The sequence below is a fragment of the Diabrotica virgifera genome, chromosome 2 (assembly GCF_917563875.1).
Source record: "Diabrotica virgifera virgifera chromosome 2, PGI_DIABVI_V3a".
Classification (NCBI taxonomy): Eukaryota; Metazoa; Arthropoda; class Insecta; order Coleoptera; family Chrysomelidae; genus Diabrotica; species Diabrotica virgifera.
The window spans coordinates 126,057,026-126,201,204 of NC_065444.1; the positions used below are offsets into that span (position 1 = coordinate 126,057,026).

At 33.8% G+C, this 144,179-nt stretch overlaps 3 protein-coding genes across 3 annotated transcripts; 2 read left to right on the plus strand and 1 right to left on the minus strand.

Moving 5' to 3' along the window:
• Positions 1 to 11,877: 11,877 nt before the first annotated feature.
• Positions 11,878 to 27,620, minus strand: LOC126880785 (uncharacterized). Its single transcript, XM_050644843.1, has 2 exons — positions 26,105 to 27,620; positions 11,878 to 12,596 (listed from the first exon to the last, which is right to left on the minus strand). The coding sequence occupies exons 1-2, from the start codon at positions 27,618 to 27,620 to the stop codon at positions 11,878 to 11,880; spliced, it is 2,235 nt and encodes a 744-aa protein (XP_050500800.1).
• Positions 27,621 to 35,132: 7,512 nt separating this feature from the next.
• On the plus strand, positions 35,133 to 39,817 carry LOC126880786 (uncharacterized). Its single transcript, XM_050644844.1, has 3 exons — positions 35,133 to 35,395; positions 36,142 to 37,741; positions 39,713 to 39,817. Exons 1-3 carry the CDS (start codon positions 35,133 to 35,135, stop codon positions 39,815 to 39,817), a joined length of 1,968 nt encoding a protein of 655 aa, XP_050500801.1.
• An 11,077-nt stretch (positions 39,818 to 50,894) lies between these two features.
• On the plus strand, positions 50,895 to 82,943 carry LOC126879614 (protein-lysine N-methyltransferase EEF2KMT). Its single transcript, XM_050642784.1, has 5 exons — positions 50,895 to 51,066; positions 51,253 to 51,600; positions 59,230 to 59,492; positions 75,566 to 75,822; positions 82,760 to 82,943. The coding sequence occupies exons 1-5, from the start codon at positions 50,977 to 50,979 to the stop codon at positions 82,858 to 82,860; spliced, it is 1,059 nt and encodes a 352-aa protein (XP_050498741.1). The 5' UTR covers positions 50,895 to 50,976; the 3' UTR covers positions 82,861 to 82,943.
• The last annotated feature ends 61,236 nt before the right edge of the window (positions 82,944 to 144,179 follow it).

Genomic DNA, 144,179 nt, shown 5'->3' on the forward strand with positions numbered 1-144,179 from the left:
ATATTATTTACGTAGAAAGTATTGGAGAATCTAAAAATGGTACTAAAATAGTAATTCCTCCAGTGGCGTAGAATTTAAGAAGGGTCAACCATTCACTATCCCCTGTCGTACGCCTCTGGTAGTAGCTAGAAACCTTTGTTTATCATAATTTAATAGGGTGTCTGGTAGTCGCATTTTGTCCCAGGTATGAAAAGGATACGTCGAATAGTTTTAAAACGCTGAGCAAAAATAGTTTTTAAATTTTTAGATAAAACACCCTGTAACTCAGTAAGGATCCACATTTTATTTAAGTGTTTTAGGTTAAATATTCGTATTTTGTCCTAATGTTTCTCCAGTTACTATATGGACAATTATTAATGAAACACCCTGTATATGCCAAAACATTATAATTTATATAAAATTCGACCTGTTTTGGGATTTATCTCCAGAGTTGTCCATTCTCGAAAAAATGAATTTATTCCAACTCAAACGTCCTCACTGTATATGTTTACAGTAGAATTTTAGTTTTTTTTTGAAGTTATACTTCTTTTGGCGCGATTGAGAGTAAAATTTCATAATACTGCGAGCATGCGCACACAGACAGTATGGCGTTTAGTTGCTAAATCTTTCTAGTTATGTATAAATATATCAGTGCAAGAAAAGGTGTGAAAAGAATATATTAGTGTTTTTAGTAAATATAGTTATTATTATTTTTGTGTCTTTGGATTTGTCTTCCTCAGGAGTAAGATGAGTATTATTAAAACATTTTATTGTATATTTATTCACCTTGTCTGTTTGTTACCGTGAATTGTCATTAGGTACGTCCGAACCGATACAGACACAGTCTTCGTAGCGTATTTGCTATAGCATTCGGCCAGAGATCGAGAGGTCTTGAGTTCGAATCCAGTGCAATCCTATACTTTTTTTTTATTTTTTTGAAAGCGGTAAGAACAAAATTAGTTTGGCGTTTAAGAAAAATTAAAACAAACTGTTTAAAGTATATTTATTTTTAAGAAATCATATAATAGAAGTATAACTTCTTACGTGCGTACAAAGTACACACACATTCTTTTTTTAATTTAGCTAATGCCTCGACAACTATTAATGGCCATTGGTATGGTAGGTACGGTGAATTTTTGCAGTTATGTATCTTGTGTCATGTGTAGTGTGTGTGTTGAGTAAGTGTCTTGTTACTTTGCAAAGTCGACGTCATTGTCTTTGCAAAGAGAATTTTACTTTTATTTCTTTTAAAACACGAAATAAAAAATATCAGAAATAGTTACAAAATAGTTAGAAAAAGAGAATTTTCTACGACCTAAAAAGAACTTTTTATTTTGTTTAGTTAGAAAAGGATTATAAGAAATTGGATCATGAAGAAAAAATTACAATAATCAAAGCAGTAAACAAAATAGTTATTTATGTATTAAGGGCGAAAATGATACATTATTGCTTGACAGTAATAGTTACAGCGCGATGTGTAGCGGAGCGCGATAATTACTCGACAGCAATAATGTCACTTTATGTTTGTAATACATACAACATTTTTTCTACAATCACTTAATAAAATGAAACTATTTTTAAATCATTAACTTTATTAGTTTGAATATTCAATTTGTTTGTATTGTATGGATCTATGGTTGCTACGGACGACGCGCGACGCGCGATTATGAGTATGAATGTTCAATTTGTTTGTATTGTATGGTGGTATGGTTGCTACGGACGACGCGCGTTTTTCAAACTTTAACGCGCTAGAGCGATAATGTGACGGTACCCAGTAAACGTAAACTTTTCGTTGCCATTGACAAGCGAAAAAGTCTTCTTTATCAAGTGATTGTAGAAAAAATATTTTAATTATTGAGCTTTAAATAATACCAACTAATTTCTTTCGTCATTTTTTTTCAAACTTACAGCTCTATAGTAAAGTATTTTGTTAAAATTAATCAAATTATTTGCAATCGATGCGATGGTCAGCTGATGGTGCTTGATCGTATTGGTCGTAAATATATGATCAGTTCAGTAGGTAGCAAAAATTCATTTTGGCAGTTCCTATTCTTTCAAACATGTTCTTTTTTTTTTAATTATTCTGATCCCGAAAAAAAATTGTCTCTGCTACTTTGGAAATGGAATCTGCTGGAATGGATAGAACGATATATCTCTTTCTTCAATCATGACAACCCTGTGGGAGGGCAGTGGTCTTCATGATGTCGTGTATTGTCCGTCTCCAAAGATATCTGTTTCTGTGTAATATATTGAACACTTATCTGTTTTTTACTTTATTCCATATGTATATCCAACACGTTTTCATTACAGTTAAGTTCTACGGTCTATATATGACAGATAAGTGACACAAAATATATTGTCTGTGCCAACGACAGCCTTAATATAAAAGGGTTACCAGCCCACTAGTTACCACTATATTACACGCTGGTCATTTCTTTTAACTCATGCATAGGTCTTTTACATATTCCTGTAATTTGGTCGATTCATCTTTGGCCTTCTATCTTTCCTTGTATACTAAGTTGTAACGTTACAAACGTCACATCTTTGATATTTTATTTTTAAATAATTATTTTACTTTATTTTCTTTAATATTTCATTAACAATAATTTTCTTCTATTTCTTTCTATTTGTTTTACCAGTTTTCTTCGTTAAAAACTCGTTGGTGTCCTCTTTGATTACCTTTTTTTATTATCCTCTTTTATTATCATTTTATTATCTCCTTTTATGATCTTCTATTTACTATATCTCTTTTTATTTAAATCATCTATTGAACATACTGAACGTACCCTGTTACATTCTTACTCTGTAACAGTGGCGACGCGTGACTTTTTCTAAAGTGTTACCAAAACCAGATATTAAATATATACCAGATATATTATATATTATCTATATATATATAATGTATTTTATAAATATTTTTATATATACAGTGTTCCCATACATCAAAGTTTGTTCGACTAGACACCGTGAATTTTCAGCTTGCTATTAATCAACTTTTTTTTGGTACGCGAGATCCAGGTCTATTATAAAAATAGATGAAATAAAATTAAAAAATTAAAAATTTAAGAAATTATATAAAGTATCTACATACTAAAAACATATTTGTTGTTTTTAGGTAAAATATGTATTATATCACCTTTATACTTTATTAAAAAATCCAAATTGTATAATTAGTATACTAATCAGTACATTCATTTGTCATTTTTAGCCTAAAATATTAAATAATTTTTATTTTATTGATTATACACTACAATGTACTGTATAATCAATATTATTATATGTCATATTATAATAATGTTGTTGTTAATTAATATATTTCGACAAGTAATTAAAATCTATATTAAAATTTATATAGGATAAAAAGGTATAGATATATTATCTGTATAATAAGCAAGTACAGTTACAAGTTATAAACTAATAATTAATAATGCATATTATGCAATAATCGAATCCAAAGGGCCGGTACGGTTAACTAACCGGAGTTTAATCGAGAAAATACCGGCCCTAAGAATGACAGACTTCATAAATGGAATTATAATTATTACCTATAATTATAATAATAATTAAAATTGCATTTATTAAGTCTGATATTCTTACGGTCGGTATTTTCTGTCCCGATAGACACCGGCCCTACCTAACGTCACCAAATTAAAATTTGGTAACACCAATACGCGGTTTCAGAGCCATCGTCCCCGCAAAATTTTCAGAGACGATCCAGTCAAAGATCCTACTATCGTTGCCACCCACAGAAGTGGTAAACGGCACCGCGCACGGTAAGGGCACAGTATAATAAATATGGAACCTCTTTATACTGTGGTAAGGGCGTATTATAATAACGTGCAACCGATTTTACATAAACTTGCTGATATTTTCGTGCGTCTAGTTGGCTATTTTACTGAATTAGGTAGATACTATTAACAAATATTTCTATTTTTAAAAAATATAAATGGAATTATTTCATAGTAGTCATAAAATATTTATTTACAAGTTTTAACTGTTACCAATGGTAACAATGGTTACATGGACGCTTCGCCAGTGCTCTGTAAGTATCTGTCTCAATACGGAACATGCCCGCCACCTATGTCGCACTGTCATGAAAGTGTCACTTTATCCCTACTCGCTGACACAATATCCAAATAGAAGGGAAAAATAAATCTATTTAAAGAGATGGGCCTATAAGGCCCTATCTATTTCCAGACTTTCACTCTCTTGGGTTTTTGGGAATAAGATCACCGTTCTCCCTCCGGGAGTTTCAACAACCCTCAAATCGCCGGCGATAGAACAACGAGGACATGGCATCCATACTGCAACCACAACAACTAGACTGCAACGACCAACATCTGTAGGCCTGATGGAGTACAGCCTTTAGAACCCCAGAGCCCGTTGCAGAACCAGCAGCAGTACCATACCAAATACATTAGACGGTAATAATACTTACATGGAGTTCATAATAAATTATAATAAAGCAAGATATTTATTTATAATATTTACATTGCCAATATACCAGATATAACATGGTGTCAGGTGTAAAATAACAGTATGATATAACTTATAACAGCTGTTAGTGTGAAGTCAACAAATTACTATAAAAGTAAGATTCAAGGTTCCTAAGAAAATGGAGGGAATGAGTATGATGAAACCCCCAAAAGAGTTAATACTAACTGGAGAAGCCGCCAATTGGAAAAAGTTCAAGCAGCAGTTCGAAATATATATGAAGGCAACTCAATATGATCAAAAAGATGATGAAACAAAAATAGCAATATTCATGAATGTGGCAGGAGAAGAAGCCCTAGATATTTGCAATACATTTGATTTAAGTGCCTCAGATAGAAAGAAATATGCAGTACTAATACAGAAGTTTGAGGAGTATTGTTTACCAAGAAAAAATGTAATTATGGAAAGTTTTAAATTCTTCAGTAGAGTTCAGAAACCTGGAGAATCTTTTGATCAGTTTGTAACAGATTTGAGAGTCCAAGCCAAATTATGTGAATTTGGAAAACAAGAAGAAAGGTTGATTCGAGATAGAATAGTTATAGGGGTAGATGATAACGCCTTACAAGAAAGAATGTTACGAGAAATATATTTAACTTTGAGAAAAGCAATAGAAATGTGCAGGGCTACAGAGGCAGGTAAAATTCAATCAAAATTTTGCAAGAAAAAGAAGTAAATGCTGTTAGAAAAAATGAGTTCTCACGTAATAAAGTACAGAATGACCCAGAAGGAAGAACTTTTAGCTGTGGTAGGTGTGGCAAAAATCACAGACCAAGAGAATGTCCAGCTTATGGAAGAAAATGTGCAGCATGTAATGGTATGAATCATTTTGCAGCAGTGTGTAGACGATACAAACAAGGTGAAAGAAACACTGGTACAAACACAACAAGAAAGAAGGTATTTGAGTGTACTGAAGAGGAAAAGGACACTTTTTTAGGTTTAGATTCTTTGTTTACAGAAGTAATTCTATCCTTCTCATGGCTGAGAAGTATAGGAAGTTATAAAATGAGGTTGGCTGATAATGCTGAGCCTGTAATAAAACCAATTAGAAGAATTCCAAAATCAATTAAAGATCAGTTAAAGGTTACTTTATCAGATTTGGAAAACAAAGGTATAAAAGCAAAAGTAAATACACCAACATTGTGGTGTCACAATTTAGTAATAATAGAGAAACCCAATAAGACTTTAAGATTGTGCTTAGATCCTAAAGAATTAAACAAATTTATACTAAGAGAAAGATACTTGATTCCCAGTCCTGACGAAATCTATAATAGATTAGCGGGTAAACAAGTCTTTTTAGTGTTTTAGATTTAAAAGATGGGTTATTTCAAGTAGTATTGGATAAGCAGAGCAGCTACATATGTACATTTGGTACTCCTTTCGGTAGATATCGTTTTAAAAGAATGCCTTTCGGCATATCATCAGCACCGGAGCTAATGCAAAAATTAAACACCAACATCTTTGGTGACATACCAGGAGTTGAGGTTTATTTTGATGATATCATTGTAGCAGGAGAAACCAATAAGGAGCATGATGAAATAATGGAAAAAGTTTTACTAAAAGCAAAGGAACATAACATTAAGTTTAATAGAAGTAAGTTACAGTATAAAGTGGATCATGTAAAATATGTTGGTCTAATAATTTCTAAAACAGGAATTAAAGCAGATAATGAACAAGTTGAAGCAATATTAAGTTTAGAATCCCCTAAAAATGTAAAATCTCTGCAAAAATTTTTAGGACTGGTAAATTATCTGAGTAAGTTCATACCAAGATATTCAAAGGACTCATTTCCTTTGCGTCAGCTGCTCAAAAAAGACAGAGTGGAATTGGGGAGAAGTTGAAGAAAAAGCGTTTAGGCTATTGAAGAAAAAAATTAGTTGCGCTCCTACACTTAAAGAATAATGAAATAGTGTTGCAAACTGACAGCTCAGATGTGGGGTTAGGATCTTGTTTGTTGCAATAAGGGAAGCCCATTTCGTTTTATTCACGAAGCTATACAGAGAGCCAAATTAGATGGGCTCCAATTGAAAAAGAGCTGTTTGCAATATGTGCAGCAGTGGAGAAGTTTCATCAATTTATTTAGGGAAGAAAAGTAGTTGTGGAAACGGACCATAAACCATTGATTGTCATAGTAAGAAAAGATATAAGTAAAATTAGTACTAGATTGCAGAGAATGGTGCAGAGAAAATATGACTTAGATATTAGATATATACCAGGAAGTAAGATGTATGTGGCTGACTTTCTGTCCAGAAACTGCTTAACAAATAATGCTAAGGATGAACCTACATTGTTGTTCATTGTATTGAAATAGACCTTCCAATATCGGAGTCTAGATTGAAACAGTTACAGTCACATTCAATAAAATATGAAGTTCTTCAACAGGTTGTTAGTTGGTATTTTGAAGGATGGCCAAAAAATAATAAAAATATTGCTGTTACTGAACTGAAAGAATTCTATAAAGTCAAAGATGAACTGCATGTCAAAGATGGTATAGTGTATTTTAATAATAAAATAGTAGTACCAAAGTCCTTGAGACAAGAAATGCTTAATCTTTTACATGCAGGTCATATAGGAATAACTAAATGTAAAAAAGAGGGCTAGAGGTTTATTTTATTGGGTTGGAATGTCAAGTGACAGAAAAATTGTTTGAATCATGTAAGGCGTGTGAAAAATTCCGACCATCAAATACAAAAGAACCTCTCACGTCACATGATATTCCAGAACTGCCATTCTTGAAAGTAGGTGTAGATATAATGTATTTTGATGGCAATGATTATTTAGTTTTAGTAGATTATGTATCTAAATGGATAGAAGTGAGACACCTTAGAGATAAAACAGCTCATAGTGTTACTGTAAAACTTAAAAACATTTTTGCAGTGCATGGTATTCCCAAAATTTATAGTTGCTGATAATATGCCATTTGCTAGTGTCAAATTTAAGGAGTTTGCAGAAAGTTATGGCATAAAAGTTATTAATTCAAGTCCGAGGTACCCAAAGTCAAACGGTTTAAGTGAGAAAGCGGTAGGTATAATAAAAAACATGATGAAAAAATGTAAAGAAAGTAAGTCTGATTTTTATTTAGCGTTGCTCAATTACCTTAACACACCAGTGGCTGGATTAGATGTGAGCCCAAGTCAGATATTGATGAGTAGAATGCTAAGAAGTACCATGCCATGCGCAGCAGAAATGTTAGAACCTAAAGTAGTAGAAAATGTTAGAGATAAATTGTTAGAAAACAAACAAAAGGTTGAAAAACATTATAATAACACAGCTCATGAAAGAGCTTCATTTCAGCCGGGGGATAATGTGGTAATACAAAATTGGCCTAATAGAACGTGGTCTCCAGCTAAGGTACTACAGAGTCAAGGGCACAGGTCATATGTATTACAAACAGACACAGGTAATACTGTTAGACGAAACTCAATTCATGTGAGAAAATCTAAGCACCATTGTAATGTGTTACCGGATCACTCTGAGAATGTGACAGAGGTTGATCCTTGCACTAGTGCTGTGGCTGAGCCTTGTAATAATGAAGCTGGTTATGTGACAAGGTCTGGTCGCAGCATTAACAAACCAAGTAGGTTAAAAGATTATGTTTTGTAAAAGGGGGTGATGTTGTATATAGTGTTGCATATGTTTAATGTAGGTAAATATATGATCGTAAGTTGGCTACAGGTGACAAGGAAGTGGTCTTGTCACTTGACGTTGACATTTAGATTTAGACATACATACAGTTGAGTCCGCGAGTCTTTACCCGTGCGTCATCGTTTAAAGCATACGAAATAAGTCGGAAATCTATTTCACGCAACAACAAGTGACAGAAAGTGACTGCTGTTCCGATTACGGGTTTTATTATAAAATTTGACGTTATCAAATATATAGAATGTCAAATGTAAGTTTTGCTTCAAAATTTTTGTGCAGAATTACAGCTATGTTTGAAGTAGCTTAATAATTTTTTTATTATTTTTGAGTAATAAATAAATAAACAATTTATAAAAAAATTCAATAACATATTTTATTTTTGTTATTTTATTCACTTTGACGGAAATCTAAACACAATCGTTTCTTTACTGTGTGAATGACGTTAGCTTTGTATGTTTTAAATATTAATTGCCAAAATATAATTATTTACCTTAAAAGTTCAAAGCCCAATATAAAATTAGTTGTGAAAACAACTGTTTGTGTAATATAAAGACACTTCAAAACGCAAAAATTCGACAAAAACCGCAAAAAATTCAACTGACTGACAGCCATAAAAGTAAACAAAGCAGAAACGTCAAACAAATTGTGCTTAAAATATGAAAACATACCGAATCGTCTTTTTTTGTACCTATCTCTTTTCAATGCACTGAGTCTAGATGGTTCATAAAAATAACATGTGTTTTTACTTAATAACAAACGGCAGCTGGTTTGTCATGAGTTTCATGCGTGGAAGAGAATGATGCTAGATAAAAACTATGTGTTTTATCTCGCCAGGTATTAATGACGCACGGGTAAAGACTCGCGGACTCAACTGTACTTGTAATAATACTGTAGGCTTTTATCTTCTGTTTGTCTAGTGTCTAGGGTTGATTCTTTGGTCACAGGTCGATTTTAGGATACAGCAAATACTTTACTCGTAAATTACAAGGATAATGTAACAACTAATGTGAACGGTAATTAACACTGAACATCTAAAACGGCTTTATATCAAAAATATGCTATCTTATTTCGTCGTTCGTCTTTATTCTGATGAAAAAGGCCGTCTACCCCCTATCATCAGCGTCTTAATGTCAACTCGACTTTTCTCTGACTTTTTGACTACTGTCACTTGGCCATGATATGTTGAACCTATAGATCTATCGCGTTTTTTTTTATTATTAGGCAAATGCCACTTAACTGGCTTTCGGCTCGCGTTTATGATAAAATAAAATAACTTAAACGAATGTAATCCTACACTCGGCCATCCTATTCAGAATCCGACTCGGATTCGTCGCTTTCATTGTCGACCCACGGTTTAAGATATTCAGCACACGTTGATGTTCGCACTGGTGCCTCATGCTCACCAATCTTTATAACATCATAACGATCGTTATCTTTAACCTTGACAATCTCGTAAGGACCTAAGAACTTTATCTTAAGTTTAAGTCCTGGGCCGAACTGGGTTCTTTTTATTGCAACTAAATCTTTCTCCTTATAGATTCTTGCTCGTTTTCTTCTTGAATTATACCCCTTTTTGTTTTCAGCTTGTACCTTACATATTTGTTCTTTACATCTTTCTCGAAGTTCTTTTCTATCTTCATCATATATTTTTATCGCCTCTTCCTCTATGAGTTCTCTGATTCGAATGTCTTCTTTATTTTTCATTTTTACGCCAACCAATACTTCGAAAGGTGTAGTACCTATACTTCGTTGATAAGTAGAGTTTAATGCACTTTGTACCCTGTCAACATTCTTATACCATTTCGTAGGTTCTTCTAAACTCAATTTCCTAAGAACAGGGATAATTGTTCTATTCACTCGTTCAACCTGACCGTTTCCTCGTGGCACTCCAGTTGTGACTAGAACATGTTGAATGTTTTCTTCTTGGCAATATCTTTCAAATTCCTCTGATCGAAATGCTGTGCCTCGGTCGGTTATCATTCGAGAAGGGTTTCCAAATATTCTACGTTGCTTTTCAAGACAACTTTTAACTTCTTTCGTCGTTGTCGACTTCGTCGGGTAAAGCCAAACAAATTTGGTAAAATCGTCTATAATTACAAGTATATGCTGATAATTCTTACTTGTAGACTGCAGTGGACCCAAATGATCCGCATGGTATGTGTGCAGTGGACCATCTAGTTTTGGTATGGGATTAAGTGTTCCTTCTTTTTTTCCCTCCTTTTTGCTTCCTAATATACATGCTATACAGTTAGAAATAACATTTTTAACTTTCTCTTTTATCTTTGGTATATAAAAGTCTTTAACTATTACTTCCTCAGTTTTTCTCTCAGAAAAATGTCCTATCTCGTGACTTCTTCTTATTATCTCAGTCTGCATATTTCTCGGTACAACTAACAGTTTTAATCCATTGACATACTTTTATAATATTTCGTGCTCTAAGTAAAAATCTTCATATGCTTCTGTCAGAAGTATTTGTTTTATCGCCTTGATGTGCTCGTCTTTATCCTGAGCCACTTTAATTCTTTGTATTATACCATCTTCTTCTGTAACCGTTAAAACTTTTGGATATCGGCTAAGAGTATCCACGTGAGACATCTGAGTACCTTTTCTATAATCGCAGCAAATTCTTGTCCGATTGTCCTTCTTCTTTACCAATACTATTGCGCTGGCAAAAACCGAACAACTAAGTTTAATTATGCCTTCGTCTAACCATTCATTATTTATCTGCCTATCTACCTCTTCTTTTTCAGGAACAGATAATCGTCTGGGTCTTTCATAAATTGGTTCCTCGTTTTTTAAGACAATTTTCATTTCAATTTCTGTCCTCTTCGTTTTCTTTGGTTCATAACTTTCCATTAACTGCCTAACAGTTTCTCTATGTTTTTCGTCTTCAATATGTGCTACTTTTACTTCATCTTCTTTATCTTTTTCGTCAAACATAATGTGCATAATAAAGTTTTCGTCCGTCGTCTTGCACATTACTATCTCATCATCTCTTATACTAACAGATGCTTGTTGTAAAATATTATTTCCAATTATTGCTTGAAAAGATGTCGCAGCTTCTGGGATAATATGAAATTTTAGATCAAACTTCTCATCGTTAACGTCAGCTTGTGTCGAGAATGATCCTAATGTATTAACTTTCGCATTTTCTCCTAAGCCTTTCAACATTATGGTGTCGGGTGTTAAACAAATATCATTAAAGAATTTGTCATACACATCTTCTCTTATCGTACATATATCACTTTCGGTGTCAAATAAAGCTGTTAGTGTGATCTGATTAATTGTAAGCTTAAGCGCTGTTTTTGGCTGAACCTCAATTACATTCAAAGCTGTGTTTTCTGTAGTAGCCTTCGTCGATTTTTTATTGGGACATTTACTTGAAACGTGGCCATATTTGTTGCAGCGAAAACACTTCGTTCCCTTGGACTTATCTGGACAGTCCTTAGATCTGTGACCTCTATTTCTACAATTAAAACAAGTAATGTTGTTCTCTCTTTTCCTGTCATTCTTCTCTCTTTTTCATTTTTAACGATGTCCTCGTTTTTCTTAGATCCTTCTTCATTTGCTCTAAAGCCTTGAGCTTGTCCAGTAGTTTCCCTACCGCGTATCCTCTCATACAGTTTAATTTTCTCCTTAAAGTCTGCAAAATCTTTTGCTCCATATAGCACTAGTTTATTGAATGATTCGTCTTGTATTCCATCAATTATGTATTGTATAACAACTTCTTGTTCTAAGTAAGCTCTATTAGCTACTTCTCTCATTTTAATCATATATTCTTGTCAACATCTTATGTATCTGTGCACTATTTACATGTACTCCGAATTCTTCGATTAAACATCTCTTCAAATCAGGCCAACTTCTGATGCCTTTTTCTGACTGCACAAACAGTTTGGCAAGTCCATTTAAACATTTTTTTGCGTAGATTAATTTTTGTAAGTCGTTCCATCCTGTTATCTCAGCTACTTCTTCAAACTCGATAATCCACGTGCGAATATGATATTCATCTTTTCCATTAAATGATCTTATGCTGTCTTCCACATCTCTAAAACTTAATGTAAATGATTCCTGTCGTCTTGTACCAGTCGCTCCATTATTCGCGGATCTCATTTCAGCGTTATTGCTTGCGCTATAGCTTCTTTCTCCTATTTCTTCATGTACGTGAATATCTTCGTCATATCGTCTGTCTTCGTATCTTCGTCTTTCTTCGTCATTACTTTGTTCATATCTACGTCTTTCATCACATATTTGTCGTCCTTCGTCATAATTTCGCCCTTCGTGTCTTCGTCTAAGCTCGTCGTTTCTTCTTTCACGTCTTCGTCTTTCTTCTTCTTCAAGTCTTTCATCATCTTCTGCGCGTCTTTCATCGTCTTTTCGTCTTTCTTCTTCCAATCGTCGTTTCTCTTTTTCTCGTCTTTCATCATTTTCATGTCTTTCGTCTTCCAATTGTCTTTTTTCTTCCTTTCGTCTTTCGTCGTCTTCGTCTATATCTGATACGTCATCCTCCTCTTCGTCATCTTCAGTTTCGTCGTCGTTAATGAAGGTATTCAAAAAGGAACAAATGCGAACAACCACGTCATGCTTCTCATTTTTATACATAATTCAAATCAAGAATATGGCATATCGCAATTAAATCAGGAAGATCAAATTTTTTACTTACATCGTTATATTTACTCAAAAATTGATCAGAAGTGTCGTCGAGCCGAAAACCAGGAAAAGCACGCAAAGCTTTTCTAGTTTTTCGAGGTTCACTTTCAGTGGAAAAACAAATGTAATGCAAAATTTTAACAAGTCTCAACTGAGCGTGAGTAATATTATAGTCAATATTACGAATAGAACCTAAAGTTGCCATAATAAAATATTTTCAAAAAATATTCAAAAATATCAAAAGAAATATTTATAACTACGTAAAAAACTAAAGCATGAAAAAATTAAACCTTTTCAAAAAATGAAATTACCTTAGTAATGCATATTTGTGCTATAAAACCTACAAAAATTAACGTTTTCCTAATCTTAAAACGAAAATATATCGTCAACAAAAAATATACGAGAATGCTTTTATAATGGACACGAAATTAAATCAAGATCAATTAATCGTTCATTCATATAAAAAACTTTTTCTTAAAACGTGTTTTCAAAGTTCGTCTGAATTTTCTGTTACATCAGCACATCAACAAAAGGGAAATGTCATTGAAAATATAACGTTCAATCTTCTTATCGTCTTAGTCTCTTGGTAGAATGTTGCAAAAAAAACTCTTACCTTGCAAATCGTCTCTAATAGTTTAACTCGTTCTTACCATTTCATCGGCTTGAGTTCATCATTGTGTTTTCATTCAAAACATATCAGCATTCAAAACAATATCGGCACGGCAATATGCAGCTAAACGTCAGCGTCAGTCGATCTCACGTTCAATCCATATCTCTGATTATCCTTATTATATCTGTCTTCTATCTGCTATCTCGGGCGAGGCCCCAAAATGTAGGCTTTTATCTTCTGTTTGTCTAGTGTCTAGGGTTGATTCTTTGGTCACAGGTCGATTTTAGGATACAGCAAATACTTTACTCGTAAATTACAAGGATAATGTAACAACTAATGTGAACGGTAATTAACACTGAACATCTAAAACGGCTTTATATCAAAAATATGCTATCTTATTTCGTCATTCGTCTTTATTCTGATGAAAAAGGCCGTCTGCCCCCTATCATCAGCGTCTTAATGTCAACTCGACTTTTCTCTGACTTTTTGACTACTGTCACTTGGCCATGATATGTTGAACCTATAGATCTATCGCGTTTTTTTTTTATTATTAGGCAAATGCCACTTAACTGGCTTTCGGCTCGCGTTTATGATAAAATAAAATAACTTAAACGAATGTAATCCTACAATACTTACATGGAGTTCATAATAAATTATAATAAAGCAAGATATTTATTTATAATATTTACATTGCCAATATACCAGATATAACATCCTTTTTTGTCACTCCACTCATCAATCTAAGCATTCTCATTTCCGCCATGTGCATTCGTTGTTCCTCTTTCTTTTTCACTGCCCAACATTCAGTTCCGTACATCATAGCCGGCCTTATGGCTGTTTTATAGAATTTTCCCTTCAACTTCATTGGAATTTTCCTCTCACACAGCACACCACTCGCTTCCTTCCACTTCATCCATCCAACCCTTATTCTTCTGCATGCATCTCCATATATTTCTACATTACTCTGTAATACCGATCCCAGGTACTTAAAACTATTGCTTTTTACAATCAGCTCACCATCCAAAGATACCATTTTATTTGTAGTAACTCCAACTTTAAATGAACATTGCAAATATTCTGTCGTTGTCCTACTAAGTTTTAAACCTTTCCTCTCCAGAGGTTGTCTCCACTGTTCCAGTTTTTGTTCTAAGTCTCTTTCATTATTTCCTACTAACACGACATCATCAGCATACATTAAGCACCATGGAATGTTACCCTGTAGTTTCACTGTTATTAGTATGATCAGATCGATCCAAAAGATAACCCAGACATCCAAAGTGAAAGTTCTCCTCCAACACCAAATTGTTTTATATGGTCCACATAATGTTCAGAAAAAAGTCACACCATTTTGAACGTCGGGTTTGGGGGGAGAGGGGGGAGAAATCGGTAAATTCGTAGTTTTTTGCGTTTTTCGTCAATATTTCTAAAACTATGCGGTTTAGCATGAATAACCTTCTATACAAAAGTGTTCTACATTAAATTTGAAATAAAAAAGGTCCCATGCATAATCCTTCTAAAATGAACGGTTCCAAAGTTACAAAGGTAGTATAGTATAATTGGTTCAAAAAAAGGCCTAACCAAGACATCAAAAATAAAAGTTTTCCTCCAACACCAAATTGTTCTATATGGTCCACATATGGTTCAGTAAAAAGTTACACCATTTTGAGCGTCTGGTTTGGGGGGGAGATGGGGGAGAAGTCGGTAAATTAGTAGTTTTTTACGTTTTTCGTCAATATTTCTAAAACTATGCTTTAGCGTAAACAATATTCTATGCAAAAATGTTCTACATAAAATTTAAAACAAAAAAGCTCCTATACATAACTGTTATAAAATCAACGGTTCCAGAGTTACGGAGGGTGAAAAGTGGAGGTTTTCGATACTATTTATATTTTTTGGGCAATTGATGATGATTTTGGGTGGTGAGGTTGACGTTTCTTCAAGGGCTTATCACTAACATACCATCGGCTACTGAAATAGCAAATTTGATTTATAAATCCCAATCCTGTTAAAGAAAATCAGTAGGAAATTGCCCAAAAAATATAAAAAGTATCGAAAACCTCCACTTTTCATCATCATCATCATCATTTGGCTCTACAACTCTATGTGAGTCTTGGCCGCGTTTACTATTTCCCTCCATTGTTGTCGGTCCTGAGCAGCTATTTCCCATTGCTGTACTCCCATTTTGCGTAGATCGCTGGCTACTGCGTCCTTCCATCTCTTTCTTGGGCGACCAACTGACCTTTTTCCAACGGGCCTTTCCCAGAATGTGGCGTTTAGAAGTCTTTCGTCACTTGATCTTAGTACGTGACCCGCCCATCGTATTCTGTTTGATTTAATGTAGCGTACTATGTTTTCATCTCCGTATATTGTCTGGAGTTCATCATTGTGTCTTCTTCTCCATTCTCCTGTTGTCTCTTCTCTGCAAGGCCCATAGATAGTCCGCAGTATCTTTCTTTCAAGTACCAGTAATTTTGTTGTTTCCCGCTGATTCAGAGTCCAGGTTTCGCTTCCATACGTTATTGTGGGACGAATTATTGTCTTATATACTCTTATTTTTGCTGGTCTTGAGAGTATTTTTGATTTAAGTAGGGTCCTTAACGAGTAATATGCCCTGTTTCCTGCAATAATCCTGGCTGCCACGTCCTTTTCATAGTTATGATGATGTTATGATCGTCAGATGTTATGATCGCTCCCAAGTACTTAAATTCTTTGACGACTTCAAAATTGTATTCATTAATTGTTACGTTTTGTCTAACCCTTGGTCTTGGGTTCTTCGTAACCACCATGTACTTGGTCTTGTCCTCGTTGACCTTAAGACCAACTTCCTTGGCTCCGTTCTCGAATAGGGTGAAAACTTCTTTTGCATCTCTGGTGGATTGTGCAATTGTGTCCACGTCATCCGCAAAGGCTAATAGTATTTTTGATCCTTGGGCGGCAAATCCGTTTGTCAGTTGTGGCTGAGCTTTCCTTACTGCATGTTCCAGTGCGAAGTTAAACAGCAGGGGGGCGAGAGGATCTCCTTGTCTAAGTCCGGTGTCAATGAGGAATTCCTCCGACGTGTTGCTGCCGACTCTGATTCGTGCGGAAGCGTTCTCCGTGCTCACCTTTGCTAATCGTACCAGTTTTCCAGGTACTCCCATTTCTACCATAGTCTCCCACAATGCTTCTCTGCTAACAGAATCGTAAGCTTGTTTGAAGTCCACGAAGATTTGGTGTACATCGCGGTTGAATTCCCAGTTTTTTTCCAACACCTGGCGTAGGACGAAGATCTGGTCTATAGTCGACCTTCCCGGTCTGAATCCGCTTTGGTAGTCGCCTATTATTTCCTCTGCGTATGGAGTTAATCTTCTAAACAGTATTATGGATATAATCTTGTATGTTGTATTAATTAACGATATTCCTCTATAGTTCCGGCATATTTGTTTGTCTCCCTTCTTGTGAATAGGTATTATATGGCTTTCATGCCAGTGTTTCGGTATTTCTTCTCTTTCCCAGACTTCTCTTATAAGATGATATATCTCAAGATGTAGTTTGTCTCCCCCTTTTTTTAGTAGTTCCGCCTGTATGCCGTCTGGGCCTGGGGCTTTATGGTTTTTCAGGGACGAAATTGCGGACTTTACTTCAGCTAGTGTGGGCCCTGGTATTTCAGGTTCGGCTAACTGGTACTGTCTTTGTTGCCCTGTCGTTGTGGGGTTTTCTGTATTTAAGAGTTGCTCAAAATACTTTCTCCATTGGCGGCTTATCTCTTCGTCGTCAGTGAGCAATTGTCCTGCATCGTCTTTTATAAATCTTGGGCTGTTGATAGTGTTGCCCGTCATTGTTTTTATGTCCCTATAAAACTGTCTAGACTGACCGGTTCTATGTGCCTCCTCGAGTTGCTGTATTCGTGCTTCTAGGTACTGTTTCTTTTTTCTTCTCAAAAGTCTTCTCGTTTGAGTCCTTACTCTGTTGTAGTCTTCCCTGTTCTCTTCTGTAGGTCGCGTTAGTAGCTCCAGCCTCTTGATTGCTTTCTGCTGTAAGCTTTGTTCGCACTCCTGGTCAAACCACTGGTTTTTCTTCTTGTTATTCTTTTGTTTCCCTATCGTTTCCGCTGCGGCGCTTTCTATGGCGTTTGTTATATTTTGCAATTTCTGGTCTATGGTCAATTCTGGTGTTGATGTCTCTTCTTCTTCCATTGTCTGCAATTTATTTTGGATCAGTGACTGATATTGGCGTTCATTATCAGGTAGATCGAGCCTTGAAATGTCCCATCTGTTTCCTTGTTGGTGTTGCTTTGGATGTCTCGTGTTTAGCCTTGTTCTCATTTTTATTCTGACCAGGAAGTGGTCAGAGTCACTTTCTGCTCCCCTTAAACTGTGTGCGCCGATGATATTGCTAGAGTGTCTTCCGTCGATGAGCACGTGGTCTATCTGGTTTCGTGTGATTCCGTCATTTGACACCCAGGTTACTTTATGTATATTTTTCCTTTGGAACTGTGTAGTTTTCACTACCATATTGTTGGCTACAGCGAACTCTGCCAATCTTGATCCGTTATCATTGGTGTTATCATGTAAGCTATGTGTACCGATCACCGCTCTAAGATGGTCCTCTTTACCTAGTTTGGCATTGAAGTCTCCCAGTATGATTTTGACGTCGCGTCTGGGTGCCATTCTGTACTGTTGTTCTAGAATTTCATAAAATTCCTCCTTGTCGTCTTTATTTGCTTCTTCAGTTGGTGCGTGGGTTGAGAAGAGGGTTAGGTTAAACCATTTTCCTTTAAGCCTTAGAGAACACATGCGCTTGTTGATTGGTTTGAAATCAATTATGGCAGACTTGAGTTTTCCGTTAACTACAAACCCCCATCCAAATTCGTGCCTTTCCTCTTCTCCTGACCAGAAAACCAGGGAATTTTCCATTTTCAGGCTTCCCGATCCTGTCCATCTCATTTCCTGGATCGCTGTTACGTCCATCTTATATTTATGAAGCTGTTTTATGGCATGTGTTGCAATTCCGGGCCTGAACCAGCTTAGCACGTTCCATGTGCCTAAAAGAATGTCTTTATTTCGTAGCTTGGGTCTAATCCGTGTTTCATGTCTATTCCGAGGCAATAGTATTAGATTCGTAGCGTCTTTCTTTTTCCTTGTATGGGTTGCTGGTCCATAGCAAAACCCCCTTTTCGGAGGACCATTTCTCCCTTCCTCGTCAGCCCTGACCCTGCCTTCCACTGGGGTTGGTTACCCAATCTCCAGCAGGGTTGCTCAGGTTCTCCGGGGTTCACCCGTGCAGCCTAAGCCACACTTCGTGGAGGTGAGGATAGGAATTGAGTAGGAGAGGCTAGAGATGCTAACTGGAAACAGCATCATGTATTGCGCTTCACTACCCCATTTGAACCCCGTAACTCTGGAACCGTTGATTTTGTAACAATTGTGTATAGGACCTTTTTTGTTTTAAATTTTATGTAAAATATTTTTCTATAGAAAATTTTTTACGCTAAAGCATAGTTTTAGAAATATTGATGAAAAACGTAAAAAAACTACTAATTTACCGACTTCTCCCCATCTCCCCCCCCCCCCCCCCAAACCGGACGCTCAAAATGGTGTAACTTTTTACTGAACAATATGTGGACCATATAGAACAATTTGGTGTTGGAGGAAAACTTTTACTTTGGATGTTTAGGTTAGGCCTTTTTTGGACCAATTATACTATACTACCTCCGTAACTTTGAAACCGTTCATTTTAGAAGGATTATGCATAGGGCCTTTTTTATTTCAAATTTAATGTAGAACATTTTTGTATAGAAGGTTGTTTATGCTAAATCGTATAGTTTTAGAAATATTTACGAAAAACTTAAAAAACTACGAATTTACCGATTTCTCCCCCCTCTACCCCCCAAACCCGACGCTCAAAATGGTGTGACTTTTTTCTGAACATCATGTGGACCATATAGAACAATTTGGTGTTGGAGGATAACTTTCACTTTGAATGTCTGGGTTTGGGTCTAATTATACCATACTATATCTTGTCCAAAACTAATGAGAATAAATACGGACTAAGCACCGAGCCTTGGTGCAATCCTACTTTCACATGAAATTTATCAGTCTCTCGTCTCTCCTACACCTGTCCTAACACTAGTCGTTACTCCCTCCTCATACATATTTCTCACAATCTTTACATATTCACCCGGGACTCTATTCTTATTGAGTGCACACCACAGAACCTCTCGAGGAACTCTATCATTATCATATTATGCTTTCTCAAGATCAATGAGTACCATATGAGCGTGTTTGCCTCTTTATTCCTGTATTTTTCCATTAACTGCCTTATAATGAAAATTGCATATGTTGTTGATCTGCCCTGCATAAAGCCAAATTGATTCTCGGATATTTCGGTCTCTTCACGTATCCGTCTATCAATTACTCTTTCCCATATTTTCATGGTGTGGCTAAGCAGTTTTATAGCCCTATAGTTTGTACATTGTTGTATATCTCCCTTGTTTTTGTAGACAGGTACTAGAGTATACTGCTTCTCCATTCGTCTGGCATTTGTCCAACTTCCATAATTCTATTAAATAAACCTGCTACCCACCTTGTTGCTGTCTCTCCCAATGCTCTCCATACTTCCCCAGGAATATTAACTGGTCCTACCGCTTTTCCTTTCTTTATTTTTTGAAGCGCTTGAGCCACTTCCTCGTTTGTTATTTTGGTGACCATTGCTGCTACTGTCTCCGTTGACTACAGGCTGTCTGTCAAATTCTTCATTTAAGAATTTTAATTCTTAATTCTTCATTTTTATAAGAAGAAATAAGTAAAAGATCTATTAATCCATATTTTGTAGAATTTTTGCTCCAAACTCTACGAAAGTCTTCCATGAAAAAATTACTTCTGATGTTTTCGAAGGTTATTTTGGTAAAAAGATACATTTTCTACTGATCAATTCTGTCAGAATTATGGACAAAGTATTTATTAGTAGAAGAAGCAATAATCAAAAAAGAGCTTTTAAAACAGTAGTGACGATTTATTTTAGTAGTGACATTTTAGATCCTTAATTTAAAAACTTACGAACTTACGAGCAACGATATTTTGCTCATTCCGCTATCTAGTAGATTATTCAGTTTTAGAGTATTCAGTTTCCTTTCTTCGATTACCTCGTGGCAATCGAAGGAAGGAAACTGTATAATCTAATATAATTATTTCATCTTCTGCTAGATGGCAGGGTCGTACCCATCTCATCGAAAGTCAACTCACCGAATCCCAACTACCATACATAACTAAAACGTATACGACCCTATTCATATACAGACTAACTCGAGTACATGGTAATGAATGTATATGAAATAGAGAGTTGATGAATTGGGCTTTCGATGAAGTGTTTGTTAACGAATTGGTGGTATATGGAATAGATAGTTGATGAGTTGGGGCTTTCGATTAAGTGTATGTATACGATTTGGTGATATATGAAATGTCTCTCGATGAGTTAGGATTCGATGAGTTGCGCCGTACCCATTTCCCAGCAATTTTGTTTACCATGTTTTAAAAAACTTTTAGTTGTTACGTATTTTTTTGAATACCTACATATTAAAATGAAACCAGAAACAGATTATGCAGAAAAAATAAACGAAATTTCAAAACAGTTTTTGTGCGTATACCCATTAAACAATTTTAATTGGCAGGTAAGTCTGAACAATAAACTGAATTCTATCCTATAAGTGTTTATTTTTGTTTTATTTACTATTTTCATTGGGAATTAAGGACAATTTTTTATTAATTTATTTTTTATTTTATTTTTATTTCCTAAAAAATAGTAAATAATATTAAAATACCACAAGAATATAGAACAATGTTTATTTTTGTTGTAGAATATTTTCAATATATTTTTGCCAGAAGATGTACAAGAGCTACTTCTAAATAAGACTGTTAATTCAGAATTAGTATTAAAATATCCAATTCAAATAAAGTATCAAAAATTATTCTTAAAATATATTTTGGATAAATTGGAAAGCCTACAGGCTGCCTCAGAAATAGATTTTTTCTACAACCACTATTCAAAGTGCACTTTTCTGCACGGTTTTATGTTAGCAAACTTGATATTTTCTCACAGTATAAGATATTTGACATTAGTGTGCAGAAAAGTGACGTTTCTGTGCCGCAAAGTGACGTTTCTGTGCCGCAAAGTTCTTTTCTGCACAGTTGACTACCTCATTCTGAGTAACATTATATTCTGTTTACATCCGTGGACTACCGCATTCTGAGTAACGTTATATTCTGTTTACATCCGTGGTTAAACTTTAGACAAATATATAACCTATAAGACAATTATTATATTTACCTATAGCATAGAAACTAAATTATGGATGTTACAGCTGTTTTATTTTACAATTTTATTCTTATTAAACATTTTATAATTATCAAATAACCAATAAGGATTTAGCAACCTGTGCAAGAGACGTCGAATGAAGTAGGTTTTGTGTAAATCCGCGACTGCATAAATATAATGTGAATAATGTGTAATAATTGTTTAAATTTAAACAAATTAAGGCAGTGCATTAATTTTTTAACTGATTTCTGTGCAATTTATTTAGGTATAAGGAATTTAAATTGATTAGTAGGTATTAATTAAATACAGTTTAAAATTTATCACATAGGTACCTATTATAATTAATCGTCGTTTGGAAATTGTGATTTTTATTTTTAGGAAAAACTGTGCTTGTAGAAAAACTATAGTGTGAAACACGTGCAGAAAGGTAATTTCTCACTCGTTTGAATTGCGGCACTCGCTTGCGCTCGTACCGCAATTTTTCAAACTCGTGAGAAATTAGTACCTTTCTGCACTTGTTGCACAATATACTATAGAGGAATCTACAATTCACGACGACCTATATCGTACGGCCGCTTGGTAGCAGCAGGGGACAGTGTGGAAAAGAATTACAAACATTACTCATTGGGTAAGGAGTACAAGGTCATTACCTTGAAAGAAAGTAATAGTTTGATATCAGATGGAACGACAGGACTGAGAACCTGGCAGGTAAAACACGATTGTGACTCATTCCTAATATAGGGTGAACCAATATTGGAAAAAACTTAACTATTTTTATTCTTTATTCTGTAAAAAGTTTTTGGTAATTGGACCCCGTTATGCAACAAGAAACCAACTGAGATTAAACTTTAACTACACGGGCTGGCGTACTTTGTACGCCAGATATAAGAATTCTACCGGAAATATATTTAAAAATTTAATTTTTGACCTTGCTTATTTTTCTAACCTATCACTGGAATGTGCTTTACAATTTGGTTTTAGTTTCGTTATAATCGGCGTTCTGGAAACATCGTAATTTACATTTTATTATTTGTTGTTTCCGGTGGTGGACAATATACCCCAGGATTATATTACTATAAGTCGTAATATAATTACATATTTTAATTGTTTTTTAGTCATTATGGCAAAAAATATATTTTTCTTTGTAAACAATACTTTTTCTCCTGTAAAAAATCACATTTAAAAAAAATTTTTATTAGTAATTTTATTTATCATGGAATCCAGTTATTCCATGATTACAGTTATAAATCCCAATTGGCTTACTGAAAAGGAACTCCAAGTATTCACTGATGCCGAATAAGGTTTATAACAAACAACTAATTAGTCCAGAAAGCCACTGCCCATCCGCTAGGAAAAATATTCTAATTCGGATTTTTTGCGCAATCTTACTCAAAAAGTTAGGTTTTAAATCTGGTTGGACTGTAATTATTTGCGCTGGTATGGATATATTGCATTAAGAAAACTATATTTAAATTTGAAGTTTATTATGACAACTTGGTAAAAATTCAATTATTTCTATATTGTTTATCAAGGTGCATGCATCACCATGCAAACATAAATCTTCTTTTTATTTTCTTTTCATCTTCTACGAAACTGTCACATAACAAAAAAAAGTCAAAAAGTTCCTAACATACTCCCCGCGTTGAAGTACACTTCAAACAAGTCCACGACACATAATACACTTGGGAAGTTGTTATAATAGTTAGAGGATCACTGAGATTCTTCTAAAGGCAAATGGGCTAGATGTCTGGAGGATCTGGTGATGATGCCTTTCGAGGTTTCAACTTGAACAACCCTGATTTTTCCATCTTTTCCAGGAAATGCCTTCTCTGTTCGTCCTAAAGACCATTTACATGGAGGTAAACTTGAATCATGGATAATCACTAAAGCACCTGGATTGAGAGGTTTCGATGAATTCTGGTTCCATTTATAAGACTGGTGCAATTGGCTGACATATTCTTTTGAAAAGCGAGCCCAGAATCGTTGATGAAGTTGCTGAAGTTGTTGGAAACGATTAAGTCTGTTTGTAGGAATTGATAGAATATTGGGTTCAGGAAGTGAAGTTAAAGGACGTAATGTCAAAAAATGGAAAGGAGTTAAGGGTTCAAGGTCAGATGGATCTTCTGAACTAGCAAAAAGTGGTCTTGAATTTAAAATACACTCTATTTCGGTTAATAAAGTAAAAAATTCTTCATATGTTAAATTAATATTGGTAAGTGTGCGTTTCATATGAAATTTCATTTGTTTTATAGACGATTCCCATAAACCGCCAAAATTTGGGCTATATGGTGGAGAAAAATGCCATGCAATATTTTTAGTTAAAGCAAAATTGTGAATGGTATGGCTATTTGTTTCCAAAAAATGATAAATAGACTTTAATTCTCTATTGGCTGATTTAAAAGTGGAACCATTGTCGGAGTAAACATTAGTGGGAATACCCCTGCGAGATATAAATCGTTTAAAACATGATAAGAAACAGTCAGTTGTCATATCAGTTAATAATTCTAAATGTATAGCTTTTGTAACAAAGCAGACATATATGCAAACATAACCTTTTAGAATTTTGCTTCCTCGTCCCTTTTTCTCCTTTAAAGGGAACGGTCCTGCAAAATCTAATCCCACATTTTCAAAAGGGTGTGATATAGTAATTCTTTCATTAGGAAGTGGACCCATGGTCACTGAATTATTAGGTGGTTTTACTCGAAAACATTTAATACATTGTCTCACTATTTGCTTGGTTATTATTTTTCCTGATATTGGCCAATAATTTTGTCTGATTAGTGACAATAATAGTTGTGGTCCTGGGTGCAAATAGTTTACATGGTAATGTGTACATATTAATTTTGTTAAAGCATGAAATTTTGGTAATAGAATTGGAGTTTTTATATTATTTGGTAACATTGTATGTAAAAGTCGTCCTCCTACCTTTAATACATCATTATCTAAAATAGGTGATAAATGAGTTAATTTGGATTTTTTATTCAATGGTTTTTTATTTGCCAAGCTAACAATTTCATCTTGAAAAGATTCTGCTTGAACAAGTTTTATTAATATTAAAAAGGAGTCATTTAGTTCTTTTACACTTAAAAGCATGCTATCTGCTCTAGTTTTAGTTTTAATAGATATTGTAAATCTTTTAAGATATGCAAATACTCTTTTTAGTTTATGTAAGTTTGAAAATCTACTAATAAAATTCGAAATCCAACTTATGTGTATATTGGAAGATAAGGTTGTTTGGACTGACTGCTTAAGTTCTGGTATTTCTTCTAGTTCTCGAAGTGAATTAATTGGCAAATTATTGGGATGTTGTCTCAAAAAATGTGGCCCATGAAACCAAAGGTTGGATTCAATAAAAGATTTGGGAAGAATTCGGCGACTAGCAATATCTGCCAGATTTTCCTTAGTGTTGACATAGTGCCAACTGTTCACAGTGGTGAGAGATTGGATTTTAGCTACTCTATTAGATACAAATACCTGTAGCTGGTGCGGCTCTAGTTTCAACCAACATAATACTATATTTGAGTCAGACCACATATAAATTGGAACATTCACAACTGGTAAGGCTTTTACAACCTTATTAATAAGTTGAGAACCTAAGAGAGCTACACATAATTCAAGTTTCGGGATTGTTAATTTTTTGAGAGGTGCAACCTTTGTCTTTGAACATAAAATATGATAATTGTACTCATTATTTTTACCAACACTGGATATATAAATGCTACTTGCATAAGCTTTAAGAGAAGCATCACAAAAGCAATGGATGCCAATGATTTAACTGTATGGTCCAACAACGAGAGTTTCCAATATCAATGATATTATTGGAAATATCATTGTTATCAATGTGAACAAGGGTATCAGGAGTATCAGAAATACTGCTGGCTGCAGTATCCATGGAGTCTCCTAACAAATCAGCTGGAAACTTCAGTGGAAGTTTTACTATAAATTGGCTACTTTCGGACCTGGTAGTGCTTTTTTGAAATATTTCTTCGCATTCGTCATCATCTTTCGACCATGGTGTAGAATCTTTCATTTCTTCTATTTGCCAGAAATGTTTTAACTGGTCATCTTCGGCGATGGTTCTGGTAAAGTTACATGACACACGAGTTGTCTCATAGGGAACAACTCCATTTACAATCCAGCCTAAACGTGTATTTTGAAAATTTGGTAAACCTTTTCCCAGGTTGATTTTGCCATCAGTAAGGAGATCCCAGAATAAATTGGCACCAATAATGGCATCAACATTAGTGGATTCATTAAATAAAGGATCAGATAGCTGAATATTAGATGGGATAACAAAATTTGAAGTATCAAAACTAGCTGACGGAATTTGGTTTGAAATGACTGGTACAACATAAAATATGGATGTAATATTAAAGCTATTGAACTTAGACAACAAAGAAATTTGGCACTTCTTTGTGGTAACTGACACTACCTGGTTTATACCACTAACAGCAAGGTTAGTTGGAATCAATGGAAGATTTAATTTTTTACAAAAGCTCTCGCTTATCATATTTATCTGAGCGCCACTGTCTAGAAGCGCACGACATGGTATTAATTTATTATCATTTGACCTGACATTAAAAACAACTGTTGACAAAAGAACTTGTTTATTTTGCAAATCTACTGCTTGTGCAGATAGCTGGTGAGTTGCCATTGGTGGCATATTAACATTCTGTATACTATTTACTGATGTTTCATATGGCTGGACATTGTTGTCAGAGTCCACTGAAACATGTTGAATGTCATCAAAGTGTATTAAGGAATTATGTTTTAAATGACATTTCAAACATGGTTTTAGTGTACACTCTTGAGCCCTGTGCCCAATTCTTAGGCAATTGTGACACAAATTTAAATCATTAACTTTACCTAATCTGCCTTTGGTATCTAGTTTGAGGAATTGAATACAAGAATATATATAATGATTGCCTTTACACAAAACACAACTCTTTTTCTGTGCTAAATTTACTTGGACTGCTCTCTTATGACCTTCACGGTTTGTATATTTGTAATTAGAATTGGAATTATTATTATTATTGTGATGGGCATAATGAGAACTTTGGTCTTGGATTTCTTCCAAAGTATCTACTTTCGTTTTTAAGAAATTAAAGAATTCCATTAAGGTAGGGAGTTCCTCTTTGGTGCGAAGCTCTTTCCATTCTCTATAACTCTGTTTATCAAGTTTATCAGAAATAATGTTTATTAACAATAAATCACTTAGGTACTCTTTTGTTATCTGCAAACTTTCAATTGAAGTGACACTATCTGACACAATATCTAACAATTGTCTTAGATGCTTTGGAGACTCTTTATTAATTGACTCTAAACTAAAAATGGTTTTAATGTGTTTGTTTACTAATAACCTTTTATTGTCAAATCTCTGACAGAGAGCATCAAAGGCAGTTTGGTAATAGTCACCAGAAAATTCAATTTTATCTATTATACGTTTTGCATATCCATCCACATATTGTCGCAAAAGCTGAAACTTATGACTGTTTGACAAAGGACTGTTATGAATGACACTAGTAAACGTGGATTTAAATTCTAACCAAGTTTCTAACTCCCCAGTGAAGACTTTGATTTTCATTTTTGGTAACAAAAGGTGACTTAAGGAGTCTACTTGAGGAGTAGAACTCAAACTAGTATCGTGTGAAGACTGAAATGTGTTACTTTCAATATAACCTTTCAAAAAACCCATAGCTTTAAAATACCTATTTTCAAATAATTCATTTTCCTCATACTGTTCTTTTAATTTGTCTTCCGGTGTTAAAATTTCAATTTGCAGTTGAACATCTTGAAATTCTTTTAATAAACTGGCATTCGTTTCATATCTTAGTTGAATTTCTGACAGAGATGGTTTACTACTTGGCGTAGCAGCTTTTATTATATTAACATAAGACTCTAAATTGGTCAGTTTTCCCTTGTAAGAACCCCTTGTTCTTATATGATTGGCTAAAGTCATTTTTTGGCGATTTATGGCAATCCCACAAACTTGTTAGCAAATTAATATTAATGGAAATTAAATTTATTCTATATTAAATCAAAAACAAAACTTCAAAATGCACTGTTTTGCTTAATTCAGAAATAAAAATAGGTTTATGATATAATAGCAAAAAGGACAGACTTATCTTCAAGTTTTGGACGTCGCTTGGTGCACGGTACCTTGAAAATAAAGGAATCTATTGGAATTGCTTATATCTTCTAGTCTTGGAAGTCGCTTGGTGAACGATAACTGGAAAATATACCAATATATTGTAACTTCAAACCCACTTGGAAACGTGGCTGTTGGCACTTTTCTTCATGAATATATCCTTAATGCGGCTCTAATGACCAAAATGTTAGGTTTTAAATCTGGTTGGACTGTAATTATTTGCGCTGGTATGGATATATTGCATTAAGAAAACTATATTTAAATTTGAAGTTTATTCTGACAACTTGGTAAAAATTCAATTATTTCTATATTGTTTATCAAGGTGCATGCATCACCATGCAAACATAAATCTTCTTTTTATTTTCTTTTCATCTTCTACGAAACTGTCACATAACAAAAAAAAAGTCAAAAAGTTCCTAACAGAAAGCCACTGCCCATCCGCTAGGAAAAATATTCTAATTCGGATTTTTTGCGCAATCTTACTCAAAAAGGACTCCTTTTAACAAATTTACATGTTGCCAGGACCAAAAGGTGGTCAAAAATTTTTTAAACGTTTTTTTTTTTGTTTTTTTCCTAAAATTATTTTTTTTACATGGAAAAAAGTTTTTTTAGGTTTTTTGGATCATTCCAAACAGAAAAGGTATGTAGTGACTTTTCTCTAAAAATGATAGTTTTTGACATATAAGCGATTAAAAATTGAAAAATTGCGAAATCGGCCATTTTTAACTCTCAAAAACTATGTGAAAAACTGAAAATTTTAATGTTGCCAAGGTAGGTAGATATTCTTTAAACATCGATTGATGAAATCTCGAAGAGTTTTTTGCAATACAATATTCAAAACTCCTTTGTTTTTTAATTGCTAATCAAGCGTGCGCGACACTATTTTCCACCGACAGTATGGTGCAAATGAAGGGAATAAATTCGTTATTTCGTAAACTGGCGACTTTAAGGAAAAATCCAGAAACAGATCGATTTTTATTTTTAAGTTATGATATTGTGGCATATATGGTATACTAGTGACGTCATCCGTTTGGGCGTGATGACGTAATCGATGATTTTTTTAAATGAGAATAGGGGTCGTATGGTAGCTCATTTGAAAGGTTCTTCAATTCTCTATTCAGTAATGTAAACATTTACATAATTATTTATACAGGGTGTCGTTCTACTTCTTTTTTTGTAAAATAATTTAATTTAATCAAAATTTTTTGGACACCCTGTACAAATAAGTATGTAAATGTTTATATTACTGAATAGAGAATCGAAGAACCTTTCAAATGAGCTAGCACACGACCCCTATTCTCGTTTAAAAAAATCATCGATTACGTCATCACGTCCAGATGGATGACGTCACTAGTATACCATATATGCCACAATATCATAACTTAAAAATAAAAATCGACCTGTTTCGGGATTTTCCCTTAAAGTCGCCGGTTTACGAAATATCGAATTTATTTCTTTCATTTGCACCATACTGTCGGTGGAAAATAGTGTCGCGCACGCTTGATTAGCAATTAAAAAACAAAGGAGCTTTGAATATTGTATTGCAAAAGACTCTTCGGGATTTCATCAATCGATGTTTAAAGAATATCTACCTACCTCGGCAACATTAAAATTTTCAGTTTTTCACATAGTTTTTGAGGGTTAAAAATGGCCGATTTCGCAATTTTTCTATTTTTAATCGCTTATATGTCAAAAACTATCATTTTTAGAGAAAAGTTACTAAAGACCTTTTCTGTTTGGAATGATCCAAAAAACCTAAAAAAAACTTTTTTCCATGAAAAAAAAATAATTTTAGGAAAAAAACAAAAAAAAACGTTTAAAAAATGTTTGACCACCTTTTGGTCCTGGCAACATGCAAATTTGTTAAAAGGAGTCCTTTTCGAGTAAGATTGCGCAAAAAATCCGAATTAGAATATTTTTCCTAGCGGATGCGCAGTGGCTTTCTGGACTAAATAGTTTAAATAAAAAAAAAAACGTTTAAAAAATGTTTGACCACCTTTTGGTCCTGGCAACATGCAAATTTGTTAAAAGGAGTCCTTTTCGAGTAAGATTGCGCAAAAAATCCGAATTAGAATATTTTTCCTAGCGGATGCGCAGTGGCTTTCTGGACTAAAATAGTCCAGAAAGCCACTGCGCATCCGCTAGGAAAAATATTCTAATTCGAATTTTTTGTGCAATCTTACTCGAAAAGGACTCCTTTTAACAAATTTGCATGTTGCCAGGACCAAAAGGTGGTCAAAAATTTTTTAAACGTTTTTTTTTGTTTTTTTCCTAAAATTATTTTTTTCGCATGGAAAAAAGTTTTTTTATGTTTTTTGGATCATTCCAAACCGAAAAGGTCTTTAGTGACTTTTCTCTAAAAATGATAGTTTTTGACATATAAGCGATTAAAAACTGAAAAATTGCGAAATCGGCCATTTTTAACCCTCGAAAACTATGTGAAAAACTGAAAATTTTAATGTTGCCAAGGTAGGTAGATATTCTTTAAACATCGATTGATGAAATCCCGAAGAGTTTTTTGCAATACACTATTCAAAACTCCTTTGTTTTTTAATTGCTAATCAAGCGTGCGCGACACTATTTTCCACCGACAGTATGGTGCAAATGAAAGGAATAAATTAGTTCTTTCGTAAACCGGTGACTTTAAGGAAAAATCCCGAAACAGGTCGATTTTTATTTTTAAGTTATGATATTGTAGCATATATGGTATACTAGTGACGTCATCCATCTGGAACGTAATCGATGATTTTTTAAACGAGAATAGGGGTCGTGTGCTAGCTCATTTGAAAGGTTCTTCAATTCTCTATTCAGTAATATAAACATTTACATAATTATTTATACAGGGTGTCCAAAAAATTTTTATTAAATTAAATTATTTGACAAAAAAGAAGTAGAAGGACACCCTGTATAAATAATTATGTAAATGTTTACATTGCTGAGAATTGAAGAACCTTTCAAATGAGCTACCACACGACCCATATTCTCATTTAAAAAAATCATCGATTACGTCATCACGCCCAGACGGATGACGTCACTAGTATACCATATATGCCGCAATATCATAACTTAAAAATAAAAATCGACCTGTTTCGGGATTTTTCCTTAAAGTCGCCGGTTTACAAAATAACGAATTTATTCCTTTCATTTGCACCATACTGACGGTGGAAAATAGTGTCGCGCACGCTTGATTAGCAATTAAAAAACAAAGGTGTTTTGAATATTGCATTGCAAAAAACTCTTCGGGATTTCATCAATCGATGTTTAACGAATATCTACCTACCTTGGCAACATTAAAATTTTCAGTTTTTGACATAGTTTTCCAGGGTTAAAAATGTCCGATTTCGCAATTTTTCAATTTTTAATCGCTTATATGTCAAAAACTATCTTTTTAGAGAAAAGTCACTAAAGATATTTTCTGTTTGGAATGATCCAAAAAACCTAAAAAAACTTTTTTCCATGAAAGAAAAATAAGTTTAGGAAAAAAACAAAAAAAAAACGTTTAAAAAATTTTTGACCACCTTTTGGTCCTGGCAACATGCAAATTTGTTAAAAGGAGTCCTTTTTGAGTAAGATTGTGCAAAAAATCCGAATTAGAATATTTTTCCTAGCGGATGCGCAGTGGCTTTCTGGACTATAAGTGTATTTAAAAAAAAAATTAAACAAATCCGCTGTTTTTAAGTGTATTTTCTTGTCCCGTACAAAGTACGCCACGCGTGTAGTTATGTTATAACTTGATGCGCGGGTAGTTAAAGGTTAAGATAGTTTGGAGATATTCAAGAAAAACGTTTTATTAATTTGTATAAATTATTTGGATATAAAAATAATAATAAACGACATAAAAATAATCACTTTTATTGTAACTTATGAGTTTTAATGCAATTGTAAAATAAACAACTGAAAAATTTACTCCTATGGGAGAAAAAAAATCACGTGGTTCTTTGTTGTTAAATGAGATACATATGCGCTCTGCTCGGTGTGCGAGCCGCTCGCGCGCAGCGTATTCGTCAGATTAGTACGTGTTTTCAAGTGACGCACAAACGGCACGCACACGGCGCACCACGATCTAAATTCTGTCGGTTTTTCAACAAGCTTCAATCCAAGATGGCCGACGGTCGGAATGTTTTGGCAAGTGCGTCTGTAAAACAACGCGAAAAACATGACGAAAAGTTGAAAATTTACTGTTTTCATTGTAAGAAAAGTTCAACTTGCACAGTGCAATGCGGGAAATGTGAAAAATCGTTCCATTCATCCTGCTTAATTCAGGCAGCCACTCAGAAGACTGCAGCTTGTCGTCACATTCCGGCTTATGGGTGTGTCGACTTTTGGGAGACAGAGAAGGGTCTGTATGAAATTATCATCAAACTTCTGGAGGAAAAAAATAAGCTATTGGTGGAAAACAACGATTTGCTGAACAAAAATCAGGTAATTCTTCTAGAAAAACTGGACATCGCAAGAAGTGAGGTTAGAAAGCCACCAAAGCCATCCCCTAAAAAGCTAACAGGAAATTTTGTTGACATTGGCAACACCGTATTACCGACAGTTTCGCAAACTGCAGTGGAAGGAGTGAAAGATGACAACGTCAAAGTCGTCAAAAATGTCACTGTCAGTCAACATCAAAAACAACAAAAATCGCAATTGCATCACAATACTCAGCCAGATCAAAGCCACATTGCCAATGATTCCAATCTAAACTCACAACTCTCTTCTGAGTTACAAATCCTTCCCGTCATCCAAGAGGAAGTGACTGAAAATGATGGTTTCAAACTGGTGTCATATAAAAAAAGAATACAAAACAGAAGACCAAGTCCCAAGAAAGGCATTAACACTGATAACCTACTAAAGGTTGTAGCACCTACTCCAATTAAATCATGGGTATTTATATCAGGTTTTACTCCTGAAACTGAAGCAACTGATGTTTTCAACTTTCTCAAAAAATATGAGCTTGACCAGGACTGTGTGTGTGAGAAAATGGTTACCAAAAAGAACCACCTATATAGCTCTTTTAAGGTAGGAGTTCCTGAGATAAACAATGATGCCATAATGTCATCTGATTTATGGCCACTGGGAACTAACATAAACCATTTTCTCCATGTTCAACGCCCTCGATCCTCAGTGAATCCGCTGAAGAAAACCGTGGTGCAGTAAATGTTCCTGTACATAATAATAATAATAAAGGTATTTTAGGAAATTTTAAGAAAGCACAAAAAACTATTTTACACTGTAATATACAATGTTTGCGTACCTCCTTCTTAGATCTGGAGGTCCTCCTCAATGAAGTATCAGCAGATTGCTTATGTATAAATGAACACTGGCTAGTATCTGAGGAACTATTTTCAATTAAAATTAAGAACTACAGAATGATTTCTGGCTTTGCAAGGACTGTGGGCTCTCATGGGGGTGTAAGTATATATATTAAAGAAACCTTTGATTCTGTTTCATTAAATCTTGAAAGTTTGTCTCTTGAAAAACATTGTGAAATAACAGGTGTACATTTGGTAAAATTTGATATTCAACTTGTCACTGTGTATCGTACCCCAGATGGTGATTTAAATCAATTCTTCAATACAATGTCAAAAGTTTTCAAAAAGTTAAATACAAATAAACCTCTTATTATAACAGGGGATTTCAATGTGCACTTCAATGAAAGGGATATTGCAGCCCTGGATCTGTGCAATTTCTTTAGATCCTATAACCTCAAAAAATCAATAAAATTTAACACCCGTTATAATAGATGTCTTGATAACATATTTACAAATATTAATAGTACCATGTTGCAATCCGAAGCTGTTGATCTTTCACACACTTCAGACCACAAAGGCATATTGTTTAAATGTGAAGTGTCCCAAACTACTTCTAAATCTAGAATAAGCTACAGGCCCATTACAGAGATGGGACTGGCCTCTTTAAATAACAATCTTTGCTTACAAAATTTTGAATTTATTGATTATGAATGTATTGATGTGGACTCAAGGTTTAAAATGTTTATCGATATTTTAACGCAGGCAATAAATCTGTCTTTTCCTGAAAAATCTAGGCTTGTTGAGCAAGGTAAACAATGTAAAAAAAATTCTTGGTTTAATGATGATTTGAAACTTATGAGGGAGAAACTACAATTTTTGACATCTTTAAATAAAAGTGACCCCGTTTTAGTGACAAAGAAAACACTCTCAGAATATAGGAAAAAATACAGACATGCTATACATAAGGCAAAGATTAAATCTAATGATGATTTTATATTAAACTCTAACAACCGTCAACAGGCTATGTGGTCCCTAATAAACTCAAGATGTAAGAATTTACCAATAAAAAATTCATCACTCAATGCAAATAGTTTTAATGATTTCTTCTGTGGTATTGCTGAAAATGTAATAAATACACTTAATCATACTGACCAATCATTCAATACATACCTTAGTTTTATACCACATGCTCCTTCATTCGCCTCTAATCATTGCTCCTTCAGATTTGAGCCAACAAATTTGGAGGAAGTTGTAAAAGCAATTGAAGAATTAAAAAATAGCCAGAGCAAGGACCCGGATGGAATGAACACAAAAATAATCAAGGCAATTAAACACAACATTAGCTTACCTTTAACTAAACTAATAAACTACTCAATTTCATCCTGCATTTTTCCTTCAGTGTTTAAAACTGCGAAAGTCATACCTCTCTTTAAACGTAAAGGTTCGGCTGATGATCATAATAACTTTCGTCCAATTTCTCTTTTGCCAATTCTTTCCAAAGTGTTTGAGAGAATCCTAAAGAAGCAGATCAATGACTATTTTGAATCTAATCGGCTTTTTGCAGTGCAGCAATTTGGATTTAGAAAAAACAAAACAACAACACTTGCTATCGATCATTTTACAGGCAGTATTTTGGAAGGATTTGAAAACTTTCTTGATACCCTTGCCTCGTTCCTTGATCTTACTAAAGCTTTTGATTGTGTCACTCATAGTATTCTTCTTAAAAAATTACATGCCTATAATTTTCATCCTATGTCTATTCAATTGATTGAGTCTTATCTATCAGATAGATTTTTCAATATGTGTTTTTTAACCAGCTCAAATCTGATAAAAAACCTTTGATGTATGGAGTGCCTCAAGGGTCAGTTCTAGGTCCAATATTATTTCTCATTTATATAAATGACTTGGGATTTTCACAAGAGGGCCCAGTAAGCACAGTCCTATTTGCTGATGATACTACATGCTATCAAAGTTACCACCCTTCCCAAATCAGTGATATTGATCTTGAGACCACAGAGAGCAATTTGTTCCAATGGTTTTTGGCAAATCGTCTCTCTCTCAATAACTAAATGGATGGAGAAACATGGCGCCTCAGAAGAACGGTCGTGTTTACGACTCGGAAGTTAAGTGTTGTAAAAAGTGTTATAAAGTTGCACAAAGTGGTCTATTATGTGCGAATTGTGGAACGTTATCCCATAGTGGCTGCCTGAAGCAACTAAAATCGATCAAATATATCGATGATGAGACAGTTATATGCTGTGAGGAGAGTGTGAGGTTAAGTGATCCACCAAACAAAACCTTGGATAGTGAAGCTGACGATGAGGATCCGAGACAAACTGAAATAAGGTACTTAAAGAAAATTATTAATCAGAATGAAACAATAATATCAAATCAACAAATTACGATAAATTTATTGAAGGAACAACTAGATTTATTTAAATATATGCAAATAGCTGATCAGTCGCCATCTACAAAACAAAATACGAATTCAATCAACCATTCAAACAGAGACCCAAATTTTGAACGACCGAAACAGTCTAGCAGTAAAATATATCCAAAAAACGAAAACACTACACCCGCAAAAAATGTTGCTGTAAATGAAAGTCTAGTTGTTGATAAAGAAAGGAGTTCCCCAACAAAAACTCTATTTAAAAATAGTACCAATAAAAATAAACAAGTTGTTTCCTTAATCGAAAATAATAAACAACTATCAGCTGATATTTTAAGAATACAAACGGAGGCAAAATGTTCAGATATCATTAATTTAACAAACGATGAGAATTTGATAAATACTGAGAGTAAAAATTCGGTTCCAGTTCCAAATAATAATGGGCAAGAATGGAAAACTGTTAGGTATAAAAGAAGGAATGGACCTATTGTTATTGGCAATAATGAAAACTCTGAAATCAGTGGTGTCCCAAAATTTAGTCATCTTCATGTTACTAGGGTAAACCAGCATACAACGGCAGATAATCTTAAGAAGATGTTAGAAAAACACTTTCCAGAAGTGATATGTACGTCCTTAACGGCTAAGCATCCCAACATATATTCATCCTTTAAAGTCTCAATTTTTGAACAACATTTTGGTTTAGCGATGGACCCAAAACTATGGCCCGTAGGCTCTTATGTAAGCAGGTTTTTTATGAAGCGTCCAACACATACTCAAATAAAATGAAGGATGAAGAAACGACCGTTAACCCTCCATCAAATTTTCAAAATAACCTAATTCAACAAGGCACGGTAAGCATGTTTCATGTCAATTTACAGTGTATATCAAATAAAGTCGATATGATCAATGCTTTTCTTGCGGATAAAAAGTTCTATGACGTCATATGTTTTTCAGAGCACTGGCAAACTGAAGAAAATCTAAAATTAATTAACATCTCCGGCTTTTCACTAGCTAACTTCTTCTGTAGGGTTGAAAAGAAGCAAGGTGGCGTTGCAATTTATGTAAAAGAAAATCTTATGTATTCTTCTCTTAATCTAAATGAATATAACGTAGAGCAAACTTCAGAGTTTTGTGCAATTTATATACCTTCAATGAGAACCAATGTTTTAACTGTATACAGATCAGGTAATGGTGACTGTGACTTGTTCTTGGTGAATTTTGAGAATGTTATAGCATTCTTACTTAACAAAGCAGACAAACTGATTATACTTGGGGATTTTAATATAAATTTTAAAATTAAATCTGACTCTTCTTATGATATTCAAAATCTGTTAATGTCTTTTGGTCTAGAAATAACGATAAACGATTATACTAGAATCACATCTCAATCCAGTAGTTGCATCGATAACATTATGACTAACTTTTCTGAAAATATCTACAGGGTGGGCGTATTTGAACCTTGTTTCTCTGACCATCGAGCACAATTTATATCTATTGATTCTGATCTTAAAGTTGTTGACACTAATCAATCACTTCAACGGTCTATTACTTCTTCTGGTTTGCAGAAGCTTAAATATGCACTAGCTAGTACAAAGATGGACTTTTTCTATGACACCAATAACGATCCCGATGTCTTGATGTTCTTTTTAACTGAAACTTATAATAACTTAATATTAAAGTTTTTTCCATTAAAAAAAGTACGACAAACTGCTAAAATAACACCCGTGCAATGGTTTAATGACGAATTAAGGTCTTACAGATCTAATCTTTCTCTCATTAAACACATGGCAGATGTCACTAAGGATCCCGATATTTTCAAACTATATAAACAACAAAAATATGAATATAATCGGCAGTTACAAAATGCTAAAAAGTCGGCTTACTCTGGTTTTATTACTAACTCCAATAATAAACCTAGAGACTGCTGGAAAATATTAAACTTCGAAAGAGGCAATACAAGATCCAGTTCGGTACAACCAGATCTATCTCCAGACGAAATAAATCAATTTTTTATTACAATCGCAGAGAATATAATTACATCCCTTCCCACTATTAATAACGATATCCTCTTCAGTTACAGAAACTATCCTTCCCCGAGTAAGTCCTTTTGTTTCCGACCCGTTGTGGAAGATGAGATCTCTCAAATAATTAAATCTCTTAATAATTCCAATTGTAAGGACGTTCACGAAATTAATAGCAAAATTTTAAAAGAAACTCACCAAATAGTTTTAACACCTTTCACTCATCTTATTAACTTAATTTTATCAACTGGAGTATTTCCAGAAGCACTAAAGTACTCAAAGGTACTACCTATCTATAAAAAAGGTGATTCCTCGAAAGCTGACAATTACAGACCCATAAGCATTGTTTCTACATTCGGGAAAGTGATTGAAAAGGTGATCAAACAACAATTATATTCTTATTTTGAGTCTAAAAGTTATTTTAGCAACTCGCAATATGGATTCAGAAGTGCTCGTTCTACTACAAACGCGGTATATAATATTGTGAGCGAGGTGATTGAGGGGCTTGAACGTGGCAATCGCATAGCAATTTCTCTCTGCGATTTGTCGAAGGCTTTTGACTGCGTTTCACATGACATTTTGCTCCACAAATTAAACTATTATGGAGTCAGAGGTATCCCTCTTAAGCTTATCTCTTCGTACCTATGTGGTAGACACCAGGCTGTAGTCTCTAAAGGTTATCTCTCCGATTTTCGACCCGTAAAACATGGAGTCCCACAAGGTTCGGTCTTGGGACCTCTTTTATTCATTATATATGTCAACGATTTGCCTCATTTCATATCTCCGTACAAATCAGTACAATTTGCGGATGATACGACATACATAATATCAGGTAATAAAAATGAGGATTTAAAAATGGCTTACGAGGAAGTCTCTGATAAATCTAGCACATGGTTTGCTGCGAACAAACTAAAACTCAATACTGAAAAAACGCAGGACTTGATTATATCTGCAAGTGGTTTACATGGCGATCCAGATGACAAAGACACTGCTAAACTATTAGGAATAACCATAGACAATCGATTGAACTGGTCGGCTCATATTTCACAAGTAAAGGCGAAGCTGTCTAGTTCATTGTTTCTTATTCGTCAACTAGCAAGGGTTGTCAGCTTTGAGACATTGAAGGTGACATATTTTTCTTTATTTCACTCACACCTAAGCTATGGATTAATCTTATGGGGCAATTCAACAAATGCTCTTCAAATTTTCAGGATGCAAAAGAAAGCTATCCGGATTTTAGCAGGGGTTAGTTATCTGGAACATTGCCGACCTCTCTTCATCAAATTAAAAATTATGCCGCTACCCACTCTGTTGATATATCAAGTTCTGACTGAAATTCACAGAAAAAGGTCCCATTTAACAAAGCAGTCTGATGTTCACGTTCACAATACGCGATACTCTCACTATTTACGAACAAATCGCTCTAGATTGCGTCTTTCAGATAAAAATTGTCTTAATTATAACTACTACAATATTTTACCAAAAGATATTAAACAGCTAAGCTGTAACAGTTTCAAAAAAGTAATAAAAAGGTATCTGTTGAAACATTGCTTTTATTGCTCGGAAGAATATATGACTCATTGCAGAACATCTACTGAAATGCTTACCGTGACACAAAATATTTTTTGTTAATCTATATTCTTGTTTGTGATACATATTTATAAGTTGTGTTTTATATTTCTGTTTTATATACCTTGTGATTTTATATACCTTGTAATTTTTATATTCCTTATTTTGACTTTGTAATTTTGACTTGCTACAAACAATTTTTTTTTTTGTAAAGTAGTTAAATAAATCTATCTATCTATCTATCTATAACTCAAAATCACAAACAGTGAACTTTACCCTAAGACATAACACCATTACACATCCCATTTTAACAGATTGTTCACAGGAAGCTAAATTTCTTGGTGTTTATCTTGATCAGGGACTCACTTGGGAACGGCACATACTGAAACTTTCCCAAAAGCTCTCAAGCCAACTCTTTTTATTTAGAAACCTATCTAAGGTTACCTCCCTTCAAACCCTTCTTACATCATATCACAGCAACTTTCACTCACGACTAACTTACGCAATCCTTTCCTGGGGACACTCTTGCCAAAGAGGTGTTTGGTCAGCAGAGAAAGTGTATTCGCATAATCACAGGTCAGGGTTATCGGGACGATTGTAGGCAGTCTTTCAGAAACCTGAGGATTCTCACACTACCTTCTGTGTACATTATGCAGTGCCTGTTGTATGTTCATCAAAATGTAGATCTGTATAAAACACAACAGCATACTTATCAGACTAGAAATCATGATGCCCTTGTACCAGACTTCAGTCGACTTGAGAGGACCAGAAATGGAACCAGATACCTAGCATTGAAATTTTATAACTGTATACCAATATCTATTAAAAGTCTTGATTTTAACCAATTTAAGAGACAAATTAAAAATTATCTTCTGATGGGTGGTTTCTACTCATTTGAGGAGTACTTCAGATCTAAATTTTGTTTTGTCCTGTAATTTAATTAGTGTTTAGTTTTTAAATTTTAGTAATAGGTTTTTTTTTTACTGAAGTACTGTCAACTTTTAATGTAATTTTAGACAATTTTAATTATTGCTGACCTGTAAAAGTACATTTGTACATTATTACCAATAAATACTCTACTCTACTCTACTCTACTAAACGCTTTGATGGTTCGCAATACGTATTTGGACGGGTTTGCGAGTGGTTTGTTGGTTTTGGCGCGCATGAGTTGAATATTTAAATGGAATGGTCGGAACTGTCGGAAGGAAATTGATGTTTACCGTGGAAAATCATTATTGTGGGATCCTCAATAAAGAACCATTTAATTTAAAGAAACAACTTAAATCCGATCTGAACGGAAATAGAAGCAGAAATAAAAAAATGTACATGCGGACCTTTTTAAAAAATGTTAGTTCATTGTTGTACTAAAAATAACATGTATTAAAAATAAGATTTATTATTTTATTTGGGCTTAAGCCACAATTCGAGTTTGAAATCAAGTTTACTTGACCTTTCGACTTTCACTTCGGAAATAGTTATCAATATCAAAAAAACATTCATAAGCAGATATATATTATGTGTCACCGGAAAGCGAAATAGGTAACGCACGACTTGGAGAACCTATAGTTTTCTAACTTCGTGTCTGGTGAAGCAACGCAGTTGAAACAAGCGGATATATTATAATTGTGTCACCGGAAAGCGAAAAAGGTAAGGCACAACTTGGAAGACCCAATAGTTTTCTAACTTCGCTTCTGGTGAAGCAACAGAGTTGGAACAAGCAGATATATTATAATTGGGTCACCGGAAAGCCAAAAAGGTAACGCACAACTTGGAAGACCCAATAGTTTTCTAACTTCGCTTCTGGTGAAGCAACGGAGTTGGAACAAGCAGATATATTATAATTGGGTCACCGGAAAACGAAAGAGGTAACGCACAACTTGGAAGACCCAATAGTTTTCTAACTTCGCTTCTGGTAAAGCAACGGAGTTGGAACAAGCAGATATATTATAATTGGGTCACCGGAAAGCCAAAAAGGTAACGCACAACTTGGAAGACCCAGTAGTTTTCTATCTTCGCTTCTGGTGAAGCAACGGAGTTGGAACAAGCAGATATATTATAATTGGGTCACCGGAAAGCCAAAAAGGTAACGCACAACTTGGAAGACCCAATAGTTTTCTAACTTCGCTTCTGGTGAAGCAACGGAGTTGGAACAAGTAGATATGTTATAATTGTGTCGTCGGAAAGCGAAAAAGGTAACGCACATCTTGGAAGAGCTTATAGTTTCCTAACTTCGCTTCTGGTGAAGCAACTGAGTTGGAACAAGCAGATATATTATAATTGGGTCACCGGAAAGCCAAAAAGCTAACGCACAACTTGGAAGAACCAATAGTTTTCTAACTTCGCTTCTGGTGAAGCAACGGAGTTGGAACAAGCAGATATATTATAATTGGGTCACCGGAAAGCCAAAAAGGTAACGCACAACTTGGAAGACCCAATAGTTTTCTAACTTCGCTTCTGGTGAAGCAACGTAGTTGGAACAAGCATATATATTATAATTGGGTCACCGGAAAACGAAAAAGGTAACGCACAACTTGGAAGAGCCTATAGTTTCCTAACTTCGCTTCTGGTGAAGCAACGGAGTTGGAACAAGTAGATATGTTATAATTGTGTCGTCGGAAAGCGAAAAAGGTAACGCACATCTTGGAAGAGCCTATAGTTTCCTAACTTCGCTTCTGGTGAAGCAACTGAGTTGGAACAAGCAGATATATTATAATTGGGTCACCGGAAAGCGAAAAAGTTAACACAGGGCTTGGAAGAACCTATAGTTCTCTAATTTCGTTTCTAGTGAAGCTACGCAGTTGAAACAAGCAGATACATTACAATTGTGTCACCGGAAAACGAAAAAGGTATCGCATGACTTGGAAGTACCTATAGTTCTCTAATTTTGTTTCTGGTTGTAGGAACAAGCAGATATATGGTAGGGGAGCAAAGTATGCTAAATGTGCAATCACTCGAGCGCTTTGGCGACCTATTGGGTTGTGATTATTAGGTCCTAAAACCAAAAAAGTAAAATTTTCCATTTTAGTGGGGATTTCCCATTTTTTAATTTAATTTTCCATTTCCAACAATCTTTTTTCCGATCATAGCGCCATCTATCCATAATTCAAAAAAATGTTTCGAATAAAAGTTGTTTATTTTTATACAAACAATCCAAATCTGCAATAAGAATCGGGGTCTACCATTTAAGATTTTAAAGTAACCCCCCACCTCACCTCCGTGGGGGGTCGTGTTTGGAACCATTCGATAGATTTTTCAAAAACATTGATAAAGTGTATTTTGCAGTTTTTCGATATGATGTTTATTTTGCGAAAGATCGCGGGATTTGTATTTAAAATTTTAAATTTACCCCCCACCCCTCTCCGTAGAGGGTCAAGTTTGGTATTTATCGATAGATTTTTGAAAAATATTGAACGCGTAGTTTTTAGTTTTTCAATCTGACGTTCATTTCGCGAAATATTCGCTTTTTTTTTGTGAAACTTTTTGACTCACCCATTTCCATACGCCCCGCTCAAATCGTCATATTTTTGAAATATAGACTCTTTTGCATGTACTTAACTTACCTTATCTTAATCTGACAATTTCGAATATTTTAAGGATAGATTTTTTTTCGGGCCCCCCCGAACGAACTCCCCTGTGTTAAGAGCCAATATATGGTGGACGTACATATGCAGGGTACCACGTTTCTCCCCATATGATAATCTGACGCGCTCGAGTAACTGCAAAAATCCCCGCTTGGGCTCCCCTACCATTATATTTGTGTTGCCAGGAAGCGAAAAAGGTAGTTCCCGAAATGTTCCCAAACTGTGGCTTATTCCACATAAAATAGTAAATTGCATAAGATGACACAAGAAAATAGTTTCAGAACAATACCAAAATAAGATGTAGTAGAAGTACAGGACAGAGACATGATTATCTACAATTACTAAACGTTCGTAAGATTCCTCTGGATCGTCAAAATGAAAAAATTTAACGAACAGTAACCGCGCCACGAACGCGCGGCGCACACACGGCGCGGAGTTCGCGGCGCGGATATGTATTTCCGCCTTAACATTAACAATCCACGTCTGGTTCGAAATCTGTATGTGTGTTGAATCCATCTACAGTGCGTCCGTGAAGTAACGCATAAACTAATTATTATTAATAAACAACATTATTAGAAATTCCCGAAACAAGTCGATTTTTATTTTTAAATAACGATTTTTTGGCATATATATCATACTAGTGACGTCATCGATCTGGGCGTGATGACGTAATCGATGATTTTTTAAATCAGAATAGTGGTCATGTGATAGCTCATTTGAAAGGATAATTAATTATCTATTCAGTAATATAAACATTAATATAGTTATTTTTATACAGGGTAGGGTGTCCAAAAATGTTTTTTTAAATTAAATTAATAGTCACAAAACGGAGAATGTATGTAATTTATTTAATTCTAAATACGTTTTACTGCTGTCAGAAAACAGAAAAAAAAATTATTTGAAAAATGAATATTGATTTTCGCTTAAATGAAATGTTCAAACTGCCAAGAGGCAGTTGGGTGGCCGCTTTAACATTGAATTTAAGCGAAAAAGAATAGTTATTTGTTAAATAAACATTTTTTTTTTTGGTTTCTGAACAGTTAAATGAATATTGCATTAAATAGGGTGAGGCAGATAACTGACCTATTAGAAATATCTCGAGAACTAAAGGCAACAGAATCATGAAAATTGGAAAAAAGGGGTTTTGAGGGATGATCTATTAAATGAAAATATTTTCATCTCTTTGCAACTTCCGGTTATACCTTTCCGGTTTATTTAAATGGGACACCCTGTATATTTTTACATATTTGGATTCTCCTCAATATCTTCTTTCTTAAAATATGAGATTTTGTAATATTATACAGGGTATTTTAAAAGATATTTACGTTTTTTTATTAATTTCGTAGCAATATTCACACCCTGTAGAATTGTAATGGTTGGACATTAAAAACTCTGCTTACGTTCAAGTGATTTTTAATATAGTCTATTATTGTTAAGAATCATTAGTATAGCTAATTTTGAAATATTAGTATACAGGGTGGGTCGAAACTCGGAATGAATATTTTCTGAGTTTTTTTAAATAGAACACCCTGTATTTTAGTATTGTAGTGAAATGATATTTCATAGTACTTTTTTATTTTATAAGTATTCCCTATACCTAACTGCTTTAATTTGTGAGTTATTGGTGATTGAAGCTAAACATTAATTGCAACAAAAAATACGTAAAATTTTATTAGGTTGGCCATGAAAATATTCAATCACAAACAATTTTTCAGAAATAAATACATATTAATCCAGACCGATCCTTTAAATTACCATTAATGGTTTAGCTACCAAATAGCTACGTAGTTAAGATTGTTGGTGCGACTAACAATTAAGCACAAATTAAAGCAGTTAGGTATAGGGAATGCTTAAGAAATAAAAAAGTACCATAAAATATCATTTCATTACAATACTAAAATACAGGGTGTTCCATTTAAGAAAACTCAGAAAAAACCCATTCTGAGTTTCGACCAACCCTGTATACTAAAATTAAAAATTTAGCTATACTAATGATTCTTAACAATAGTAGACTATATTAAAAATCATTTGAACGTAAGTAGAGTTTTAGTTGTCAAACTACTACAATTCTACAGGGTGTGAATTTTGCTACGAAATTAATAAAAAAACGTAATTATCTTTTAAAATACCCTGTATAACATTACAAATCCTCATATTTTAAGAAAGAAGACATCGAAGAGAATCCAAAAATGTAAAAATATACAGGGTGTCCCATTTAAAAAAACGAAGTTATAAGCAACTTCCGGTATAACCGGAAGTTGCAAAGAGACGAAAATATTTTCATTTAATAGATCATCCTTCAAAACCCCTGTATTCCAAATTTCATGATTCTGTTGCTTTTAGTTCTCGAGATATTTCTAATAGGCCAGTTATCTGCCTCACCCTGTACAGTGCGGTGGAATAAGTGCTGCCCCCCCTGTTAACTTGTTTATTTTAAGAATATAAGGAAAACGCTCGGACAGGTTGATTTTTAAACTAACCATAGTATATTATAGCATCACCGTTTCGAACTTTACGCGATGTCTCTTCAGGTGACAGGCATAACTTTAATTTTTTTAAATGGTAAAGTACATCATGTGATGCCTCATTTAAAAGCTCTTATAATACTGATTTCAAAAATGTATAACACTTTAATCCTTTTTGAAATCGTAGGCGCAAAATTTCGGTCGAACTCTTTTTAAACGCATTTATTTTTTTCGAATTCTGAGAAAACTAATAAGTATTTTTTTAAAATTTAAGCGCAGAATGAAAGATTAGATTATTACCGATGGCTGAGAGCCCCTTAGAATAAACAAAAAGTTTCTTTTGAATGATATATTTGAAATTTAAAATCACACTAAATTTTCTCTTTTTTCATCACTGTGACTTATTAAAATAAACATTATAGGAGTTCTCAGGGATTTTGGACCATCGAGAATACTGTAATATTTCATTCTGCGTTTAAATTTTTCAAAAATATTTATTAGTTTTTTCAGGATTCGAAAAAAATGATTGCATTTAGAAAGAATTCGACCAAAATTTTGTGCCTACGCCCTCAAACAGGATTAAAGTATTATACATTTTTGAAATCAGTATTTTAAGAGCTTTTAAATGAAGTGTCACATGATGTACTTTCCCATTTAAAAAAATCAAACTTATGGCTGTCACCTGAAGAGGGATCGCGTAAAGTTTGAAACGTTGATGCTATAATATACTATGGTTAGTTTAAAAATCGACCTGTCCGAGCGTTTTGCTTATATTCTTAAAATAAACAAGTTAACAGGGGGAAACACTTATTCCACCGCACTGTATAAATTACATGCATTCCTCTTTTTGTCTCAATAAATTTAATATCCTACGAGCAATAAATGAAAAGTAGATTTCTTGTTTACTTGCGTAACTTTCGCAATTATATACTCATAACTATCGTTTGTTGTAAAATATCTTATATTGTCTTGCCTTGGTTAAATCAAGTTTCATTTGTTTTCTTCGTAATTCACCTTGTTCCAAATGAAATTCCTGTTTCTTAACAATATTCTATTTTCATTGCCTTAATACTCTTTATTTTTATTTTAAAGGCATAAAGACGTTATTTTTGCAGGTGTCTTTTTTGTCTTTGTTCTGCAACAAGGAACCAAAGTCACTTGGTTCGAAATTGAAAATCTCCAATAACTCCATTTTCAAAAAAATGTTAGTTGGTTCCTTGTTGCATAACGGGGTCCTTTATTTATTTAATTATTTTTATTAATAAATCTTGCAGTCAGGACACCCCATTTTATCAGTTGGAGTTTGTAGGACTTTCAGGAGAAAAAATGTTGCTTCATTTTTTATAAAAAAAATTTGTATGAATATGAGAAGCATTGGAGAAAAAACGCTCCACTGGGACCGATGTAGCAGGAATAGCGAGAACATCTCGATCTCGGGCCATTTTACTTAAACGTACTTAAATTACGTAAACATAGTTTTTCACCAAATGAGAATATCAGGAACATCATCCGTCGTTACTCTACCAGCTTTAAAATAGTTATCTATTTCTTCCTGCCATGTTTCAAGATTAGTTCGTTTGGCGTACAAACAATCAAAATTGATTAGATTTATCTTCCTCTTTTCATCACATATTATTAGCAACAGAAGTCATCGGAATGTGCCGTCATCTGGCATTTGCATGTTATAAATTTATGTGAATCATAGTGTCTTTTACAATTTCATACTTGTTTTAATTTTGGTGACCATTTGTTATTTTGGTGACCATTGCTGCTACTGTCTCCGTGACCATTTGTTATTTTGGTGACCATTGCTGCTACTGTAAATGAAGAATTTGACAGACAGCCTCTAGAGTCAACGGAGACAGTAGCAGCAATGGTCACCAAAATAACAAACGAGGAAGTGGCTCAAGCACTTCAAAGAATAAAGAAAGGAAAAGCGGTAGGACCAGATGATATTCCTGGGGAAGTATGGACAGCATTGGGAGAGAAAGGAACAAGGTGGCTAGCAGGTCTATTTAATAGAATTATGGAAGTTGGACAAATGCCAGACGAATGGAGAAGCAGTATACTGGTACCTGTTTACAAAAACAAGGGAGATATACAACAATATACAAACTACAGGGCTATAAAACTGCTTAGCCACACCATGAAAATATGGGAAAGAGTAATTGATAGACGGATACGTGAAGAGACCGAAATATCCTAGAATCAATTTGGCTTTATGCAGGGCAGATCAACAACAGATGCAATTTTCATTATAAGGCAGTTGATGGAAAAATACAGGAGTAAAGAAACAACCGCTCATATGGTATTCATTGATCTTGAGAAAGCATAATATGATAGAGTTCCTCGAGAGATTCTGTGGTGGGCACTCAAAAAAAGGAGTCCCTGGTGAATATGTAAAGATTGTGAGGGATATGTATAAGGAAGTAACGACTAGTGTTAGGACAGGTGTGGGAGAGACTGATAAATTTCATGTGAAAGTAGGATTGCACCAAGACTCTGTGCTTAATCCGTATTTATTCTCATTAGTTTTGGACCAGATAACAGCGAAACTACAGGGTAACATTCCATGGTGCTTAATGTATGCTGATGATGTCGTGTTAGTAGGAAATAGTGAAAGAGACTTAGAACAAAAACTGGAACAGTGGAGGCCTCTGGAGGAAAAAGGTTTAAAACTTAGTAGGACAAAAACAAAGTATTTGGAATGTTCATTTAAAGATGGAGTTACTACAAATAAAATGGTATCTTTGGATGGTGAACTGATTGTAAAAAGCAATAATTTTAAGTACTTGAGATCGGTATTACAGAGTAATGGCGAAATAGATGGAGATACATGCAGTAGAATTAGGGCTGGGTGAATGAAGTGGAAGGAAGCGAGTGGTGTGCTGTGTGACAGGAAAATTCCAATGAAGTTGAAGGGAAAATTCTATAAAACAGTCACAAGACCGCCTATGATGTACGGAACTGAATGTTGGGTAGTGAAGAAGAAAGAGGAACAACGAATGCATGTGGCGGAAATGAGAATGCTTAGATGGATGAGTGGAGTGATAAAAGAAGGATAAATTAGAAATGAGTATATTAGGGGAAGTCTAGGTGTGGCACCAATTGATGCCAAAATGAGAGAGCATAGGTTAAGATGGTTTGGTCATGTTCAACAGACGTTAATCACCCAATACGAAGAATAGCTGAGGTGCAGATTCCTGGAAGGAGTAGGAGAGGAAGACCAAAGAAGACCTGGGGGAGACGATAAGGCAGGACATGTTGGTAACGGGGATTAATATTGATATGACCCAGGATAGAATTGTGTGGAGAAATGCAATTAGGGAAGCCGACCCCGCATAGGGACAAGGCAAAGAGAATGATGATGACTTCTCATGAATGATGATACAGTTCTCAAAGTGTATCATATAGGTCTGTATCCCGCGTATGAAAAAAAAAATTGATTAATAGCAAGCTGAAAATTTGTTAATAGCTTAAGGGTGTCTAGTCGGACAAACTTTGATATATAGGAACACTGGAACAGGGGAAGTTTTAATTGTGGAACAGGTTAAAAATTTGGAACGGTCAGACCACGAAAACGTCACATGTATTTTGTCCGACAGAAATTCCAATTTATTTGTTACCCTTTCATTAAACTCTCATGCAAAAATCAGGCTGCTATTTATCACCTGTCATAATTCCTGTCATTTGCCATGTGATATTCTAATCGAACAAACAAAAAATAAAATGTGTATAGTCGACCATGGAAAGTGATGACAAGGTCGTTGCTGTGGTGGCAACTCCTTTATTACTGTCTTAGGCGCACATCAAAGAAACATGAAACGTGAAACATGACACATGAAAAGTGAAACATGAAACGTGAAACAAGAAACAAATAAATTGTGAAAAAACATTTGATTTCATGTGATATGCTAATGGAAGAAACAAAAATAAAATTTGTATAATGGACAATGGAAAGTTATGACGAGGTCGTTGCTGTCGTGGCAACTCTTATTACTGTCCAAGGGAGGCCGCACATCAAAGAAACGTAAAACATAAAACATGAAACAAATAAATTGTGAAGAACGAAAGCCGTTTCATGTTTCATGTTTCTTTGGTGTGCGGCTTCCCTAAACCCAGCCGCACACCAAACAAACATGAAACGAAAAACATGAAACATGAAACGAAAAACATGTTTCATGAACCTAAAACACTGCTAAACAAATGTCAAAGTCCGCCTACCAATGAAACGAGTGTGATTCATGCTCATGACACATTTTTATTTTCGGAGAGTTTCATAAATGGGCGGACGTTTATTTGTTTAGCACTGTTTTATTTCCATGAAACGTAATTTACGTTTCATGTTTCTTTGGTGTGCGGCTGGGCTAAGGGAGGCCACATCAAAGGAACGTGAAACATAAACATGAAACGTGAAACATGAAACAAATTTTAAAGAACGAAACCGTTGCATGTTATATGTATACTAATCAAAGAAACATGAAACGTGAAACATGACATATGAAACGTGAAACATGACATATGAAACGTGAAACATGAAACGTGAAATTAGACAATGGAAAGTTATGACGAGGTCGTTGCTGTCGTGACAACTCTTATTACTGTCCAAGGGAGGCCGCACATCAAAGAAACGTGAAACATAATCATGAAACGTGAAATATGAAACAAATAAATTAAAGAACGAAACCGTTGCATGTTATATGTATCCTAATCAAAGAAACAAAAATAAAATTTGTATAGTGAACAATGGAAAGTGATGATGACGAGATCGTTGCTGTTGTGGCATCTCTTTTACTACTGTCCAAAAATTATAACCATAGTACATATTTGGTTACAAACGAATTAAATAATCATCTTGCCAAATTTCGATCAATTTATAGAATGAATATTCAAACATGTACATTGTTTTATTGTGGGTGCTGATTATAGAAAAACGATATTTTCTTGATATTGTCTATTTGAGTACCTCTCCAGGTTATAATTGTACAACTTTTCGTTCTGCTTCACCACAGAAACTAATGCAATATTAAAATCTTGGTCGGCATCCATTTTATACACGTAATTAATAATTGTCTAAAAAAATGAAACAGAAACCGAAAAATAGAACACGACCCATTTCATGAAACACATTTCAAGAAGATAAAAATTTTTCATGAGCATGAATCACACTAGTTTCATAGACAGGTGGACTTTTATTTGTTTAGTAGTGTTTTATTTCCATGAAACGTGTTATGTTTGACGAGCATGAATCACACTCGTTTCATTGGTAGGCGGACTTCTGTTTGTTTAGCAGTCTTTTATTTTCATGAAACGTATTTCACGTTTCATGTTTCATCTTTTACATTTCATGTTTTTTCTGCTGTGCGGCTTCCCTAAAAAACTTACGAGCAACGATATTTTGCTCATTCCACCATCTAGTAGATTATTCAGTTTTAGAGTATTCAGTTTCCTTTCTTCGATTACCTCGTGGCAGTGATAATCGAAGAAAGGAAACTGTATAATCTAATATAATTATTTCATCTTCTACTAGATGGCAGGGTCGTACCCATCTCATCGAAAGTCATCTCATCGAATCCCAACTACCATACATAACTAAAACGTATACGACCCTATTCATATACAGACCAACTCGAGTACATGGTAATGAATGTATATGAAATAGAGAGTTGATGAATTGGGCTTTCGATGAAGTGTGTGTTAACGAATTGGTGGTATATGGAATAGATAGTTGATGAGTTGGGGCTTTCGATTAAGTGTATATATACGATTTGGTGATATATGATATGTCTCTCGATGAGTTAGGATTCGATTAGTTGCGCCGTACCCATTTCCCAGCAATTTTGTTTACCATGTTTTAAAAAACTTTTAGGTGTTATATTTTTTTGAATACCTACATATTAAAATGAAACCAGAAACAGATTATGCAGAAAAAATAAACGAAATTTCAAAACAGTTTTTGTGCGTATACCCATTAAACAATTTTAATTGGCAGGTAAGTCTGAACAATAAACTGAATTCTAACCTATAAGTTTTTATTTTTGTTTTATTTACTATTTTCATTTGGAATTAAGGACAATTTTTTATTAATTTATTTTTTATTTTGTTTTTATTTCCTAAAAAATAGTAAATAATATTAAAATACCACAGGAATATAGAACAATGTTTATTTTTGTTGTAGAATATTTTCAATATATTTTTGCTAGAAGATGTACAAGAGCTACTTCTAAATAAGACTGTTAATTCAGAATTAGTATTAAAATATCCAATTCAAATAAAGTATCAAAAATTATTCTTAAAATATATTTTGGATAAATTGGAAAGCCTACAGGCTGCCTCAGAAATAGATTTAGAGGAATCTACAATTCACGACGACCTATATTCGGCGTACGGCCGCTTGGTAGCAGCAGGGGACAGTGTGGAAAAGAATTACAAACATTACTCATTGGGTAAGGAGTACAAGGTCATTACCTTGAAAGAAAGTAATAGTTTGATATCAGATGGAACGACGGGACTGAGAACCTGGCAGGTAAAACACGATTGTGACTCATTCGTAATATAGGGTGAACCAATATTGGAAAAAACTTAACTATTTTTATTCTTTATTCTGTAAAAAGTTCATTATTTACTGGACCCCGTTATGCAACAAGAAACCAACTGAGATTAAGATAGTTTGGAGATATTCAAGAAAAACGTTTTATTAATTTGTATAAATTATTTGGATATAAAAATAATAATAAACGACATAAAAATAATCACTTTTATTGTAACTTATGAGTTTTAATGCAATTATAAAATAAACAACTGAAAAATTAACTCCTATGGCAGAAAAAAATCACGTGGTTCTTTGTTGTTAAATGTTAATGTTGTAAACATTAACAATCCACGTCTGGTTCGAAATCTATATGTGTGTTGAATCCATCTACAGGGCGTCCGTGAAGTAACGCATAAACTAATTATTATTAATAAATAACAATATTAGAAATTCCCGAAACAAGTCGATTTTTATTTTTAAATAACGATTTTTTGGCATATATATCATACTAGTGACGTCATCGATCTGGGCGTGATGACGTAATCGATGATTTTTTAAATCAGAATAGTGGTCATGTGATAGCTCATTTGAAAGGATATTTAATTATCTATTCAGTAATATAAACATTAATATAGTTATTTATACAGGGTGTCCAAAAATGTTTTTTTAAATTAAATTAATAGTCACAAAAAGGAGAATGTATGTAATTTATTTAATTCTAAATACATTTTACTGCTGTCAGAAAACAGAAAAAAAATTTATTTGAAAAATGAATATTGATTTTCGCTTAAATGAAATGTTCAAACTGCCAAGAGGCAGTTGGGTACCCGTGTTGAGCTCCCCCCCCCCCCACTTGCAAAAATCAAAAAACAAATAGCCCTAATTTATGAGCTATTTATGAGCTCTCATATTCCGCAAACTAAAAATTTTGAGCTCGTTCCACTGAGCAGGAATTTAATACTTTAGTGGGGGGGGGGGCTGAGCCAGCCCCCCCCCCCACTACGTAAAAATAGGAATATTGAATCGGTTTTTGCGGCAGAATTACGAGCTATTTATGAGCTCTTGAAATTATATAGTTTCGATTTTTGAGCTCATCCCCTTCACCCCAAACAACCCTTTAATTGATTTAACTTAAGAGAAAAATGCTGAGAAAACCTAAAATATATCGTATTGCGGATATAATTCCTATAGCATATATACTCTAAGAATAAACTATTAAATCACGTGCATTTCGATTATTGAGCTACAACCCCTTCGCAAGAAAACCACCCTATCTTCCCGGCTTAAGAGAAAGTTGTACTTAAAATGCATTAAATTAATTATTTTGCGACTACATATCATTTAATAATTTATAAGCTTCCAAATTACGTGCATTTAAATCAGTAAATTGCAATTTATTTTGTATACTGCAGTCACTGAAAGTAAAAATCGACGATTACCTTCAATTTTGGTGAACCTTCATCGATTTTCACAAAAATTGGTCAGTGGTTAGAGGATACCTCAAGAAACAAAGGTGACATGGTACCACCTTGCGCCTTTACCCTGAGGGAGGATACCGCCCCTTCTCGGGGTGAAAATTATTTTATAAAAGATAACTGCACAAATCTATAAAAGAACAAATTATAAGCAACATTTATTATATAGAGTTACTAAAATAAGTCAATACTTTTTAAGTTATCAAAGATCAAAAATTTTAATTATTCGTGAAAAAAATGCATGTTTTGAAGCGGTTTTTCGTAAATCACTGAAAAACTGTAAGTTTTCACAAAAAAGTTAATAGTAGTTTAATTCGTATAGCTTATATTCTAAGAATAAACTCTTAAATCACGCGCCTTTCGATTATTGAGCTACAACCCCTTCGCAAGAAAACCATCCCATATTCCCGGCTTAAGAGAGAGTTGTACTTAAAATAATTTAAATGAATTATTTGGCGACTACATATCGTTTAATAATTTATGAGCTTGCAAAATATACGCATCTTAATTATTGAATTGCCATTTTCTTTCTATAGTGCAGTCACTGAAGGTAAAAATCAACTATGACCTTCGATTTCGGTAAATCTCCATCCATTTTCACGAAAATTGATAAGCGGATTTTGATGCTATCAACTTTTTCTGGAGCTCATTTTTGATAGGTATTTCTAAGTACTTTGACAAGTATTTAGTACCTAAGTGTTAAAAAATGCATCTCTTTCCCGTTATTTAAGCTTGAATCCTTAGATTTGAACAGTCGCAGAAAAAAATATACATTTAATAACCAATAACTTACTTTAAATTAACATTAAAGGGTTTTTCAAGTAAGCAATTTATTATATTTTTTATTAGCTTCAATTTTAGTGATGAAAACTTTTTGGTAAAAACTACAGTTTTTGAGTTATTTTTGAAAAATAGCTTTAAAGCCTGCATTTTATTTCACAAAAATTAAAATATTTGATCTTTAATAACTCAAAAAGTATTGATTTATTTTAATTACATTATATAACAAATTTTGCTTACAATTTATCCCTCTCTAGATTTGTGGGGTTATTTTTAATAAAGTAATTTTCACCCCCGAGAAGGGGTGACATATACCCCAGGCTAAAACCCCAAGTTGTTATTGTCAATTCGTGAAAATTAATGGAGATTTACCGAAATCGAAGGTCATAGTTGATTTTTACCTTCAGTGACTGCACTATAGAAAGAAAATGGCAATTCAATAATTGAGATGCGTATATTTTGCAAGCTCATAAATTATTAAACGATATGTAGTCGCCAAATAATTAATTTAAGTTATTTTAAGTACAACTCTCTCTTAAGCCGGGAATATGGGATGGTTTTCTTGCGAAGGGGTTGTAGCTCTATAATCGAAAGGCGCGTGATTTAAGAGTTTATTTTTAGAATATAAGCTATACGAATTAAACTACTATTAACTTTTTTGTAAAAACTTACAGTTTTTCAGTGATTTACGAAAACCCGCTGCATAACATGCATTTTTTCACGAATAATTAAAATCTTTGATCTTTAATAACTTAAAAAGTATTGACTTATTTTATTAACTTTATATAATAAATTTTGCTTTTAATTTGTTCTTTTATTGATTTGTGCAGTTATTTTTTATAAAATAATTTTCACCCCCGAGAAGGGGCGGTATCCACCCTCAGGGTAAAAGCGCAAGGTGGTACCATGTCACCTTTGTTTCTTGACGTATCCTCTAACCACTGACCAATTTTCGTGAAAATCGATGAAGGTTCACCGAAATTGAAGGTAATCGTTGATGTTTACCTTCAGTGACTGCACTATACAAAATAAATTGCAATTTACTGATCTAAATGCGCGTAATTTGGAAGCTTATAAATTATTAAATGATATGTAGTCGCCAAATAATTAGTTTAATGCATTTTAAGTACAACTTTCTCTTAAGCCGGGAAGATAGGGTGGTTTTCTTGCGCAGGGGTTGTAGCTCAATAATCGAAATGCACGTGATTAAATAGATTATTCTTAGAGTATATAAGCTGTAGGAATTATATCCGCAATACGATATATTTTAAGTTTTCTCAGCATTTTTCTCTTAAGTTAAATCAATTAAAGGGTTGTTTGGGGGTGAAGGGGATGAGCTCAAAAATCGAAACTATATAATTTCAAGAGCTCATAAATAACTCGTAATTCTGCCACAAAAACCCATTCAATATTCCTATTTTTAAGTACCCATTTTTAAGTATTCCCACTAAAGTATTAAATTCCTGCTCAGTGGAACGAGCTCAAAATTTTTAGTTTGCGGAATATGAGAGCTCATAAATAGCTCATAAATCAGGGCTATTTGTTTTTTGATTTTTGCAACTGGGGGGGGGGGCAGCGCAACACGGGTCAGTTGGGTGGCCGCTTTAACATTGAATTTAAGCGAAAAAGAATAGTTATTTGTTAAATAAACATTTTTTTTTGGTTTCTGAACAGTTAAATGAATATTGCATTATACAGTGCGGTGGAATAAGTGTTGCCCCCCTCCCCTGTTAACTTGTTTATTTTAAGAATATAAGGAAAACGCTTGGACATGTTGATTTTTAAACTAACCATAGTATATTATAGCATCACCGTTTCGAACTTTACGCGATCCCTCTTCAGGTGACAGGCATAACTTTCATTTTTTTAAATGGTAAAGTACATCATGTGACACCTCATTTAAAAGCTCTTAAAATACTGATTTCAAAAATGTATAACACTTTAATCCTTTTTGAGATCGTAGGCGCAAAATTTCGGTCGAACTCTTTTTAAACGCATTTATTTTTTTCGAATTTTGAGAAAACTAATAAGTATTTTTTAAAAATTTAAACGCAGAATGAAAGATTAGATTATTACCGATGGCTGAGAGTCCCTTAGAATAAACAAAAAGTTTCTTTTGAATGATATATTTGAAATTAAAAATCACACTAAATTTTCTCTTTTTTCATCACTGTGACTTATTAAAATAAACATTATAGGAGTTCTCAGGGATTTTGGACCATCGAGAATACTGTAATATTTCATTCTGCGTTTAAATTTTTCAAAAATATTTATTAGTTTCTTCAGGATTTGAAAAAAACGATTGCATTCAGAAAGAATTCGACCAAAATTTTGCGCCTACGCCCTCAAACAAGATTAAAGTATTATACATTTTTGAAATCAGTATTTTAAGAGCTTTTAAATGAGGTGTCACATGATGTACTTTCCCATTTAAAAAAATCAAACTTATAAATAATATATATAAATCAAACAAATAATATACTATGGTTAGTTTAAAAATCGACCTGTCCGAGCGTTTTGCTTATATTCTTAAAATAAACAAGTTAACAGGGGGGGGGGAAACACTTATTCCACCGCACTGTATAAATTACATGCATTCCTCTTTTTGTCTCAATGAATTTAATATCCTACGAGCAATAAATGAAAAGTAGATTTCTTGTTTACTTGCGTAACTTTCGCAATTATATACTCATTACTGTCGTTTGTTGTAAAATATCTTATATTGTCTTGTCTTGGTTAAATCAAGTTTCAATTGTTTTCTTCGTAATTCACCTTGTTCCAAATGAAATTCCTGTTTCCTAACAGTATTCTATTTTCATTGCCTTTAATACTCTTTATTTTTATTTTAAAGGCATAAAGACATTATTTTTGCAGGTGTCTTTTTTGTCTTTGTTCTGCAACAAGGAACCAAAGTCACTTGGTTCGAAATTGAAAATCTCCAATAACTCCATTTTCAAAAAAATGTTAGTTGGTTCCTTGTTGCATAACGGGGTCCTATTGTAAAGTTCCTTTATTTATTTAATTATTTTTATTAATAAATCTTGCAGTCAGGACACCCCCCTTTTATCAGTTGGAGTTTGTAGGACTTTCAGGAGAAAAAATGTTGCTTCATTTTTTATAAAAAAAATTTGTATGAATAAGAGAAGCATTGGAGAAAAAACGCTCCACTGGGACCGATGTAGCAGGAATAGCGAGAACATCTCGATCTCGGGCCATTTTACTTAAACGTACTTAAATTACGTAAACATAGTTTTTCACCAAATGAGAATATCAGGAACATCATCCATCGTTACTCTACTCTTTTTCAATTTCATACTTGTTTTAATTTTGGTGACCATTTGTTATTTTGGAAACCATTGCTGCTACTGTAAATGAAGAATTTGACAGACAGCCTGTAGAGTTAACGGAGACAGTAGCAGCAATGGTCACCAAAATAACAAACGAGGAAGTGGCTCAAGCGCTTCAAAAAATAAAGAAAGGAAAAGCGGTAGGACCAGATGATATTCCTGGGGAAGTATGGAGAGCATTGGGAGAGAAAGGAACAAGGTGGCTAGCAGTATATTTAATAGAATTATGGAAGTTGGACAAATGCCAGACGAATGAAGAAGCAGTATACTGGTACCTGTTTACAAAAACCAGGGAGATATACAACAATGTACAAACTACAGGGCTATAAAACTGCTTAGCCACACCATGAAAATATGGGAAAGAGTAATTGATAGACGGATACGTGAAGAGACCGAAATATCCGAGAATCAGTTTAGCTTTATGCAGGGCAGATCAACAACAGATGCAATTTTCATTATAAGGCAGTTGATGGAAAAATACAGGAGTAAAGAAACAACCGCTCATATGGTATTCATTGATCTTGAGAAAGCATAATATGATAGAGATCCTCGAAAGATTCTGTGGTGGGCACTCAAAAAAAAAGGAGTCCCTGGTGAATATGTAAAGATTGTGAGGGATATGTATAAGGGAGTAACGACTAGTGTTAGGACAGGTGTGGGAGAGGCTGATAAATTTCATGTGAAAGTAGGATTGCACCAAGGCTGTGTGCTTAATCCGTATTTATTCTCATCAGTTTTGGACCAGATAACAGCGAAACTACAGGGTAACATTCCATGGTGCTTAATGTATGCTGATGATGTCGTGTTAGTAGGAAATAGTGAAAGAGACTTAAAACAAAGACTGGAACAGTGGAGGCCTCTGGAGGAATAAGGTTTAAAACTTAGTAGGACAAAAATAAAGTATTTGGAATGTTCATTTAAAGATGGAGTTACTACAAATAAAATGGTATCTTTGGATGGTGAACTGATTGTAAAAAGCAATAGTTTTAAGTACCTGAGATCGGTATTACAGAGTAATGGAGAAATAGATGGAGATGCATGCAGTAGAATTAGGGCTGGGTGAATGAAGTGGAAGGAAGCGAGTGGTGTGCTGTGTGACAGGTAAATTCCAATGAAGTTGAAGGGAAAATTCTATAAAACAGTCATAAGACCGGCTATGATGTACGGAACTGAATGTTGGGCAGTGAAGAAGAAAGAGGAACAACGAATGCATGTGGCGGAAATGAGAATGCTTAGATGGATGAGTGGAGTGATAAAAGAAGGATAAAATTAGAAATGAGTATATTAGGGGAAGTCTAGGTGTGGCACCAATTGATGCCAAAATGAGAGAGCATAGGTTAAGATGGTTTGGTCATGTTCAACAGATGTTAATCACCCAATACGAAGAATAGCTGAAGTGCAGATTCCTGGAAGGAGTAGGAGAGGAAGACCAAAAAAGACCTGGGGGGAGACGATAAGGCAGGACATGTTGGTAAAGGGGATTGACATTGATATGACCCAAGATAGAATTGTGTGGAGAAATGCAATTAGGGAAGCCGACCATGCATAGGGATAAGGCAAAGAGAATGATAATGACTTGTAATTTTAATACCTGATTATTTTTAATGGTATTGACTCCTTATACCAATTTGTACAACAGACTATAAAAGTATTCATATTTAATATAACTATACCTAACAATAACTAAAATCGCTGGCCCAGTTCTCAAAGTGTATCATAGTTTTTGAAGTAATCTAAATATATATGGAGCTTATTTTAGTTTATTATTACACCGAGACGAGACAAATATTTGGTATCGCACCGAGACTGAGACGAGATCGAGACGAAACGAGATTGAGACCGAGACGATTCTGCTAATTCTAGTTTTCTTCGAGACTGATACGAGGCTCATGAAAGTCTCGTCTCAATCTCATCTTCTCCTTCTCTATACCACATTCTTCCAACCATAGATGTATTATAACTTTTTTCAGAAAGTATGCATACTTAACAAAGGGGGCTATAGTGTTTTTCTTGCATTTTAGGCTTCGCTAGCATTATCCGAGTGGATAATTCAAAATAGCAACTCATTTAAACAGCAAACTGTTTTAGAATTGGGTTCAGGGGTTGGTCTTACAGGATTAGTTTTAAATAATGTTTGTCAAACAAAAACCATATATCTTACGGATTGCCATGAAGCTGTGTTAAAAACTTTGTGTGAAAATGTAAAGCTAAACGTTAATGGAAGTCACCTTGATACCACAGACGATATTGAGAGTCATAATGACTGTAGCGGTTTAAAAAACTGGTAAGACATGTTTAAAAATTGGTTATTATTCTATAGTTGTAATAATTCAATTAAACCTGATTTGATAAAAATTAAGTCTCCTTGTTTATGTGTTCCTATGGTTTTTGCCCTAATATATTTTTTGTTTCCTCCTTTGTTTCTGTTTTTATCGCAAAAATTATATCGTGTCTTGTTTTCCATGTTCTAAATATTACTTGGTTTCTACTACTTCTATTTTTCTTCTTAGCTACATATTTTCCTTAGCCTTAACCTTATCCTACCCCTTTAATATTATACAATTAATACAGGGTGTTTCTTTGGGAAAGTAACATACTTTAACCCTAAGACAAGGTCGTACATCAAAGAAAAATGAAACCAGAAACATGAATCTTGAAACATGAAACGTGAAACATGAAATAAATAAATTGTGAAAAAAAGTAACCGTTTCATGTGATATTCTAATCGAACAAACAAAAATAAAATGTGTATAGTCGACAATGGAAAGTGATGACAAGGTCGTTGCTGTGGTGGCAACTCCTTTATTACTATCTTAGGCTCACATCAAAGAAACATGAAACGTGAAACATGACACATGAAACGTGAAACATGAAACGTGAAATAAGAAACAAATAAATTGTGAAAAAACATATGATTTCATGTGATATACTAATGGAAGAAACAAAAATAAAATTTGTATAATGGACAATGGAAAGTTATGACGAGGTCGTTGCTGTCGTGGCAACTTTTATTACTGTCCAAGGGAGGCCGCACATCAAAGAAACGTAAAACATAAGACATGAAACAAATAAATTGTGAAGAACGAAAGCCGTTTCATGTTTCACGTTTCATGTTTCCTGTTTCTTTGGTGTGCGGCTTCCCTAAGGGAGGTATATGTATACTAATCAAAGAAACATGAAACGTGGAACATGACATATGAAACGTGAAACATTTAACATGAAACGTAAAACTAGAAACAAATAAATTGTGAAAAAACATTTGATTTCATGTGATATACTAATGAAGAAACAAAAATAAAATTTGTATAATGGACAATGGAAAGTTATGACGAGGTCGTTGCTGTCGTGGCAACTCTTATTACTGTCCAAGGGAGGCCGTACATCAAAGAAACGTGAAACATAAACATGAAACGTGAAACATGAAACAAATAAATTAAGAACGAAACCGTTGCATGTTATATGTATACTAATCAAAGAAACAAAAATAAAATTTGTATAGTGAATAATGGAAAGTGATGATGACGAGATCGTTGCTGTTGTGGCATCTCTTTTACTACTGTCCAAAAATTATAACCATAGTACATATTTGGTTACAAACGAATTAAATAATCATCTTGCCAAATTTCGATCAATTTATAGAATGAATATTCAAACATGTACATTGTTTTATTGTGTTATATTGTTTTATTGTGGGTGCTGATTATAGAAAAACGATATTTTCTTGATATTGTCTATTCGAGTACCTCTCCAGATTATAATTGTACAACTCTTCGTTCTGCTTCACCACAGAATCCAATGCAATATTAAAATCTTGGTCGGCATTCATTTTATACACGTAATTAATAATTGTCTAAAACAATGAAACTGAAACCGAAAAATAGAACACGACCCATTTCATGAAACACATTTCAAGAAGATAAAAATGTTTCATGAGCATGAATCACACTAGTTTCATAGACGGGCGGACTTTTATTTGATTAGCAGTGTTTTATTTCCATGAAACGTGTTTCACGTTTCATATTTCACATTTCATGTTTCTTTGGTGTGTGGCCTCCCGCAGATAAAAATGTTTGACGAGCATGAATCACACTCGTTTCATTGGTAGGCGGACTTCTGTTTGTTTAGCAGTCTTTTATTTTCATGAAACGTGTTTCACGTTTCATGTTTTATCTTTTACATTTCATGTTTTTTCTGCTGTGCGGCTTCCCTAAAAAAGGGTACACTTAGGCGATCTCAAAAATTCCATACTTAATACATTACAAAGATACTGGGTGTTTCATATATTTTGCCAACTTCTTATTTGGTTCATAGCTTTTAACCGCACTCCATATTTTTTTTTATAATTGGCACACGAATATCCTTCAAATTGTCCAATCGATTAATTTATTTATAATTAAAAGAAATCCAGGTCCGGATTAAAAAATATAAAAATATTCCTCCCAAAAACAACACCCTGTACATTAGATTTTTTAAATGGATTCTGCACTTGAAAACAGGATGAAAAACTAAATTTAGTGCTTAACTTTTAATTTTTCCTCGACACCGTAAGCGAGCTCGCATACCGAAGCAATATCCTAATTCGCATGTGGCATGCATTGCGAAAAGATACGCACTGAGTGTCACATCTGATTTTCGGTGAATCTTCGGTGACTTTCGGTGGAATTTCGTTCACCGAAAACCAGATGTGACACTCAGTGCGTATCTTTCCGCAATGTATGATGTATGTTATGCGATGTAGGGATATTGCTTTGGTTTGCGAGCTCCCTAAGGTACAAGAGGACGGCTTAAGTAAGTAGTAAGTACTTTTAATTTTGGGAAAAATGTTTTTTCCGGTAAAATTTTGAATTTGAATTCTGTAATTACCTATGTGAATTGCAAGAGCTCGACGTAGAAAACAAAAACTGCGACTTTATTTTAAAATTTTAATTAGTGCCATTATTTATTCTAGATTGGTAAAATGATAACATTTCGGTGTTTTTTATTATGTGCGACAAATACCTAATTCATATTTAATTAATAAATAAATAATAAAAGCTCAACAAAAAATACGTAACCTTACATATAAAATACATAAAAAAACAGCGAAAATTTGCTCTTTTGTTTCTTTTAATACCATATCAAGTTTCCACAATTTTTCTTCTTCTGCTATGACATTTCTTATATATTTTGGAAATTTTTGATTCTTATTGAATTATTATTGAATTATTTAGTTGTTAGTAGCTTTAGGTTTAAAGTACTCCGCACAAACCTTATGGAAATTAGGTCCCAGTGGATTTCGTTCATACTTTGGGAAAATACTCTTTGAAGCATCCTGATAAAAAGTTCTCATGGGCACAACTCAATCGTATGAAGGATTTTCAAGATATAGAGGCACAAACTCGGAAAATTATAAGATTTACTGGGTATTCCAATTCCCTGAGTTACTGGTTATCTGGCAACATGTAGAAGTTTGGATCAAGGAAAAGTACTTAGTAGTCTAGGATTTTTTCCTGGCTATCCAATGGCGACCTTTACTTTGACCTTGACCTTCAACGGACGTCATCTTCTAAAGTTTCGAGGGTTTTCGGCATTAAATTGATATAAACAGATTACTCATGGGTTTTTGGGATCGATAAACACGAATATGCCATCAGAATTGACCTCCGGAGGACGTGGTGGCCAGGGCCACTGCTAGGGACGTCATCTTCTAGAGTTTCAAGGGTTTTCGGCATTTAATTGATGCAAATGAATCACTGAAGGGTTTTTTGAGGTCGCTAAACACGAATATTCCACCAGAACCGACTCCCGGAGCACCTGATTTCCAAGGTCAATGAAAGGGGCTCCTGGAGTTGCGAGGGTCTTTGGTACTACATTAATGCAAACGGATTACTTCTAGGTTTTTGGGGTTGCTGAACACGAGTACGTGATCAGCACAGACACAGGAGCCCCTGGTGCCTAAGACAGGTTATCATCTGCAGTTTCGGAGGAATCAAATGGATTACTCTTAGGTTTTTAACTCCAGAAGATAACCTATCTTAGGCACCAGGTGCTCCTGAGTCTGTGATGATCACGTATTCGTGTTCAGCAACCCTAAAAACCTATAACTAATCCATTTGCATGAATGTAGTTCCAAAGACCTTGGAAACCAGGTGCTACGGGAGTCGGTTCTGGTGGCATATTCGTGTTTAGCGACCTCAAGAAACCCTCCAGTAATTTATTTGCATCAATTAAATGCCAAAAACCATCGAAACTCTAAAAGATGACGTCCGTTAAAGGTCATGGTCAAAGTAGAGGTCGCCATGGGATAGCCAGGAAAAAATCCTAGACTACTAGTACTTTTCTTTGATCCAATCTTCTACATGTTGCCTGATAACCAGTAACTCGCGGAATTGGAATACCCAGTAAATCTTATAATTTTCCGAGTTTGTGCCTCTATATCTTGAAAACCCTTTATACGATTGAGTTGTGCCCATGAGAACTTTTTATCAGGATGCTTCAAAGAGTATTTTCCCAAAGTATGAACGAAATCCATTGGCACCTAATTTCCATAAGGTTTGTGCGGGGTACTTTGGTATTATCTCTCGCGACTTTTTTCGTTTCGAACCATTTTTTTTTTCTTTACAAGCTACATTTTTGTTAAGAACATTTTTTTCGAAAAAAAAACATACTTTTTGAATTATTTACAAAAAACCGTCTATAAACGTGTTTTTTTTTTGTTGAAAAATGAACATCTTCACTCGCAAATAACTCAGATCTATAAATCTATTCATATTGTTCATATTTTAGGCTTGGATCCCGCGTACCAAAAAACAGTTTATTTATTAACAGCAAGCGAAATTTGGTAATAGATTAACGGTGTCTAGTCGAACAAACTTTGATGGACGGGAACACTGGAACAGGAGAAGTTTTAATTGTGGAACAGGTTACACGTTTCGAACGTCAGACTACGAAAACGTCTCATGTATTTTGTCGGACAGAACTTTCAATAGATTTGATACCCTTTCATTAAACTCTCATGCAAAAATCAGACTGCTATTTATCATTATCACCAACATAATTTCTGTCATTTGAAATGTTCTACGTGTCATACTTATTAAAATGCCCAACATATTTTTGGGCCAAACATTTTTTCATAATATAAACTTTGCTATTGAATAACCTTAAAAACAACCTGCCAGTTTTCACAATCATAAAGGGCAAAGTTCCACAATTAAAATCAGGTTTCACAATTAAAACTTTCTCTGTTCCAGTTTTCTCATACATCAACGTTTGTCCGACTAGACACCGCTAAGCTATTAAAAAATTTTCAGCTTGCTATTAATAAACTTTTTTTTGGTACGCAGGATCCAGGCCTATTTTTGTAAAGTTTTTTCTCAAATACTAGGTTAAACCGTGTAGGGGAGATAGGTCCCTCCTTGGTTCGTGTTACACTTCCCTATTATTTCTTCTTGAAACTTCCCTTGCATTTGTTTTTTCTAATGCATTTTTACTTCTTTTACTTCTTTTACAGTTTTCTTACTTTTTTGGTATCTGTACTTCCTTTAAGGTTTTCATCAGCTTCTCTCTCTTTAACATATCGAAGGCGCTTTTAAAGTCGATAAATACTTCACAGTGTTTCCAATAACTACTTGTGTATAATTTGGCGTCATTTTTACTGCTGAAATAAATGCCAATTTTTCACTTAATTTTCATGTCGTTTAGACCAGGCCCTGGAAGTACTTGAGTATGCAAAACCTGAGGACCGGCAACTATGTTCGGATTCTTTTACCTGAGACCTTCAACAATGAGAAACTGAATCTTGGCCGAAGGTAACCTTTTCGTTTATAAATTCGCAAAGTCTGTGTGTTATTGCGTTGCCGCTCCTGCAATATTTAGAGCAGATTTATCGATGGATTCTTATGTAGTTTTGTCTTCTAAATCCAAATCTGAAAACGGCATTTCGATATCTCTAACCGTCTTCGAGATAATCGACCTCAAAGTATAAAATGTGACGTCACAATCCTTTTATTTTCTGCCGACACACTAAACGTCAGCTGAAATCGTTCCTAGTAAGTAGGCTACTTTTTTAATCTGAATTTGTTAAGCAAAGCATATTTACATTTGAGTTTGACACTTCGTGAATGTCAAACTAAATTTTAAATGAGCTATTAATAAAATATCAATGACATTTGATAGTGAATTTAATTATATAAAATACAATTTGAGTATATTTTAAAAGCAATAATTTATTATTAACTTTGAAAAGGTTTATACGAGTATACGGCCTCCCCTTTAATGGGAGTCAGACGGCCTCCCCTAATGATAAATAGACTGTTCCATTTGTTATGAAATGAAAATTGTTATTATAGTCGGTTCTCTAAACTCAGGCACAACTGGCTAGTGATTTTAGTAGGTAATTTTTTTTTGTTTTTTGCCAATTTTGCCCAAAATTACTCTAAGTATTTAGTAATTATTAACTATTTAGTAATTATATTTTTGTGCCAAATTGGCAAAATTACTGACTAAAATCACTAACAAGTTGTGTCTGAGTTTAGCGAACCGACTATATGAAATATTGTTTGGAATAAAAAATTATGGTCTGATATGTGCAATTATCTTCTAATGGAAAAAATATTTGAAGATTTTTCTCAAATGATAGATACCAACATTTTCATTTATAACTCTTTTATTTTTAATTTGACGAAGAAAAGTTATTCTTCATAAAAAGCTCTTCATGGTCTAAGATTTATGATGCAACCATCATATATAAAATTTTATTAATTTTATACAAGGTATATAAAAAATACGAATTTCGATCAAGAGTAAAGTACCTTTATAGTTCATAACATTTAAATTAGAATGATATAATTGCATATTAAAACATAATTTTTAATGCTAAACAACTTTTTATAATAGCAATTTTCCATAATATTATGAATTAAAATACGTAAATAAAGAGAGTTTTCGTTACGATAATGCTCGTTTTCAGCTTGTTTGATTACGAATAACTTTTGATTAAAAAATAAAATCGCAATTCTGCTTGCAGCATTTGAAAGTTCAAGGCAAATTATACCGGTTTTGATTAATGTATTGCTAAAAATTTATTTTTCTACGGCCGTGCTAAAAGAGCCACTTTCACGCACGCATTTCGTTTCCGAAAGTTGCACTTTCCCGCACGTCGTGCGGGAAATGTGCAATAAACACAATTTATTTGTTTTTATACCAAATTGCAAATAAAATGTGACAACTGTCAGATTTAACTAAAATGTCATATTAGAATAAATGTCATAAATGTGTATTTATCACGAACTAACCTTTTTTTCTATCATTTGTGACGCACTGAAAAATGCTCATGAAAAGAACTATCACTCTATTTTGTGGCTTTTTTTCCAAACGTACGGCCCTAGAGAAAATATTGTTCCTAACTCATACAGAAAGTGTCTTCCCCGCCCTCGACTGCTTACCCGAACTCCGCTATCGCGTCGTTCGGGTCAACGGCAGTCTCGTGCATGAAAGTATCACTTTCCGCACTAGTTAGGAAAATAACTATTTTTTGTTGTTAAACAAAGCTATAAACAAACAGTGTTTGAGGGTTTTGTCGCATGTCCGCACCGCGCCAAGGATGTCCTATTTGGTCGGTTCCATGGTCGGTTCCGTTCGGTTTTAATCCTTGGCGCGGTGCGGACATGCGACAAAACCCTCAAACACTGTTTGTTTATTGCTTTGTTTAACAATAAAAAAAATTAATTTTTAGCAATGTAAATAACCAAAACCGGTATAATTTGACTTGAACTTTCAAATGCTGCAAGCAGAATTGCGATTTTATTTTTTAATCAAAAGGTATTCGGGTTCACAAATTGCAATTTTCGATTTTTTTTTAAGTTTAACCGCGTTTATCTCGAAAACTATGCATTTTACGAAAAAACTTGTAAGAACATTTTTTGCTTAGAATGACCCAAAAAATACAAAAAAGTATTTTTTGCGAAAACTCGCTTTTTATCTGCCCATAACATCGGGGGGGGGGGGGGGGGGTGGAAGTCAGTAACAAGGCACCATCGCACTTTCGGCCAAGATTCAGTTTTTCATTGTTCAAGGTCTCAGGTAAAAGAATCCGAACATAGTTGCTGGTCCTCAGGTTTTACATACTCAAGTACTTCCAGGGCCTGCACTGAAAGTGAATTTTCCTTATTCTGTTTTCACTGTCTGGCTTATGCTTTTTCCTTCAAAGTGGTATTTAACGTAGGTATATGCATATGAAACCTACTGGTCTTTAAATTTTTATTTCGAATATAGAGGTATATTCTTCTAATGGAACAGAAATGCGTGCTCATCCACCTTCTTCTGCTTCTTCTTGTAGTGTCTATCCGTTTCGGATGATGGCGGCCATTATTGCAATCTGTACTTTGCACAATGTTGCTCTGAAAATGTTTGTAGTTGTTTTGTTGAACCACGTACATAGATTTTTTTGGCAAGAAAATCCTTTGCTTTCGTGGTCTCCGTTTTCCTTCTGTTTTTCCCTGCAAGATTAGTTTCAGCAGTCTATATCTTTTGCTGTTCCTCATGATGTGACCGAGATATTTGATTTTGGCTGTTTTTATTGTGGTTAACAGCCCTTTTTCTTTTTGTATTCTCAACAAAACACCTGAGGGGGTTGCTAGTCCCCTACCAGGCGCGTACCAGGTGGCGGATAGGGAAATGCCCACCAGATATGGGTGGTACCGAGGAAATGAAATACTCGGAGCGGACCAAAACTAGCAACAGTAGCGGCGGATCCAGAGTGGAAGGCTACGAACAGCGTCTGACCCAGAGTGCGCGGCTGAATATTAGGTTCTCCAAAAGGGGGTTGTGGCGTCAAGCGTTAGCAACCGGGCACACATAAAAACCTCAAGGGCTGAAAAAACAAAGGGCAAAATGAAAAAAAACAAAGATTAATCCCCGGGTGGTAATCCACACCTCTGAAGGAGGGGGCCTCATAGGTTACGGGGGGGGGCAGTTTTGCTTTAGGCGATAGAAGTCCAGCTTCAAAACTCAATCAAACAACAAGAAAACAAGCCAGAGAAAACTCGCACTAGGCACATGGAACTTACAAGGATGGCGAACAAAGGATAGAGTGGTAATAGCGGAGTTCCAAAGAATGAATCTGGATATAATGATAACGACCGCGACGAAAAAGAAAGGAAACGGTACCGAGAAAATAGGAGCAGTCATTCACTGTTGGAGCGGAATAGACAAGCAAGAAAGGGCAAAAGCAGGAGTTGCAATTATACTAAAAAAGAAATGGGAACATGCCATCGAAAACTGGGAACCAATAAATGAAAGAATTGCCAAACTTAACCTAAAGATATACGGAAGACAAATTATCTTACTAGCGGTATACGGTCCAACAGAAAACAGCTTATTTCCAAAAAAAGAACAATTCATAGAACAACTGCAAGAAGAAATCGAAAAAAGAAAGAAGAATCACGAAATAATTATTGCCGGTGACCTGAATGGAAGAACGGGAAGAAAAGAAAACGACAGAACAGTAGGTAGATTTGAAGAAGATGTAGTAAACAATAACGGAGAGAGAGTGATTGAACTATGCGAAATAAACCATTTAAAGATCACAAACGGATTCTATAAACATAAAGACATAGACAAATACACATGGACACAAGAAACAAGAAAATTGAGGTCTATTATTGATTATGTTATAGTAAACCAAGAAAGCTCTATAAAAATAAAGGATGTGAGAGTAAAACGAGGCGCAGAATGCGGCACAGATCACAAACTAGTAATCACTCGGATGGAATTCCCCTTTATATGGACCCAACAGAAACCGACCTTGGGAGATACTGACGAATCTACGACTCCGGCAATACCTGTCAATGTGTGCTCAATAAAAGAAAAGAAATTCAACATAAACTTATTAGAAGAAGACTCCATAAAAGACTTATACAAACGAAGATTGGACCAAAAGCTAGAAGAGTTTAGGTATGAATCATTAGAATAGACTTACGAACACATAAAAATCTGCATAAAGACAGCAGCCCTAGAAGCTCTTGGAGAAAAAGACCAAAAATACACCCACCAAAATACAAAATTAAATGAAGACACACTGAAATACATAAAAGAGAAGAAGGAACTCCATGTAAAATACCTGAACACAAAAAACTATGAGGACTTGGAACTCTACAGGGAAAAAATAAAGAAGTAAAAAGAAAAGTAGCAAAAGAAAAAAATGAAAGATGGGAAAAAACATGCACAGAAATAGAACAACACATAGGAGGAACGAGAAATTCAGAGTCATGGCGTATCTTAAAGTCACTCCAAAGAAATAAGACAGAAAAGGTCAAGACCGGGCAAATCAAAGAAAACGAGTGGCAAGAATACTATAAAAAATTGCTAACCGAAAGTCGCCCCAAATTCAAAGAAGTAGAAAGAGACGGAATAGAAATCTATACACATGACGAAATCGAATTAAGCCTAGCTGAGGTAAAAAGAACGATCAAAACACTAAAGAACAAAAAAGCAGAAGGCCCCGGCGGAATACCAAATGAATTGATAAAGAACGGATCGGAAAAGCTATTCCGCATGATACACAAAATGTTTGAGAGAGCACTGAATGGAGAAGACTTACCGGCAGAATGGACTCAAGCATATATGACATCAATATATAAGAAAGGAAATAGAAAAAAACTGCGAAAACTATCGAGGGATCAGCATAATATCATCTATAGGCAGACTGTATGAAAAGACCATAAAGGAAAAATTAGAAATATATATACAGGATAAAATTGGAGAAGACCAGGCAGGATTCACAGAGGGGAAAGCATGCTTGGATCACATCTACACTGTCGAACAGCTAGTAGAAAAACGAATGGCCAAAAATAGATCCGTCGATCTGGCATTTGTAGATCTTGAGAAGGCGTATGACTTGATACCTAGAACCAAGATATGGGAAGCAATGGAAGACATCGAAATCCCACGAAGATTAATAAAAGCAGTAAAGGCACTCTACAAAAATAACACAGTAGCTATCAAAATGGGCAATCGAATATGCTGCCCATTTAAGACGACAAAGGGACTACTACAGGGCTGCTTCACATCCCCTACCCTATTCAAAATATTCCTGGAAAAGACCCTGAAACCATGGAAAAGAAAGTGCGAAGGAATGAGTATACTAGTAAGGAATGAGTATCTATATACCCTAAGTTTTACTGACGACCAAATAGTGATCGCACAAGACGAAGATGACCTCAGTTTTATGATGAGGAAACTGGAACAGGAATATACAAAGAATGGGATGGAAATAAACCTAAAGAAAACTGAATACCTAACAACGGAGAATCGGAGAATATAGAAATAAAACAACTGGAAATAGACGAAGGTAAACAAATCAGAGGAACAGATAAGTACAAGTATTTAGGTTTTATAATATCAAACAAAGGAACAACTGAGGAAGATATAAAAAATAGACTAGGACAAACAAGAGACTGCATACGAAAATTGAACCCGATACTGTGGGATAAGAACATCAGCATAAATACAAAAAGAAGAATATATAATACCATGACAAGAAGTATCCTCACTTTTGGGTGTGAAAATTGGACAATAAATAAGAAAACCAAAAATAAAATAAGAGCGACAGAGATGGAATTTCTAAGGAGAAGCTGCAGAGGAACAAGGAGAGATAGAATAAATAACATAGAGATTAAGAGAAGAATGAGAGTGAACTCAGACATAATAGACTACATCGAACAGAAGAGATTAACCTGGTACGGACATGTCAGAAGAGCAGACCAAAATCGGTGGATAAACCGAATAACAGAGTGGAGCCCGATAGGAGAAAGGAAGAGAGGCAGACCCCGAAGATCCTTCAGAGATGAAATAGATGAAGCAATGGAGAGAAGAAATCTACAGGAAGGGGACTGGTAAGACAGAAAGTGCTGGAGAGAACGGTTGAGTGAAGGAATACAGTGAAAACTGTGAAAATTCTTAGTATATATAACAAAACACCCTGGTGCGTAAGTGGTCGGTATGAGATATCTTCAGAATTCGACGATAAAGCCATATTTCGAAAGCCTTAATTTTCTTGCAAGTTGCATCTGTGAGAGTCCACGACTCAACTTCGTACAACAGTATAGGAAAGATATAACATCGTAGTAACCTGATTTTTATGGGTATTGATAAATCATAACATTTGAATAACTTAGCCATTTTTTGAAATGCAGCAGATCTTTCTCGGCAGAGTTTCCTCTATCATCCAACATTCACAACTACTGTAGAATCCTGACCCTTTTGCAGTTTTAGACTCATCTATGTACCAGATGTAACCCGTCTTACTCAATACACACCAAAAATCGTTAAGTTAAATAATAATCATCATCATAATCATACATCTCCAAGTGGAGCAAAGGGCACCTTGCGGTGTTTCAAGTAGCATGAGGAATGATGGTGAGGTTGCTAGTCCCACGCATCATCTGTTGAGTTCCGTCCAATTTTGTTTACTAGTTTTCTCCATTCTCTTCTGTTTTTTGCTATCTTTTTTGCATCGTTCCATGTTAAATTATTTTCTTTGAGTTCTTTCTCTATTGTTCTTTTCCACGTATAAGATGGTCTACCCATTCTTTTTTTGCCTTGAGCATTGTAATGTAGAGCTTGTCTAGCAATATTTGTTGCTGGTTTTCGTAAGGTGTGTCCTATCCACTTCCATTTCCGTTTTTTTATTGTATGTTCTATCCTTTCTTCATTTGTTATTCTCCACAATTCGTCATTAGTAATTTTGTTTGGCCAAAATATTCTCAGTATAATACGTAGGCACCTGTTAAGAAGGATTGTATTTTCTGAAAGAATTTTTTATGGTGTTTCCATGTTTCTGCTCCATATAACAGGACAGACTTTACATTAGTTTCAAATAATCGTAGCTTTGTTCTTCTGCTGATGTTTATCGAGGCCCATATCTTGCGCAAAGAGTTGAAAGCGTTTTGTGCGAAGCTTATTCTTTGTGTTATGTCCTTTTCTGTGCCTCCTGTTGTGTTTAGCAGACTGTCCAAATAACAGAAATCTTTTACTTCTTCTATTTGTTTCCCTTCCAAATATATATTGTTTCCGTTCGTTTACCAATTTGATAGTATTTTCGTTTTTTTGGGATTTATTTTTAAGCCGGTTGTTTTTGCTGTGTTGTTCAATCTGGTGATTTTGTTTTGCATGTGTTGTCTGTTTGATGTTATGAGACATATGTCGTCAGCGAACTCTAGATCCTCTAGTTTTGTAAATGGTGACCATTGTATACCTGTTTTTTATCATCAGTTTGTTTCATTATCCAATCTATGACTATTATAAACAATGTCGGTGACAAGACACAGCCCTGTCTTACTCCTTTTTTGATGCTTATTTGTTGGGATAGTTCCCCTTCATGTTCAACTCTGGCAAAACATTCGTCGTAGAAAAGCCTTATTACTCTTATATATTTGTCTGGTATTTCATAGAGTTTTAATATCCTCCACATCATATTACGATTTATTGAATCAAACGCTTTTTCGAAGTCTACAAAGTTGATATAAACTTCCTGATTCATTTCCGCTGATTGTTCCAGGATGATTATTAGGGTATTTATATGGTCAATACAGCAACTGTTCGGTCTGAATCCTATTTGGTTAATTCTTAATTTTTCATTTATGGGATCTTTAATTCTCTCCAATATTATTCTGGCCATTATTTTGGTAGCTACAGTGAGAAGAGTGATTGGTCTCCAGTTTTCGCATAGTGTGAGATTTCCTTTCTTTGGCAGCTTTATTATAACTCCTTCACCCCAATCCTTTGGTATCTTTTCCTCGATCCAAATTTTTTTAAATAGTAAGTAGTACATATCCACTGAGAAGTTTAAGTGTGATTTTATCAGTTCTGCGGGAATTCCATCAACACCAGCCGCTTTGTCGTTTTTTAAAAGGTTTATAGCATACCTTATTTCGTCCTTCGTAAATTCGTCGTTTCTTATGATTAATGTTTCGTTTCTCTCTGTTTCTTCCATCTCTATTTGTGATTCAATGCCTTCTTCATAGAGTTCTGCGAAGAATTGTGTCCATCTTTGGGCAATTTCTTTTTGAGTTGTGAGTGTTTCTCCTTCTTTCCCCATTAGTTTCGTTCTTTGCTGGCTCTTGCCCCCTTTAATTTCTTTGGTTATTGAGTAAAGTGTCCTTGTGTCATGTATTATCGCTGCTTCCTCTGCTTTTTCTGCCATTTGTTCCATATACAGCCTTTTATCTGTTCTGGCTTGTTTTTTAACTTCTTTATATTTTTCTGTGTATTTTTCCTGCATTTCTTTTTGTTTTATCGGGTTTGTTGTTTTGATCAATTCAGTTTTGATTGCTCTTCTTTCCTTGATTTTTGTTTTAGTGTCCAGCGTTACCCATGGTTAATCAGCTTTCTCCTTGCACCCTAATATCTCTTTCCCTGCTTCCATGTACGCGTTTTTATATATTTCCCATATACCTTCAATGCTAGATTTTCCTACTTGTTCCAAGTTCCCCACATGCCTCTCCAACGTTTGTTGGTATTTGTTTGTTATGCTAGAGTCTCTTAATTTATTTGTATTGAATTTTCTATGTTTTTTGTTTGATTTATAATTAGCCTTGAGGCTAATTTTTATTTTTGCTCTCACTAATTCGTGGTCTGATGCACAGTCGGCTCCTCTCACTGCTCTCACATCTTGTAACGAATTTTTCCACTTCTTTTCAATGAGAATGTGGTCAATTTGGTTCTTAAATTTTCCTCCTGGTGACGTCCATGTTGTTTTATGGATATCTTTATGTTGGAATAATGTTCCCCCAATCATCATATCGTTTGTCGAGCAAAGTTCTATTAATCTCGTGCCATTGTCATTCCTTTCTCCCATGCCATGAATCCCCATTACATGTTCGTTTCCATTATTATTAGATCCTACTTTGGCGTTCCAATCCCCCAAAACGATTTTTATATCCCGTTTATATGTTTTTTTGTATTTTTGCTAGCAACATATACATCTGGTCGTAGAACTCTTCCTTTGTTTCATCTTCTTGTTGATTTGTTGGAGCATACACATTAATTATTATTAAGTTTCTAAATTTGCTTTGAAATCTTCCCCATATAATTCTCTCAGAGACATTCTCCCACTCCACCAATGCTTGGGCTGATGCTTTATTTAACATTAATGCTACCCCTTTTTCTTTGTCTGAGTTTATATCTTTGCCAGAATAGATGACAGTAGTTCCACACTGTAATTGGATTCGTCCTGACCCATTCCATCTAGTTTCACTGATCCCTATTATGCTTATGTTGTATCTACCCATTTCTGTTGCTATCTGATGTGCTTTACTTATTTCCACCATTGTTCGTACATTCCAACAACCTATAAATATGTTTTCCCTTGTATCAATTTATCCTTCTATTGATTTCCAAGTTTTGTTTCTTTTTCTTTTTTCTTGCTATTTACCCTATTTCTCCCCACCTTGTCTGTTTGCAAAACCATACTCATATCCATTTCGCGCGATGTTGTCTCCGTATGTTGTTCTGGTTTTAATCTTAGTTTTTTGCTGGATGGGTTACTTTCATCATTTTTTCTCTTTGGTCATTTTCGCTGTGTGGAGATCTATCACTCATTGTTCTGGCTCTAGTTTTATCTATGGGAGTTTCTGTAATATTTTCCTTTCTTTGTTCATCCGTTGGCCATGTTTTGACTTCTTCTATTCCGTATTCATCTCCGTTTATTATTAGCTTGTCATATTTAATCTTCGCATTATATCCTTTTGTTCTTGCTTCTTTCATGTGCTTTAAAAGTATTTTTCTTTGTTCCAAGATGGTTTTTGGGTAATCCTCATTTAGAAACCATTTTGTTCCTTTTAATTTACCGCTTGCCTTTAGGATTTTCATTTTTTTACTTCCACTTGTTAGCTCAACAAGGACCGGTCTTTCCGAGTTGTTAGTTTTACCGCCTAATCTTCTAATTTCTTTTGTCTCTTGGTCTGCTCTGCAATGTACTTCCATTTTGTTCATGACTTCCTGCACTTTGTTTGACAACATTTGGGTATCTTCATTTTCTGTTTCTTCAAGACCGTATATAATTAAGTTTTTTCTCTTCATCTCTAGATTTTCTCCATTCTATTTCTCTGTTGTCAATGATAATCATAATAATCAATAAAGTCTCAAAGGGCTAGATAAAAAAGAAAAAGTCATATTGCTTATGAAAGAGAGCTCAATCCATTTTATGCTGTAGGTACCAGCGATGGGTGAATTTTCACGGTATAGCCGTATGGCTTATATCTGAATCGATAAAATAACTAGTATTTTCATTAGAATTCTTAGAAAGATTTATTTCATATTACTTATTGTGGTTTTACTCGAAATATGACATAATAACTATATTATATAACTATATTTTAGCTGCGTTTATAGCAATACTGACACTTCCACTATATCTATCTTAAATTTACCATGGGAAAATGTTACGCCCAGTATATGCAAAGATCTCGGAGTTATAGAAAAAGTTATAGCAGCCGATATTATCTATGACAATGATCTCTTTCAATCGTTAATTAACGCTATGAAATGTCTCAAGGAATATTGTGGGGTAGAAGAATTCATTTTTGCTTGCACGGAAAGAAACTCAGAAACTTTGGAAGAGTTTTTAATGTTAACAAGTAAGTAATGATAGTTTCCTTTTAATAATTATTGTAGTATTTCCCTATTTTCTTTACCGGCAATCTAATTTATTAGATAGGACCTGGACTTTCTTATAAATTTTTTGAATTACTGGATAATAGACTTTTTGTGGTGTAGTGTTTGATTGTTGTGTAAAGAGGTAGTGAAGCGCAATACATGATGCCGTATCCTGTTGGCGTCACTAAGCCTCTCCTACTCAATTCCTTTCTTCACCTCCCAGTTGGTACACACTGGTAAGCTGAGAAACCCCCCCCCTGGAGATTAGGTAACCCACCACCGTGGAAGATGGAGTCAGGGCTGACGAAGCAAGGAGGTTTGGTCCTCCGTTGAATAGGGATTGAGCGAAGGGCTAATAACCCCTCCTTGTAAAACTCAATTATTGAGAATACAATGGCTAATGAAACAAATAGACGGATCTTACAACGGCGAACAGCAAAGAAAAATGGACATGATAAGGAAGGCCCAGAGCGAGATTGTTGGATGATGTGGACGACGACCTGAAAACCATGAATAGAAAACAATGGAGGAGGAGGGCACAAGAGAGATCTAAATGGAAGGACATAGCCAGACAGGGAAAGACTCATCCAGGGTTATGATGCAAAAAGAAGAATAGATTTTTTTAAAATCCACAAGGAAAAAGTTTTCCTGTAGTTGGCTGTATACCATGTAATACAAAAAACAGTAAATCCTTTATAAAAGGTAGGTATATATTTAAAATCCCTAAAAAGGGCTATATCACAATCACATAACTAGTTTTCGACTGGTTTACCAGTCATCATCAGTGCTTACCTAAAATGAATATAACCTGATAAAATAATGCAAAGGTATTGAAATTTTGACTACGGTTAAAAAAACTGTCGGTTATACTCACGGGAAGTTTACATGCTAACCACCAAGATATAGTTTAAAAAAAATATGTGGGTCAAAGCCCTGTATAAATGGTCCGTTAAGGAAACATCGGTTAAAAATGCCAACTAAAGCATGGATGTTTAAAATATTTTAATATTATGCTAATGAAACAAGAAAAGAAGAACTTCTGTTGGAGTGAATGTAAAGAGAGTGATAAACTCCAACAGAAGTAGAAAAAGAACAGAGCTTAATGTAAGCTATTGGAACAAAAATGAAGAGAGTGAGGTGGCTTCTACGTTGAGGAGCCGAAGTAGGAAAATACTACTTGTTGCAGTAGTACTTGTATGGGGGGATAATGATAAGATGATGAAGTTGAGGAAAGGGGAATTAAAAGGGATAGAAGTAGAAGTATGAAGAGACAGAGGCAAACTGAATGGAGTTGGCTAGCAAGAGATGCAAGAGAACGACAACTTGACACTCAAGGATGGATACGGCTCACTTGCATGCCTGTCGAAGACGGTAGCTCAAAGTAGATAATGATTATGACTAGAAAAGGTAAATATTAAGATAAGAATAATGTACTGAAAATGAATAAAGATGAATAATTGCTAAAGAAGAACAAATATGTGAACATAAAGGAATAATAAAAATAAATGATATACAAAATAAGTAAATATTTATTAAAAATAACTACCTAGATTTGCACAATCTCTTTTTTTTTAATAGATTTTTTGTTAATCCATGTTCGTATTTATTAGGTTCACAATTTTGTAAATAGGTCGATGCTGGTGTTCCTTCGCGGAACGGACAACTTTCACTCATAGCCAATAAAATTCGTACTGGGTGACTTTATCTATACCACAGTGTCGCTTGGGATCATAACGAGAAGGATTCCAATAGCGAAGAACTATACAATGTTACAACTAATACAATAAAAACTAATACTAATGTTACAACTAATACTAATACAATGTGCAATAAAAACAAGTCCGCGTCTCCCAATAGTAAAAGATGGCTCGGAGATTATAACTCGGACAATATGTTTGTCAGCGACAGGATTACACATCAGGTGACAAAGCTCCCTCCCAAAAACACAATACAGGCCAATAACTTACCTTTTTAACGCAGTAATCTAACAAAAATTTTCCTTTAAAGAGAAGGTTCAACTTCCAAAAAGCAAAATGGGAAAATGTCTCTGAAGCTTTGGATCAAGGATCAACTGAAATCAGTTGCTACCTGAGGTCCGATGGAGAACATGTCTGCGGACCAGTAACTCACGTGGAAGTTTACGTTGACATTTTGCTAGGGGAGCCCAAGCGGGGATTTTTGCAGTTACTCGAGCGCGTCAGGTTTATTATTGGGTTTATTATTATGTACTAATTGCTACAAATAAACTCCAGATTTAGCCGTACGGCTCACACTCCCTCTAAGGGGAAAATTGACTCAGATACCTACGGTATCAAAAGGATTGAGCTTCTGGTGGGACTCTTTCCGTGTTATCGAGCCCTAGGTGACTTGGTATGCAGGTGTATCTCCCAAGAATTTTCTTACACATCTGGCCGTTGCGAGTAGTACAGCTTTCTGCATGGTCTTGTAAAGATGTTCATTTAGACCCAGCCTTTTTATGCTTTCGAGGAGGTTCTTCGGAATGACTCCAGTGGTAGACATAATAATAGGTATCGTCTGGGTACTTTGCATTCTCCATTGTCTTCGTATTTGAATTTCCAGATCTCTGTACTTGGCGATCTTTTCAGTAAATTTGCTACGTAGATTATTGTTGTTAGGTATCGCCACATCAATTAGTGTTGTTTGTCTTGTTACTTTATTAACTAGTACGAGATCTGGTCTATTATGTGCCACTGTTTGGTCTGTGAGCACAGTGCGGTCCCAGTATGGCTTGTAGTTGCATTCCTTAAGCATACTTTCAGAGACGTATTGATAATATGGGAGATGGTCCGTTTGGAGAAGTGTCAGCTTGATAGCTATCTCTTGATGAAGAATTTTTCCCACTGCGTCATGCCGTTCCTTGTATTCAGTTGCAGCAAATGCCTGGCAGCCCCCTATAAGGTGTTGGATGGTTTCTTGTGCTTGACATCCATATCGGCATCTGTCGTTTTGAACCTGAGGGTCTTTGACGATATATTTCAGGTAATTTCTGGTTGGTATAACCTGATCCTGAATGGCCAGTAATGAACCCTCCGTTTCAGGGAACATCTTTCCTAATGTCAACCAATAGTTCGACGCTGCATTGTCGATATAGTCTTGGCTGACCTCATTGGGATGTCGCCCGTGCAGAGGTTTACCCACCCAGGTGCGCATTTTTTCGTTTTTAGTGAGGTGGTTTATGCGCATTTCTGGTTCCCTTAGTTTGATCGGTGTTGTGTCATCTACTGCGCAAATAGCGCGATGTAGAGTAGATGTCTCAGCTTGCATGAAAATAAGTCCTTAAATTAGCAATCTGTTTATCTAATTGCTCACCTATATCCATAAGTCCTCTTCCTCCTAAATACCGTGGTAATGTCGTTCGTTCTACTGCACTTTTAGGGTGGTGTTTTTGTGCTTTTGTGAGGTGTGTTCTTACTTTTCGCTGAAGATTTTCTATATCCGTTTTTGTCCACTTAACAATACCAAATGAATAGCTAAGCGCGGAACAAGCGTAGGTGTTTAGTGCCTTAAACAAATTTTTACTGTTAAGCTGTGAACGAAGCAGCTGTTTTACCCTTCGTATAAATTCAGTAGTTATCTCAGGTTTTAATTTGCTTATGGTCAATTTTCCGCGCCTACTTCACTCCAAGATATTTGTACGTATCGTTTTCGCCCATGGCCTCGATGTTCTGGCCATTTTACATATCGAATCCACCGGGCTGTACCTTTCCTTTGACTATATTCAAAACACGGCACTTGTCTAGGCCGAACTGCATACTAGTATCATTAGAAAATGTTTCTACAGTTTTTAGCATCTGTTCTAGGTGTTCTCGAGTGGAAGCCATTAATTTCAAATCATCCATATACAACAAATGATTGAGCTTCGCTACCACAGTAGGTTTAGTAGTTTATTGCTAAAACCTGAGTCAGTGGAGTTTAATAGCTGGGAAAGGGGGTTCAAAGCTAAACAGAACCACAATGGACTCAACGAGTCTTCTTGAAACAGGCCCCGGTTGATTGCGATATTTTCCGTTTCGATATTATTTTCACCAGGTATTTGGAGGTGAATTTTAGTCTTCCAATCTGTTATTATGTGCCTTAACCTTCCGATGACCAACCTTTTTTTGTTACACGGATGACCAACGGGGGGAAAAATGACCCCAGGTCAAAAATGACAATTAACAAAAAAATTAAGTTTTTTTTTTATTTTTTTATTTTTTTTATTTTTATGGCATGGACTTTATGTCATTCAGCCAGGCACAACATGAGTATTAATGTCATGTGTAGTGTGTATGTTGAGTAAGTGTCTTGTTACTTTGCAAAGTCGACGTCATTAGCGTAAAACTACTTGGAATTACACATAATAGACGGTATTTTACTAAACATCAACTTCAGAATATATTTTTTATTCGTAAAATATAGGGAATTTTTTTTATTTCAAAATATGAGGATATCTAGAATGATATTAAAGTCAAATAAAAAAATAATGAGTTTAACATTGAAAATACTTTTGAATTTATTAAAGAAAAACATACGCTGGGGTCACAATTTCCCCCGCTTGGTCATCCGAAGGTTAAAAAGGTCACTATGTTATCATCGACTTTGTATATTCTCAATATATCTATAAGCCATTCATGCGGTATTGAATCAAAGGCCTTTTTGTAGTCAATAAAGGCAGTAAAGAGGTTCCTTTTTTGGTGAATGCCTGGTTAGAAATGACTGAGTCGATGATAAGTTGTTCTTTGCAACCCATGGAACCCTTAGCGCATCCTTTATGTTGAGGCTCTATGATATTGTTTAGAGCACAGTGTTGTTAGATATGTCGGGTTACACAGAATGTGACCAATTTATACAAAGTCGGAAGACAAGTAATTGGGCGGTACTTTGCTGGATCTTGGGTGTTATTTTGATCCTTTGGTATTAAATAAGTGGTTCCCTGAGTTAGAAATGACGGTATTTCGTGCGGATTAGAAATAACATGATTAATTAATGTTGATAAGCACTCATGAATACTCCAAAACTTTTTAAGCCAGAAGTTCTGAACTCCGTCTGGTCCAGGAGATTTCCAAGCTCTTTGGTGACATTTGAGACCTCTTCAGTCGTGAATGGTTCGTAGTTAGCAGTAACGTAGTGGTGACAGTTTTGCGTCGTATCTTCTATCCAGCCAGCATTGTTGTTAAAAGGAGCTGGTGTGGAAAGTTGATTTCCCCAAAACTCATAAATTTTTTCTTGGCTTGGGTATGACTTATCGACACTTTCTACGGTGGAATTGAGTTTTCGGTAGAGCGCCTTTTCGGAATTTTCAAAAAGTGCATTGTCACATTTTCGGTTGTTACTAACTTTGTACCTCCTTAGTCGCCCTGAATAGACGGAGAGTTTTTGTTTTAACGTATCCAGACACTGTTGGGCTGTGTTATTTTCTGGATCGTATCTCGAGTGTCTTGCAGTGATCCGCATTATTTCTTCAGCTCTCCTAATGACTTTTCTACTTGGTACTCCTCGTAAATATTCTGTGACTAGGCCAATATCCCTACGCAGTAATTCAATTTCCCTAGCAGTCTTTTTTCCCAGGGTGCAATTCTGTTACCAGTTTGTCCGTTATTAGTACCCCGTCGTGTTCTGATCTTAATGCCCATTACATTAGCAATTGCTGTTGCTGCACAGAGATGAGCATATGCAGATACTCTAACGTGTATCAATCAATCAATCAATCAATTGCGGGTAGATTAGTAAGGCGAGGTAAGACTTATGTATAAGGAATCAAAATTTTTAATAAAAAAATGAGGGTTCCTATTTAAGATTTTAATGTCATTCGATAGATTTTTAAACAATATTGAACACATATTTTTCAGTTTTTCGATCTTATGTTCATTTCGCAAAATATCGCGGGGTTCCTATTTAAAATTTTAAAGTTACCCCCACCTCCTCCTTGGTGAGTCGTGTCTGGTATCATTCACTAGATATTTGAAAAATATAGAACACGTATTTTTCAGTTTTTCGATCTGATGTTGATTTCGCGAAATATTCGCTTTTTTCTTTGAAACTTTGTGACTCACACATTTCCTTACGTCCCGCTCACATCGTCAAATTTTTGAAATACAAATAAAATTGTTCTTCATGTACTTAACTTATCTTGTCTTAATCTGACGTTTTCAAGATTTTCTAAGGATAGATTTTTTTACGGACTGCAATAAGATTTAAAAAAATTTTGCTGCTATTAATAAAAGTCCTATAGAACAAATTGGATTTTTTTTATATTTTACAACTGATAACCCAATGACAGAAAAATTCACAACCGCATCATTTGCTGATTATGTAATTAGCTAGGTTTACGAGTACAGATTGAAAGGACATTTTGGCCGTCCCTTAATAATTAACAATATGCCTATACAGTGGAACCCCGATAAGTCGGACTCAGATAACCTGGAAGTCCGGCTAACCCTTCATCACACAAAACAAACATTTATTCACTTTGACTGAGTTTTTACCAAGAAATAAACAACACTGTATATAACTGTACGTAATTCAGATGTACTGTGCATAGTGTGCATATGTATTTCATGTTTTTGCAATTATAATGTGTATTTGTTTATTATTTATATGCATTTTATTAATTTTTACCAGGTTCTCCGGGTAACCCGGATTTTCGATAACCCGGATCGGTCGCGGTCCCGATTATTCCGGCTTAGCGAGGTTCCACTGTATTTAGCTCCAGGCGCTAAAAATACATTATCTTTCACGACTCACTTGGAACAAACAAATTGAAGCGAAACGAAGACAACTAATAATTATTACATCACATCACATGCATTCAACAGTGGGTTGGGCGAAAGTTATTAATTTCAATTTTATATTTGCCAGTAAAAAATGAAAATTATTCCTTTTCAAAATTAATAAAAATGTTTAAATGTTTTGTTTTAGAAACAGTATGTCCACGTATAGTTGAGCTTCCTGTACCACTTCAATCGAAATTTCTTTGGCCAACAGACACGCCAGTTAAAATTTTTCAATTCAAGGACTGAATAATTAAAGCTAATTGCCGTCAAAAGAATAAGTAATGTTTTATCAATCAATATCACTTGCTTTAATAAATTTGTTATGGATATGTTATATTGTTTTATTGCGTAAGTTTGTAACGATAAACTATCACCGTTGATTGAAATAACGCTGCCACAGAGAACTGAAATACTATTGTAAAATAATACAAGAATAAGAAACCGCTAAACGCCGTAAAAATGAGTGGCGCATACAATATTCCAGCTACAAAAGATCTGATATGAATATTACGTGGCTCGAAAATGTATTTTCATTTTGATGCAAAACAAAATTCTAGTTTTATTTTAAAAGATTTTTTCATAATATTTGCTAAATTTGAAGTAAAACGGGCCACAAAAGAGTAACTTTGATACAGTTTAAATTTTGAAACTCTTTTGTGGCGCGTTTACTTCAAATTTAACAAATATTATGAAAAATTCTTTTAAAATAAAACTAGAATTTTGTTTTGCATCAAAATGAAAATACATTTTCGAGCCACGTAATATTCACATCAGATCTTTTGTAGCTGGAATATTGTATGCGCCACTCATTTTTACGGCGTTTAGCGGTTTTTTATTCTTGTATCAGGAGTTTTTCAAAGTTATTTATAAATTAAATGTATAAAGTTGAATGCAATGTTTCTCGATTGCACGTTAAGCTTTATAAATGGTCGCCTTTGTCGCATTATCTCCCAAATGATCTAGTGTCCATCGAATGTACACTAGATTTTTTTTATATTCGGAATACCTTGAAAAAAATATTGAGATGGCCGGTAAATGAACTTGGATTGCCCGTTGCCAGATCAAATTAGCATCGTAACCACTACAACTACATAAACTATTTAGGGAATAATTGTTAATTGGATTATACTTTTGTAGCTTAATAACTTCTAAACGGCTTAACCGATTTTGTTCACTAAACATGAGTTTGAAACGTATTGACAAGTAGTATCTTATGCATCCAAGGTCAAGTATGATAACTGAAGCTATTACAGAAATTATTGAGCTTGAAAACCCGTTTTTTCCATAAGAAATAGATTTGATCATACTTATGAAGCCTTTAACTTAAAAATTAGAATTTTCCCGGATATAAGGTATACACCGTTAGATTCGTCTAGAGTCCTTCTACAATCGCTCAGTTATTGGCGTAATTCGTAGGTTGAAATTTTGAGTAATTGTCGGAAAACCAAAATTTTCAAAGTTTAGTTTTTCAGTTTTTCGGCTATACTGAGCCGTGTGTATGTCTGATTCTGACAGCCACCAGCTTAGACACCATTTGACAGCTTAGACACCATTTGAAAACTTAACGCTATTGATTTGGTGTATTTACTGTTCTCCTGTCTCTTCTTGAACCGAAGATATATACCGCCGAAAAATATGCCGTTTTGTACCTACCAAGTTCTATAGCTGGCTTATGGGTAGTCAAAACTCATAAACTACACCGGTTCTGAATCGGCCCTCACCCTCTCTTCAAACACAGAAAAAATAATTCAGATCGGTTTAATTTTTCCACACACATTCATACATACATATCCACAAACATTTTCCCTTTTTTAAATAAAAATTGACTCATATTTCTGAGCTCGGTAACTTTTGAACGGTATAACCGATTTTCAGAATTAGACATGCGTTGGAAGGTAATGATCAGTACTATTAGAAGCCGCAAAGGTCGGAGTTAAATTTTCGAAGTTTTTGGGAGTTTTGGGGACGAGAACGAAAAACAGACCCTAAATAGGAAGGGCCGTAAAATCCACACCCTTGGACCAAAATGGATGGTTTACATATGAATGGGTGAGTCTTTTCCTGAACTTTAAGATGGGAGTTGGCCCAATTTTCAATTCAGTCAGATTTAGGAAATCGAAAATTTCGTGTATAAGTATATAGTATCGCGTGTAGGGGGTATAGGTGTGCGCCACTGGCGATAACTGCCGTTCTCTGGTAATTTCAATCAACTATGATAGTTATCGTTATGCCAGCCTAGCTCCATCTCTCAGGTTGTGAGTACGTCTTGTCTTAATCAACAATATGAACGATGAAGATTTAAATGGAGGCAAATAATACAATAAGTTAACTAATCAGGTTTATTTTTCATTGATGATATAAAGAAAATATGATGTTTTAGATTCAATGATAAATATTCAAAATTTGGCCGAAAGCTAGCAATTTTGATTATACTTATGGCATTTGGTGTTTGAAGTACTTCTTAATGTCGGATGGTACAGTTGTGGACTTGTCGACCTGGGCATAGATGTTCGCCATCAGGTGTAGCACAATGGTGGTCGCCATCAGGTGCAAATGGTGGGTGCTGTTGTGTAGATGCATCATGTTGTCATCTGCCTTGTAGTGGCATCACCGGTGATGGAGGTTTCAGCGTCCCGAAGGGAGAAAGGTTCTAGACCGGGAGATATTGTACAGAAGTTCAGCCACGATTTTGTAAGTCCTGCCTTTTGCAATAGTGGAAGGGTAGATGTACTTACAATTTTTGGAAATATCTACAAATTTCCTGTGACATTTTCCTGTAAAAATTAGATTTTCCCAAAAAATAAAAATAGGGTTTTGCGATGAATTTCTGAGTCCTGCCATATCCGTAGAATAACAGGATACTATGGATTTTATGAAGAAAATTTTTTGGGTAGGAGGGTTGCAAACGGGCTAACGGAGTATATATGTATACAAACATGTAAGGAAAATAATGAAATTTTCATGATTTTCTGGGTCCTGCCAACTAAATAAATTAAACATATTTATTTCAAAATGATCAAAAAAAATGTTGGCATGACGTCTCCTACTGTTTAAGTATACTTGTCCCTTCGAAAATTATGCGCAAAATTTTTACCCTGATTCCGTGATTTTCTGAGTCCTGCCTTTAAAACGTTATAATACTCAAATGCAATCAATACTTTTTCGGTACTCGGCAGGAAGGTTAAACGGTTCTTGTAAGACGGCAGGAGTCCTACATTTGTAAGAAAATTCGTGAAAAATTCCACGATGTTCTGAGTCATGCCATTTTGCATATGTTTCAAGAATCTTAATATAAGTCTATTTACAAAGAGGCAGGATGGTTTTATAGTTATTTCGTATACAGGGTGGGTCATTAGTGTGACAAAGTCCAATTACTCGTCTGTCGTAAGAGATACGAAAAAAAGTTATTTAGGTAAAAGGTGGGGCAAGGAGAGGATCATAATTTAAAAATATTTTCTAATATACAGGGCTACCCGTATTGACAGGGTGACACAAACTTATGTTTTTTTAATGGAACACCCTGTATATAATTTTAAGATCCCTAAGATAATTTTAAGACAATCTAACACAATTCACATAATCCAAAAATGTTTCCTAAGGGAGCTAGAGCTCTTTGAAGATGGCACCTTGTAATTAGATTTTTTTTATCTCCAGGACGCTTCCATTTCGATAGACAAAAACTGGTCCGCCTTTTTATCTTCCAGAGATAAATCGATTCCATCAATTGCGAATCTCTAGTACCGGTCATGGGAGTCCGTTTTGGGTAGGGCAACGATTATATTATCGCATAACTTTTTTGTCTTTAACTTTTAAGAATTTTTGACACTATATTATTAAATTGTGAGATATTCTAGTACTAAACGGTACTCTTGCTTTAAGTCGGTAGGATGCACCGTTTTCTAGAAAAATTAATTTCAAAATTTTTCGTATTTTGAATTTAAGAAAAATTTGAAAAAAACGGTGTATTTACCGACTTAAAGCAAGAGTAACTTTAAGTACTAGAATACCTCATAATTTAATACTCTACTGTCAAAAATGCTTAACAATTAAAGCAAGTTATGAGATTTCGTTGATCTACCCAAGACGGACGCCTATGACCAATACTAGAAATTGACAATTGATAAAATATTCATCTCTGGAAGAGAAATAAACGTACCAGTTTTCATTTTTCTAAATAGTTTTTTTTTTCAAATTCAAGAAGCGAAAAATTTTTCAAATCGATTTTTCTAGAACAAAGCGTGTCCTACCGACTTAAAGCAAGAGTACCGTTTAGTACAAGAATACCCCATAGTTTATAATCCAGTGTCAAAAATGCTTAAAAGTTAAACACAGAAAAGTTATGCGATAAAGTATCCGTTTCCCTACCCTAAACGGACGCCTATGACCGGTACTAAAAATTGACAAATGATGAAATCGATTTATCTCTGGAAGATAAATAGGTGTACCAGTTTTCGTTTTTCTAACTAGAAGTGTTCTGGAGCTATTTAAAAAAAACTAATTAGAATACGCCATCTTTAAAGAGCTCTAGCTTCCTTGGGAAGCATTTTCGGACGATGTGAATTGAGTTAAATTTTCTTAGAATTATCTGAGGAATCTCTGGGCTTCGATTGTTAGAAGAGTTTCTGGACACCCTGTATAATAGGTACAATCCCTACTATAACCAATTAATTGTAAAATTGTTGATTTTCTTCCTATTACTTTTATTACGTTTACTTAGATACAGATATGATCTAATCACTTAAAATAAATAGGTTACAGTTTTTTATTAGATTTGAAAGGTGTGTAAAAATCCGAGACATTATTCAGGAAAATAATATCTAATACCGTACGATTCTTTTAACGATATAAACCTTAATTTTTATGTATTAAATATCTTTGCGGTTATCCTGCCACGTTGTAAACGGTTTTAGATTAGTGTTTTTTAAGCATACTTGACATGGCATGACTCAGAAAATTGTGCTGATATGAATATGTTTGTATAACAACCTGCAATAATTTTACTGACTTAAAATTTCATTTTTATATACAAAATAACTACACAACCATCCTGCCTCTTTGTAAATAACTTTATATTAACATTCTTGAGATATGTCCAAAATGGCATGACTCAAAAAATCGTGTAACTTTCCACGAATTTTCTTACACATTTTTAACTATGTGTAGTAAAAAAGGTGTAACTAAACATCCTGCCATTTTGAATAATGTCTACTTAAATTATTTATTTTATAATACAATTTATTTTATGACTCAGAAAATCACGGAACCAGGGTGAAAATTTTCCACAGAATTTTCCAAGGGACAAGTGCAGTTAAACATTAGGAGACGTCATGCCAACATTTTTTTCGATCATTTTCAAATAATTATGTTTAATTTATTAAGTTGGCAGGACTCAGAAAATTATGAAAATTTCATTATTTTCATTACATGTTCGTATATCCATATACACTCTTAGTCCTTTGCATCCCTCCTACCCAAAAATTTTCTTCATAAAATTGATAGTATCCTGTCATTCTATGGATATGGCAGGACTCAGAAATTCATTGCAACTCCCCATTGTTTTCCTCGTGGAAAATGTAATTTTCACAGGAAAATGTCACAGGAAACCCGTGGATTTTTCCATAAATTGTAAGTACCTTTTCTAACCTTCCAGTATTGCAAAGGGCAGGACTTAGAAAATCGTGGTTGAAGTTCTGTTAATATCTCCCTAAATAATCGAAAAGTATAGAGCTGACAAGGAATAAGTTAAACAGAATAATTATTAATATTATTAATAAATTTAACTTTGTATGATTTCTACGTGCATATTAATAAAGTACAAATTTATAAAATCGACACGTGGGTTTGGAGACTTGAGGTTAAATATTATGAAAAAATGGTTAAGGAACTATGAATATAAGTTTGCCTATGAATATTATCGTAAAGTAAAATAAAGTACTCACCCCAACGAGATCGTAATGGAAATAAAATGAATATTATCAATCAAGCAAGATCTCTTTAATTTAATCATTGTTAAATTCTCACATCATATTGGAGGTAGGGATATCGAGATGGACAGAAACGGTGGTGGGGCTTGGCATTAACATTGAACGGGTCTAGAGCTAGAGCATAGAATATAAATGTCATGATAGAATATTTAGATGTTTTATAATATAATTGAAAAGAGAGTTACCTGTAGATAGAAAAAAATGGACGCCAAAAAGAAAACTGGCAAACATTTTATCGAAACACGAGAACTAGAAGTAATTACAAACAAATGCAGCCTCAAATTCCCATAAAAAGATGGTTTCATTCTGTATCAAATTGCCATTTCATAAGAGTTATAAATAGATTAAGATGTAATCACGCTCTTACTCCCCTTAATATGTTCAGTTTGGGTCTTACAGAGTAACCTAACTGTGAGTGTGGAAAAGAAGGTGATCTACTACATATTCTCCTCGAATGTTCCCATCAATCAGTAAATATAAACAAATTTTATGATAATCTTAATATTCTAAAAATTTCACTTCCCGTCTACCTAAACAATTTGATTTTTTCTGAAGATATTAATACATTAAAAACAATTTACGAACATATCAAAAACTGGAAATATACATAAATTGTTGCAATATAATTAACCCTGTATTTAAGTAATTTTGTTAAAACAAAACAGGCATGTTTGTTAAAACAAAACAAACATGTTTGTTTTATTGTTATTTTTTAACCCTGTAGATTTAAGTAATTATTGTATATTATAATTGAAAAAAAAAGAACAAGGAAAAAAAGAAAAAAAGAGAAAAAAAAAACAAAAAAAAGAGAAAAAAGAGAAAAAAATGAAAAAAAAAAAGAAAAAAAAACTAAGAAGATGTAAACCTCCGAGATGTTGAATCGGGGTTATGTCTTAGCGTAGTAAAAAAAAAACAATTAAAAAAAAAGAAAAAAAAAACAAATTAAAAATATAATAAAAAAATATACAAAAAAAACATTTACATCCAAAACAGTGTATTTTTTAGATAGTAGTATGTTAGTTTCTTATGTACATATATTTAGAGTTAAAAATACAGAAAAAATTCCTCTGATTGAAAAAAAAAATTGTTTTTAAAATAAAATGTATGGCTAATTGGCTCAGCCAAGGCCATCAAACTCACACAAAACTAAACTAATTTGTTTAACGAAAACGAGTGAAAACAATTAAAATAAAATAATTATTTGAAAATAAAATGACAAAGATGTGACGTTTATAACTTTACACACACATACCACCCATCAGAAAAATTTCGAACACAGCTGAGAAATTTTTCTCAAAGACAACAAGAACACAATGTTCTACCCAGGAATAAATACATGATACATGCTGCATTACTGCAGTAGTAGTATAGTCCTGTCGCCAGGGGGGGTACAACGGCCTCCTGTATTCAGATGGACTTACCCAAGGGTTTTGTATGTATTTTGACCCGTAGAACACGAATTTTTTGGGTAACAGTTGATCCGGATGTCGATAAGATTGTTATAAACAAAGAAGTTGAGGAATTACATAACAGCGATTTCTGGCAAAACAAAACATGTTTTTGTATTTTTTGGGCCATTCTAACCAAAAAGTGTTCCTACAAATTTTTTCGTAGGATGCGTAGTTTTCGAATAAACGCGGTGGAACTTTCAAAAAATCGAAAAATTGCAATTTTTGTACCCGAATAACTTTTGATTAAAAAATAAAATAGCAATTCGGCTTACCGCATTTGAAAGTTCAAGTCAAAGTATATCGGTTTTAGTTATTTGCATTGCTAAAAATTTATTATTTTATTGTTAAACAAAAGTGTAAACACCTAGTGCTGGAGTGATGTTTTCAATGATTTCTCATTTAAAATCGAAAGAGTAGGTAGAGTAGGTACAAGTACAAGCGAGGCTATTTCTACGTAGCATGCATGTAAACGCATGTATTAGGCACGGGAAACACTATGTGTTTATACCTTTTTTTAGCAATAAACACATAAATTTTTAGCAATGTATATACTCGAAACCGATAGAATTTGACTTGAACTTTCAAATGCGGTAAGCAGAATTGCTATTTCATTTTTTAATCAAAAGTTATTCGGGTTCAAAAATTGCAATTTTTCGATTTTTTGAAAGTTCAACCGCGTTTATCTCGAAAACTATGCATCCTACGAAAAAACTTGTAGGAACATTTTTTGGTTAGAATGGCCCAAAAAATACAAAAACATGTTTTGTTTTGCGAGAAATCGCTGTTATGTAATTCCTCAACTTCTTTGTTTATAACAATCTTATCGACATCCGGATCAACTGTTACCCAAAAAATTCGTGTTCTACGGGCCAAAATACATAATAAAAACTTGGGTAAGTCCATCTGAATACAGGAGGCCGTTATACCCCCCTGGCGACAGGACTAGTAATCGTTAAGAACAAATCAAAAATATATACCTATAATAAAGTTATCAAATTAATGAATATAGGTAATCAATTTTAACATATATTGTGTTTTAGATTTAAAGATGCTGATTGTTCTTATTAAAAAATATTTTTCAATAATTTCCAGATTCGAAAACTAAAAATTTTACAACCGATTTTTCTAGAAAACGGTGTATCCTACCGACTTAAATCACGAGTACCTTTTAGTACTAGAATACCTGACAATTTAATAATTCAGTGTTAATTGGTTAAAAGTTAAAGACAAAAAAGTTATCTTCTTCTTCTTAAAGTGCCTATCCGTTCCGAATGTTGGCGAGCATCATGGCTAGCTTAACTTTGTTTACCGCAACTCAAAAAGTACAATGTACAAAAGTAACAATGTACCCAAATTATAAAGTTAGATACACGCGAAGGAAACGTCATCAAGTTAATGACGTCATTATTTAGCGTGCACTGTGAGGAAATTTTTGGTACACGCTAATTTTCCGATTTTTTGGTGTGTTTAAATTTTAACTATTCATGTTTTTGTTGTATTTATGCTTTTTGCTAATTTTTTATCTTCTTTTACGAATGCCTTGTTTACGTCTTCTTACCTCACCAAAATGAACATAATTATGTATTATTGTGTATCATTTTATCAATCGAAGATAGAATAAAAACTTTATTTTTTTTATAACGCGGGCACATAAATTTGATACACCCTGTATATTGATTTGTAACTATTTATTAGAAGTTAGCTTTTACGCAGTGGGTTTATTCTTAATGAGTTTTTCCCTGAAGAATGAAAGACATTTGTAAATAAAGTGAAGTGAAAAAAAAACAATTTATTTCGGATTATAATTTTAAAACGATTGTTTTGTTACGGGAAAAGCAAAAGCCTCAGGTAATAGTAATTATTAGTTTTTAGAAAAATAAGGTAGAGAAATTTGGAATTTTAAGTCCTTTTGTTTAAGCCCAAGAATATTTGCAGAATTCCCGAAAAGTAATTATGATGAGTAGAAGTATTTGTTGAAAGAATGCATGGGTTTTTTCGAATGAAAAAAGAGGAATGTGGAGAGAGAAATGTTTCTGATTGGCTTGGCAATTTGGAATGGGGAGAGAGAAGTTTGAATGTTCAGACAGTTTGGATAAGGAGATTATTATGGGACCGGCATCCGAGAGGAGCAGTCAAAAGTTTTCGTGAGTAGTTCAGAATCAAGTACGAGTGGTTGTTTGTTAGTGGAGAGTAGCTGAAAAGTGGAACGACAGACAAATAAAATTGAGAAGAAATACCTCTTTGATTCTGTAAAGTCCAAGAGAGTCAGTTACAAGAACTATGGTTATTAAAATTATTTTTGACACCAAGTAAAAAAGATACTTGGGTCTCAGGAGATTATTATTGTGAGAAAGAGAGGAGAGAGTTTTGGAGTTTATTGAACGAGTACTGGTCAAAAGAGGTCTGGCTCGTGTTTTGGAGAAATAGTTGCTGGTATGCTGCTGGATTGATGCTGAGAATGGAGAGGGCTTTGATTGGTAGCCTAACATAATCAACAAGGAAGAGCTGTTTGGGTCAAGAGGAGACATCATTGTTTGTCAATCAAAAAGGTCAGTCAATAACTTATATGATAGAATTTCTTTATAATCAGAAGTTAATTTTTTTTGCGTAAAAGCATATGAATTAAGATTCCAACATTTCAAAAGTTTAATAGGAAGTATAAGTAGTTTTGCGAATACCTAAATTTGTTTGTTTAGCTTGTTTTATTAATGGTATCAAAAACAAAGCGATTAATATTTGTTTGAATTAGATTAATTATATGGTAAAAGTTTCATTTGGACAGTTATGCCCACAGGATTTAATTGATAAATTTTCAGAGCATTGCTTTTGATAATAAAGGTATTTGTATGTGCTTATTTATGGTATTTCTATTTATTTCCTGTTCCTATTTTATCCCGATAAGGATCAACTAAGAGATACTGAAGCCACGAGAAAAGATAAGTATAACCTAAGATAATTTAGTTATTTTTTTATGACAAAAAGGCACCCTGAGATTTTTCTTAATTTTTTTATGTATGATTTGCGACAATTGAATAATTAATTAAATAATTACTAATTAATATAAAAGTAAGAGAAAGCAGATCATAACAACATGGCGAACCAACGTGGGACATGAAAGTATTATCTCTAGTTGTGAATTTGAAAGGATAGGAAACGGAAAAACAGGTGAAGGAAAATTTATTTGCCCGTCGGAAAAAGTTGATATATTTTAAATTTATGAAATATTTTGTTTGTTATTTTTATCTAGGTACAATTTTTACATATTTATTTTATTTTTGATTGATTTGAATTTTGATAAATTTAAAAATTTGTGATAAATTGATTATATTTGGGGAGAGAAAAATTTTCGTCTCTACAGCATACAAGGTATTTTCGAATTTCGTATCAGGCGGGGATAAAATTTAACTACATGTCGATCACCAGAAGCAAAAGCAAAGAAAACAAAAAACAAGAGGAACATTTGGAACAAGAAGAACATTTCGAACAAGAAGAACATATAGAACAAGAAGATATTTTCGAAACAACAATCATGGCAACAGAAAAACAGGAATTATCAGGAATAGATAAATTATTACAACTGATGCAACTCCAGTCACAAAAAATGGATGAAAATCAACGTGGAACGAAACAAGCCATGGAAGAAACATCAAAGAAAATGGATAAAAATCAGGAAGAAGCAAAACAAGTCATGGAAGGAAACCAAAAAGAAACCAAAAGGACAATGCAAGAAAATCAGGAGGAAACAAAACAAGCAATGGAAGAAAACAACAGAAATATAGAGAGCATCAAAAAGGAAATGGTTAAAAACATCGAAGAGATTGCAGAAAAGAGCGAGAAACAGGAGATAGAGATTAAAGAAATCAAAATCAAAATGAAGGAGATAAACAATTGCCAGAAAAAGGAACTAGAAAATTTAGAAACCAAATTTGAAAACGCATTACAAGAAGACAGGCGAGAAATAGAAAGAAAAATGGAGGAAATCAAGAATCAACAAAATTCCGGAGAAAGAAGGGAAACGATTAGGTATCCATAGTACAGAGGATGTGAAAATAAGATTTGGCGGGGACGTAAAAAAATTACACCCAGTAATTTTCATAACTAATTTAAAAAAGAAAGTACGATACATCGGTAACTTCGAAACAGCCAAAGAAACGATAAGAACCATCTTAAAGATGAGGCGAGTTTATGGTTTGATAGCAAAGAAGAAGAATTGGACAATTGGCATAAATTCGAACAAAAGTTCCTGAGTTATTTCTGGGGAAAAATACAACAGACAGAAATAAACAAGGAATTGCAAAATGGGAGGTACTATGATAGAATGGGTATTTCAGAAAAAACATACGCACTACAATTATACAACAATGCAAAACACCTACATTACAATTATTCGTCCGAACAGCTAGTAGAACTGATAGCCAGACATTTTGAAGATATCTTAGAAGATCACATAACGTTACAAAACTACAAAGATATCGACAGTTTGTGCCAATTCTTACCAATACGAGAAGCAAAAATGAGAGAAAGAGAAATAAGAAGATCGCAAGAAAATTATAGACAACGCGAAAATCAAGACTATAGAGATAGAAGACAAAACTTTAGGAGAGATTATACAAGAAGAGAATTTATTCCGAGGAGGGAAAACGAAAATAGAGACAACGGAAGAGGAAACTATGAACAAAGAAATCAGCAATGGAACGAAGACAGATATCGAGAAAACCAGAATAGAAATAACACCCGCACATACCAAGAAGACAGAAATGATAATAGAAGGAATGAACAGGAAAATCGTGGAAAGCGATACGGGTCCGACAGACCAAGAGAAAATAGAAGACCGGTAAACAATACGCAAATAGGTGAATATGAGGATGAGAGACAAAGCGACGGAAGAAGAAGCGAAGAAGAACAGCAAGCGTCTTTTCACGAAGGCGCTCACTAGACACAAAAAAACAAACAGGAATTTTTTGTCACCCGAAGGAATTTATTAAATTAGCAGGAAATAATGATAAAAGAAGTGGAGTAAATTTAAAATTTGTAGATGGTTTTATCAATGAGAAACCGATTAAAATTATGATTGATACTGGTTCGGAAATTACATTGATTAACAGGAAATTAATAGAAGAGGTTGATTTAACGAATTTAATTTACAAAATTCCCAGGGTAAATTTAGTGGGCGCAAATAAACGGACTTTGGCAACTATAAATGAAGGAATACGAATAAGGGTACGATTGGGGAAGAAATTTTATGCACTACAATGTGTTATAATGCCGAACATGATGCATGATATGATCGTAGGAGTGGATGAATTGTCAGAAAAACATGTGGTGATAGGTTTCAAAAATAACACGATGAAAATCACAGAGGAAAAAGAAGAAGAACAGGACATTCTGGAAATGGACAAGGAACATGAGAAACGGAAAAAGGATAATTTAGACAAAATACAAACGGTGGAAATGAATTTGGCAATGAAGCAAGGACAGAAAAGAAAGAGGAGAAAGCAGCAGAAGATAATTAAAGAAAATGAAGCCTGGGATTTCTCGAAAGAAGAGATGAGCCCAGAAGAAGAAAAAGAAGAAAAAAGATTGACAAAAGAAAATGAAGCTTGGGATTTCTCAAAAGAAGAGATGAGCCCAGAAGAAGAAAAAGAAGAAAAAGATTGACAAAAGAAAATGAAGCTTGGGATTCCTCAAAAGAAGAGATGAGCCCAGAAGAAGAAGAGGTCAGAATAAAAAAGGAAGGCGAAAGAGATACAATTGAAACTGTGGTATTTGAAGAAGAAGTATGCGAAATGGAGGAGGCAGAATACACAATAAACATGTGTAAAGAATAGGAGGAAAAAGAAAGAAAATTGATATGTGGAGAAGAAAAGGAGAAGGAACTGCGTGTAATATTGAGGGAGTATGAAAATTTAATAAATGAAGAAAACAGAGAAGCCAAAAAGTATGAACATGCATTTGAGGTTAATGACTTGGGAAAGTTTCGATCGAAAACTTACCCTATCCCATATAAGTACCGACAGGAGGTGAAAGGAGAGATCAATAAAATGATAACAAGAGAAAAGTTTTGTTGTCGAGAGAAAATAATTTTTTTTGTTGCACTTATTGAAAACGATTTTATCTCAAAACAAGGCGGGGATTTTATTGTGTATCATTTTTTCAATCAAAGATAGAATAAAAACTTTATTTTTTTTACAACGCGGGCACATAAATTTGATACACCCTGTATATTGATTTGTAACTATTTATTAGAAGTTAGCTTTTACGCAGTGGGTTTATCCTTAATGAGTTTTTTCCTGAAGAATGAAAGACATTTGTAAATAAACTGAAGTGAAAAAAACAATTTATTTCGGATTATAATTTTAAAACGATTGTTTTGTTACGGGAAAGGCAAAAGCCTCAGGTAATAGTAATTATTAGTTTTTAGAAAAATAAGGTAGAGAAATTTGGAATTTTAAGTCCTTTTGTTTAAGCCCAAGGATATTTGCAGAATTCCCGAAAAGTAATTCTGATGAGTAGAAGTATTTGTTGAAAGAATGCATGGGTTTTTTCGAATGAAAAAAGAGGAATGTGGAGGGAGAAATGTTTCTGATTGGCTTGGCAATTTGGAATGGGGAGAGAGAAGTTTGAATGTTCAGACAGTTTGGAAAAGGAGATTATTATGGGACCGGCATCCGAGAAGAACAGTCAAAAGTTTTCGTGAGTAGTTCAGAAGCAAGTACTAGTGGTTGTTTGATAGTGGAGAGTAGCTGAAAAGTGGAACGAGAGACAAATCAAATTGAGAAGAAATACCTCTTTGATTCTGTAAAGTCCAAGAGAGTAAGTTACAAGAACTATGGTTATTAAAATTATTTTGGACACCAAGTAAAAAAGATACTTGGGTCTCAGGAGATTATTATTGTGAGAAAGAGAGGAGAGAGTTTTGGAGTTTATTGAACGAGTACTGGTCAAAAGAGACCTGGCTCGTGTTTTGGAGAAATAGTTGCTGGTATGCTGCTGGATTGATAATAATAATAGCCTTTATAATAATAGCCTTTATTGCCCAACAGTTTCCCATTTACAGAGCAAATTTTACAATGATTTTTATAACAGCACATACGAATAAAGATACTAAAGTAAAGAAAAATAAAAGAATACTAAAATAAAGAAAGAAACAGAAAAAATAAAATACATAAATTTATAACTTACTTTCACACATTCAAAATATGTGCCCGTGATTTATTTTTAAGTTCACATTCGCTGCACGTGAATATATCACAAACACCTACTAATTTATTAGCATTACGGCACATTAGCACATTAGATTTAATGGTGATTTGTACAAAATATTAGTTTGTGCTCTGTTACATAAAAATATATTATTTTGTTGTCTGGATGTTAATCTAGGAACCCATATATTAATTTGTGAAAGTAACTAGCACAATCTACCTTATTGTTTAACAATTTATGAAGAAATATGACAGAAGCTTGATTTCTACGCTTTTCTAACGAGACAAAGTCAAACTGATTGAGTAAGTTCAGTACCGGCGCTAGGGTATCAGGCGCCCGCCTCCAAAACTAGCATAGGCGCCCTTCAGTTTCTTTTAAATTAATATTTTGTATTACAACAGCAGAAAAAAGCCAATTTTGGCGCCCCCCAAACAAGGGCGCCCGCCTGCAGTGCATCCCTTGCAGGCCCATTATCGCCGGCCCTGAGTAAGTTCAAGTAATTACAACCTCTAGGAGGATAAACTCCTGTCAGTTTAAAGCTTAAATGTTTTAAAAATTTCTTTTGAACTTTCTCAATAGTGGATGCATATTGAATGTATATTGGGTTCCAAATAATTGATCCATATTCTAATTTCGGTCTTATTAAACTATAATATAGTGAGGTTAGTACAAACAGGTTATGAAAATTTTTACAATTACGAGTAACAAATCCATACGTACGATATGCAGCATTGACAATTACATTGATGTGTTCGTTAAAAGTAAGCTGTGAATCAAAATAAATTCCTAAATCTTTAACAGTGTTACTTCTCTCCAGTACTGTATCGTCAATCGTATAACGATACACGACTGGATTATTTTTACGACTACATGTTAAAATTTTACATTTAGAAATATTTAAATAAAGGTGATTATTCAGACACCACTCCTGCAACAAGTTAATTTGCCCCTGTAACCTAATACAGTCATTTAAACAGGAAATGGACATATATAACTTCAGATCGTCTGCAAACATTAATTTGTTATCCTCAAGTACGTTACATAGATCATTTATAAAGATTATAAATAACAATGGTCCTAGATTAGACCCTTGGGGAACCCCACTTGTAGCAAGATAAGTGTCCGAACAAAAACCATTATAACAAACACACTGTTTACGTTGTGTTAAGTAGGATTGTAATAAATTATAATATGTATTATTGATACCCAGAATTTTAAGTTTCTGAAGTAGTATTGAATGGTTAATTTTATCGAAAGCCTTCGAGAAATCCGTGTATACCACGTCAACTTGTCCTCTATCGTCTAAATTTTCACATAGATACTGACTGAACACGGTTAGGTTGGTGACAGTTGATCGTGCGTTCATAAATCCATGTTGATGAACAGATATTATATTTTTAGCTGACAGATATATGCGGGAGTACACAACAGACTCAAAGATTTTAGCAAAATTATTTAAAATGGATATTGGGCTATAATTAGCGATGTTAGTACGATTTTCGGACTTGTATGTAGGACAAACTTTAGCTGTTTTCCATACATCTGGAAAAACTGATGATTTTAGAATCAAGTTGAAAAGTGTACAAAGTGGCCTAGTTAGTACATGCAGGCAATCTTTCAATAGAAATGAAGGTATTTTGTCAGGTCCTGAAGTAAATTTATTCTTCAATTTTTTTCCAGCTGCTAAAATTTCAAGTTCACTAATAGGTTCACAACTGATATCTAAAAAAGTATTGGGATCAAAATTGAAATCTAAATTTCCCTCATGTATCTCAGGTAGAGAATACACACTTTCAAAAAATGTTCTGAATGCATTTACTATTGTCTGAGGAGTATTAAATATTTCATCATTATAAAACATTTGTCCAGGAATTCTAGAAGACTTTTTATTATTTACAAATTTCCAAAAAAAATTTGGTTCATCTTTTAGTTTCATTTGCACCGTTTGTAAATAAAGTGAATATGCTTCCTTAATTTTTTGTTTTACTAGTAGCCTAACTCTACTGAACTGTACGTAATAATCATTATTTTTGGTTTTTTTAAATTTTTTATGTAATTTAGCTTTTTCCTTAATAAGTTTTATGACCTCACTTGAATACCAACTAGGACATTTATGCTTAAAATTTTTATAAACTGGCACATGGCTATCAATGATTTCATAAAACCTATCATAGAAATTTTGCAATGCTTGGGTGACGTTGCTGAAATTTTCCAGAAAAGCCCAGTCGGTGTAAAAGAATTCAATATACATTGACATATAGTCGGCTTTTTTAAAGTTATAAGTTTTAGCACTCATGCTTGCATCAAAATTGTTTTGTTTAGTAAAGATAGCTTTAAGTTCAATTGATAAAGAGGGGTGGTACGCATCTTCGTGTACCAGTGGAAGAGCATCACGAGATACAGAACATTCAATATTTGAAACTATTAAATCCAATAATTTATTGTGATTATTTGGAATATTGTTGTATTGTTTCATGTTATAAAACGCTAATAAGTTGTTAATGGAATTTGTTTTACGATCATTAAGATTATTTTGCACATAATTTGGGCAGTTAAAATCACCAATTATCATAACCCTAACCGAATTCAAAATATTCCAATCCTCAAGAACTTCTAAAAAACTGTCAAACTCATCAAGCGATATAGATGGTGGAATGTAAATAACTGCCAAATAAAAAGATTTGAAAGATATATACAATTTGCACACCAAGAAGTCGATTTCGGGAAAATTTTCAGCAAACAGTGACGTATCAACTAACTCAGACTTAATACTAGTATCTACAGCAAAAAGTACACCACCACCACAAGTTAACCCCACTTGATCAAATTTACGATCACTTCGATAAACTTCATAGTTACCCGGAAATAATTCACTAGAATTTACTTCCGGTTTCAACCAGGTTTCACTTAATGCTACAACACTATATTCGCAATCACTCACACTTGAAGAGAACATGTCTATTTTACTGTTAAGTCCTCTGACGTTTTGATAGTAAACTTTGATTTCTTCGTTACAGATACTGTTGGGTTGACTTAGTTTAAAGATACTATTTTTGGAACATCGTTGATATATTTTATCCGACAGTTAGTATCACCAGAGTTTTTCCTATCGTATAGCTCTTGTTTAACTTTTTTATAATATTCTAATTGCCGTCTAGTACGATCCGCAGAAATCCCTATATTTTTGTAATTTTTCTTTGCTTTAAGTTTATTAGAGTTTATTAATATTTTCCTCGCAATATCTTCATTTTCAACTGTAATCTTAATTGGCCTATTTTTTGACTTATCGGCAGTACCCAGTCTAACGATACTCATATTAATGTTTGACAGCTCTGGAGACAATGAAGTTAGTATACTTGAAATAACTTCTTTATCGTAATTAGCTTGTTCTTGGGATGGTGTATTTTGTTCCGGTTCAGCAACATTAAAGAACATGACATTTTTCTTACGCTTTAGTCTATCGGTTACTTCCGATACCAAATCTTCAAAATCTACAGAAGTTTCGGTTTTAGCTTTTTCTGCATTTAAGTCTTTTATGTCTTTCTGGAGTTGAATAATAAGGGCCTTTAATTCATTGAGATCTTTACCAATACCTCTACAACCCACACATGTCCAATCACATCCTTTATTACCATTTAGAATACGTACTTCATTTGAAGTAATATCAACACAGGAATGCTTATAGGTATCCTTACAAACACAGCATGTAACCATAAGGTGGCCATCAAATGATAATTCACAACATTTACAAGCAATTTTTGAAGGCATCTTGGATATACAAATCCGTTAAGTAGATAGCAAGAGATACGCCACTGGTAAATTATCAAAGCAATTAAATTGCTAATTGATAAGAAATCGTGGAAATGGAAGTTGAATTGTTGAGGTTATATTTGAAATTCGCACAAAATACTCGATAACAGAAATATTAACTATGCGTTCAAAATGCTGCAGTGATAAATAAACTGTTTATAAATACCTTGATATACTCGAAACAAATTAAACTTGAGCACTTTATACTAAAACTAGTATTTAATTCGGACACAACTCTGATTGATGCTGAGAACGGAGAGGGCTTTGATTGGTAGCCTAACATAATCAACAAGGAAGAGCTGTTTGGGTCAAGAGGAGACATCATTGTGTGTGAATCAAAAAGGTCAGTCAATAACTTATGTGATAGATTTTCTTTATAATCAGAAGTTAATTTTTTTGCGTAAAAGCATATGAATTAAGATTCCAACATTTCAAAAATTTAATAGGAAGTAGAAGTAGTTTTGCGAATACCTAAATTTATTTGTTTAGCTTGTTTTATTAATGGTATCAAGAACAAAGCGATTAATATTTGTTTGAATTAGATTAATTATATGGTAAAAGTTTCATTTGGACAGTTATGCCCACAGGATTTAATTGATAAATTTTCAGAGCATTGCTTTTGATAATAAAGGTATTTGTATGTGCTTATTTATGGTATTTCTATTTATTTCCTTTTTCTATTTTATCCCGATAACGATCAACTAAGAGATACTGAAGCCACGAGAAAAGATAAGTATAACTTAAGATAATTTAGTTATTTTTTTATGACAAAAAGGCACCCTGAGATTTTTCTTAATTTTTTTATGTATGATTTGCGACAATTGAATAATTAACTTCGTAATATTTAAGATCTTCCTTGTATGCTTTAAAATCTTTTCAGTCATCTCACTACTTCAATACTTGTTACCCTTAATCACGAACTTTTTCTCTTATCTTTTTCATATTGTTTTAAAATGCTGTTAAACTCATTAAAAGAATTAAATAATTGTACAAACTCCATAATAAATTAAAAAAAAACACTAAAGAAACAAAAAATAAGAAAACTCTTTACTAAATAATATTAAAGTGTAAACCATTCGCAGACACGACTACATATGCAGACAGTGATTTCCCTTTGTAATTGTCTGCATATGCAGTCGTGTCCGCGAATTGGTAAACACAACGCGATTGAACAACACACATTTCTTGCCTCCCTCATTGTACTTAGCACAGCATACACGCGGCACACGTTAGCTTACCTATTACCAAAATTAGAGTCACAGCGCACGCTAAATAATGATATCACGGGCTTGATTCGCGTGTATCTAACTTTTTGATACGCGTACAAGTTAGCGTGTACCCAGACACTGTTAGCTTCTGAATCTCCTGTCTTCGTTTGTCAGGAACGTTTCTGGACACCCTGTATGTACAGGGTGTAACAAAAATACAGGTCATAAATTAGATCACATATTCTGGGACCAAAAATAGATCGATTGGACCTAACTTACCTTAATACAAATGTGCACATAAAAAAAGTTATAGCCCTTTGAAGTTATAAAATGATAATCGATTTTTTCCAATATATCGAAAACTATTCGAGTTCTTTTATTGAAAATGGACGTGTGGCATTCTTATGGCAAGAACATTTTAAAGAAAAATTATAGTGGAATTTGTGCACCCCATAAAAATTTTATGGGGGTTTTGTTCCCTTAAACCCACCAAACTTTTGTGTACGTTCCAATTAAATTATTATTGTGGTACCATTAGTTAAACTCACTATTTTTTAAACTTTTTTGGCTCCTAGTATTTTTTCGATAAGGCAGTTTTTATCGAGTTGCGGCTTCTTTTTTAATATGTTTACATAAAAATTTTATGGGGGTTTTGTTCCTTTACACCCCCCAAATGTTTGTGTACGTTCCAATTAAACTATTACTGCGGTACCATTAGTTAAACACAATGTTTCTAAAACTCTTTTGTCTCTTAGTATTTTTTCGATAAGGCACCTTTTATCAAGATGTGGCTTCTTTTTTAATATGGTTCAAAATATTCCTAAACATGTAAATTTATAAATATATTTTCATACGATTACCAAGTCTCCATATAATAATCGTACTTAACCATTTAAAAATATGTGGTGGATTTGACTAATATTCAAAATATCTCAATAAAAACTAACTTTTCGAAAAAATACTAAGAGGCAAAAAAGTTTTAAAAACATTGTGTTCAACTAATGGTACCACAATAATAATTTAATTGGAACGTACACAAAAGTTTGGGGGGTTTAAAGGAACAAAACCCCCATAAAATTTTTATGGGGTGTCAAAATTTTACTATAAGTTTTTTGTATATAAAAGAACCACATGTCTAGTGTCAATAAAAAATCTCTAGGAATGTTCGATATATTGGAAAAATCGATTTTCATTTTGTAACTTCAAAGGGCTGTAACTTTTTTTATGTGCATATTTATACTAAGGTAAGTTAGGTTCAATCGAACTATTTTTGGTCCCAGAATATGCGATTAAATTTATGACCTATATTTTTGTTACACCCTGTATATTGTATTATGTTTCGTATTTCCAAGTGCATTTAAGAAAAAAAAATACAATTCAGATCAATAATAATTGATAACCGTCATCACTTTACAAAGTTTAATTTTATTTAATTGAAAACTTCGACTGCCTTCAATATTATCCTTTAAACGTAATATATGATTAACTTTGGCCTTATTTCATATACACAACTCGATCTGTTGTATTTCCGGTCTTTGAACTTCGATTTCTTCGCATAAACAAACCTAGTGGTCTACCTTGTATAAGGATAATTGATAATTGATCGAAAAATTGCACAGTTCCGCTTGTTACAGAAACTGAATAGCGTAAAACTCGATATGGTTTCACTTTAACCATCTTTGAAATGTGTCACACGTCCGGTCTTGTAAGTTTTTCTTTGTTTCATTAAGGCGGCAAACAAAACTTCCAGATGGTTGAGTTTTGCTTAGGTACTAAAAACAAAAACTACTCAGCTCAATGCAATGTGGGTGGTTAAAAAGTAGGAAGATTAATTAACAAGATTTTTTTTTAAATTTTGTATTTTTAAAATTTGCAGGAAATTTATTAACCCGGAATCTGTCGCGCTGTTAGAAAAAATCTAACATTTTATCCTCTTTTTGTGATAACTTACTTACTTAAACAGTAGACCAATAATTGATACTTTTCGGTATTCATTTATTTCATTCATTTCATTCATTAAATCTTAACAGGCCCTCTTCTAAGGTGTCAGGTGTCGAAATTTGCGTCTTTAATGAACTTTCTTCATTCTTTCCTATTTGTTGCCATTTGTGTTGCTTGTTGTAAAGTTTTACCTTGACTTTGTAGTATCTTCGAGATGTCACTATTCCATTCTTTTATTAGTCGTCCTCTTCTGTTCTTCCCTATTGGTTTTGCTTCCCACACTCTTTTCTTCTTCTTCTTCAGGTGCCATCTCCGCTACGGAGGTTGGCAATCATCATAGCTATTTTAATTTTTGAGGCAGTAGCTCTAAATAGTTGTTTTGAGCTGCATCCAAACCACTCTCTCAGGTTCCTCAACCATGAAATTCGTCTTCTTCCGATGCTTCTTCTGCCATCTATCTTTCCCTGCATTATGAGTCGTAGGATGCCATACTTCTCGCCCCGCATCACATGTCCGAGATACTGTAGCTTCTTTTCTTTAATTGTAAGTTCAACTTCCTTTTCTTTACCTATTCTTCTCAGTACTTCATTGTTTGTAACTCTATCTACCCACGAAACCCTCATAATTTTTCTATAGGTCCACATTTCAAAGGCGTTAAGTCGTCCCATTGTATCTACATTTAACGTCCATGATTCCACTCCATAGTATAGAACACTGTAGACGTAACATTTTGTTAGGCGTACTTTAAGAGCTAATGTTAAATCTTTGCTGCATAGGACCTTTTTCATTTTTATAAAATTAGAACGTGTTTTTTCGATTCTGACTTTTATTTCTGCAGTGTAGTCATTATTTTCTGTTATAAGTGTTCCTAGGTAAGTATACTTTTTTACTCTTTCGATCTGCTGGCCCTCTACTATCAAGATTTCGTTAGTATTATGGTTGTTTTTACTAATTTTCATAAACTTCGTCTTTTTGATATTGAGAGAGAGCCCGTACTCCCTACTACACCTTACTATTTTACTCATGAGTCTTTGCAGGTCTTGTAAACTATCGGCTATTATTACTGTATTATCTGCATATCTGATGTTGTTAACTAAGACTCCATTTACTCTTATGCCGACTGTTTCATCTTCCAGAGTTTCTCGCATTACCTCTTCAGAATAAGCGTTAAATAATAGAGGTGATAGTATGCAGCCTTGCCTGACTCCTCTCTTTATGTCCATTTCTTCAGATGTTTCTTTTTCAATTCTTACTATTGCTCGCTGATTGTAATAGAGGTGTGTTATTAGTCTTAAGTCTCTTTCATCTAGGTTTTTATTTTTTAGGATTTCCATGAGTCGATCATGTTTTACTTTATCAAACGCCTTATTGTAGTCTATAAAACAGACGTAAAGAGGATGGTTAACATCCAAACATCTCTGTGACAGCACGTTGAAGGAGAATAATGCCTCTCTGGTACCCATACCATTGCGGAACCCATATTGAGTGTCACTAATATCCAGCTCTAGTTTAGAGTGTATTCTGGCGTGGATAATTTTCAATAGAATTTTCAAGGTATGTGACATTAAGCTTATGGTTCGGTAGTCACTGCATTCTTTTGCATTCACCTTCTTTGGCAAACACACAAAGGCTGATGTCAACATTTCTCTTGGGATGATTCCTGTAGTATAGATAGCGTTGAACAGTTCTACTATTATGTCCAGGTTTTTCTCGTTGACTAACTTTATCAGCTCGCTAGGCAATTCATCTGGACCAGCAGATTTATTGGTTTTCACAGAGTTTATTGCCTGACTAACCTTTGATTTGGTTATCTCTGGGCCTACATCTCCCGTTTGGCTATCTACGGATGTACTAGCTTCTCTCTGGTCATGAAATAGTTCCTCGATATACTATTTCCATCGTCGTAGTTTTCGTTTTGTCTCCATTATAATATTTCCATTTTTGTCGAGCAATATATTTGAGGTTCTTCTATTTCCTATTCCGGCTAGTTCTTTGACTTTTTTATGTAGGTTGAAGTTGTCATATGTGTTTTGCAGGTCTTCTATTTCTTTACATTTTTCAGAGAAGTAGGTTTTTTTAGCCTCCCTAATTTTTCTTCTTATTTGGTTTTGAAGCTGTTTATAGAGGGTCTTATTAATGGTTTTGTTTTTTCTTCTTTCATTCATCAACTCTAGAATTTCCTCCGTCATCCATTCTTCTTTCTTACATTTGGTTGTAGTAAGTACTTTCTTCATCATCAGCCCATAGTCGTCCACTGCTGAACATAGGCCTCCTCGAAAAACTTCCATTCAGATCTATCCTGCGCTGCTGCAATCCAGTTGGTACAAATCCTCTTTATGTCGTCAGTCCATCTTGTGGGTGGTCTTCCCGGGTTTCGTCTATCCGCTCTCGGTCTCCATTCCAAGATTTTTTTGGTCCACCTATCATCTTTCATTCTAGCGACGTGTCCTGCCCACTTCCATTTAATTTTGGCTATGTGTTTTATTATGTCTTCTACACCACTTCTTCTACGAATTTCTTCGTTTCTTACCCTATCTCTTAACGTTATGCCCAACAATGATCTTTCCATTCTACGTTGCGTCACTTGTAGTTTTCGTGCAGATGTCCTTGTTAGGGTAAGTGTCTCTGCGCCATATGTAAGAACAGGCAGGACACATTGATTAAAGGCTCTTCTTTTTAAGCTGATAGGTATATCACCTTTAAAAATATCACGTAGTCTTCCATATGCTGCCCATCCCAGAGTTATTCTTCTTAGCAGCTCAGCAGTTTGATTGTCTCTGCTAATTTTTACCGTATGTCCAAGGTATATGTAGCTGTCAACAACTTCAATTTCGACGTCTTCTACCTTTAAAGGATGGCTCGGAACTAAATTCGTCATCATTTTGGTCTTTTGGTAATTAATATTTAGACCTACTTTACGTGCTGCATTGCGGAGTTCATTCAACATATCATTGGCAGTTTTTAGGTCATCTGAAATCAGAACAATATCATCTGCGAATCGTAGATGACTGAGCATCTCACCATCGATATTTATTCCTTTATTTTCCCATTCCAGTGATTTCAAAGCATGTTCAAGTACAGTAATGAACAACTTAGGCGACATAGTATCTCCCTGTCGAATACCTCTCCTGATATATATCTTATTGGTAGGACCGTGCAGATTTATAGTTGTTGTAGCATTTCTGTATATATTTTCTATAATATTGGTGTACCTATGATCAATTCGACACTCTTCCAATGCCTTAAGTAGTGCGGGTAATTCGATAGTATCAAACGCTTTATGGAAGTCTATAAACGTTAGAACTAGAGGTCTATTATATTCAATTGATTTTTCAATCAAGACTTTGAGGCACTGTAGGTGGTCATTTGTACCGTAGTTGGGGCGAAAACCAGCCTGTTCTTTTGGTTGGTACAGCTCAAATTTTGCTTCCAATCGATTGGTTATTATTCTGGTGTACAGTTTGTATAAATGGTTGAGTAGAGAAATTGGCCTGTAATTCTCTAGGTTCATGTTGTCACCCTTCTTATGCATAAGAATTGTAATTGAGTTATTCCAAGCTATAGGAATTTTTTGGCTATACAAGCAGAGATTGAAGAGGTCTTGTATTTTTTTCAGAAGAGAAGTTCCGCCAAGTTTTATAGCTTCTGTAACTATTCCATCATCTCCCGGAGCCTTGTTGTTTTTCATTTTTTGGAGTGCATATTGTATCTCATCTTGACTAATTTCTGGAATATCCTCAGATCCCTGGTTTTGTACCGTGTGTCTATTTTCTGGATTTATGACATTGTTAACTTGGTTTGTGTATAATATAGTGTAGAACTCTTCGACTATTCCTAGTATTTTCTGTCTGTCTGTTGTTATCTCACCATTTTTATCCCTAAGCTGGAAAATTTCTTTTCTACTTGTCGTCATTTTTCGTCTCATTACCTTCATGCTCCGGTTTTGCTCTATAGTCTGTACTATTTTTTCATGTTTAAATTTCCTAATATCTCTTCTCACAGCTTTCGATATGTCTTTATTGAGTGCCCTAATGGTTTGTGGATCAATGTCCCTTTCACTTTTTAACTGTCTTCTTTCTGTTATTTTGTGCTGTGTTTCTAAAGTGATCTTTTCATCTCGTTTGGTCTTTGGGCAAAAACGTGCTTGTGCCAGTTTAAGTGTATCAACTATTTGTTTGTTCAACTCATCGACATCGTTTGATATTATGGTGTGATCAAGAGTGTTATTAATGTAGTCTCCAAATGCTGTTTCGTCTTGTGGGCGTGTCCAGTGAAAGTATTTCTTTTTTAATATATGGCTTCTATCTAAATGAGTTGGTATCTCAATGGTAGCTCTAACCATCCTATGGTCAGTGTTTGTCGAGAATCTATTAAGAACGGTCACATCTCTAAATATAAATTTTTTATCTGTAATAAAATAATCTATTTCGTTGCGGGTATTGCCGTCTGGGCTCCTCCATGTCCAGCGTCTGTGTAGCTTTTTGTAGAAAAAGCTATTCATTTGATAAAGATTATTCTCTAGTAGAAATGACAAAAGCATTTCACCTCTCTCATTTTTTATCTCTCTTTTAAGTACTTTCTTACTTGGTTCTAATATAGAGGTTTTGAAGAATTGCCACTGCTGTTCTACGTTGCAATTATTTCCTGGGTTTCTCTCTAGATTTGTGTTGATTTCGTGTTTCAGATTTTCTTTTGTTTCTTCTGACTTTAGTTTCTGTATGTTAAGTTTATTGTTGTTGCGGCTTTTTTGCGTCTTTTTTAGTTGAAGTTGAAACCTAGCAATAAGAAGACTGTGATCAGAGGATACGTCTGCTCCTGGATATGCCTTTACTGCCTGAATTGAGTTTCGATATCTGTGCTTTATTAGGATGTAGTCAATTTGATTTCTGACAATTTTGTGCTCTTTGTCACTCTTTGTGTCTCTTTGTCTTTTGACACTCTTTTCACTTGTCTGTTATTGTCTGTCCATCCGGGTTAGATGTCAGAACCACGCCAATTTTTTCTCCCTAATTGAGTCGAGTATCGGTCTGATTTTGAGTCTTTCTCGTATTTCCTCATTTCTTATTCCGTCTGTTCTTCTTACTCCAATCATTTTTCTGAGGTATTTCATCTCTGCTGCCTGAATTCTGTTATGTTGTCTTTTGTTTAAAACCCAGTTTTCTGTTCCGTATGTCACCGTAGGTCTATATATTGTTTTGTATATTGTCATCTTGGTCTTTGTTGATATTTCTTTATTATTAAGGAATCCTCTATTTAGTGCTTGGAATAGTTTTCCTGTGTTTTCCATTCTGTTGTTAAGATCGTCCTCAATGTCTCCTTTGTTGCTGATTACTGTTCCCAAGTATTTGTATGAATTAGTCTGTATTATTTTTTGTTGATCTACCATTACTTCTATTTGATCTTCCGTCCCATGTTTCCTTGTTATTTTCATTATCAGAGCCTTCACTTTGTTTATATTTAAGTTGTATTTGCTTGCGTCTATGTTCCTTCTCTAAGTTGTATTTCAGTTTTTTTTGCTGTTTCCCCAATTAGTATTATGTCGTCTGCAAATATACACATCTCGGCGTTTATCATTTGCATTCTGTTCCAACTGATACAGTATTTTTTGAAAGGTTTCTTACATTCTTTCACTATCTCATCTATTACATTATTTATGAATAGCACTGTCTAACTTCTTGAGTTGTTTCAAATGGTTCTGACTACATATTTAGCATTATTATTGTATTTGTTGTTTTCATGTATGTATATACTTTTTGTTGCTTCTATCAGTTCTTCACTTATTTGGTTCTTCTTTAGGCTCTCCGAAATATTTTTGCTTTTGATTGCGTCTAATGATTTTGCCATGTCTATGTGCATCAAGAAATAAAAGATATAAAGGTCAATAAGCAGTATTTTAATGAGATGAAGGAAATAGTGAAACAGAATGAATTAATAAAAGAAGAAAACAAGATACTGAAAAATCATATAAACATGATAAATAACAGATTAGAGAAATTAGAAAACAAAGAAAGGAGAAATAACATCGTAATTCAAGGCCTTAATATTAAGACGGATGAACACAGCATTCTCAAAGATGAAATGAAAACTTTCCTAGACAACGAGCTTGGAGTGCAAGTGACAGTAGCATATGCTAAAAGGTTAGGCAGTAAAACCTGTTTGATCAAGCTAAGCAACGAGTCTGAAAAATATAATGTCATAAAAAATAAAATCAAACTAAGAAAGTACAAACAGGGAAAAATATATATTAACGAGGACATGAGCAAGAAGGAGAGGGATATACAAGGAAAAATAAGAATTAAAGCAAAAGAAGAAAGAAGCAAGGGGAAGAAAGTCAAAGTAGGGTTCCAAAAAATAATAATGGATAACGAAGAATGGATATGGGACAATGATGCGGATAAACTAATACCTGAGATAAGCAACAAATACTCAAGAACAATCCATCGGAAAAAACTGATTAGCGAATCGGACGGAGAGACGTTGATGACGACCAGGAAAGGACATGGAACATCCAGTACTATGAAAGAGCAAACAAGGAGGATAACTAATAACAAGGAAAAAATAGAGAGAAGAACAAAACAAAAGTGAAAAAGCTATTAAACTAGGAACCTGGAACATCAAAACTTTGTATAACAAAGAGAAGGAACTAGAAATGAAATGTGAAAAGGCAAATTTAGATTTTCTTGCATTAACAGAAACTAAGAAGAAAAGTAAAGAATAGATAGAAAGTTTTTAGATTTTAGTTCTATTCGATTGAAATGACAATAAAAGTATCCATTTTTTTGGAAACTTAAATGCATTTGAGAAACGGGTTAAGTATCAGCTTTTAAAAGCAGTGGATAAGAGTAGGGCGGAATATAGGAAGAAGGAGAGTATGATGGTTGAAGAATTTAAGTGACTGGAAAATATATCATAAAGGCTATGTATGTATTAAGTAGATAACTGAAATGTTAGCCCACATCCCTTTTCATTGCATTCGAATAAGATTAATAATACATTTGTGATTTAAAAAAACAGAAAGGTACGCATCACTTCACAGAATTAAAAAAAAAAACCTAAAATGACGTTTAAAAATTCAGAAAATATTTTATGCATAGGTAAATGGTGACTGGACATTGTCGTTTAAGAAAATACCTATAAAAACTAGGTATATTGAATCGTTGTTGAATGAACCATGGTGCAGAAAAAGTGAAATGGAAGAAGAGACCGCTATATATATCTTGAGCCATTGCAATGTGCTAAGCTAAGTGATATGAGGCAAAAATTCACTGGTCAACTGAGGATTGAACCACAAGATATCCCAAAACTCCTAATAAGGAAACTGTTGGCCCTCGTTGAGGCTACAGAACTTATTCGAGTTTAATGGAAAAAATACGACCAAGTGCAAGAGATTAACGAGTCTCGAGTCTCATCTGAACTAAGAAAAAGAAGAGATATGCATAACGTGCAATCAGAAAAGCCGGGAATAAATCAAGAAAACAGATTTATAAATCTGAAAACACTATCAGCTTACCATTTCCAGGCGTTATTCAACTTTTAGGCATCGATCTCGGTCTAAAAATTAATACAATTAAAACCAAGTTCATGGTCACAGGCGGAAACGCCAACTTCAGACAAAAATAACTTGTCTACGGCAAGCCAATAGAACAAGTGAGAGAATTTAAAGACTTGGGCTGTTAGATAACACGCAAATTACGTAGTATACTCTGTTTTTAAATCAGGAGGAGTACGCTCAAAAGAGAAATTAACGTCCAATAATGTCACTAGAAAAATCACCAAATACATCTTCTTTTTGGTTGATCTTGTCGGCTTTCTATGGCCATCCTAGATATATTATAGAAATACGTCGCTACAGAGTTCTAAAAACAACTGTTATTTATATAAAAGCAAACTAAAAATCTAAAAATCAAAGGCATAATGCAGAAAACACAAGAAATCGCCAATATATTGTAGATTATTAGATATGTAGTAGATATATATATATATATAGTAGATATTGTTGTAGAATTGTTTTTTTTTAATTCAAAAAAATTATAGTTCATCATTTAAAAAGAAAATTAAATTTATATCAAAGACCATCAGATCATAGATTCTCATCCCAATCTAATTTAGCTATTAAACAGTGTTTGGGGAAAGTGAAAACGATTAGTGATAATGATTCGACGAAGTGAATTGGTACATTAACAAACAATTCGGGATTAGAAAGTGGACATATCGTTTGGCGAGAACAATAATGTTTTTAAAATGTTTCCGGAAAGGTTTAATGATGGTAAACACTTTGTTTCAGTTTTTAGAAGTAAAAGTAGTATGTAGGAAAAACTAAGTATGATATTTCTTAAAATTTGACAAATTGGTAAGTTATATAGAAAAATATTTGTTTCTTAAGAAATGGGTATAAAAGGTTTTGAGAGAGGCGTGTTTTTGATTGGGTGGAAAAGATCGGTAGAAGGGATAAGAAAGTTGGAGTCTAAATTTGCGAGAGAAGAGAGGGTCACTGTATAATGGATATCTGGTGAGAGCAGTCGAGTTTTCAAAAGTGAGAAATCAGTGTAAAGTGGTGTGATCGGCCATTTGCGAGCAGAATCAAGTTGAAACCAAATTGTCGACCGGTTGAAAAGTCAATTTTCCTGGTCCGAGGGAGATTCCTTTGTTTTGTCTAGAACGAGTAGCTGATTGATATCTATTTGCACAAGATATCGAGCAAGGAGAAAATTGAGTAAAAGAATTCGAGCAAGTCCTGTGTGTTGTTTTGGAAGCAGTTTGGACGAGAGGGACCTTTTCGCAACATCCAGAGAGTACGTTGGGAGAATCGAGGACCACGCAATTCAGAAAAAGAGGAAGTGAAGAAACAAAAAGGTTAGTCAAATCATTTGTCGGAATGGAGAGAATTTGTTTATATCAAAACCATATTTGCTTATTTGTTTATTGAACATTACTATAACGTAGTTAGTTATTTCAAATATAAGAATTCGATTCAAATGAATAAAAGTAAATTTTATTAAATTTAGTATGAGAAAATAATAATTTATTTAAATAATTTTTTTGTTAAAACAAAGAGATATCAGAAATAAAGTTTGATTTATTAAGTAAGAAATTGTTGCAACAAAGTTAAATTTAGTATTTTTTAAATCATATGTACACGGCTTATTTGGTAAATGAATAATATAGTACATTTATATGATATTGAATGTTTTTAATTTCCCTGTTCCATCCTGGAAGAAGTAAGCAACTAGAAATACTAGAAGCCACAATTCATAGGTATTGTATAAAATACAAAATTGGCCCTGAGAATTAAATTTATTGGAATATTTCATTAGAATTTACATAGTTTTGTTTTACATAGGCAGTGATTAAAGCAATTGAATAATTAATTAAATTAAGAATTTGCTAATCAATCTATCTAAATAATCATCATCATCATCATCCTGGTGCTACAGCCCTTAGAGGGCCTCGACCTTCTCAAGCGTTCTACGCCATTCTGTTTTGTCCCTTGCCTGCACTTTTCAGTTGCCGACTCCGATCTTCTCGACATCTTGTGTTACCCCGTCCATCCACCTCAACTTTGGTCTACTCCGTCTTCTCATTCCCACGGGTTGAGCTGTTAGAATCCTTTTTATCATGTTCGATTCAGGGGCTCGGGCTACATGTCCTGCCCACTGCAGGCGATTTCGCTTAATTATAGTGATAATATATTTTCCACCAAACGTTTGCTTGTAGATATTCTGCAGTTCAAAGTTATATCTACGCCTCCATATTCCGTTCTCACAAACCGCTCCGAATATCTTGCGTAGTACCTTTCTTTTAAAAATTGATAGAGCGGATTCATCTGTTTTAGTTAGCGTCCATGCCTCTGAACCATATGTGAGAACGGGGACTATCAATGTTCTATACAGCCTTATACGAGTTTTTTGAGACAGACGTTTGTTAGATAAGTACTTTGATAGACCATGATAACACCTGTTTGCAATTATTATTCGCCTTTTTATTTCCTCAGATGTGTCATTATTGGGGTTAACCGATGTCCCTAGATATATGAACTCTTTGACCGCTTCGAAGTTTTGGTCATTGATGATTAGATCTGCATCAACATTTCCAGCTCCTGTGTTTGTGTTGGTCGCCATGAATTTTGTTTTATTTTGATTTATATGTAACCCCATTAGTTCTGCTGCTGCTACTAGATCGGTTAGGATTTCCGCAGTTCTCGCCCTGGTTCTTGTTATAATGTCCACGTCACCTGCATATGCAAGAATTTGGACTATCTATTAAATATTGTTCCTCTGCTATCTAAATTAGCGTCTCGTACAACTTTTTCTAAGGCTACATTAAAAAGCTGACACGCCAGCGCATCTCCCTGCCTTAACCCCTTATGTATTTCGAATGGGGTTGACGAGTCGTTTTGAATTTTTACTGCTGATAGCATCTTCGCCATTGTCACTTTTATCATAGATATGAGTTTTTTCGGAATTCCCAACTCATTCATAGCATTGTAAAGACTTGGTCTTAAGACACTGTCATATGCCGCTTTAAAATCGACAAAAATATAGTACATATCTATGTTAAACTCTTGCGCTTTTTCGAGGATCTGTCGTAGTGTAAAGATCTGGTTAATGGTTGAACGTCCGCGCCTGAATCCTGCCTGATATTCTCCTAGAAACGTTTCGGTATAGGGCTTCAATCTCTCGTGGAAAATGTTTGACAATATCTTGTATGCTGTATTTAGGAGAGTTATTCCGCGGTAATTATTGCATTCCAGTTGGTTTCCCTTTTTGTGTAATGGGCATATTAAGCCTAAACTCCATTCTTCAGACATTTGCTCCTCAGACCAAATTTTACGAACAATTTCTCGCATCACCGTGCTTAAATAACTCTGCTGGGATGCCATCCCTGCCTGGAGATTTGTGGTTCCTTAGTTTTTCAATAGATATTTTCACTTATTCTACCGAGGGGGGTTCCACGAGCTCCTCATTTCGGTATTCCAGCTCTATGTTGTTAGTAGGTTCCCCTTCCAGCAACTCTTGAAAGTGCCCTACCCATCGTAACAGGATATCATCTTTGTTGGTAAGTAAGTTACCTTCCTTATCATTGCAATAATTGATTCTCGGTTTGAATCATTTTCTAATAGTATTTATTTGATGGTAGATTTTCTTGTTTCTCCGTGACTCATATGGCTTTCAAGCCGTTCTAATATGTCATTTTCTGAGTCTCGTTTCTTTTTTCGGTGTATGCGTTTTTCCTCTCTTCTTAAGTTTTTGTATCTATCTATTGTTGTCCTAGTTTTCCGTTGTTGCATGGTCCTAAATGCCTCGTTTTTCTCATCTGTTATTTTTTTGCAGTCTTGGTCGAACCAGTCGTTTCTTTCTTGGGTTCGGGATATTCCCAAGGTGCTTTCGGCTGCTAACTTCAGAGCCTCCTTGCAGTTGTTCCACATTTCCGTGCTTGACTGGTCGACTACCCAGGTGTGTTCTAGGATTTCTTTTATATTTGACTGGAACTGTTCTTCTATGTTTTCATTTTTTAGCATATGTAAATTATATTTTACTTGTCTAGTGCCCCTTTCTTTCTTGGCATTGGAAATTCTTTGTCGTAACTTGGCTTCTACCATGAAATGGTCTGAGTCAATATTTGCGCCTCTGTAACTTCTCACGTTCATTAGGTTTGTAAAGTGCCTTCTGTCAATTATAACATGGTCAATTTGATTTGTGGTATTTCCATTTGGTGATATCCAAGTTGCTTTATGGATATTTTTATGATTAAAACATGTACTTCCCACAATCTATCTAAATAAAGAGATAAAATAGAGCATAACAAAAATGGCGTCCCAACTGGTTGGGCATTAGAGAGTATTTCTGGTTGCAACTTTGAAAGGGAAGACAGAGGAAAAGCAGGTGATTGAAAATCTATTTATTAAGTGGTCAAAATTGATATATTTGAAGTACGACTTATAAATTTCCATTAGGTACAATTTCTAATAATTTATTTTATTTATTCGATATTTGCATTTGATGATTTTTTGAAATATTTGACAATTATTACATTGGGTAAGGGAAAATTTTTCGTGTCTGCAACAGATAGGGTGTTTTAAAGTTTCCTATTTGGCGGGGATAGTATTCCTTGAAAAGAAATGCCAGAGACAAGAAACAAAAGCAAAGAAAACAAAAAACAAGGAGAACATTCAGAAAAAGAAGAGCATTTGGAACAAGGAGAACATTCAGATCAAGAAGACATTTTAGACACAACAATCATGTAAACAGGAAAAAAAGGAATTGTCAGATTTAGAAAAATTATTACAACTGATGCAAATACAATCACAAAAAATGGATGAAGCAAAAAGGACAATGGATAAAAATCAGGAAGGAACATCAAAGAAAATGGATAAAATGGATAAAAATCAGGAAGAAGCAAAACGAATCATGGAAGAAACAACAAAAAATACAAGAAAATCAGGACGAAACAGAACAAGCAATAGAAGAAAACAACCAGAAAATGGAGGAACGCATAGGAAAATATGAAAAGGAAATAAAAGGATGTTTGACAACAATGAAAAACGAGATAAAAGAACAAGAAATGAGAGATCACATGAAAGAACAAGAAATGAAAATTCAAAATAAAATAAAGGAGTTAACAAATTGCCAGAAAAAGAAACTAGAGAATTTCGAAATCAAATTTGAAAACGCTTTACAGGAAGACAAGCGAGAGATAGAAGAAAAATTTAAGCAAAATGAAAGAAAAATTGAGGAAATCAGGACTCAACAAAATTTCGGAGAAAGAAGAGAAATGGTTATACATAGCACAGATGACGTGAAAATACGGTTTGGTGGGGATGTAAGAATATTACACCCAGTGCCCTTCAAAAATAGCCTGAAAAAGAAAGTACAACACATCGGAAATTTTGAAACAGCCAAAGAAACGATCAGAAACCATCTTCAGGATGAGGCAGGTCTATGGTTTGACAGCAAGGAGGAAGAATTTGACAGTTGGCAACAGTTTGAACCAAAATTCTTAAACTATTTCTGGGGAAAAGTCCAACAAATGGAAATCAACAAAGAATTACAAAATGGGAAATATAATGATCGGCTGGGTATCTCAGAAAAAACATACGCATTACAAATATACAATAATGCAAAACATTTACATACAATACAATTATTCGTCAGAACAATTAGTCGAACTGATTGCAAGACATTTCGAAGAAACGCTAGAAGATCATATCACGTTGCAAAATTACAAAGACATAGATAGTTTGTGCCAATTCTTACAAATAAGAAAATCACGTCTAAGAGAAAGAAAATCAAGAAGATCGCAAGAAGATTACAGACCCCGAGAAACACAGGATTACAGGGATAGAATACATAACAGTAGGAGGGACTATACAAGACGAGACAACGGAAGAGGAAATTATGAACAAAGAAATAGGCAATGAAATGAGGACAGAAATCGAGATAACCAGAATAGAAACACCACACGCACAAATCAAGAAAACAGAAATAATGGTAGACAAAATGAACAGGGATATCGAGAAAACCGAAACAGATCCGACAGACCAAGAGAAAATAGAAGAGAGGTAAATAATACCCAGACAGAAGAATATGACGAAGAGAGACATTACGATGAAAATATAAACAACGAAGAGGAACCGGCGTCTTTTCACGAAGGCGCTCACTAGAAACAAAAACCCAAACAGGAATTTTTTGTCACCCGAAGGAATTTATAAATCTGGCAGGAAACAATGAAAAAAGAAATGGAATAAATTTAAAATTTGTGAATGATTTTATCAACGAGAAACCAATTAAGATTTTGATAGATACTGGCTCGGAAATTACACTCGGAAATTACACAAAATTTATTGGAATATTTAATTTGAATTTAGTTTTGTTTTACATAGGTAGTGATTAAAGCAATTGAATAATTAATTAAATTAAGAATTTGCTAATCAATCTAAATAAAGAGATAGAATAGAGCGTAACAATATATATAGTAGATATACAGTAGATTATTCAACGAGCATAATGTAATGATAGTTATTATTCGCGATGGTGAAGTTTGCGACACGAGCCGAAGGCGAGTGTCGTAATTCATCAGAGTGAGAAATAGCCATTTCATACGAGTAGAATACTATACTTTTTCTTTGACCTTTTTTAATTTAATTAGTAAAAAATATAATTATCAACTACTCGAGATTAAAATTATAATTTAAAATATAAATATTGTCCGAAAAAATATAAGCACAAATTTGACCCTACTTGTCAGTGTAATAAATACAAAATTGCTATTATCCGTGGACGTATTTTCGAAAGTTATAATGTTCATTGATATTTAACTAAGTATAATATAATAATTTAAACAAGGTATAAACGTAGAAAATATACTGACCCATTACAGTTTACAATTCTTTAAAAATTTTCCGAAATTAATGATTTATATAAAGTACGATTGTATTAAATAAATAACTTTAAGTAATTTTATTTGCAGTTTTTATACGACTAATATATTAAAAGTGGCATGCACCACTTGAACCTAACTTCAGCCCGTGAGTAATGACCCGTTAGTAATGAACTATTACTCACGGGTAAAGTAATAAGTGTCATTATATATTCATAAATAGTGACTAATGTGCATCATTTTAAACGGTCGTAGAAAAACTTAATTAACCTATTAAATGCCAATAGTGTCAAAATTTCGTAAATGTCAAGAGTGTCAAAATTTCGTAACAGTGGATGGACCAATTACAAACTAGCATTACGGCTCGGTAAATTTGAATTACTCCTCCTAGTTTAAAGACAGGGTATAGTAATAATAACAAGTATAGAAGTGACAAGAGCAACTTACCTCAAGATGAAGACGTTGCTAAGCAAGCACAGATTGATACTAACCACCAGGCTGAGGTTTGACAAATGCTACGTCTTCTTATATAAAATAGATGATTGGGCGATAAGTAGTTCGAAAGTATAATAAGGACTTCTAAATGTAGTTATAATGATGTATGCTTTAAATATCCTGGGTGGTCGTCACAAATTTTTCAGGAAAATGGGAAAATCAGAAAACTGTAACGTTAATCAAGATGAGAAGGAGCGCATATCTACGACATATTATATATCTCGACACTAGACATACAAGTTCCCAAACTAATCATAGAAAGAAATATAGGTGACACAGAGGACCTGGCTGTAGGCAATGTTCCTAACTGGAGAACATCTGGGATTGGATAGGATTCTATTCACATACAGTCATGAGAATTGCACTAAACCTAAACTAAATTGTTTAACCTTCACTGATGGAGACAACACTTGAAGAAGAAAAAGATATTGACTGAGTTGGAGAAGTTATAAGTCCTGAAGTTATACGTACTGATATTTATATTTAAACATACAAATAGCTTAAGAAATTATAAAGGAACTCTTCTACTCCACAATTCTAAAAGAATTGGAATGGTGGAACAGAATAGAGAAATAATTGCAACACTGCCTTTGATAATCATCATCATCATCATCACACAGCCAAATTTGTCCACTGTCGAACATAAGCCTCCTCAAGATGTATCCACCCTTCTCTGATCCATCTCTGTCCTGCGCAGCTGAAATCCAATTTGTCGCTATTCCTTTAATGTCGTAGGTGGTCTATCTTCTTTGTCCATCTTTGTCCATCCTTTGATGATAACTTATTAGAAACATACTATAACATTGACCAACAGAAAATTAAATGGGAGATTTTGACTGTCAAAATGGTAAAATTACATAGTAGTGTTTGTTATGCTGTTAATTACGCTTGCTACAGTTGAGTGAGTGCAATGTTTATTTAAATGTTTGGGCTTACATAAATGCTGTAACTGTATAAGCTAGAGACAGTACAAACATTTTAAGGTTTTTGAAATTTTCTTTGTTTGTATTTTTGCATTACATCACTCTACTTCGAAAGTATCTCATAAAAGAAGCTATCTTCAGCTTTTTAGATATCTTTTTAATCTAACTTTAATTGAAGCATTGTTTTTAACATAAAAGCCATCAACGTTTCTATTTGCGGCATGTCAATGGTACTGGTACATAACTAAAATAACTACTTTTTGCTGTAACAAAATACTATGGAAATCATTAAGAACTTGTCGAAGAAATTTCGTAACATCCATAATATACGCGTATATTATTTATTAATTACATTTTTAACAATGGTCATTCACGGTAGAAAGCTTCTAAATTAAAAATAGCCGACTAAGAGAAACCATATTTTTGTTTATTTTCAAACAATTTGGTTCAATGAAACCAAACTAAAGTGAAAATTGATTGGGATGTAAGTAGGTGATCATCATAGTCAATAATTTTACTTTCGATTTGTGTTTCTATAACGGGCTTTGAATAATAAGTATATAAATGTATGTATCTGGATCGTACGTGTGACATTGTATTTTTACAAATACAGTGAGCACTGTACTGCAAAAATACTGTTTTGCATATACAGTGAGCACGTAAAGGTTGAAATAAATTCATTTTCTCGAGAACGGACGATTTTGGAAAAAATTCCGAAACAGGTCAATTTTTGTTTTTAAATTGCGACTTTTTGGCATATGTACCATACTAGTGACGTCACCCATCTGAGTGTGATGACGTAATCGATGATTTTTTTAAATGAGAATAGGGGTCGGGTGATAGCTCATTTGAAAGATAATTCAATTCTCTATTCAGTAATATAGACAATAATATAATTATTTATACAGGATGTCCATAAAAAAAATTTTAATTAAATTTATTGACATAAAAAGAAGAATGTGTGAAATTTATTTAACTCAAAATTCATGTTACTGCTATCAGAAAACAGGAAATAATGTTTATTTGACAAATAAATATTGTTTTTTGCCTAAATTCAATATTAAAGCGCCACCCACCTTCCTCTTGACAGTTTGAACATTTAATTTAAGCGAAAGGCAATGCTTATTTTTTAAATAAACACTTTTTCTGTTTTCAAAGAGCAGTAAAATGTATTTTTGACTAAATAAATTACATCTATTCTTCTTTTTATGTTAATAAATTTAATTAAAAAAAATTTTTTTGGACACCTTGTATAAATAATTATGTAAATGTTTATATTACTCAATAAAGAATTAAATTACCTTTCAAATGACTATCACACGACCGCTATTACCATTTAAAAAAATCATCGATGACGTTATCACGCTCAGGTGGGTGACGTCACTAGTATGATATATATGCCAAAAAGTCGTATTTTAAAAATAAAAATTGACCTGTTTATGGATTTTTTTCCAGAATCGCTCATTCTCAAGAAAATGAATTTATTCCAACCTTTACGTGCTCACTGTATGTATTATGATATGTGTTGCAGAAAAGAATGATAATTTGTTGACAATCATTCAAATATTTGAAAGGATATAGAGTGTTGTTCAAAAATATATAGGTCTGGATCCCGCGTATGAAAAACAGTTGATTAATAGCAAGCTGAAAATTTGTTAATAGCTTAAGGGTGTCTAGTCGGACAAACTTTGATATATGGGAACACTGGAACAGGGGAAGTTTTAATTGTGGAGCAGGTTAAAAATTTGGAACGGTCAGATCACGAAAACGCCACATGTATTTTGTCCTACAGAACTTCCAATTGATTTGTTACCCTTTCATTAAACTCTCATGCAAAAATCAGACTGCTATTTATCACCTGTCATAATTCCTGTCATTTGACATGTTCTACGTGTTCCACTCATTATAATGCCCATTTGGTGATAAATAGCAGCCTGATTTTTGCATGAGAGTTTAATGAAAGGGTAACAAATCAATTTGAAGTTCTGTCGGACAAAATACATGTGACGTCTTCGTGGTCTGACCGTTCCAAATTTTTAACCTGTTCCATAATTAAAACTTCCCCTGTTCCAGTGTTCCCATATATCAAAGTTTGTCCGACTAGACACCCTTAAGCTATTAACAAATTTTCAGCTTGCTATTAATCAACTTTTTTTTCATACGCAGGAACCAGACCTAATAGGATTTACACAGTTTGTTACCTGATGCACTTATTGTTGTGTTTCATAAATAATCATTATTTAATGAATTGCAACAATAGAATGTAACTGTAAAATATTTATGGATAATATCGCCTATCAGTATTACGAGAAACGATTAGGATTAAGTGGAAGTAGAAGATACAGAAGGAGCAGAAATTGGCATGGTTCGGACATCTAACCCGGATGGACAATAACAGAAAAGTAAAAAGAGTGTGGGAAGCAGAACCAATAGGGAAGAACAGAAGAGGACGACCCATTAAAGAATGGAATAGTGACATCTCGCAGATACTATAGAGTAAGGGTAAGACTTGGCAGGAAGCAACACAGATGGTATCTAATAGGAAGGAATGGAGAGAATTCATTAAGAGCTAGACGTAACTCTCGACACCTCAGAAGATTGTAAATTATTGTAATTTATTGAATTATTGTATTATAAATGGCCTAACACCGAAAGGTACAAATGAGTCTACTGACTAAGTAAGGAAGTAAGAAGATACATATACCAAATTTTCAATTCCTGAAAAACATGAAAATATTAATCATAATGGAGAATCACAAGTAAAAAATGGGGAACATTAAATCATATTAAATGGTTATTATATACCTAATAGATATAATACAAAAAGAAATTATAGGCCCAAGAAAAACAAAAAATAATAGAGAATGGATGACATGATGGACTAGAAAAGATAATTTGAGAACAAAGACTTAGCTTTGTACAAAACAGTGGACAACCAGATAAGAGAGATGATTAGAAGTGCAAAAGAACAATGGTTGACAACTAGGTGTCAAGATGTGGAGAAACTAGAAAAAAGACACGATTAGTTCGCTATATATAAAAAGCCAAGGAATTGACAGGTCAGGAAAGATAAAGTTCCACAAATTAGATAGTAGATAACAATTACCGATCCATACTCGAAAGTAGTAAGTAAACAATCCAACGTTGAATTATGACGACAACTTCGCCGAAGCTTTATACACACTAACCATGAAAAGTTAAAAACAGACGGTTTTACTGTTAATTGCATTTTCTGATTAGGAACCACTTTTCTCGTCGTTTGGCAATAAAGTAATTCTTAATACTGCCATAAGTTTTGAATTTATTACTATTTGTGTAAGTTGAATGATTAATGTCTCTATTGTGATGCCAATTAAAAATTACTGCTGCCTTTATATGCGTTTTATAACGTATATAGGTTTCCCCAACAATCAAAACAATTTCATTTTTTTTTCTTCGCGAGTTAATAACCTTGAACAATTTATTGTATAAAAAATAAACATGTCGTATTCTCAAAATTAACACGCTTTTAATATAGTACAATCATTCAAGCTTAAAATGGATCCAAACCTCGCAATTCTAACTGCCTTCATCGATTTTCTTGAAAATTTGGAATTAAGTTCATTTTACCCTCCTATTCAAACCTGACTGGGTCGCAAAGTATGCTTTTTATTTTTAAGGTAGTTACCCCTTACTCCGATAAATTAAAAACTAATGAATTAAAACGGTAATGGGCTATAACTATGTTCAAATATATGTTGATTGTTTTGAATCATGACTTTAATATTTTGATATTTTACAGCTCACTAACCCTTAAAAACAACCCCTCATACAAAGATTATTTAAAAAATATGGTCAAGAAACATGAATTTTTTTTATTTTGGTTCGTAATAGGAGAATTTCTTTCCTTCAAGTACAAGAAATCTGACACTTAATTTTTTAATAATGCAACCACGAAAAACCACCCCTAAGAATTAAACTTAGGAAAAAATTGAAAATTAATAAATGGAAGCAGTTATAGACCTCAATATGTTTAAACATGTTAAATTTTTGAAGTTTTTTTTATAATGTAACTAATAGTTCGATATTTTTATATGTAACTACCCTTAAAAACTACCCCTCATACAGTTATTAAAAAAATGGCTGAGATTATGAAATCATTTTGATTTGAATTTGATTTAACCCCTAAAAACTACCCCTTATCATAAAAATTAGGGAAAAAATCTTTTTAAAAGCTTGAAGTAATAGAATTCGTTAAGAAAATGAAAATTAATTGTTGCTTATGATATAATGATATATATAATGATATATTTATAAAATTTGTATCCCATAAAAATATACGTTTGAGGGAACTTAAATGTTTAAACTTCATATTTTGATGATAATCAAAAATATTTATTTTACAACATTAAATTAAGTATAAAATGAATATGATTTTTAAAGTATATATCAATAATTTAACTTCAACTTCCAAATTCGTCTATTTCTTCTGCATCAACTTCCTTTTCTTCTTGGTCGACAGGAGGACAATTTTGGCAGCTATCACCAGAGCAACACCCGCAAGATTGATTACAATATAATCCAAGTTTGCGACACCCACAAGTTGGGCCACATACTTTTTTGCAATTGCAAAAAATATCATTTTAAGTAGTTCTTCTGGTGCAGGAATATCCGGTATTTTGTTTGGTACCAAGGTGCCATTCACTTTTGTCCTTCCCCAATCAGCCAAATTAAGAGTTTGGTTGCCCGATATTGAAATACAAAGCAGACACTGCATGTATAAAAGAACAAATACTCCAAAAACATCAAAATTTAGACTCTCCGTAATTTTCAAACATTATCTCTAGAAAAATGTATTTGGTTTTTTAACAATAACTCAGCTTCCCTTTAAGCTTTTTGCATTCACCCTTACATCATTTTGTAGGAAATTTTATAAGCTATAATATCATGAGAGTTTCAATCTTTCTAGACCCTTTTGTTCAGAGAATTTTAATGTTAAAGGGCTAAAAAAACGCTCTCTTTGCATTGAAATCAATATTTTAAACGCTTATATCTCGCTTAATTTATGAGCTACGTGAGTTACAAAAAAAAAGAAAAATTTTCAGTCAAAACAAAGCTAAATTTTTAGCCAGAACACTTATTTTCATAAATCCAATAGTTTTTGAGATATTTTGAAAAAATAACGTATTTTTTGAAGAATCAAAAATAAAGAAATTTACTTAAAACAAGTTTTTTCAAAATGTAATTGTTTTAAATAATTCAAACTTTTTTAACGTGTTGTCAATTTTAATAAGGATGATTTTTTCCTGAAAATCCGCAATTTTTGAGATATTCGCGAAAAACTATTGAAAACCGTGTTATTTGGAATACATATTCAATCGCGAATAACTCAGAAATTATTAAGTTAAGTAAAAAATTTTATTCTACATTTTCTTCATAAAACTCAATTATCTATCGATTGCCGGTATCATTTTGAAATTATAAATTTCCACCCCCGAGAAAAGGTGGCATTCACCCCCGGGGTGAAAGCATACATTGGCACCAAGTCAGGTTTGTTATGTGTATTATTTTTGAACTACTGTCAAAATTTCAAACAAATCCATGAAGGCCTTTAGAATTGCGAGGTGAATTTCTTGAATGAATGTACTAATATAATAGAATAGGTATCTCTACTTTAAGTTAAAATTTTATTGTTATTTGAAAGCCTCAGTGTGTAGTAATTTTTTTGGCAAGCGAGAAATCCGTGTTCGAATCCCACCGAAGTGGAAACTTTTAGAATTTAATTAATATAAATATGGCGAATAATATGGAGAATATTCTTCTTCTTATTGCGCCGGCTCCTTTCGAAGGTTGGCGATCCAAATGGCAATTGTAGCTTTGGAAACAGCTGCACTAAAAATTTCTGCAGATGAGCGTTCTCATTTTCTCGATTTCTGCGAATGTACCTACGTTTATTGGTGTCTTTGCGAATACTAAAATTTTAGTTTTGGAAACGTTTAAGGGTAAAGCAAACATTTCGCTATGACGAACTACCGCATTTTTTATATGCGGTATTAGCGGTATATTATATGCGAGAATATTATGTTATGAGATTTTTGTCTCGTGCAATAAAAACTCAAGAAACATTTATTTTCATTGTTGAAACAGACTTGAGATACGTGGTATACATACTATAATCTGATAATTTCATGCAGTGCCGGATTAACCATTAGGCAAAGTAGGCAGTTGCCTAGGGGCCTCGGCCCCAAAGGGGGCCTCGCGGGGCCAAAACGAAAAAATGTTGAAAGATTCAAATATCGCACAATACCATAAAAGTTATGGTGGATGTATAAAGCTACATTAAAATGCATACTTTTGTTCACATAGAAAGTATATGCTGTGCGAATACATCGCTAATGAATGCCCTTTGGTAGAAGAACCAGTACTACAAATGAAAACAAGAAAAGTGAAAGTGAGCAAAAAAACACAAGAAAAATCAGGAGAAAGAAAAGATCCTTAATCAAAATCCAAAACAGAAGCAAAACTTATTTAAACTCAGTTTCACACGGAAATCCATAGCTAGTGAAGCTGCAACCAATGAAAATGCACGTGATGGAATAGAAATAACTGAGGGAAACATAGCTTCCCTAACTGAAGAAGATGAAAAAACATGTAACGACAGTTCTATTCCAGTTCAAGAAGTTAAAGAACCAGAAACCGAAACTAAGTTAAAAATTGAAGTTAAAGATAAATTGGGTCCTAAATTCGGAAAACGGCATAGGTTTACGGAATACAGTAACTAAAGAAGTAAGGAATGTAAAAACCTTGATGGAAGTGTTTCAGCGTCAAAAAGAAATTTTGAAGGCATTACAAAATTTTTATACAATCTATGGTTTTTCGAAAACAAATCAGTGGAACAAAAATTTAAAGAGATTGGCTAACGTATTTTCCCTCAAATGATATATCGTATTTTTGGCTTGTTCAGTCTGTGTACAACTTTTTTTCATCCTCTACCCACCGTTGGGAAGTTATGATCAAATGCTTAAATGAAACTCCACTAAGCCATCTCATTCGCCACGATCTAGTCCTTATAAGAACAAGCAGCACATGCCATAAGACCTTTGCCTAAAGGTTAAAACGCTTTCAAATCTGCTCTTCATACTCTTGCTGAAGACACTAATCAGCAAGCTGAAACAGTTCATGAGGCTAAAGTATTTATTGAAAGAAATGTCAAAAAAAGAAACATTCATAATGAATGAGTTTTAGGTAACAATTTTAGAACACATCAACGCTGTCAGTAAATCATTACAGAGAGAAGAGATTGAACTTCAAACTGCAGTTCAGATTCTAAATTCACTTTTGAAGTTATTATAATTCCAAAAAGATAAATTTGCTCATTACGAGCGGAGGGCCTGCGACCTACAATACTCTGAATATTCTCTACTATACTCTAATTACTACTGAGCTGAGTCGTCGGTTGACAGTGTACGGGTCAATGAACTCAGTATTTGGTCTTTTGTGTTTTTCCAAAATTGAGTGATAGTTAAATAAAGGAGTGTGCTTCAAAACTACATGAAAACTATCCTGATGATATTGAATCTGAACTTGAAAATGAACTAGAACAGTTTAAATATTTTATAGCCCAGCTTCAAACTTGCAGGGAATAGCTATTTGTATAACAAGGGAGGAAAAGGCACTTTACTCCCATGTTATACATATGATTTTTCCACCTTCCTCAAGTATCAAGTAATTTTTTCATTTTTAAATAATTTATTTATGTAACTAACTGACAAAATTTATTAAAGCGCTAAAACTAACAAGTAGGTACAGTGTAACTGTCAACTGTCAAATATAAGTCAAATTATTAATGTAAACATTGTTAAATCAAAATAACAATTTACTGTTTTTACCATTCTGCAAAATACAGGGTGCTCTATAAATAAACGTTAAAATGTATAGATACTTACGTAATAGATAATAGATTATTGTATAAGGCGTCAATAAGTCATTTCATTAATGACATACCATGACGTCACTTTTACTTTTACTTCTCCTCCCTAGGGAGGAAAAGTACTTTCCCTCCCTAGGGAGGAAAAGTACGACTTTGCTCCCTACAACCAGGTCAGGAAAAGTATACTTTCGATAGAGGTAGGTGGTAAAACAATTTATTCCTGCTTCACAGTCATTTTGGGTTATTTCGCAACGGACATTTTCAAAAATAAAAATTATTAAAAACGGAGAAACCTAGGTTTTTTTAGGGGCCTCATAGCTTGGGTTGCCTAGGGGCCTCAGGATTCTTAATCCGGCACTGATTTCATGAAGGAATGTGTCAAGAGAATTTAATTGAATGTGTAAATTTTTCAGGAAACGTAAAAATCTTTCCATTAATAGTTGGATAGCCTGCAGTAATACTTTATTTTGTACAAGTATTGTGGGTTATAAATATATCTTTCTGAAAGACAAAAAAAGTCTAAATGTTATCTTTTTTTTGATATTAAGTTTTTAAGTTTGTGGACTTAGGTTGTTTTCGAAATTAACTATAATTTTTAATGGTTTCTCTTTATTTTCAGCAAGAAACAGACAAAATATAGTAGAACCCCGATTATCCGTGCTCCTCGGGACCGGAGGTGGCACGGATAATTGAAAAGCACGGATAATCCGAACATGTATTCCTTATGTATAATACATAATATGTACGTATACACATACATATGTACCTAGCATAGAAAGATATCAGAAAACATAAATCTTTCATTATGATCAAGTATATTTAAATGGGAAATAAGCCACAATTTTACCTAAAAATGATTTTATTAATTTTATTAAACAACGACACCCGACTTGGGCGTCGAAACGTTAATAAAATCATTTTTAGGTAAAATTGTGGCTTATTTCCCATTTAAATATACTTGATTATAAAAATGCCACAAGAAAATAGCTTCAGAACAACTTTCATTATGAGTCTCTCTTTCGTCATATAGAGTTTCTGTCAAGTGATTTACGATGACTCTATTTTGATAAAATCTCAAAAATGCAACTTGAGTAATAGAAAATCATAGCACGGATAATCCGCAACACGGATAATCCGCACCCAGATAATCGGGGTTCTACTGTACATAGAAATTTTAATATATTTTGTATGTACAAGAAAAAGGCCAAATGTGACTTAGTTTTTTTGATATTAAGTTTTTAATTTTTTGGACTTACGTTGTTTTCGAAATGAACCATAATTTTTAATATTTGTACTAAAAGTTTTCTTATCGTCAGCAAAAAACAGTCAACGTACACAACTAAAGGACATGTGTTGTTTTCGGACTGGTCAAAAAACATACCGACCTACCATACAATATTTAAACATACAATATAAACAGTAACTGGCGTTGTTATTGCGCGGAATGGTTGATTTAAATTTTAAAAACAGCATGGCATCGAAAAGTCATTTTACTCGAAATATGGACTTAGATTGTTTTCGCAATGACCGATTCAATTTCATAAACAAATCTCAAGTAAACACGATACTACTTTTAATGGGAAATAAGCCACAATTTTACCAAAAAAATGATTTTATTAACGTTTCGAAGCCCAAATCGGGTTTCGTTGTCAAAATACTACTAAAATAAACAAAAATGTTGTTGCTAAGTAAAAAAATTCTTCTATTAATCTGACTCATTTATATTGGCAATTCAGACGTATATTATACATTTTAAAGTAGAAGACTTTAAAATGATATCGCCAATATTTATGAGTTGCGTTCCTGGGATTATTTTTATTATTTATTATAAATATTGTCGATATCATTTTAAAGTCTTCTACTTTAAAATGTATAATATACGTCTGAATTGCCAATATAAATGAGTCAAATTAAATAATAGAAGATTTTTATTTACTAAGCAACAACATTTTTGTTCAATTCATTAATATTTTTTGTATTTTGACAACGACACCCGATTTGGGCGTCGAAACGTTAATAAAATAATTTTTTAGTAAAATTGTGGCTTATCTCCCATAAAAACTAGTTAAGTACATATACATGGTAAATCCCAAAGTTTATACATTGTAAATAATGATTCGGGAGTGCTCCTCGTGACATTCAACGTATCTTGGTTTGTTTATTTCTAGTGCATCTTTATTGTGATTTTAGTATAATGGATCAAATGGCAAGCAAGTTAAAAGTTTCAGCTCGAGACGTTAAGACTACTTGTTATCTTTGAGAGGAAAATACTTCGAAAGATGTTTGGGGCCGTAAATGAAAATGTTCTATGGCGTCGAAGATAACTTAGAATTATTATAGGTACCAGCTATACACAGATCCAGATATTGTAAAGTTTATTAAGGTGCAGAGACTGAGATGAGTTATCCATACTGCTACGATATCAGATAATGAGTATACGAAGAAATTGACATTCTCAAACTTCGACGGCAGAAGAAGGATGTGGAAAAAGACCTTATATATATATATATATATATATATATATATATATATATATATATATATATATATATATATATATATATATATATCCACCATTTCGGGTTGGGAAAAATTTTTTGAATAGAATTTTTGATTCTATTCAAAAAATTTTTCCCAACCCGAAATGGTGGATGTGTGAATTGTTCGTAAGGGGATTTTTCCACATTCTCTATTTCATCTGTTTGATTTCGTACGAGTGGTCGTCAAACCATTAACCTTGGATCTTTTGATCACTGAGTGTGTTTCAAGGATCTACATCTCATGTTTTTAAATATATATATATATATATATATATATATATATATATATATATATATATTGTTATATTTCTATTTGATATAAAAATTAAAATTTGATAATTATAAACAAAATTCACTTTAATATAAAATATTTTTAATTTTCTCAACCTCGGGCATATAAATTTAGAACAACCTGTATACAACAAATTGTTATGATTAATTATTTATATGGGAAATAAGCCACAATTAAAATGAAAAAAATAATTTGATTAACGTTTCGACGCCCAAATCGGGTGCCGTTGTCAAAATACAAAATATTACTAAAATAAACTAAAGTGTTGTTGCTAAGCAAAAAAAATTCTTCTAATAATTTATTATAAAAATTCTTCTAATTTTTTGCTTAGCAACAACACTTTAGTTTATTTTAGTAATATTTTGTATTTTGACAACGGCACCCGATTTGGGCGTCGAAACGTTAATCAAATTATTTTTTTCATTTTAATTGTGGCTTATTTCCCATATAAATAATTAATCATAAAAATGCCACAAGGAAATAGCTTCAGAACAACAAATTGTTATATTTAATTTTAAGAAGTGATTAGAATAAGCGTACGAAACTCGGAACAATGTGCTTAGATAAACAAAGTGAATGACGCGTACCATTATCGTTCTTCTCGGAAGGTTTCGATCATTAGCCTATGCTAAATAAGACTCATTTGAAAGAGAGAATAGGTCATTAAAATTTGTAAATAGTTAGAAAGTATTTTAGAATGGGAATTAAATATTTTCTTTTGAAATCCATTAAGCATATTTAGAAAGATTAAAAATTGGTTTTGAGGAATATTACGAATGAGAGTTGGTGGTGGAAGATTGATTTGTGAATTTGGAAGGGATATTTAGAAAGTAGGGGAATGAATGACAAAGTGAGATCAGAATGTTTTGAGCTGTCGAGAAGTGAAGTCGAGTAGTAGACGGTAGTGTTCGAGGAGTGAGAAAGCCGGTGTAGTTCCGTGAGTGTGGAGTATCTATCGTGGAACGAGAAGTAGGCCAGGTCGAGAGTAAAAGAACCTCCTTGAGCCCAGAGTGTCCCGGTAGCTGATAGCAGTTTCGAAAAAGGTAGAACACAGCATCACGACAAAAGCAGGAACGAGAGCTATTCGAGCTAGTTTTTCAAAGGAGAACATCACTGGAAGCCAGGACGAGGTTTGATCGCAGCCAAGGATAGCAGGAAAGGGTTTTGTGTGAGGACATTTTCAGTTCACCAGGAAAAGGTCAGTCTCATTTGTTTGGACATGAATGTATGGGTTTTTCGTATTAAATTCCACATAAAAAATTGAATAACATAATCAATAATATCAGAAAAGCTTCATCAAACTTAAATAGAGTTGTTCCTAATAACTCCTAATAGTTAAATGTTAATAAAAACTTTCAATTGAAAACCAAAAGGAAATAAGATTCCCATTTGTAAATGTTATGTTTAAGAATAATAAGAAATAGCAAATATTAAGCATTGGTTGCCTTTTAAATAAAATAAAAAATATTTTGATTATAATTGTAACCCATATGTGTATTTTTTTTACTTTTTTCTTTTCTATCCCGATTAGGAACCATTAAGAAATATTTAGAAGCCACGGAAGTAAGTAATTAATTTATAATTCGCCCTGAGATTGAAAACATATTGATATGTGATCTGGTTAATTAATTAGATTAGTATTAATACATTGATTAAATTAAGTGACATATAAGAATATTATCTCATATCAATAATCAAGATCACATCAACTGTCGTCCAACGTGGAAAGCATTGTAAAGTATTTCTAGTGGCAAATTTGAAGGATAGAAAGAGTAAAGCCGGTATTTGAAAATTTATATGCCTGTGGTAAAAAGTGAGATACTTACATTTGATAACATAAAATTTTAGATCTCTTTAGGTACAAATTTTACATAACTGATTTAATATTTTATTTTTACGATATTTACATTTGATATATTTATTGACAATTTATAATATTTGGGTGAGAAAAAGTCGTCTTGGTAACATACTAGTAAAATTTCATATTTGGCGGGGACAGTACTTCTTAAAAACAAATGTCTGTGACAAGAAGCCAAAGCAAAGACAACAAAAAACAAAAAGAACATTCAGACCAAGAAGATATTTTAGACACGACAATCATGGCATCAGAACAGCAAGAATTATCAGGAATAGATAAACTATTACAACTGATGCAACTCCAGTCACAAAAAATGGATAAAATGCAAGAAAATCAGGAAGAAACATCAAAAAAAATGGATGAATCACAACAAAAAATGGAACAGAAAATGGATAAAGTGGAGAAAAAAATGGATGACAATCAACAGGAAACAAAACAAGCGATAGAAGAGAACAATAAGAAAATAGAGGAACGCATAGAAAAGTATGAAATGAAAATTAAAGATCACATGCAAAAACAAGAAATGAGAATGAAGGACCACATGAAAGAACAAGAAATGAAAATTCAAAATAAAATGAAGGAGTTAACGAATTGCCAAAAAAAAAGAAATGGAAAGTTTGGAAAACAAGTTGCAAAACGCTATTCAAGCAGACATAGAAGAAGCGGAAAGAAAGATTGCGGAAATCAATACTCAACAGAATGTCGGAGAAAGAAGAGAAATGGTTATACATAGCACAGATGACGTGAAGATAAGGTTTGGCGGGGATGTAAGGAGATTACACCCAGTGCCGTTCATAAATAGCCTAAAAAAGAAAATACAGCACATCGGAAATTTCGAAACAGCAAAAGAAACTATCAGAAACCATCTCAAATATGAAGCAAGCCTATGGTTCGATTGTAAAGAAGAAGAATTCGGCAATTGGCAACAATTTGAACAAAAATTTTTGAATTATTTCTGGGGAAAAGTCCAACAATTGGAAATTAACAAGGAATTGCAAAATGGGAAATACAATGATAGGATGGGGGTATCAGAAAGGACATATGCTTTACAAATTTACAATAATGCAAAACATTTACAATATAATTACTCATCGGAACAATTAGTCGAACTGATTGCAAGACATTTCGAAGAAACGCTAGAAGATCATATCACGTTGCAAAATTACAAAGACATAGATAGTTTGTGCCAATTCTTACAAATAAGAAAATCACGTCTAAGAGAAAGAAAATCAAGAAGGTCGCGAGAAGATTACAGTCCCCGAGAAACACAAGATTACAGAGATAGAAATCAAAATAGGAGGGACTATACAAGACGAGATTTTAATCCCAGAAGGGAAAACGAAAATAGAGACAACGGAAGAGGAAATTATGAACAAAGAAATAGGCAATGGAATGAGGACAGAAATCGAGAATACCAGAATAGAAACACCACACGCTCAAATCAAGAAAACAGAAATAATGGTAGACAAAATGAACAGGGATATCGAGAAAACCGAAACAGATCCGACAGACCAAGAGAAAATAGAAGAGAAGTAAATAATACCCAGACAGATGAATATGACGGAGAGAGACATTATGACGAAAATATAAACAACGATGAGCAACCGGCGTCTTTTCACGACGGCGCTCACTAAAAACCAAAAATCAAACAGGAATTTTTTGTCACCCCAAGGAGTTTATTAAATTGGCAGGAAACAACGAAAAGAAAAATGGAGTTAATTTAAAATTTGTGGATGGATTTATCAACGAGAAACCAATTAAAATTATGATAGACACTGGATCTGAAATAACATTGGTCAACAGAAAACTAATAGAAGAAGTTAACTTAACAAATTTAATTTATAAAATACCTAGGGTAAATTTAGTGGGCGCAAACAAACGGACATTGGCAACTATAAATGAAGGCATACGAGTAATGGTACGACTGGGCAAGAATATGTATGCACTACAATGTGTAATAATGCCAAACATGTCACATGACATGATAGTAGGAGTGGACGAATTGGCAGAAAAACATGTAGTGATAGATTTTAAAAATAATACGATGAAACTAACAGAAGAAAAAGAAAAAGAACAGGACAAGGAACATGAGAAACAAAATACGGACGAATCAGGTAAAGAACAAACAGTGGAAATGAATTTGGCAGCGAAGCAAGGACAAAGAAAAAAAAGGAGAAAAGGTCAGAAAAAGATAAAAGAAAATGAAACCTGTGGCTCCTCAAAAGAAGAGTTGAGCCCAGAAGAAGAAAATTTGAGAGTATCAGAAACAAAGGAAACCTGGGATTCCTCAAAAGAAGAGACGGGCTCAGGAGAAGAAGAAATAAAGCTAAAAAATGAAAGTGAAAAGAATATGATTGAAACAGTGGTATTTGAAGAGGAGGTATATGCAAACGAGGATGCAGAATGCACGGTAAACATGTGTGAAGAATCTGAGAAAAAAGACAGAAAATTTATATGTGGAGAAGGGAAAGAAAAAGAATTGCGGATGATGTTAAGAAACTACGAAAATTTGATCAATGAGGAAAACAGAGTGGCTAAAAAGTACGAACATTCATTTGAGGTGAAAAACTTGGGAAATTTTCGATCAAAGACTTACCCGATTCCATACAAGTATCGACAAGAAGTGAAAGAAGAAATAAATAAAATGTTGGAAGATCAAATCATCGAAAGATGTGATTCACCGTATGTTAACCCGATTGTGATAGTAAAGAAAAGCAGTGGAGAATTGAGATTATGTTTAGATGCCAGGAATATCAACCAGCACACTGTATCACAATATGAATCACCTCTAAACATCGAGGCCATTTTTGGAAGAATCACGGGGTCACACATATTTTCGAAAATTGACTTAAAACACAGTTTTTGGTTGATACCGTTAGCTGAAAAGTGTAGAAACTACACCGCTTTTTCTATTGATGGTATTGTCTACCGGTTTAAGGTAGTGCCGTTTGGATTGCAAAGTGCTTGTGCTGCACTCGTCCGAGCTCTACATACCATTTTGAATCGCCATGAAGATTTCATAGTTCATTATATCGATGATTTATTAATTTTTTCACAAGATACTCAGAGTCATCTGAAACACATAGAAATAATTCTGGAAGAATTGGACACAGCGGGATTGAAATTAAACATTGAAAAATGTCAATTTTTTCAAAAAGAAGTCATTTATTTGGGTTTTCAATTGGACACCAAAACAGTAAGATTAGCCGAAGACAGAGTCAAGCTCATAGATGAATACCCAAGACCAACGAATTTGAAAACATTGAGAGGTTTTCTTGGCACGATTAATTATTTTAAAAAACTGATTCCCGATTTGAGCCAAAAGGAAATCCCTCTGATAAAGTTGCTTAAAAAAGGAATAAAATGGAATTGGAAAGAAGAACAGGAGGAAGCTTTCAAAACATTAAAACGAGAATTCGCAAAAGGAACGAAAATATACCACCCCATTTACAATTTACCTTTTATACTCCGAACTGATGCGTCCATACAAAATTTGCAGGAGTTTTGTCTCAAATACAAAACGACCAAGAAGTGCCGATATGTTTTATATCTCGAGTGACTAAAACACATGAGAGAAAATATAGTGTTACAGAATTGGAGTTTGCCAGTGTACTATATTGCGTAAACAAATTGAGGTTTTACTTATTGGGAGCAAAATTCACAATCGAAACAGACCATGCAGCTTTAGTACATATCATGAAGAATAGATTAGTAAATAATAGAATACATAGAGGCATTCTATTATTACAGGAGTATGATTTTGAGTTCCGATATATAAAAGGAAAAGACAACATAATAGCCGACGCTCTAACACGGGATGAGGACACGGGAAAAAAGGAAACAATTACTCTACAGGTGGGACTAAATAGATTAATACAAGAAGAAGGGATATATTCGTTAAATGAGATAAGGACAAACCAAGAAGACCTAGAGGAAAGAGAGAAAAGAAGAGCGGAAGTAGAAAATGACATATATTTTAAGAGAATAGACGGAAAGGAACTATATTTAGTGACACAGACATTGGCCGAAAAGATAATAAAGAAATTACATGAGGACAATGGGCATATCGGTAGCAGAAAACTTTGGCTCGTTTTTAGTGAAAATTACATCAGCCGACAGGATTACCGCATTGCAAAGGAAATTACCCAGAAGTGCGATGTATGTCAAAAATATAAGAGTCGGAATTTCAAAAACGAAAATGTTGCCAAAAATATTGAAGCCCGAAACAAACTAGACATTGTAGCAATAGATATGTTAAGCGATCTAATTATGACCACTAAAAGGAACAAACATATTCTGGTAATGGTGGATGTGTTTTCAAAATACGTAAAAGTATATAATTGCCGCACCACAAAGGGGGAGGAAATATTAAGAAAAATCGACAATTTTATAGCCATAGTAGGAACACCAAAAAAGATTCTACTGGACAATGCAACGTATTTCCGAAATGATCGTTTCAAGGGACAACTTCGAGAACGAGGAATAGAGACAAATTTTGTCAGCATCAGGCATCCACAGAGTAATCCTTCGGAACGATTCATACAGGAAGTGACGAAATTTCTTCGCATTGCAACAGATGGTCAACATCGCCACTGGGACAGGAAAATGGCGGAAATAGAAAGGTATCTAAATACAATTCCGAGCACAGTAACAAAGGAGACCCCAGAATACATCATGAAGGGTGTACTGCCGATAAGGCCATGGGAAGACCAAGAGCCAAAAGAATATCAACAGGTGATTGAAACCGTACAGAGAAGATTACGGCGAAGCAACGAAAAATATATCCAAAGACAGGAACAAAATAGAAAAAGAAGACCAGTGACTTTCCAAAAGGGTGAAAAAGTACTCGTGAGGGCATTACGAGTATCAAATCTTCCTGGCGGCATTTGCGCAAAGTTGATGCCTGTTTTCGAAGGCCCGTACATCGTGAATAATGAAAATGGGATAAATAGTTATGAGTTGAGGCACAGGAACTCGGAAAAGATCCGAGGAATTTATAATATTCACGATGTATACAAATATCACGAATAAAAGACAGAATTACATGAAGTAGATAGTAAGTTAGGATATAAGACGTAGATTAAAGTAAGGAAATATACAGGGAGTTGGTTTTGCCTCGAGAAAATTTATTTAAAAATGCAGATAAATTTTATCGAATACAAGGCGGGGATTTGTTATATTTCTATTTGATATAAAAATTAAAATTTGATAATTATAAACAAAATTCACTTTAATATAAAATATTTTTAATTTTCTCAACCTCGGGCATATAAATTTAGAACAACCTGTATACAACAAATTGTTATATTTAATTTTAAGAAGTGATTAGAATAAGCGTACGAAACTCGGAACAATGTGCTTAGATAAACAAAGTGAATGACGCGTACCATTATCGTTCTTCTCGGAAGGTCGATCATTAGCCTATGCTAAATAAAACTCAGTGAAATAGATGATAGTTCATTATCGTTTTTCGCGGAAGGTTTCGATCATTAGCCTATGCTAAATAAGACTCATTTGAAAGAGAGAATAGGTCATTAAAATTTGTAAATAGTTAGAAAGTATTTTAGAATGGGAATTAAATATTTTCTTTTGAAATCCATTAAGCATATTTAGAAAGATTAAAAATTGGTTTTGAGGAATATTACGAATGAGAGTTGGTGGTGGAAGATTGATTTGTGAATTTGGAAGGGATATTTAGAAAGTAGGGGAATGAATGACAAAGTGAGATCAGAATGTTTTGAGCTGTCGAGAAGTGAAGTCGAGTAGTAGACGGTAGTGTTCGAGGAGTGAGAAAGCCGGTGTAGTTCCGTGAGTGTGGAGTATCTATCGTGGAACGAGAAGTAGGCCAGGTCGAGAGTAAAAGAACCTCCTTGAGCCCAGAGTGTCCCGGTAGCTGATAGCAGTTTCGAAAAAGGTAGAACACAGCATCACGACAAAAGCAGGAACGAGAGCTATTCGAGCTAGTTTTTCAAAGGAGAACATCACTGGAAGCCAGGACGAGGTTTGATCGCAGCCAAGGATAGCAGGAAAGGGTTTTGTGTGAGGACATTTTCAGTTCACCAGGAAAAGGTCAGTCTCATTTGTTTGGACATGAATGTATGGGTTTTTCGTATTAAATTCCACATAAAAAATTGAATAACATAATCAATAATATCAGAAAAGCTTCATCAAACTTAAATAGAGTTGTTCCTAATAACTCCTAATAGTTAAATGTTAATAAAAACTTTCAATTGAAAACCAAAAGGAAATAAGATTCCCATTTGTAAATGTTATGTTTAAGAATAATAAGAAATAGCAAATATTAAGCATTGGTTGCCTTTTAAATAAAATAAAAAATATTTTGATTATAATTGTAACCCATATGTGTATTTTTTTTACTTTTTTCTTTTCTATCCCGATTAGGAACCATTAAGAAATATTTAGAAGCCACGGAAGTAAGTAATTAATTTATAATTCGCCCTGAGATTGAAAACATATTGATATGTGATCTGGTTAATTAATTAGATTAGTATTAATACATTGATTAAATTAAGTGACATATAAGAATATTATCTCATATCAATAATCAAGATCACATCAATATATATATATATATATATATATATATATATATATATATATATATATATAAGGTCTTATATATATATATGGATGTATGTACAGCTGGTTCCTAAAAAAACTGATACGACTCTTAGTAAGATTTGATTATTTTGAGCAGTGTATGATTGGTCTGACATTATATTATATTTATTATGACAGACACATAATAAAATAAACAAACAAACAGCCATTTTTTGTGGTTGAAGTTATCTGACAAATATTAAGATTTGGCAGTGACAGTGACAGTATGTAAATAAAAAGTATTTATCCTTCAAAATATAATTAAACTCATATTCATTATATCACACCTCATCAAAAGCTTTTTAAAAGAACATAGTCAGCGATTTTGATATGGCTTAGAGCCAGACTACATCAAGATCGCCTATAAATCGTGCTGGTAATGGCCTTGCAGCGAGACCAAAACAAAAAGAAAAAGAAGAAGAAAGTATACTGCTCAATTTTCTACAAAATGGCCGGTCGTCCATTGAAAGCGTAGTCGCGCGACTCAAAGGTAGCGCGTATACAGTATTTCTCATGATCATCTTTCAGTGCGACACAGTTTTTCGATTTCTTTCTAACGCATTAAATTGTATGTGACAGAAAAAAAGGCACGTCGGTGATTATATTTCGTCGGTGACATTTTTATAACATTTCTTCTAGTTATTCTAGTTGTCGATAATAATATTACAAATATAATGTGTATAATTTATAAGACTATACAAATCAAAGAAAATACCATTTTATAAATGCAAGAAACACATTTGATTTGTTTTTATTCCAAATTGAAAATAAAATGTGACAACTGTCAAATTTAACTAAAATGTCGTGTTAGAATAAATGTCATAAATGTGTATTATCACGGACTTACCCTTTTTCCTATCATTTGTTACGCACTGAAAAATGATCATCAAAAGGACAATACGCCCGTATAGAAGCGACTAATCCTAACAAATAAAATATAACTAAACAACGTCTACTGCAAACGACTTTGAGCGACCGGGCTCGGCCGACCACAAGCGACTGGCGACCGATCCCCTAGAATGGGATTAGTCGCTGGTAATCGCATGTTGATGCTACACTGGATTGCAATAAATATCTGTGCAGGTATTTTTGATATTGTATTAATTTTCGATAATTGTGTTATTTTCGATATGGAAATTGATAACGAAAAACTGATTTGTGCCGTTTATGAAAAGTCTCCGTTGTGGAACATGAAGGACAAGAGATATCATTCACGTGATGTTCAAAGGAAATTGTGGTCGAAAGTTGTAGAAGAAGTAGGTGTTAGTGAAAAGAGTTTTTCAATATATTATTTTATAATATATAATTACAATGTAAACCAAAAATAAAAAAAAATAGAGCGTGGCACTTGCAGAGTGCCGACAGAAGTGGATAAGTACTTCTTATAGTTTTAGGATTAACAAATTCTCGAAAGAATTTTTATTTGAAATTTTTACAATAATAAACGTCTTACATCTAAACCAAGTAAATATAAAGTTACATAAACCTTTAAATTATTTTTATTAACAAATTACTTAATGTTTTTTTTTTCAATTTAGCGAAAAATGTATTTAAATACTGATAAAGTATAGTAAATATTTCGTGTAAATTTGAATCGCCAACAATATATGGAAGAGTCAATACCCGTTAAAGGGGAGGCCATTGTACAAAGGTACCAACCTTTTTAAAGTTTAAAACTCCAGACTAATTTCATTTGGCATAAAAAATCTTTTTCCTAGTGTTCCTCCTACAGAAACTTTTGTTTTAGTTAAAAATCTTTTAGACCATAATAGTACAAATCCGATCATTGCATCTGAAATTTTACACCTCCTTAAAATTTGCATAAATCAAGACTATTTTGAATTCAATAATCAAATATACACAAACAATAGTGCAGGACTTATTATGGGTAATCCTCTAAGCCCATTACTATCAGATATATTTATGAACCAACTTGAAACAACAATTTCTAAACATCCCGTATTTAAACAGTTCTTATATTGGTGGAGATACGTGGATGAATTACTAGTATGCTTTACAGGAACTAACAGACAACTTGACCAATTTCTATCATACATTAATTCACTTCATAGTAATATTGAGTTTACAATAGAAACAGAACAGAATAATTCCATAAACTTTCTAGATGTAACGATTACCAGACTACACAACAAACATGAGTTCTCCGTATATCATAAACCTACCCATACTGACACAACTATAAACAATTCATCATCCCATCCTACACAACACAAATTAGCAGCCTACCATAGCATGATACATAGACTGACAGAAATTCCCATGACAAAAAATAACTTCGAGATAGAACTAAACATCATTAAACAAATAGCAGTAAACAACGGCTATAACGAACAAACAGTTAACAAAATTTTAAATCAAAAACTCCATAAGAAAGCCCTGAAATTAGTGTATCCACCACCACAGAAAGAACCCAGTACCTTCTGCTCTCTCACATATACTGGCAAGATAACAACAAAAATAGCCAGATACATAAAAAAGAAAGGAATAATACCAGCTTTCAAAACTAACAACAACTTAAGCAAATATATTAAGAACAATAAAAGCCGAAAGAGAAAGCAACTACAGAGTGGTGTGTACAAACTAACTTGTGGTGACTGTCCGAAAACGTACATCGGTCAAACTGGCAGAACTTTTGACAAAAGGATAGCAGAACACAAAAGGGCTTTCAACAATAGAAAAACAGACACTTCTACATACGCACTTCACCTTCTAGATCATAATCATTCTTTCAATGAAGAGTTTCAAATTCTGCATATCCAGAATAAAGGCCTTAAGCTATCTTTTTTAGAATCTATGGAAATTAATAAACTGAAAAATACAGATATAATTCTGAATGATCAACTCGAGACAAACAGCTCCCCACTCCTCACCCTCTTCAGTTAGAGACTTAAAAAGGCAAACACATTGTAAATTATATCACTTGAGAAAGGCACTCTGCCGAAACATCTGTAGTCACATAGTTGTAAATAATAAATTTTGTGGAAGTATAAAAAACAAAAGTTATCAGTGTTTTATTGTGAGATAAAAAAAGCCTGTAGACATAATCATACTGTGGCTTTATACAAACACATTATTAATTTTATCATTTTGTTGTTATGAAACTCATATTAGATATGAGTCATTTAATCGTCTAGTATGGAATTTGTCACATATTAATTTAATATTTGGAATTTAAATTAGGCTGGCGTTACTAAAATGGAAGTATCAATCATTTCATACATAGCTATCTAATAAACATAACATTGATAGCCAAACAATACATCATTGTTTACCGTTTTGACATGGCTATATTATCATTATCGTCAAATTTGTGAATGGTAGTGCATCAGCAACAATGTCTGATAAAAGAATGGCGATAGCGTATTATATTCGTTTTCCCTTTTACGCCTACACAATAAAATATTTTGATTTTTTGTTTCCGATATACTCACGTACACATATATCTACTGCATAATCTTAATCTATATTTTTTAAATATTATGTGTATAGGTATGGGATTTAAGCACTATTACTATTGGTGTAATAATAAACATTACTATTTTAAATAACGCTTGACGCTTCGATTTTCTCTGCGGCAATCTTTCTAAAAAAAAAGAATGTGTGTGTACTTTGTACGCACGTAAGAAGTTATACTTCTATTATATGATTTAAACGAAATTAATATACTTTTTATTTATATTTTGTTTAAATATTAAACTAATTTATACTTACTACATCTCAAACATTTTTATTAGAACAGTGCCAAAAATTAAAATAATAAAAGAATAAAACAAACACAAACACATTAAACAAGCCACAAATGATGTCTGAACATTAATTGTCGAAAATTTTTTTAACTAAATACGTATTTTCTGAAAATACAATTATATAATAAATATACTTACAATCATAAAATGTATTAAAAACAAAAAAGAAAGTTTCTATTGGGACTCGAACCAGCGCTGATAAGAGCGGTTAGTATTGGAATTCATTCGCCTTCTCCGCTTAGCCACGGACACTATGTGTCATTATTTACGAAGATCGACTAACTAAACGGATTAAACTTGTGATATTTTGAAAATTGATCAAATTATTTTAATTTTGAATTGAAATGATTTAGAATTGAAAAAATACAACAAAACATAGATTAAAAAAACAATATGTTAGGTGAATATTGATAGAAATTTTGATGGTAATCAAATTATATAAATAAAAGTATTACATACTATGTATTTTGGCAGATCAAATAGGTAGGTTTATACCCATGATACATTAACAATTATTACGTACCTGTTGCTTTTAAAAACTATTTAAAAGTCACTACAATATTATAAACTTTTTTGTTTCTGTCCTCACAACAATAAAACTAATATATTATACATTTGTTTACCTTTACCTTTACCTCCAAACCACAGCTGCCATATCGGATAATTTTTGACATGTCATTTGAACATCCAATCAGAACAAAGTTATAATGCGCATGCGCCGGGCTGATAGGTTTTAACATATAAAAAAATCACCCTCTATCGCCGGTAAAGAAGTGTAACTTCAAAAATATTTTAAAAATTTTTGGGAAGATGTATAACTAAGTTTTATAAGGTTATGTCTTGGTTATACATCTTCCCAGAATTATTTAAAATAATCTTTTTTGAGAACGATTTCCGGAAATCCAAATGAAATTGTTAAAAAGATTTTTTATAAATATGTACTTATTTTTACTGTTCGGTTTTTATATTTTTGTCTGAAATTTGTTTCAATACTGCTCTATGGTTATCTTTCGTGCCAATTTTTATTTATTACAATACCTATTAAAAAAGAATTTGAAAAAAAACTTTTTTGTAAAAAATTAATGAATATTTATTGCAAAAAAGGTCATGCAGATATCACGAGTTTTATATGCTACTCCAAATTAAAGAAAAAACATGTAAACTTGTCCATGATTAACGGAGATATT

Bases quoted from the DNA above. Each gene is read 5' to 3' on its own strand.
- LOC126879614 (XM_050642784.1), top strand. From the start codon at position 50,977: ATGAAACCAGAAACAGATTATGCAGAAAAAATAAACGAAATTTCAAAA. The intron at 51,067-51,252 runs GTAAGTCTGAAC...TTTTTGTTGTAG, and splicing joins TAAACAATTTTAATTGGCAG to AATATTTTCAATATATTTTT. The intron at 59,493-75,565 runs GTAAGACATGTT...ACTATATTTTAG, and splicing joins TGTAGCGGTTTAAAAAACTG to CTGCGTTTATAGCAATACTG.
- LOC126880785 (XM_050644843.1), bottom strand. From the start codon at position 27,620: ATGACTTTAGCCAATCATATAAGAACAAGGGGTTCTTACAAGGGAAAA. The intron at 12,597-26,104 runs GTATAAACCAGG...TATCAGATATAG, and splicing joins AACTAACCTTGCTGTTAGTG to ACGAAGACGACGAAAGACGA.
- LOC126880786 (XM_050644844.1), top strand. From the start codon at position 35,133: ATGGCGCCTCAGAAGAACGGTCGTGTTTACGACTCGGAAGTTAAGTGT. The intron at 35,396-36,141 runs GTACTTAAAGAA...ATTTTGGTTTAG, and splicing joins CCGAGACAAACTGAAATAAG to CGATGGACCCAAAACTATGG. The intron at 37,742-39,712 runs GTACTACCTATC...ATCAAAATGTAG, and splicing joins AAGCACTAAAGTACTCAAAG to ATCTGTATAAAACACAACAG.